The following is a 112,500-nucleotide window of genomic DNA, read 5'->3' on the forward strand; positions in this document are numbered from 1 at the left end:
TCTGGATGACCAGTGTAGTTCGTAGTTGGTAGTTTGTAGTTTGTAGGTGTAGGTCGTAAATTGTAGAGTGGTGACTGTAAATTGTGAATTGTTAATATGACTATCAGTATGTTTGACTGAGGTAAGTTTGTTTGAACCCCCTCTTCTCTGCTGCCACAACCATGCAAATTTCCCCACTGTGGGACAGACAAAGGTTATGTTATCGCGTTGTCTTCACCTGCTTATCAGACATACACATCACAGTATCTGCAGGAACCTATCCCAGATATAAACAGTATTTATTTTGAATTTTACAGTCAAAAGTAAAAAAACTGTTTTATCTATATATGTCGGGCTTATATAAAATAAATAACCAGCTCATTCTCATTCACTTAGACATACCAGGACCCTATCAAATAGCTTGACATTTAACATAATCTTACCATAAAAGCTGCTGGAGACGCTGCCTATGATTGACTGGAAAATTGTACCCTGACCTACTTGCATAGGTCAAAGATCAAAGCTAGTGTTCTGACCTACTTTCATAGAACAAAGCACTAGCTTTGATCTAGGGTCTTACTTACACTGGCCTTTACCTCATCTTTCTGTCTTATCGGTTCCTGAGTGTACAAAAGTTGAAATTTGACCTTGACCTAATTTTCTCAAGTTCAATGTCATCATCTCATTTTCATCCCCTTTGCCGCCAGAGTAATGTGCTTTTTGTTTCATCTTTCCATCTGCAACGGTTGTGAAGATATTTGGTGAACATACCAACGGACGAATGAACGAACACACGAACACTAACAATTACAATACATCACCGCTTTGAAGCGGGATGTAATAAGTGGCTTAAGAGAAGACAATTACAATCCTCATGTCTGGATGTGAACCCAGAACACTTTGTCTAGAAAAATTACATTATATGTGCATACTTAGCAATGTATTTTTCAGATTAAACTATGGAATATTCCAGCTGCATGAATGGTTGGAAGTCCTCTCCACTAAGTTACAACTGAAAGATTCCAAATAAATAAAGCAAAAAGAAAGAAATGGCCTTACACATCAAAACTGACTTTTAGTCAAGACGTAATGGCTGCCATAAACTACCGACCATAATTTTGAAACTAAGATATACAGCAACCAAGCAAATGAATTACGAAGACAAACACAACTACAGTATCTGTTATCTTTACAAAGCATTTATGCTTCTACATAAGAAGACCAATATAAAATTAGTTTTAAATATATGAATGTTAATTCTTTGCTACAACTTCTCTGACCTGATATATACAGTATGTGACAAAGTTGCCAGAGTCAGACATAGGATTTCAGTCTAGATAGAGGTGAAGAGCTACAAGTTCAAACTTGTTAGTAAATTACTACAAAGGAGAAAACTATTGGATAAACCAGTAGACAAGGTACTGTAACTTATGAAGCAATAATATACTGTAGGTTAAGCACATCTGAAGACAATGAAGACATGCTGGGACCACAGTACTTTTTTTTCACAAATAACTGACCTCAAGATTACTATTTTATTGAAATATCTTTGGAGCTATATTAGCGTTTGCAGTTACAAGTATATTTAAATAAATAGTGGTCCTTCTTACCTGAGTAATTGATACCAAGAGGCACTCTTTACCATTCAATTCTCAAATGGATGAACGCAGGAGATGATCTACTTATAATCCAACACTCCCACCACATTTGTATTGGACCACTCACACTTCTTTCTCCCATATTTCTCTTTCAGCACAAAAACATTTGCCTTTCCAGAAAGGAAGACAGAACCTTCCTCTTATAACGGAAGCTCCTGATAAGTTCCTTCCTCTGCACTACAACAACAACTGCCTTCAACCAACCAGGAACACTGGGAACATCTTGTGATTGAGGTAAATCACTCTTCTAACAAAGGCCAAACCTTACAGTCCATGTTTTTATAAAACTTGTTAATAGTTTTAAAAACATGACAAACTGCTGTGTAATGAAATGTGAATGAAAATAGCGAATATGTTTGATTTAGAAATATAAATTACAATTTTTAATATTTAATAAAGACTAAATAATTATGTTAAGTTTTCAGAGATGTATGTGAATATGCAACTTCTTACTGCTTGTCTGTACTCCTTATGTTTTGAAGATATTCAGTACAGTCCTTGCGAAAGTTGTTTGCATTATATAATTCAACCACTGGGTGGCATATGTAACATTTTACTTTACCAATACGTATCTGAACCTTGGGCTGGCAGACTTTAACACTGGTAAGAATCATTTGGACCAAGTTTCCTTGGAAACACTTGAAACCATAAACACTCTCTGACAATTAAAAAGAAGATAACAATCTACATATTGTTGTTGGTTTTTTTTAACCTATATAGCTGTGTAAACAACTATAATGTGTTGCTTATGAAATCCAGGTGCTACAGAGAAAATTAAATTTTATTTATTTAAAAGGGTTAGGTTTAGCGCTAGAGTCGGTGTTATGTTTAGGGTTAGCAACAGCTTATATGTCAGAGAAATCATATATCAAGCAGTAATAATAATAATAATAATAATAATAATGATGATGATGATAATAAAAACAATAATAATACAGTGCACGCTCGTTCCACGTAGATAGATAGATAGATAGATAGATAGATAGATAGATAGATAGATAGATAGATAGATAGATAGATAGATAGATAGATAGATAGATAGATAGATAGATAGATAGATAGATAGATAGATAGATAGATAGATAGATAGATAGATAGATAGATAGATAGATAGATATAATCCCGGAGGAAATTGCATATATCCACTGCTCAGGCATTACATAACAAATAATACTGGATAAACACCAGGAGAAAAGGAAACACTGACATCACAGGACATACCACAAGACATACATTACACTAACAGACAGACACATGCAGCACTAACAGGACTTATATACTAAACTATAACTAAAATATAAACAGTATAAAATTTAAAAATATTACAGTATTAAAATATAAACAGTATAAAATTGAATTAAAATATAAAACAGTATAAAAAATAAATTATATATATATAAACAGTATAAAATAAAATTTAAATTAAATTAAATTAAATCCATTTTCAACCCCGTGCTGACCTCGTCACCTCCCCCCCGCTCTTCCTGAGAGAGTCATTGTACCCCCTGATGGCACGGGGCATGAAGGAGGACCTCAGCCTCTCTGTGGAGGCGCTGCGTGACAGCAGTCTGCCGCTGAAGGTGCTTCTCTGCTGGGAGAAGGTGGTGTGTAGGGGGTGCCTGGTGTTGTTCATGATAGCCTTAATTTTAGACATGGTCCTGCTCCCCAGAACTGTCTCCACAGAGTCCAGGCTCAGCCCGACCACTGAGCCCGCTCTGCGGATGAGTCTGTTCAGACGGTCCATATCTCTTTTCCTGGCCCCCCCACCCCAACACACAATGGCGTATGACAGCACACTGGAGACTACGGACTGATAGAACATGAGAAGGAGCTTAGGACAGATGTTGAAGGAGGCCAGCCTCCTCAGGAAGTACATCCTGCTCTGCCCCTTCTTGTACACACAGTCCGAGTTGAGTGACCAGTCCAGTCTGCTGTCTAGCTGCAGTCCCAGGTACTTATAGTTTCCTACCACCTCCACCTCACTGCCGTTGATGATCACCGGCTGTGGAGAGGGAGGTGCCTGCCGGAAATCCAGAACCATCTCCTTTGTCTTGGAGACGTTGAGCTGGAGCTGGTTCTGTTGGCACCACTCCACGAAGTCAGCCACCAATGCCCTGTACCCCCCCTCATCACCCTCCCGGATACATGCCACTATCGCGGTGTCATCGGAGTACTTCTGTATGTGGCATGTATCAGAGTTGTGCTTGAAGTCTGATGTGTAGAGGGTGAAGAGAATGGGAGATAGAACGGTCCCCTGTGGCGCCCCCGTGCTGCTGGTCACCATAGAAGACAAACAGTCCCCCATACGGACGTACTGGTGTCTGTCCGTTAGGTAGTCCGTGATCCAGCTCACGAGGTAGGGGTCCACAGCCATGGAGGTCAGTTTATCCTGCAGGAGCCGGGGCTGGATGGTGTTGAAGGCACTCGAAAAGTCGAAGAAGAGCACTCTGACGGCACAGCCCCCGGCGTCCAGGTAGGAGAGTATGCGGTGGAGGAGGTACAAGACAGCGTCGTCAACCCCAACCTTGGCCTGATAGGCGAACTGGAGAGGGTCCATAGCACCCTGCACCTATGGACGCATGAGCTCCAGGACCAGTCGCTCTAGGGTCTTCATTACGTGGGAGGTAAGAGCGACCGGTCGGTGGTCGTTGAGCTCAGAAGGGCGTCCTTTCTTGGGTACAGGGACAATGCAGGAGGTCTTCCACAGTGACGGGACCCTCCCCAGCCGCAGACTGAGGTTGAACAATTGTTGCAGGGGGTCCCCTAGTTCCGAAGCACAGGCTCGGAGGAGTCTTGGGGAGACCTTATCTGGTCCAGCCGCCTTGTAGGGACGGAGCCTCCTCAGCGTTGTCGTCACCAGGTCTGCAGTGATGATGGTCTCCGTCGTGGTGGGAGCAGGAGGTTGTGGCGAGGTTGGAAGTCCAGTGGTTGAGGTGGGGCCGTTGAGCTTCGCAGTTCTTGGAGTGGGCTCGGGAGAAGTGGCAGGGGTGGAAGGAGAGGAAGCACAGGAGGAGGGAGCATAAGTGGAGCGGTTTGCAGGACAGGAAGAGGCCCGGGACGAAGAGCCGGGAGTGGTGGGGGAGCTGAACCGATTGAAAAAGCTCTTTAGTTCATTCGCTCGTTCAATATTTCCCTCCACAGTGCTGCGCCCTTTCCCGTGTCCGGTGATGGTTCTCATCCCATTCCAGACCTCTAGCACCTGGTTGTGTCCTAGCTGCTTCTCCAGCTTCCTCCTGTACGCCTCCTTGGCTTCCCTCAGGCAGAGTCTCACTTCCTGCTGGTCCTTCCTCATCTCCTCCTCGTTCTTGCTCCTGAACGCCCGCTTCTTCCTGTTCAGGACAGCCTTGACTTCCTTGGTTACCCATGGTTTGTTGTTGGGGTAACACCTGACTGTCTTGACAGGGGCCACAGTGTCCACACAGAAGTTCATGTAGTCTGTAAAACACTGAGCTGCCCCCTCAATGTCCTCCCCATGTGAGCCCATAATAACATCCCAGTCGGTGGTCTGGAAGCAGTTCCTCAGCATCTCCTCTGCTTCCGGGGACCACCTCCTGACCTGTCGTGTTGTTGCTGGCAGCCGTTTCACCAGCGGGATGTAGGTGGGCTGTAGGTACACTAGGTTGTGGTCGGATTTACCTAGTGGAGGGAGGGGGGTGGCGGTGTATGCCTCCTTAGCATTAGTGTAGAACAGATCGATGGTTCTGTTCTTCCGTGTGGGACAGTCTACACACTGGTCCATTGTGGGGAGAGATGAGTCCAGGGTGACGTGATTAAAGTCACCGGTGATGATGACGAGCGCCTCCGGGTGCCGGGTCCGAAGAGCAGAGGTGGTCCCACAGATGGTCTCTTCTGCAGTCTCAGGGTCCGCACGTGGAGGGATGTAGACGGCGAGGACGATGACGTGTGAGAATTCACGCGCCAGGTAGTAGGGTCTGATGCTAACAGCTGTTAGCTCCAGGTCGCGGTTACACAGTGTTGATTTCACCGTCACATGTCCCGGATGGCACCATCTATCGTTGGTATAGATGATTAATCCACCTCCTTTCTTCTTACCGGCGGTGTTCGTGTCCCGGTCCGCTCGGACGGAGGAGAAGCCGGTTAGTCGGACGTTAGCGTCCGGCACGTCGCCAGTTAGCCACGTCTCTGAGAACACCAACAAGCTGGTCTCCCGGTAGCGATGATCAGTCCTGCACAGCGCCGTCAGTTCGTCCACCTTGTTGGGTAGAGAGTTCACGTTCCCCATGATGACGGAGGGGACGGAGGGCTTGACTCTCCTCCGGTTAGCGGCTCTAGCTGTTAGTCTCACCCTTTCAACGCGACCCGCTCAGCATCCGCGATATCTCCGTCGGAGCTCAGCGGGGATGAGATCGTGTGTTGCGGGGTCTCCTTTGACCCTCATGGACATCAACTCCTCCCTGGAGTACACTAGCATATCACTATACATTATATAATTTTACGTTAGAAAAATACACGCAGAAACATAGAAAAAAACCCCGCAAAATTAACAAACTCGCTCTGAGCAGAGGAAACTGCTGCCTGCTCGCGCATGCGCAGAAGAAGGAATTGATAGATAGATAGATAGATAGATAGATAGATAGATAGATAGATAGATAGATAGATAGATAGATAGATAGATAGATAGATAGATAGATAGATAGATAGATAGATAGATAGATAGATAGATAGATAGATAGATAGATAGATACTTTAATAATCCCGGAGGAAATTGCACATATCCACAGCTCAGCCAAACACCAGGAAAAAACAAAACAGAACATACCACAGTTAATGCATTCCAACAACCACACATGATTACCAATTTCCGCAATACAGCGAGGAACTATTTATCTTATTATTTATGGTAAATTATACGTTTATGAACCCTCCCCATACTGATACTGTATGAAACCACCTTCTATCTGTATTACTTTTTCCCACACTGTTTAAAGCACTTTTGTGTCTCACGTAAGTCCTAGACTTACGGAACGGAGCGCACTTCCTGATGCCGTCAGCCACAGAAAGTGCGTACGGTATCACATGACTGCCTACCAAAAATCCGCAATGAGGTGAAGTCACGAGCATTGATGCGCGAATAATGTAATAATAATAATAATGATGATAATAATAATAATAATAATAATAATAATAATCAGCGGATGAAGCGGTTAGAAGATGAATTAATTAATTAATAATAACAAGGCAGTCAGACTGCAACATCCTTTGACTTACCCTGACGTATTTCCAGGGTAGATCAGGGTACCCTGAAAGTAGTACCAGACAAGTGCATTGCTTTGACCTTTCAGGGTAGGTCAATGCTATGCACTAGCTTTGATCTATGGTCTTACTCACACTGGCCTTCTCTCTTGTCTTTCTATCTTATCCAGTTCCTGAGTGTACAAAAGTTAAAATTTGACCTCGACCTAGTTTTCTCAGGGTCAATGTCATCATCTCATTTTCATCCCCTTAGCCGCCCGAGTAATGTGCTTTTTGTTTCATCTTCCTATCTGCAACGGTTGCGAAGATATTTGGCGGACATACTAACGGACAAACACACAAACACTGACAATTACAATACAGTACGTCACCGATTTGAAGTGGGATGTAAAAAGTGGCTAAAGACAAGACAATTACAATCCTCATGTCTGGATATGGACCCAGAACACTTTGTCTAGAATAATTACATTATATGTGCATACTTAGCAATGAATTTTTCAGATTAAACTATGGAATATTCAAGCTGCATGAAACCATGGAAGCCCTAATAATTACTACAATAACACTCACAATATTAACAAGGCAGTCAGAGACTGCAACGTCCCATTACTTACCCTGACCTACTTTCAGGGTGGGCCAGGGTACCCTGAAAGTAGTACCTGACTAGTGCATTGCTTTGCCCTTTCAGGGTAGGGAAAGGAAATGCAAGAGCTGACCATAGATCAAAGCTAGTGCATAGGTAGATCAAAGCTAGTGCTTTGATCTATGGTCTTAATTCTGGCCTTCTCCCTTGTCTTTCTATCTTATCCGGTTCCTGAGTGTACAAAAGTTGAAATTTGACCATGACCTACTTTCCTCAAGGTCAAGGTCATCATCTAATTTTCATCCCCTTTGCCGCGTGAGTAATGTGCTTATTGTTTCATCTTTCTATCTGCAACGGTTGCGAAGGTATTCAGTGGACATAATAATAGATGAACGAATGAATGGACAAACACCAACAGATACATCACCGCTTTGAAGCGTTTTATACAGTAAGTGGTGTAGCTGGAGTGGAGTCCAATTTTTGGTACCTGTTATTGTTGTATGTTACCTGTTATGCTTCTTTGATGAACAATGCGGTTGTGAATCATCTTTTGTATAAATTACAAACAATATCAATTGGCTTAATTTCAGCAAGTAATAGCTTGGATAAAATTACTGCAATGTGGAACATCATATCATGTCACATTCCAAATGTACAGGGGAAAAAAATTATACAACACAACTTATAAAGTCTATAAATCTTTTATTTAGTTTATCGAAATGCACACAAAACAGTCCCAAAGAACCATGCTTTATTTCAATTAACTTTATATTTATCTATGAAGACAGATTTTGTTTGAAGAGAAATAACATCAACAGGTAACTTTATTTGTGAATTTTTGTGAGTGATCTATGGTGTGTGTACAAAGGGTGAGTGACAGAAAATGATATGCAGAGGTTCGTTAAAAAAATATATGAATGGACACAAACTCAGGACACAAAACATTTTTAATTTGAAACAAATCCATAGCTTTCAATAAATGGCAAAATTTAAGTGTGAATATTTTTAACAATTATTTTTGAGGGTACAGAATTTCAGGAACTTCCTTTGCATTTATGGTATATACAACACCATTACTCTTTGAATGTATCACAGCTCAATGATATGAAAATATGCTGCTATATTAACTTCTTAATGTCAAAGCTTGAAAACAAAAGAATTTGATACACAAAAATTAAAACTGTTTATGTCAGTTTCTGGGTGTATAAACATTATTCTTCTAAATAACTATTACAATTATTCTGTCAAGTAAGCCCCTGACAACAAATACACCACACCCATTAATTAAAACCATACATTTAATAGAATGAAAGAGGACAAAATAATAAACCTTCTGATGAAATATTTTTGAGAAGTGGAACATGTTCAATAAATCTGGACTATTTACAAAAACAATATTATTACAATACAAATTAATTTATTTACAGTTAAAAGGGCTTTTAAACAATCTCATGCACCTTTTGTCCAACTGCTGAAAAAAGACATATTGGTTACTTTAGAGTCACTGTGTATATCCGCTTAGGTTTCAAAGAATTTATATTTAACTAGCATTTCGGAGAGTATATGAGAGTTTAATTTGGCATAAAATCATTTTTGTGGTGAAACAGATAGTTCAAGTTTGGGAAACTTGAAACCACCTCCACTGTCGCTGCTGGAAGATGAAGACAATCTTGATTTTTTTGAGGCTAATGACACACCTGCACTTCCTTCCAATCCTGCATCGCTGTCCTCACCAAGTGTCACTTCATAAGAGCCCTTTGATTTTGAGCCAAAACCTCCAAAGGTACCAAACTTCAACTTGCTTTTTTTCCCTTTAACCTTGGTTTCCCCTAGGTCTAATGAAAGGTTGGCACTTTCTGTTTCTAAGTGAGCTGAAGGAGATCGAAAAGCAAGCCCCCCCTCGTCACTTAGAGAGGACGAATGTTGCCTTGATTTCTTAAAAAGATCCAGTGAGGCTGACTTGGATTTAGTTGACACACTAAGGCCAGGACCAGACTCAGATTGTAATTTCCCACTGAAGTCTTTAGTGATATCACCACTTTTTCCACTTGCACTCATCTCTACCTCTGATTCTCGAAGGTCACCTGCACTTCTACCCTTTGTTTTTGATTTGATGAACAATTTTGGCACCTTTACTTTTAGTTTGCCTTCACTGTACCTTAGTTTGTGACTGGGAACCTCAATTTTTTGTGTACTGACCTGGGAGCTAAAAGATGGGGATTGTATGTTTATGTCACCAGTGGCTGCGAGTTCTGATTCATTTTCTCCATCCTTCTCCAATACCAATTGTGGCAGAGCAATACCAATCTTAGGTATCTTCATTTTGGGAAATTTTATCGAACCCTCTGGGTAATGAAGACCACTTGTACTGTCCCCTGAAACAAACTCAGCACCACTTGTCACACGTGAGGTTAAATTTACATCAATATTAGGACTGGAAACTGCCTCACTTGGCATCTTATCACTTTTCAATCTCACATCTGATCCTGCCAAACAAATATTTTCACTTTCAACAGTGGTGGCAGCAGAATTCAAATCTAACTCAGATGGTTTCAAACCTTCCTGAAAAGATCCATCAGCTTTGAGTTTTGGTGATTTAATATCAAATTCCACATCTGGAAAATAACGTTTTGCAAAAAGAGGCTTCTTTGTTTTGGTTGCTTTAGAATTAAAATTGGTTGTGTCTATATCCATATTTATTTCTGGTGTGTCTATCTCATCATCAGGTTTCTTTGTCCTTCCTTTTACTGTTGGGAGTTTAAATTTACCTGTTTTCCCCTTGATATTTATATCAACAAAGGGAGCATTAACATCTGTTTTGGAGCCCTTCCCGCCAACACTGACCACAGGTGTTTTGACTGAATATTCAGTCCCTTCCACTTCAGGAGATTTCAGTCCAAACTTAGGACCCTTGAACTTTGGAAATGCAATACCTGTTATTACGGGATCAAATGAAACATCTTCATTAGGAATGGCAGACATGTTAGCAGATGCACCTGTGATCTGTCCCTTTAGGGTTATATTGGGATGTTTTGACTCAAAACCTGGTCCTTCAACTTCAACCACTGGAGGTTTGATATCAACGTTAACTTTTGGAAGGTTGACATCAACATCTGGAACATTTGGACCTTTGAATCTAAGAGATGGAATTTGGATTGAAGGCACTGTAAATCCACTCGTTGGTGAATCTATACCTGATGCATTGAGTGTCAAACCTGGTGTCTCTATATCACTCTTGATTTTTGGTGTATTAATGTCAATATCTACATCTGAATCTACTTTTGTATGCTCAAATGCAAAACCTTTCATTTTTGTTTTAGGCATTTTAAATCCTCCTTTGTGGATTTCAATGTCAACAGCTGTTCCCTCAGTGTCAACTTTTGGAGCTTTGATTTCTCCTTCAATCTTGGAAGGGGAGGAATCTCCTTTGACTTTTGGTCCACCAAAAGAAAAATCAATATTTGGTAATGAAATGTCAGGCATTTTAAGAGATGATTGTTTAACTTTTGCATCAGGTCCTTCAATATTGATATCTGGTCCCTCAACGGCAATGTTTGGTGCTTTGACATTAATGTTGGCTCCTGGATGAATAGCATCAACATCTGGAACTTCAAAAGTTGGACCCTTGACTTCAATCGAGGGCATTGGGATTTTGGTTACTGTAAACTCGCCACTCGGTTTTTCAAAATCAACCTGTGGGCAACTGATATCAGCTTGTGGCATGTCAATAGCTCCCTGCATCTTTGGAAGTGAACAATCTAAATCGCCTTTCACTTTTGGACCTGTCATATTCAAATCCACTTTTGGCATGGATATATTCATTTTTGGAAGAGATGGCAGGCTGAATGTAGGTGATTTTACTTGTCCTGTTGGTCCTTTCATATCTATGGCAGGTCCTTCAACCTCCAAAGTTGGGGATTCTCTCTCCAATTTGGCTTTTGGCAAATGAATGTCAAGTTCCACACCGTCACCTTTTGGACCTTTTGAACTAAATGAGGGAAATTTGATTTTGGGCATTTTAAATCTACCTTTGTGGCCATCAATGTCAACATCTGGTCCCTCAATGTCAACATTTGGTGCTTTGATGTCACCTTCAATCTTGGAAGGGGAGAAATCTCCTTTGACTTTTGGTCCACCAAAAGAAAAATCAATATTTGGTAATGAAATATCAGGCATTTTAAGAGATGATTGTTTAACTTTTGCATCAGGTCCTTCAATGTTGATATCTGGTCTACCCACGTCAATTTTTGGCGCTTTTACATTAATGGTAGCTTCTGGAAGTTTAGCACCAATATCTGGAACTTCAACAGTTGGAGCCTTGACGTCAAGTGAGGGCATTGGGATTTTGGGTATGTCAATTCCAACAGTCGGTGTGTCAAACTCAACCTGTGGACAGCTGATGTCAGCTTGCGGACTTTCAATATTTCCCTGTATCTTTGGAACTGACAAATCAAAGTCACCTTTCAGTTTGGGACTTTTCATATTTAAATCCACTTTTGGCATGGTTATATTCATTTTTGGAACAGATGGCATGCTGAATTTCATCCCTTTTACTTGAGCGTCTGGCATTTCCATATTTATATCTGATGCCTCCATACCCATCTTGAGTTTTGGCATACTAACATCAACGTCTGGACCTTTCACTTTTGGAATATCGATTCCAAACTCTGGCATTTTAATTTGTGGCATTTTAAATCCTCTTCTCAGGCTGTCAATTTTGACATCTGGTCCGCTCATGTCAATGTTTGGTGCCTTGACATTAATCTTAGCTTCTGGAAAGTTAGCATCAACATCTGGAAATTCAACAGTTGGACCCTTGACTTCAAGTGAGGGCATTGGGATTTTGGGCATTTTAATTTCATCAAGTTTGTCTATTTCAACCTGTGGATGGCTGATGTCAATTTCTGGTTTTTCAATATCTGCCTGTATCTTTGGAAGTGAGAAATCCAAATCGCCTTTCACTTTTGGACTTGTCATATTCAAATCCACTCTTGGCATAGATATATTCATTTTTGGAAGAGATGGCAGGCTGAATGTAGGTGATTTTACATGTCCTTTTGGTCCTTTCATATCTATGGCAGGTCCTTCAACCTCCAAAGTTGGGGCTTCCACGTCCATTTTGTCTTTTGGTAAATGGATATCAAGATCCACACCGTCACCTTTTGGACCTTTTGAACCAAATGAGGGAAATTTGATTTTAGGCATTTTGAATCCTCCTTTGTGGCCGTTAAAGTCAACATCTGGTCCCTTAATGTCAACATTTGGTGCTTTGATTTCACCTTCTATCTTGGAAGGGGAGAAATCTCCTTTGACTTTTGGTCCACCAAAAGAAAAATCAACATGTGGTAATGAAATGTCAGGCATTTTAAGAGATGATTGTTTAACTTTTGCATCAGGTCCTTCAATATTGATATCTGGTCTGCCCACATCAATTTTTGGCATTTTGACATTAATGGTAGCTTCTGGAAATTTAGCACCAACATCTGGAACTTCAACAGTTGGAGCCTTGACGTCAAGTGAGGGCATTGGGATTTTGGGTATGTCAATTCCAACAGTCGGTGTGTCAAACTCAACCTGTGGACAGCTGATGTCAGCTTGCGGACTTTCAATATTTCCCTGTATCTTTGGAACTGACAAATCAAAGTCACCTTTCAGTTTGGGACTTTTCATATTTAAATCCACTTTTGGCATGGTTATATTCATTTTTGGAACAGATGGCATGCTGAATTTCATCCCTTTTACTTGAGCGTCTGGCATTTCCATATTTATATCTGATGCCTCCATACCCATCTTGAGTTTTGGCATACTAACATCAACGTCTGGACCTTTCACTTTTGGAATATCGATTCCAAACTCTGGCATTTTAATTTGTGGCATTTTAAATCCTCTTTTCAGGCTGTCAATTTTGACATCTGGTCCGCTCATGTCAATGTTTGGTGCCTTGACATTAATCTTAGCTTCTGGAAAGTTAGCATCAACATCTGGAAATTCAACAGTTGGACCCTTGACTTCAAGTGAGGGCATTGGGATTTTGGGCATTTTAATTTCATCAAGTTTGTCAATTTCAACCTGTGGATGGCTGATGTCAATTTCTGGTTTTTCAATATCTGCCTGTATCTTTGGAAGTGAGAAATCCAAATCGCCTTTCACTTTTGGACTTGTCATATTCAAATCCACTCTTGGCATAGATATATTCATTTTTGGAAGAGATGGCAGGCTGAATGTAGGTGATTTTACATGTCCTTTTGGTCCTTTCATATCTATGGCAGGTCCTTCAACCTCCAAAGTTGGGGCTTCCACATCAATTTTGTCTTTTGGTAAATGGATATCAAGATCCACACCGTCACCTTTTGGACCTTTTGAACTAAATGTTGGGAATTTGATTTTGGGCAATTTGAATCCTCCCTTTTGGCCGTTAAAGTCAACATCTGGTCCTTCAATGTCAACATTTGGTGCTTTGATTTCACCTTCAATCTTGGAAGGGGACAAATCTCCTTTGACTTTTGGTCCACCAAAAGAAAAATCAATATTTGGTAATGAAATGTCAGGCATTTTAAGAGATGATTGTTTAACTTTTGCATCAGGTCCTTCAATGGTGATATCTGGTCTGCCCACGTCAATTTTTGGCGCTTTTACATTAATGGTAGCTTCTGGAAGTTTAGCACCAATATCTGGAACTTCAACAGTTGGAGCCTTGACTTCAAGTGAGGGCATTGGGATTTTGGGTATGTCAATTCCAACAGTCGGTGTGTCAAACTGAACCTGTGGACAGCTGATGTCAGCTTGCGGACTTTCAATATTTCCCTGTATCTTTGGAACTGAAACATCTAAGTCACCCTTCAATTTGGGACTTTTCATATTTAAATCCAATTTTGGCATGGTTATATTCATTTTTGGAACAGATGGCATGCTGAATTTCATCCCTTTTACTTGAGCGTCTGGCATTTCCATATTTATATCTGATGCCTCCATATCCATCTTGAGTTTTGGCATACTAACATCAACGCCTGGACCTTTCACTTTTGGAATATTGATTCCAAACTCTGGCATTTTAATTTGTGGCATTTTAAATCCTCTTTTCAGGCTGTCAATTTTGACATCTGGTCCGCTCATGTCAATGTTTGGTGCCTTGACATTAATCTTAGCTTCTGGAAAGTTAGCATCAACATCTGGAAATTCAGCAGTTGGACCCTTGACTTCAAGTGAGGGCATTGGGATTTTGGGTATTTTAATTTCATCAAGTTTATCAATTTCAGCCTGTGGATGGCTGATGTCAATTTCTGGTTTTTCAATATCTGCCTGTATCTTTGGAAGTGAGAAATCCAAATCGCCTTTCACTTTTGGACTTGTCATATTCAAATCCACTTTTGGAATGGATATATTCATGTTTGGAAGAGATGGCAGGCTGAATGTAGGTGATTTTACTTGTCCTTTTGGTCCTTTCATATCTATGGCAGGTCCTTCAACCTCCAAAGTTGGGGCTTCCACGTCCATTTTGTCTTTTGGTAAATGGATATCAAGATCCACACCATCACCTTTTGGACCTTTTGAACTAAATGAGGGAAATTTGATTTTAGGCATTTTGAATCCTCCTTTGTGGCCGTTAAAGTCAACATCTGGTCCCTCTATGTCAACATTTGGTGCTTTGATTTCACCTTCTATCTGGGAAGGGGAGAAATCTCCTTTGACTTTTGGTCCACCAAAAGAAAAATCAATATTTGGTAATGAAATGTCAGGCATTTTAAGAGATGATTGTTTAACTTTTGGATCAGGTCCTTCAATATTGATATCTGGTCTGCCCACGTCAATTTTTGGCATTTTGACATTAATGGTAGCTTCTGGAAGTTTAGCATCAATATCTGGAACTTCAACAGTTGGGGCCTTGACGTCAAGTGAGGGCATTGGGATTTTGGGTATGTCAATTCCAACAGTTGGTGTGTCAAACTGAACCTGTGGACAGTTGATGTCAGCTTGCGGACTTTCAATATTTCCCTGTATCTTTGGAACTGACAAATCAAAGTCACCTTTCAATTTGGGACTTTTCATATTTAAATCCACTTTTGGCATGGTTATATTCATTTTTGGAACAGATGGCATGCTGAATTTCATCCCTTTTACTTGAGCGTCTGGCATTTCCATATTTATATCTGATGCCTCCATACCCATCTTGAGTTTTGGCATACTAACATCAACGTCTGGACCTTTCACTTTTGGAATATCGATTCCAAACTCTGGCATTTTAATTTGTGGCATTTTAAATCCTCTTTTCAGGCTGTCAATTTTGACATCTGGTCCGCTCATGTCAATGTTTGGTGCCTTGACATTAATCTTAGCTTCTGGAAAGTTAGCATCAACATCTGGAAATTCAACAGTTGGACCCTTGACTTCAAGTGAGGGCATTGGGATTTTGGGCATTTTAATTTCATCAAGTTTGTCAATTTCAACCTGTGGATGGCTGATGTCAATTTCTGGTTTTTCAATATCTGCCTGTATCTTTGGAAGTGAGAAATCCAAATCGCCTTTCACTTTTGGACTTGTCATATTCAAATCCACTCTTGGCATAGATATATTCATTTTTGGAAGAGATGGCAGGCTGAATGTAGGTGATTTTACATGTCCTTTTGGTCCTTTCATATCTATGGCAGGTCCTTCAACCTCCAAAGTTGGGGCTTCCACGTCCATTTTGTCTTTTGGTAAATGGATATCAAGATCCACACCGTCACCTTTTGGACCTTTTGAACCAAATGAGGGAAATTTGATTTTAGGCATTTTGAATCCTCCTTTGTGGCCGTTAAAGTCAACATCTGGTCCCTCAATGTCAACATTTGGTGCTTTGATTTCACCTTCTATCTTGGAAGGGGAGAAATCTCCTTTGACTTTTGGTCCACCAAAAGAAAAATCAACATGTGGTAATGAAATGTCAGGCATTTTAAGAGATGATTGTTTAACTTTTGCATCAGGTCCTTCAATATTGATATCTGGTCTGCCCACATCAATTTTTGGCATTTTGACATTAATGGTAGCTTCTGGAAGTTTAGCACCAACATCTGGAACTTCAACAGTTGGAGCCTTGACGTCAAGTGAGGGCATTGGGATTTTGGGTATGTCAATTCCAACAGTCGGTGTGTCAAACTCAACCTGTGGACAGCTGATGTCAGCTTGCGGACTTTCAATATTTCCCTGTATCTTTGGAACTGAAACATCTAAGTCACCTTTCAATTTGGGACTTTTCATATTTAAATCCACTTTTGGCATGGTTATATTCATTTTTGGAACAGATGGCATGCTGAATTTCATCCCTTTTACTTGAGCGTCTGGCATTTCCATATTTATATCTGATGCCTCCATACCCATCTTGAGTTTTGGCATACTAACATCAATATCTGGACCTTTCACTTTTGGAATATCGATTCCAAACTCTGGCATTTTAATTTGTGGCATTTTAAATCCTCTTCTCAGGCTGTCAATTTTGACATCTGGTCCGCTCACGTCAATGGTTGGTGCCTTGACATTTATCTTAGCTTCTGGAAAGTTAGCATCAACATCTGGAAATTCAACAGTTGGACCCTTGACTTCAAGTGAGGGCATTGGGATTTTGGGCATTTTAATCTCATCAACTTTGTCTATTTCAACCTGTGGATGGCTGATGTCAATTTCTGGTTTTTCAATATCTGCCTGTATCTTTGGAAGTGAGAAATCCAAATCGCCTTTCACTTTTGGACTTGTCATATTCAAATCCACTCTTGGCATAGATATATTCATTTTTGGAAGAGATGGCAGGCTGAATGTAGGTGATTTTACATGTCCTTTTGGTCCTTTATTATCTATGGCAGGTCCTTCAACCTCCAAAGTTGGGGCTTCCACATCAATTTTGTCTTTTGGTAAATGGATATCAAGATCCACACCGTCACCTTTTGGACCTTTTGAACCAAATGAGGGAAATTTGATTTTAGGCAATTTGAATCCTCCCTTTTGGCCGTTAAAGTCAACATCTGGTCCCTCAACGTCAACATTTGGTGCTTTGATGTCACCTTCAATCTTGGAAGGGGAGAAATCTCCTTTGACTTTTGGTCCACCAAAAGAAAAATCAACATGTGGTAATGAAATGTCAGGCATTTTAAGAGATGATTGTTTAACTTTTGCATCAGGTCCTTCAATATTGATATCTGGTCTGCCCACATCAATTTTTGGCATTTTGACATTAATGGTAGCTTCTGGAAGTTTAGCACCAATATCTGGAACTTCAACAGTTGGAGCCTTGACGTCAAGTGAGGGCATTGGGATTTTGGGTATGTCAATTCCAACAGTCGGTGTGTCAAACTCAACCTGTGGACAGCTGATGTCAGCTTGCGGACTTTCAATATTTCCCTGTATCTTTGGAACTGAAACATCTAAGTCACCTTTCAATTTGGGACTTTTCATATTTAAATCCACTTTTGGCATGGTTACATTCATTTTTGGAACAGATGGCATGCTGAATTTCATCCCTTTTCCTTGAGCGTCTGGCATTTCCATATTTATATCTGATGCCTCCATACCCATCTTGAGTTTTGGCATACTAACATCAATATCTGGACCTTTCACTTTTGGAATATCGATTCCAAACTCTGGCATTTTAATTTGTGGCATTTTAAATCCTCTTCTCAGGCTGTCAATTTTGACATCTGGTCCGCTGACGTCAATGTTTGGTGCCTTGACATTTATCTTAGCTTCTGGAAAGTTAGCATCAACATCTGGAAATTCAACAGTTGGACCCTTGACTTCAAGTGAGGGCATTGGGATTTTGGGCATTTTAATCTCATCAACTTTGTCTATTTCAACCTGTGGATGGCTGATGTCAATTTCTGGTTTTTCAATATCTGCCTGTATCTTTGGAAGTGAGAAATCCAAATCGCCTTTCACTTTTGGACTTGTCGTATTCAAATCCACTCTTGGCATGGATATATTCATTTTTGGAAGAGATGGCAGGCTGAATGTAGGTGATTTTACATGTCCTTTTGGTCCTTTCATATCTATGGCAGGTCCTTCAACCTCCAAACTTGGGGCTTCCACATCAATTTTGTCTTTTGGTAAATGGATATCAAGATCCACACCGTCACCTTTTGGACCTTTTGAACCAAATGAGGGAAATTTGATTTTAGGCAATTTGAATCCTCCCTTTTGGCCGTTAAAGTCAACATCTGGTCCCTCAACGTCAACATTTGGTGCTTTGATGTCACCTTCAATCTTGGAAGGGGAGAAATCTCCTTTGACTTTTGGTCCACCAAAAGAAAAATCAACATGTGGTAATGAAATGTCAGGCATTTTAAGAGATGATTGTTTAACTTTTGCATCAGGTCCTTCAATATTGATATCTGGTCTGCCCACATCAATTTTTGGCATTTTGACATTAATGGTAGCTTCTGGAAGTTTAGCACCAATATCTGGAACTTCAACAGTTGGAGCCTTGACGTCAAGTGAGGGCATTGGGATTTTGGGTATGTCAATTCCAACAGTCGGTGTGTCAAACTGAACCTGTGGACAGCTGATGTCAGCTTGCGGACTTTCAATATTTCCCTGTATCTTTGGAACTGAAACATCTAAGTCACCTTTCAATTTGGGACTTTTCATATTTAAATCCACTTTTGGCATGGTTACATTCATTTTTGGAACAGATGGCATGCTGAATTTCATCCCTTTTCCTTGAGCGTCTGGCAAATCTACGTTAATATGTGATTCCTCCATATCCATCTTGAGTTTTGGCATACTAACATCAACGTCTGGACCTTTCACTTTTGGAATATTGATTCCAAACTCTGGTATTTTAATTTGTGGCATTTTAAATCCTCTTTTCAGGCTGTCAATTTTGATATCTGGTCCGCTCACGTCAATGTTTGGTGGCTTGACATTAATCTTAGCTTCTGGAAAGTTAGCATCAACATCTGGAAATCCACCAGTTGGACCCTTGACTTCAAGTGAGGGCATTGGGATTTTGGGCATTTTAATTTCATCAGGTTTGTCTATTTCAACCTGTGGATGGCTGATGTCAATTTCTGGTTTGTCAATATCTGCCTGTATCTTTGGAAGTGAGAAATCCAAATCGCCTTTCACTTTTGGACTTGTCATATTCAAATCCACTCTTGGCATGGATATATTCATTTTTGGAAGAGACGGCAGGCTGAATGTAGGTGATTTCACTTTTCCTTTTGGTCCTTTCATATCTATGGCAGGTCCTTCAACCTCCAAAGTTGGCGCTTCAATGTCCATTTTGTCTTTTGGTAAATGGATGTCAAGATCCACAACATCACCTTTTGGACTTTTTGAACTAAATTTTGGAAATTTAATTTTTGGCATTTTAAATTTACCTTTGTGGCCGTCAATGTCAATGTCTGGTCCCTCAATGTCAACTTTTGGTGCTTTGATTTCTCCTTCAATCGTGGAAGGAGAGACATCTCCTTTGACTTTCGGACCATGGAAAGAAAAGTCAATATTTGGTAATGAAATATCTGGCATTTTGAGAGACGATCGTTTAAGTTTTGCATCAGGTCCATCAATGTTGATATCTGGTACCTTAACGTCAATCTTTGGTGCTTTGACATCAATGTCAGCTTTTGGAAGGTTAACATCAACATCTGGAACCTCAACAGTTGGAACACTGACTTCAAGGGAGGGAAGTGGGATATTGGGAGTTTCAAGTCCAACCTGTGGAGAACTGAGGTCAGCTTGTGGTATATCAATAGCTCCCTCTATCTTTGGAGATGACAAATCCAAATCACCTTTCACTTTGTGCCCTTTCATATTTAAATCCATTTTTGGCATGGATATCTTCATTTTTGGAAGGGATGGTATGCTAAATTTGGGCCCTTTTACTTGAGCATCTGGCATTTCCACATTAATGTCGGGTGTCTCCATATCCATCTTGAATTTTGGCATTTTAACATCAACGTCTGGACCTTCCACTTTTGGAATATCGATTCCAAACTCCGGCATTTTGATTTGTGGGATTTTAAATCCTCTTCTCAGGCTGTCAATTTTGACATCTGGTCCGCTCACGTCAATGTTTGGTGACTTGACATTAATGTTGGCTTCTGGGAAGTTAGCATCAACATCTGGAAATTCAACAGTTGGACCCTTGACTTCAAGTGAGGGCATTGGGATTTTGGGCATTTTAATTTCATCAAGTTTGTCAATTTCAACCTGTGGATGGCTGATGTCAATTTCTGGTTTTTCAATATCTGCCTGTATCTTTGGAAGTGAAAAATCCAAATCACCTTTCAATTTTGGACTTGTCATATTCAAATCCACTGTTGGCATGGATATATTCATTTTTGGAAGAGATTGCATGCTGAATGTAGGTGATTTTACTTGTCCTTTTGGTCCTTTTATATCTATTGCAGGTCCTTCAACCTCCAAAGTTGGGGCTTCCATGTCCATTTTGTCTTTTGGTAAATGGATATCAAGATCCACACCGTCGCCTTTTGGACCTTTTGAACCAAATGAGGGAAATTTGATTTTAGGCATTTTGAATCCTCCTTGTTGGCCATCAAATTCAATATCTGGTCCCTCTATGTCAACATTTGGTGCTTTGATTTCACCTTCAATCTTGGAAGGGGACAAATCTCCTTTGACTTTTGGTCCACCAAACGAAAAATCAACATGTGGTAATGAAATGTCAGGCATTTTAAGAGATGATTTTTTAACTTTTGCGTCAGGTCCTTCAATGTTGATATCCGGTCTGCCCACGTCAATTTTTGGCGTTTTGACATTAATGGTAGCTTCTGGAAATTTAGCACCAATATCTGGAACTTCAACAGTTGGAGCCTTGACTTCAAGTGATGGCATTGGGATTTTGGGTATGTCAATTCCAACAGTCGGTCTGTCAAACTGAACCTGTGGACAGTTGATGTCAGCTTGCGGACTTTCAATATTTCCCTGCATCTTTGGAACTGACAAATCAAAGTCACCTTTCAATTTGGGACTTTTCATATTTAAATCCACTTTTGGCATGGTTATATTCATTTTTGGAACAGATGGCATGCTGAATTTGCTCCCTTTTACTTGAGCATCTGGCATTTCCATATTTATATCTGATGCCTCCATATCCATCTTGAGTTTTGGCATAATAACATCAACGTCTGGACCTTTCACTTTTGGAATATCGATTCCAAACTCTGGCATTTTAATTTGTGGCATTTTAAATCCTCTTTTCAGGCTGTCAATTTTGACATCTGGTCCGCTCACGTCAATTTTTGGTGCCTTGACATTAATCTTAGCTTCTGGGAAGTTAGCATCAACATCTGGAAATCCACCAGTTGGACCCTTGACTTCAAGTGAGGGCATTGGGATTTTGGGCGTTTTAATTTCATCAAGTTTGTCAATTTCAACCTGTGGACGGCTGATGTCAATTTCTGGTTTTTCAATATCTGCCTGTATCTTTGGAAGTGAGAAATCCAAATCGCCTTTCACTTTTGGACCTGTCATATTCAAATCCACTTTTGGCATGGATATATTCATTTTTGGAAGAGATGGCAGGCTGAATGTAGGTGATTTTACTTGTCCTTTTGGTCCTTTCATATCTATGGCAGGTCTTTCAACCTCCAAAGTTGGGGCTTCCACATCCATTTTGTGTTTTGGTATATCGATGTCAAGATCCAGACCATCACCTTTTAGACCTTTTGAACTAAATTTTGGAAATTTAATTTTTGGCATTTTAAATTTACCTTTGTGGCCGTCAATGTCAATGTCTGGTCCCTCAATGTCAACTTTTGGTGCTTTTATTTCACCTTCAATCTTAGAAGGGGAGAAATCTCCTTTGACTTTTGGTCCACCAAAAGAAAAATCAATATTTGGTAATGAAATATCTGGCATTTTGAGAGACGATCGTTTAAGTTTTGCATCAGGTCCATCAATGTTGACATCTGGTACCTTAACGCCAATCTTTGGTGCTTTGACATTAATGTCAGCTTTTGGAAGGTTAACATCAACATCTGGAACCTCAACAGTTGGACCACTGACTTCAAGGGAGGGAAGTGGGATATTGGGAGTTTCAAGTCCAACCTGTGGAGAACTGAGGTCAGCTTGTGGTATATCAATAGCTCCCTCTATCTTTGGAGATGACAAATCCAAATCACCTTTCACTTTGTGCCCTTTCATATTTAAATCCATTTTTGGCATGGATATCTTCATTTTTGGAAGGGATGGTATGCTAAATTTGGGCCCTTTTACTTGAGCATCTGGCATTTCCACATTAATGTCGGGTGTCTCCATATCCATCTTGAATTTTGGCATTTTAACATCAACATCTGGACCTTCCACTTTTGGAATATCGATTCCAAACTCCGGCATTTTAATTTGTGGTATTTTAAATCCTTTTTTCAGGCTGTCAATTTTGACATCTGGTCTGCTCACGTCAATGTTTGGTGCCTTGACATTAATCTTAGCTTCTGGGAAATTAGCATCAACATCTGGAAATTCAACAGTTGGAGCATTAACTTCAAGTGAGGGCATTGGGATATGTGGCATTTTAATTTTGCCAGTCAGTTTGTCAATTTCAACCTGTGGATGGCTGATGTCAATTTCTGGTTTTTCAATATCTGCCTGTATCTTTGGAAGTGAGAAGTCCAAATCACCTTTCAATTTTGGACTTGTCATATTCAAATCCACTCTTGGCATAGATATATTCATTTTTGGAAGAGATGGCAGGCTGAATGTAGGTGATTTTACTTGTCCTTTTGGTCCTTTCATATCTATTGCAGGTCCTTCAACCTCTAAAGTTGGGGCTTCCACGTCCATTTTGTCTTTTGGTAAATGGATATCAAGATCCACACCGTCACCTTTTGGACCTTTTGAACCAAATGAGGGAAATTTGATTTTAGGCATTTTGAATCCTCCTTGTTGGCCATCAAATTCAACATCTGGTCCCTCAATGTCAACATTTGGTGCTTTGATTTCACCTTCTATCTTGGAAGGGGAGAAATCTCCTTTGACTTTTGGTCCACCAAACGAAAAATCAACATGTGGTAATGAAATGTCAGGCATTTTAAGAGATGATTGTTTAACTTTTGGATCAGGTCCTTCAATATTGATATCTGGTCTGCCCACGTCAATTTTTGGCATTTTGACATTAATGGTAGCTTCTGGAAGTTTAGCATCAATATCTGGAACTTCAACAGTTGGGGCCTTGACGTCAAGTGAGGGCATTGGGATTTTGGGTATGTCAATTCCAACAGTTGGTGTGTCAAACTGAACCTTTGGACAGCTGATGTCAGCTTGCGGACTTTCAATATTTCCCTGTATCTTTGGAACTGACAAATCAAAGTCACCTTTCAATTTGGGACTTTTCATATTTAAATCCACTTTTGGCATGGTTATATTCATCTTTGGAACAGATGGCATGCTGAATTTCATCCCTTTTACTTGAGCATCTGGCATTTCCATATTTATATCTGATGCCTCCATATCCATCTTGAGTTTTGGCATACTAACATCAACGTCTGGACCTTTCACTTTTGGAATATCGATTCCAAACTCCGGCATTTTAATTTGTGGCATTTTAAATCCTCTTTTCAGGCTGTCAATTTTGACATCTGGTCCGCTCACGTCAATGTTTGGTGCCTTGACATTAATGTTAGCTTTTGGGAAGTTAGCATCAACATCTGGAAATTCCGTAGTTGGACCCTTGACTTCAAGTGAGGGCATTGGGATTTTGGGCATTTTAATTTCATCAAGTTTGTCAATTTCAACCTGTGGATGGCTGATGTCAATTTCTGGTTTGTCAATATCTGCCTGTATCTTTGGAGTTGAAACATCCAAATCCCCTTTCACATTGGGACTTCTCATATTAAAATCCACTTTTGGCATGGATATATTCATTTTTGGAAGAGATGGCAGGCTGAATGTAGGTGATTTTACTTGTCCTTTTGGTCCTTTCATATCTATGGCAGGTCCTTCAACCTCCAAAGTTGGGGCTTCCACATCCATTTTGTGTTTTGGTAAATGAATGTCAAGATCCACACCATCACCTTTTGGACTTTTTGAACTAAATGTTGGAAATTTAATTTTTGGCATTTTAAATTTACCTTTGTGGCCGTCAATGTCAATGTCTGGTCCCTCAATGTCAACTTTTGGTGCTTTGATTTCTCCTTCAATCGTGGAAGGAGAGACATCTCCTTTGACTTTCGGACCATGGAAAGAAAAGTCAATATTTGGTAATGAAATATCTGGCATTTTGAGAGACGATCGTTTAAGTTTTCCATCAGGTCCATCAATGTTGATATCTGGTACCTTAACGTCAATCTTTGGTGCTGTGACATTAATGTCAGCTTTTGGAAGGTTAACATCAACATCTGGAACCTCAACAGTTGGACCACTGACATCAAGGGAGGGAAGTGGGATATTGGGAGTTTCAAGTCCAACCTGTGGAGAACTGAGGTCAGCTTGTGGTATATCAATAGCTCCCTCTATCTTTGGAGATGTCAAATCCAAATCACCTTTCACTTTGTGCCCTTTCATATTTAAATCCATTTTTGGCATGGATATCTTCATTTTTGGAAGGGATGGTATGCTAAATTTGGGCCCTTTTACTTGAGCATCTGGCATTTCCACATTAATGTCGGGTGTCTCCATATCCATCTTGAATTTTGGCATTTTAACATCAACATCTGGACCTTCCACTTTTGGAATATCGATTCCAAACTCCGGCATTTTAATTTGTGGTATTTTAAATCCTCTTTTCAGGCTGTCAATTTTGACATCTGGTCCGCTCACGTCAATGTTTGGTGCCTTGACATTAATGTTAGCTTCGGGGAAGTTAGCATCAACATCTGGAAATTCAACAGTTGGACCCTTGACTTCAAGTGAGGGCATTGGGATATCTGGCATTTTAATTTTACCAGTCAGTTTGTCAATTTCAACCTGTGGATGGCTGATGTCAATTTCTGGTTTTTCAATATCTGCCTGCATCTTTGGAAGTGAGAAATCCAAATCGCCTTTCACTTTTGGACCTGTCATATTCAAATCCACTTTTGGCATGGATATATTCATTTTTGGAAGAGATGGCAGGCTGAATGTAGGTGATTTTACTTGTCCTTTTGGTCCTTTCATATCTATGGCAGGTCCTTCAACCTCCAAAGTTGGGGCTTCCACGTCCATTTTGTCTTTTGGTAAATGAATGTCAAGATCCACACCATCACCTTTTGGACTTTTTGAACTAAATGTTGGAAATTTAATTTTTGGCATTTTAAATTTACCTTTGTGGCCGTCAATGTCAACGTCTGGTCCCTCAATGTCAACTTTTGGTGCTTTGATTTCTCCTTCTATCTTGGAAGGAGAGAATTCTCCTTTGACGTTCGGACCATGGAAAGAAAAGTCAACATTTGGTAATGAAATATCTGGCATTTTGAGAGACGATCGTTTAAGTTTTGCATCAGGTCCATCAATGTTGATATCTGGTACCTTAACGTCAATCTTTGGTGCTTTGACATTAATGTCAGCTTTTGGAAGTTTAGCACCAATATCTGGAACTTCAACAGTTGGAGCCTTGACTTCAACTGAGGGCATTGGGATTTTGGGTATGTCAATTCCAACAGTCGGTTTGTCAAACTGAACCTGTGGACAGCTGATGTCAGCTTGCGGACTTTCAATATTTCCCTGTATCTTTGGAACTGAAACATCTAAGTCACCTTTCAATTTGGGACTTTTTATATTTAAATCCACTTTTGGCATGGTTATATTCATTTTTGGAACAGATGGCATTGTGAATTTCATCCCTTTTACTTGAGCGTCTGGCAAATCTACATCAATATGTGATTCCTCCATATCCATCTTGATTTTTGGCATTTTAACATCAGCGTCTGGACCTTTAACTTTTGGAATATCGATTCCAAACTCTGGCATTTTAATTTGTGGCATCTTAATTTCTCTTTTGAGGCTGTCAATTTTGACATCTGGTCCGCTCACGTCAACGTTTGGTGCCTTGACATTAATCTTAGCTTTTGGGAAGTTAGCATCAACATCTGGAAATTCAACAGTTGGACCCTTGACTTCAAGTGAGGGCGTTGGGATATCTGGCATTTTAATTTTACCAGTCAGTTTGTCAATTTCAACCTGTGGATGGCTGATGTCAATTTCTGGTCTTTCAATATCTGCCTGCATCTTTGGAAGTGAGAAGTCCAAATCACCTTTCAATTTTGGACCTGTCATATTCAAATCCACTTTTGGCATGGATATATTCATGTTTGGAAGAGATGGCAGGCTGAATGTAGGTGATTTTACTTGTCCTTTTGGTCCTTTCATATCTATGGCAGGTCCTTCAACCTCCAAAGTTGGGGCTTCCACGTCCATTTTTTCTTTTGGTAAATGGATATCAAGATCCACACCGTCACCTTTTGGACCTTTTGAACCAAATGAGGGAAATTTGATTTTAGGCATTTTGAATCCTCCTTGTTGGCCATCAAATTCAACATCTGGTCCCTCAATGTCAACATTTGGTGCTTTGATTTCACCTTCTATCTTGGAAGGGGAGAAATCTCCTTTGACTTTTGGTCCACCAAACGAAAAATCAACATGTGGTAATGAAATGTCAGGCATTTTAAGAGATGATTTTTTAACTTTTGCATCAGGTCCTTCAATGTTGATATCAGGTCTGCCCACGTCAATTTTTGGCGCTTTTACATTAATGGTAGCATCTGGAAGTTTAGCATCAATATCTGGAACTTCAACAGTTGGAGCCTTGACTTCAACTGAGGGCATTGGGATTTTGGGTATGTCAATTCCAACAGTCGGTTTGTCAAACTGAACCTGTGGACAGCTGATGTCAGCTTGCGGACTTTCAATATTTCCCTGTATCTTTGGAACTGAAACATCTAAGTCACCTTTCAATTTGGGACTTTTCATATTTAAATCCACTTTTGGCATGGTTATATTCATTTTTGGAACAGATGGCATTGTGAATTTGCTCCCTTTTACTTGAGTGTCTGGCAAATCTACGTTAATATGTGATTCCTCCATATCCATCTTGATTTTTGGTATTTTGACATCAACGTCTGGACCTTTCACTTTTGGAATATCGATTCCAAACTCTGGCATTTTAATTTGTGGCATTTTAATTTCTCTTTTGACGCTGTCAATTTTGACATCTGGTCCGCTCACGTCAACGTTTGGTGCCTTGACATTAATGTTAGCTTTTGGGAAGTTGGCATCAACATCTGGAAATCCACCAGTTGGACCCTTGACTTCAAGTGAGGGCATTGGGATATCTGGCATTTTAATTTTACCAGTCAGTTTGTCAATTTCAACCTGTGGATGGCTGATGTCAATTTCTGGTCTTTCAATATCTGCCTGTATCTTTGGAGGTGAGAAATCCAAATCACCTTTCACTTTTGGACTTGTAATATTCAAATCCACTTTTGGCATGGATATATTCATTTTTGGAATAGACGTTATGTTGAATTTGCTCCCTTTTCCTTGAGCATCTGGTAAATCTACGTTAATATGTGATTCCTCTGTATCCATCTTGAATTTTGGCATTTTAACATCAACATCTGGACCTTCCACTTTTGGAATTTTGATTCCAAACTCTGGCACTTTCATTTGCGGCAATTTAATTCCTCTTTTTTGGCTGTCGATTTTGACATCTGGTCCGCTCACATCAATTTTTGGTGCTTTGACGTTAATGTTAGCTTCTGGGAAGGTAGCATCAACATTTGGAATATCAACAGTTGGAGCCTTGACTTCAAGTGAGGGCATTGGGATTTTGGGTATGTCAAGTCCAACAGTCGGTGTGTCAAACTGAACCTGTGGACAGCTGATGTCAGCTTGCGGACTTTCAATATTTCCCTGTATCTTTGGAACTGACAAATCAAAGTCACCTTTCAATTTGGGACTTTTCATATTTAAATCCACTTTTGGCATGGTTATATTCATTTTTGGAACAGATGGCATGCTGAATTTGCTCCCTTTTACTTGAGCATCTGGCAAATCTACATTAATATGTGATTCCTCCATATCCATCTTGATTTTTGGCATTTTAACATCAACGTCTGGACCTTTGACTTTTGGAATATCAATTCCAAACTCTGGCATTTTAATTTGTGGCATTTTTAGGCTGTCAATTTTGACATCTGGTCCTCTCACGTCAATGTTTGGTGCCTTGACATTAATGTTAGCTTTTGGGAAGTTAGCATCAACATCTGGAAATCCACCAGTTGGACCCTTGACTTCAAGTGAGGGAGTTGGGATTTCTGGCATTTTAATTTTACCAGTCAGTTTGTCAATTTCAACCTGTGGATGGCTGATGTCAACTGCTGGTTTTTCAATATCTGCCTGTATTTTTGGAGTTGAAAAATCCAAATCACCTTTCACATTGGGACCTTTCATATTCAAATCCACTTTTGGCATGGATATATTCATTTTTGGAATAGACGGTATGCTGAATTTGCTTCCTTTTACTTGAGTGTCTGGCAAATCTACATTAATATCTGATTCCTCCGTATCCATCTTGAATTGTGGCGTTTTTACATCAACGTCTAGACCTTCCACTTTTGGAATTTTGATTCCAAACTCTGGAACTTTCATTCGCGGCAATTTAATTCCTCTTTTCTCACTGTCAATTTTGACTTCTGGTCCGCTCACGTCAATGTTTGGTGCCTTCACATTAATGTTAGCTTCTGGAAAATTAGCATCAACAACTGGAAATCCACCAGTTGGACCCTTGACTTCAAGTGAGGGCATTGGGATATCTGACATTTTAATTTTACCAGTCAGTTTGTCAATTTCAACCTGTGGACAACTGATATCAACCTGTGGTTTTTCAATATCTGCCTGTATTTTCGGAGTTGAAAAATCCAAATCACCTTTCACATTGGGACTTTTCATATTCAAATCCACTTTTGGCATGGATATATTTGTTTTTGGAACAGATGGCATGCTGAATTTGCTCCCTTTTACTTGAGCGTCTGGCAAATCTACATTAACATGTGATTCCTTCATATCCATCTTGATTTTTGGCATTTTAACATCAACGTCTGGACCTTTCACTTTCGGAATATTGATTCCAAACTCTGGCATTTTAATTTGTGGTTTTTTTAGGCTGTCAATTTTGACATCTGCTCCGCTCACGTCAATGTTTGGTGCCTTGACATTAATGTTAGCTTTTGGGAAGTTAGCATCAACATCTGGAAATCCACCAGTTGGACCCTTGACTTCAAGTGAGGGAGTTGGGATATCTGGCATTTTAATTTTACCAGTCAGTTTGTCAATTTCAACCTGTGGATGGCTGATATTAACGGCTGGTTTTTCAATATCTGCCTGTATTTTTGGAGTTGAAAAATCCAAATCACCTTTCACATTGGGACCTTTCATATTCAAATCCACTTTTGGCATGGATATATTCATTTTTGGAATAGACGGTATGCTGAATTTGCTTCCTTTTACTTGAGTGTCTGGCAAATCTACATTAATATCTGATTCCTCCGTATCCATCTTGAATTGTGGCGTTTTTACATCAACGTCTAGACCTTCCACTTTTGGAATTTTGATTCCAAACTCTGGCACTTTCATTCGCGGCAATTTAATTCCTCTTTTCTCACTGTCAATTTTGACTTCTGGTCCGCTCACGTCAATGTTTGGTGCCTTCACATTAATGTTAGCTTCTGGAAAATTAGCATCAACATCTGGAAATCCACCAGTTGGACCCTTGACTTCAAGTGAGGGCATTGGGATTTCGGGCATTTTAATTTCATCAAGTTTGTCAAAATCAACCTGTGGACAGCTGATGTCAGCTTGCGGACTTCCAATATTTCCCTGTACCTTTGGAACTGAAAAATCCAAGTCACCTTTCATTTTGGGACTTTTCATATTTAAATCCACTTTTGGCATGGTTACATTCGTTTTTGGAACAGATGGCATGCTGAATTTGCTCCCTTTGACTTGAGCATCTGGCAAATCTACGTTGATATGTGATTCCTCCATATCCATCTTAATTTTTGGAATTTTGACATCAACGTCTGGACCTTTCACTTTTGGAATATCGATTCCAAACTCTGGCATTTTAATTTGTGGCATTTTCAGGCTGTCAATTTTGGCATCTGGTCCTCTCACGTCAATGTTTGGTGCCTTGACATTAATGTTAGCTTTTGGGAAGTTAGCATCAACAACTGGAAATCCACCAGTTGGACCCTTGACTTCAAGAGAGGGCATTGGGATATCTGGCATTTTAATTTTACCAGTCAGTTTGTCAATTTCAACCTGTGGACAACTGATATCAGCCTGTGGTTTTTCAATATCTGCCTGTATTTTTGGAGTTGAAAAATCCAAATCACCTTTCACATTGGGACTTTTCATATTCAAATCCACTTTTGGCATGGATATACTTGTTTTTGGAATAGATGGTATGCTGAATTTCATCCCTTTTACTTGAGCGTCTGGCAAATCTACATCAATATGTGATTCCTCCTTATCCATCTTGAATTTTGGCATTTTAACATCAACATGTGGACCTTCCACTTTTGGAATATCGATTCCAAACTCTGGCATTTTAATTTGTGTCATTTTAATTCCTCTTTTCTGGCTGTCAATTTTGATATCTGGTCCGCTCACATCAGTGTTAGGTGCCTTGACATTAATCTTAGCTTCTGGGAAGTTAGCATCAACATCTGGAAAATCAACAGTTGGACCCTTGACTTCAAGTGAGGTCATTGGGATTTTGGGCATTTTAATTTTACCAGTCAGTTTGTCAATTTCATCCTTTGGACAGCTGATGTCAACTTGTGGTTTTTCAATATCTCCCTGTAGTTTTGGAGTTGAAAAATCCAAATCACCTTTCACATTGGGATTTCTCATATTGAAATCCACTTTTGGCATGGTTATATTCATTTTTGGAACAGATGGCATTGTGAATTTCATCCCTTTTACTTGAGCGTCTGGCAAATCTACATCAATATGTGATTCCTCCTTATCCATCTTGAATTTTGGCATTTTAACATCAGCATCTGGACCTTCCAGTTTTGGAATATCGATTTCAAATGCCAAATTTGGTGATTCAGTGTCAATTTTGACCTTTGGAAGATGGATATCACGATCTTCACGCTTTATGTCTACATCAGGACCAATAACATTAAAATGTGCTCCGTGAATGTCAGTCTTTCCTGCTTTCTGGTCAAAGTTAAGGTTTGTCAGGTTGACATCAGCACCTGAGGCATCTACCTTTTTGACACTATCAACTTCTGATACCTTAATGTCAACATTAGGAGTTTGAATATTAATATTTGGTCCCTTAGCAATAAATGGCTGTGTCTTTGTCCCAGGCATTTTGAAATCCCCTTTTCCATTCTCAGTGTTTGTAGCTAAACCTTTAACATTTACTGTAGGTGCCTTTATTATTGTCTTAGTCTCTGGCTGTGTTACATTAAGACTTTCCCCTCTCTTAAAAATCTTCAGGCTTCCATCTGAGTCTGGGGTAGTAAAAGCTGAAATTTTAATATTAGAAACCTCCATTTCTGGAAGTCTAACATCAGCAATTGGTCCTTCAGTGTCAGCACCAGGACCCTTGATCTGCATATCGGTCCTTGTAATGTCTTCTGGTTTTTGCAACGATACATGTGTAACAGGTACTGATATATTTGTATCCCTAGTGATCTTGATGGTTGTCCCTTCTTTCTTGAATCCAGTGTCACCCACAGTTAATGCTACTTCTGCCCCTCCTTCCCCTTCTGTTGTAATATATTTACTGCCAGTGTTTGTGCCATCACCTAATGCTATTCTTGCTCCTGACAGCTGAATGCCCCCGTCTCCTTGCTCACTACTCCCTCTTGATATCTCAAAGTCATCCTTTCTTGTACCAACCACATAAGCCCCTTTGAATGTGGGACCTAACCTTCCTTCTCTTTCTACTTCTCTCATAACTTTTGTGGTGTGAACATCCCCACCATCCAGATTTATCTCTGCAGACCTTACTTGTGGCCCACTGTAAGACAAAGAGCTTGACTCAAAAACTCCCTTTTCTGATTCCACTTTACCTACAGGGCTACCATGTGACATTCTAATGTAACGAGAGCCATCTCCAGACTCTTGTCTTAGTGCCTTAAACTCTGGACTTGAAAGATCAAGTTGCTCACTTGTGCCACCCGGCATATCCACAGTGTAGGTTGTGATGCGGCGGGTGATGGTAGTAATTGTGTTACCATCGCTGCTTGTGCTGCTATGACGCTCTGTACGGACATCTACTCCCTCTGCAAGGTCTTCAGACTTCAGTCTTGGTTTAATCTTTTTTGTGTATATTCTCTTATAGTCCTCATCATCTCCACTCTGTTGACAGATAAAAGCAAGCAGGATGCATATAATATATAAATATTACTAAATTGTTTTTTTTCAAGTGTCTTTCCCAAAACATAAATTACTGATTTTATGTACACACACACACACACACACACACACACACACACACACACACACACACACACACACACACACACACACACACACACACACACACACACACACACACACAAACTACTTCATTGAAATTAACTTACAAGAATGATGTCAGGGCTAGAGCCACCAAAGTGAGTCTTCCCTTCCCATGTAAGGGTGCCCATTGGGGAACGACATGGTGTACCCAACGGTGAAGGGGAAGGAGATTTATCTCCTTTGTTTTGCAGTTTCAGTCCAACCTTGTGACGGTTCAGTGTCTTCAGGAGCTCAGCTGTTTCTTCTGAGCTCATGTTATCAAAGTAGACAGTGGCGCCTACAATTTGGTCACCTATGATTTATGAGACAGCATCAAAAAGATTTTTATTTAAGGTGAAACAAATCTAAATTCATACTTGATTTCAGAAAAAAAAATCACAATTTACTACCTTCATACACTTTTCCAGACCGTGCTGCAGGTGACTCTCCTTTCACTTCCTTTACAAATATTTCACCAACACTTGTCTGCTCAATGGTCAGTCCAGTTTTGTCTGGACCCTCCCAGTCTGGGAAAAGCACCTCCCTGGTTTCCTCTTCTTCAGCCATCTGCAAATGCAACCACATATTGTTTTTAAAATGTAAAATACTAAATATAAAACACAAGGCAGCAGATAATAACAATAATAATAAAAATAATAATAATAAAAATAACATACATTATTTGTTAGGTGCCTTTCTCGACATTCAAGCTTGAATACACCACCGTACTCAACATGAAATTATAAAGTAAAGTATGGTGACTTTAACACAACAAAATACCTTGTATTTGGTTTCCTTTATTTAATCCCCAGTGTAATGGAAATGCTGTGTTGGTTTTCCTGCAGACAAAAGTAAGATAATTAAATTAATCAATGCATTACATTATTCTAGACCATACGCCTTTCCCAAAACTTACAAACAAATCATATTTACATTAATTTTATCAGCTGGGATATAGTGTTAGTTTGCAGAATGCAATGGTGAGCACTAGATGGTGTCAAATCTCATTCAGACAATATGGCCTTTACGCCACTCCCTCAAAGGTGTTCTGTGTTTTGGAAATTTGGTTAGAGCTCAACCACACCCTGACCTAAGGAAAGTAACGCAATGCTTCTGCTTGAATATCAATGTAGAGGACAATGATGCTTAAAGCTTTGTAAAGTCTTGCCTTGATAAAGCACACAATCACATACAGTATACAGAAATGTGGAGCATCACATATGTAAACTATTTGCCGACGCCTACTCTCCATAACAAAGATTATTATTGACAGTTGTACTATACCTGCTCAGACAAACTACAGTATGCTATTTTTCTATATTAATGTTTTCTATATCAGTTTCAAATCAGGATAACAATAAATTTGATGGGAGAGAGATGATGATGAGATGAGAGAGAGATATGAGAGAAGATGATGCAGAAGACAGGGTTAGATGGAGGCAACTGATTCACTGTGGCGACCCCTGTAGGGAAAAGCCGAAAGGAGAAGAAGAAGATAACCATAAATTTGATGTCAACATATAAACAAATATTGCTGCATCACAAAACTGAACATTTGCATTCAGTAATGTAAAAAACATGATACTAATTATTCCATGTGATAATTACAACATATTTGACATTGTTATCCATAATACAGAATCCATTTCAGTCTGACTCTTCGACTATGCTCACTAGTCCTACACATTCTCCTCTTTGAAACAAACAACCCATTGTTTCATTGATGTCAAACACTCTGCAGCCCACAAATTCGATTACACAAAGCTGTTTGAACCGTGTTTCAGTAGCTTCCCACTGTCTGAAAAATGGGTCTATAGCTTTCATTTGCATGTTTTCACAGTGCATGGATTTGATAATTACAGTTCTGAGTTCGTGTTTCTACTAGATCTCAGCTGGCTATGGGCAAAAGGCAGGGTACACCCATGATGAATTGATAATTGATCCAAGTTTGTGTGTGTGTGTGTGTGTGTGTGTGTGTGTGTGTGTGTGTGTGTGTGTGTGTGTGTGTGTGTGTGTGTGTGTGTGTGTGTGTGTGTGTGTGTGTGTGTGTGTGTGTGTGTGTGTGTGTGTGTGTGATGTGTGATAGATTTTCAGCTGAAATGAAAGGAAAGGTGTACAAAACTGTGGTGAGACCAGCGACGTTGTTTGGTCTAGAGACAGTGTCACTGAGGAAAAGACAGGAGGCAGAGCTGGAGGTAGCAGAGATGAAGATGCTAAGATTCTCTTTGGGAGTGACCAGGAAGGATAGGATCAGGAATGAGTACATCAGAGGGACAGCACATGTTAGAGGTTTGGAAATAAAGTCAGAGAGGCCAGACTGAGATGGTTTGGACATGTCCAGAGGAGAGATAGTGGATAAATTGGTAGAAGGATGCTGAGTTTTGAACTGCCAGGCAGGAGGCCTAGAGGAAGACCAAAGAGGAGGTTTATGGATGTAGTGAAACATGAAGGTAGTTGGTGTGAGAGAAGGAGACAGGGTTATATGGAGGCAATAGAATCGCTGGGGCGACCCCTGAAGGGAAAAGCCGAAAGGAAAAGAAGAAGACATACACTGCTCACAAAAATTAAAGGATCACTTAAAAGAAACACATTAGATCCATCAGATCTCAATATGAAGCTCCACGGTGCTGGACAGTGAGCACAGGGTCCACTACAGGACGTCGAGCCCTTAGGCCACCTTCATGAATTCTGTTCCAGATTGTTTGGGTAGAGACATTCACACCAGTGGCCCTCTGGAGGTCATTCTGTAGGGCACGAGCGGTGCTCAGACTGTTACGCCTTGCACAAAGGAGCAGGTATCGGTCCTGCTGATGGGTTGAAGACCTTCTATGGCCCTGTCCAGCTCTCCGAGAATAACCACCAGTCTCCTGAAATCTCCTCCATGTTCTGGAGATTGTGCTGGGAGACACATTAAACCTTCGTGCTGCAGCACGTGTGGATGTGCCATCCTGGAGAAGTTGGACAACCTGTGCAACTTCTGTAGGGTTAAGGAATCGCCTCATACTGCCAGTAGAGATAATTACTCGAGCCAAACCCAGCACGAGTGGAAAACCAATCAAAGAAGATCAAGAGGGAAAAACTTGAGATGATCTCCACATGTAACTGTTGCCACTGTAGTGCACCTGTTGTTAAATCCATGGAAAACAATTCAACTGAAAGTGATTAACGATGCCCTCAGTTGCTTAACCAACCAGTAACTTATCAGATAGGTTTAATTGATTTCATGCTAGGCCCAATTAAAAAAAGTGTTCCTTTAATTTTTGTGAGCAGTATATATATACAGTACAATATAATACATGTAACAATATAGCCAAGTGTGTGACTGATGATCATCTAATTCAGGACAGTCAGCACAGGAATTGTGCTGAATGATTTACCAAGTTTACCAAGTAATCATTAGCAAAAGAGAACATTAGAGAAATAAAGATTGGTGAAAAATCATAATGCAGAATTAAAAGCAGCGATAATTTTCAAAGCGGTGTCCAATTATCAGGGCCCGTGACATGTAATTATTTCAAGTTGACGAAAAGGGTCAGAACTTAGAGAGAGAGGGAGGGACAGAGAGAAAAATTCCAGTTCTATTTGCCTCAGATTCAACTATTCAAAGTGCAAGAGATGAGAAGAGGATGACCTGGTTAAAAAAAATAAATTAAAAGAAAGGAGAGAAAGCTAAATACATTTTTTTGAAACTGCTCTGTGAAAGTAAGAAGGTAACACTAATTTTATATAAACAGTATAAAATTAGTTAAGTGACAATATATTACTTGGGCCTTCCCCCAACAGTTTCTTAGGATTCGGCGCTCTCACTGCCGTGGTCAAGGTTCGATTCCCGATCAGGGAACTCTAATTGGAGGCGGAAGTGGATCAGTGGTAGAGTGGGTCATCCAATGATCACAAGGACGCCGGTTCGATTCCCACTCCTGCCCAACCACCTGGAGTGTGAGCTGACAGTGGGAAGTGTCAGCTCACCTCCTGAGCACTTATGTGATTTTAACTTACAAAACACAAGTCAAGTATGAATATGTGCTAGCACAGTAGAGGCTTTTCTGGATATCAAATGTTGAACAGTTAACTTAATAAAGATCAATTAATTAGGTATGGGCTGTTTGGGAAACAGATAAATAAGTAAGCCACTGTTCTTGGTATCATAAGACAGTAAGACAGCATGTGACGCAAAGCAACCAAGTGATATAACAATCAACCACTTGTGTATTTTTTTCTTTTAAAAAAAAGTTGACATTCCTGATGTCACATTAAATTTGATGCAACTAAATAAAATTCAAAGAACTACGTTTCACTAGAAGCTTTCAAAGGAAACCAGTAGGTAATGAGGGCAAAAGGAAAAAGATTAATGTGATTAGTCGTGGTGTTTAATGTTGTCAGGCAGTTGAAAAAGGGTAGGGCAATGGAAACGTGATAAAAAAGATTATATATATAGTTATAAACAGTGAAATTGCAGAGCTTTTTGAATCGGAAACAGTAAAACAGCTTGAGTAATGAAGGTTTACAAAAGGGTTATTTCATTTTTTTTTAAAAGGTAGAGAGTTCAAGTAGAACAGGTGGTGACCAGTGGGGGAAGGAAAAGTGCAAAGAGGAGGCTCAGGGAGCAGAAGCAACTAAGTGTCAAGTTTCCACAGGCCTTCAAAGCCTTGAAACAAACATTCCAACTGAGTTTTGGTATCAGGCTGCATAACAGAACATTGTACTTTTCATCCAACAACAGATGTCCTGGGAGGATCTCTTGCATTTTGTCTAAGCACTTACCTTGGATTGCTCAAGCAAGGCCAAGGGCTTCAGTCTCTGGTTCTTTAATCCTTGACTTCTGTTGACAGACAAACAGAATAATAATTAGACAAGATACATGACGAGAACACTCGCAAGGATCCTTTCTGCCTTTACTATCATTGAAAACCCCTACAAAATACTTATGCTAAATTAATCATCCTTATCTTGACAGATGTGTCTCAGAATGACAACAAAGCATTAGCAATGGCAGTTAAAAATTAATCAAAAGACATTTTGTTGTATGTGTTCGAAGGACTTTCCACTCCATGCCTGCTTTTATATCACCTATCAATGGTGTTGACTTTACCAACCCCATCACTAACCTCCCCTCTCCAATCTCCCATTATTCCTGTCAAATGACTGTCAGACACCTAAACTGTCATACGGTTAGATTTCAAATACTTAAGCTTATACTAAATACTGAATACACTAAAATTATTTAGATCGGTGCACACTACAAATAAAGTATTTATGTTACCTGCCTTTTTGAATAAATTTTATGCTGAAATAGATGGGATTTGAATGAGATAAATGCCAGACAGTAAGTGGTGTCATGTTCGTGCAGGAGACTTATGCCACAGCAGCTGTGTACACACGAAAAGGTCATACTCTTTAATGAGACTTATTGATTAAACTGCATGCCCCATGTGCCTTGAGGGATTCATTGTTGTTATGGGTTGACAATGGTAGGTTGCTACAAAATATAAATTTTTTGTGAAAAAAAGACTGACTCTACCCTGATTAATAATGCCAAAAAAGACTAATATATATATATATATATATATATATATATATATATATATATATATATATATATATATATATATAAAATATGGATTGACAGAAGTAATATCATTACAAAATATATATAATTAAAAAGGTGTGCTGCAGTGTAGAAATACCATGCAAAGGTCTATCCCATCACTTTGCAAATTTGTACTGCTTACAGAGGGAGTAGCTCAGGGAACAGTTCAACCCAGGCCTAAAGTCCCACACATTCTTTGATAGAGCAATCAGGCCAACTTGAAGGGAGCCTCTCCCTGCCATGAGTAACTCCTAAGAAATGTTCTCTTTTTTTCTGACTATTGCTCCATTCTATACGGCCTTCCATGCATCTTGCCTGACTGTGCAACCTCCTGCTGTCAGTGCACCACACCCAAAAACTCCCGGTTCTGCTCAGAAAAAGGAACTCAAATTAATCAAACCTAGAGTTACCTAAAAAAAAAGCTGATCAGCTGAATGTACCTTCTTTTTTTTGTACAATGTATGCATCAGTTACACGCAACACCACACCACAAATATTTTCATCATACCCCATGTGCCTTGAGGGAACATTCCTGGACAGGTTGTAGGGCATAATTTGGGCTTAATTCAGTAAAAGCTCACTGATTAAATCCATTTTGGTTGATATGTCAGATAGATTTCCAAATTTAACAATGGCGTTGAGTAGAAAACTGAGGAATTATGACAATGATTAAACTCATACATGTGGGAATCTGAAACAGTGGTACTTGGGAGTGATGAGATTTGAATATGAATCAGTAAAAAGTCCTTGGTATAGAGAAAGAAAAGAGGGAATAAAATAATCCAAATCCACCATGTTTTCAAAACAGAACAGACTCACCAATCATCTATAGCCATTGCAGATTTAGGAGGTACAACAAATACAAAGAAACACAGATCTGACATTAGTGAATGTTCACTCTTCCCTCAAAAACAGATGTGTCAGACATGCATGTCTGACACATTTAAAAGGAATGCATGTCAAAATAGTTATTTTCTCCACTCCCAAGTCCACATAGCCTTAAACCAAACCATAAGGCCTTCATGAGTCCAAAGCCTGCCCACTGACGCCAACTTGGCCTACTGTTGATTAAACCATTGTGACTCTGGCAGAAGTCATGCACAAGTTGAAAAAGTGAAGAAAATTCTTTCACTTCACAAAGTCAGTAGTTGCATTGGGAGTGCATTCAACTTTGTCTTGATTCTATATTAAAGGCTCGTTTTCACATAAGAATACAGTGCGCCCTTGCGCATTCGCGCATCAAAGCTCGCGACCTCTCCTCATTGCGAATTTTTAGTAGGCAGTCTCGTGACACCATATGCGCATTCTATTGGCTGACAGCATCCGGAAATGCGCTACGTTCCATGAGTCTCAGAAAGCAACGCACTTCCGTGAGACACAACAGTGCTTTAAACAGTCGATAAGAGTGTGGGAAGAGGTAATATAGATAGAAGGTGGTTTAATATCAGTATGGGGAGGGTCATAGACGTTTAAATTACCGTAAATAATAAGAGAAATAGTTTGTCGCTCTATCGCAGAATTCATTAATCGCGTGTGGTTCCTGGAACGCATTAACCAAGAGGAACGAAGGAACGAGGGCACACTGTAGTTAAAAAGGGGGGTGGGGGTGGGGGGGTTAAACTGTATGAGGTGGTAAATCCTGGATAATTCATGACTGCTGCCATAATTTATTCCTCTGTTTTCAGCCATAGACATCAGCCCTATAGACATCAAGGTAGGATCTCACTTAATAAAAAGTCCTTGCATTTTTTTTCTTGGTAAATCATTTTTAGTTTTGCAGTTGCAGGACGGAACATTGAGCATTTGAAAATACTGTACAAAACAACAGTGAATTCAGAGGCACAGCTGCTGAATAACTTGGGTGAGAATGTCATTTTTAAACTGGCCAAACTGGTTTCACTCGGGAGAGACAAAAGGAGGAGGGTGCCGTTTACACAATTGTGCCAGTTAAATATGAGATCACAGAAACTTTGCAGACATCCATACTAGCTTAATGCAGGCTGTGACATGTAGCTGCTCAATTTAAACTCACTTTAGTCTGGCCTGATTAGGGATTGTTGCAGTCATCTGCAGCTGTTGTTTGAACAGCTCCATTCATTAAGCACATACATAAGAAATGGGGCAAGAATTTGCAGCAATTATAGCAGAAAAATTAATGCACAGACTTATTTCTGGTACTTGCAAAAGTATTGTGATATATATTTTAATTTCATTTAGATAGCAGCAGAGTCATCCTGAAATGATGAAGCAAGACTGAATAACACATTATGATGGGTGACAACCTTGATGAACCCCAAAACAAAACAGGTTAACTTTATAAATGTAGTTTATTGTTCATGCCCTGCTGCATTAAAAATTTGTGCTTCTCAGTCTTTTAACGTACTGCATGTCAATCTTTGTTAAAAGCATTATAACAACATTTGTGTCAGTTGGGGTGTAGGTCAGAGTCAGTTAGACAGGTTTTTTCTGTCAAGCAGCATTTATATAAGAGCTTCTGTTTTTGGATGTTTCATACTGCAAATGTTTGAAAAGTAGTAGTGAGAGTAATTGGCTTCTCAAAAAATAGTTTAAATGGCAAGCACATGAGGTCTCCACTAAGCTTGAAGCTGCAGTAAGTCTGAATTGCATGTGTGAACTGTCCATGGGTGCTACTTATACGAGTGTTATGTCTGACCTATGATAACTGGTTCATCATACTTCCGAAATTACAGTCTGAACAAGGAGGTGAGAAAACTTAATGGTAGACACTTCCCACAGCATGTTACACTCAAACGCATACATTCCAGAACAAGAGTGTATGGATGAGAAGGGAGTGGCTGCTAGATGGATTGACAACCGAGACTGAGTGAGACACCAAAATTAGTAATTTACAGTCAGAGAAAAACGATGCTTAAAACACTAAAGCAAATGTGTTTATAACTGCAATAGACACTGTTTTACATGATGAAGAATATTGGCGTGGGACATCAATACATTTGCTTCTAAAATAATTACAAGTGAAACAGCTTCATTTTGATGGCTCCTTTCTTATTACCTCACTCTTTTTTGTCCCCTCACATACACTACACTATTGCTCCTTCCAACCACCCACTCAACAAACCAATGAGGAAATGGCAGAGGAAGTGAGCTAGAGACCATTTTCTTTCCATTTCACTGTGGCACAGCTGAGTAACAGTATTCCTGCCCTCTGTGTTGCCAGTCAACACAGCAATAATAGATCGAGGATCTGGTGAGGCTGTGATAAATATCTAAACTTTGTTAAGCTAACACCCCAAGCAATCATAAGTGGGTAAACTGTATGTCACAAGAGCAGCAAGGAAAACAAAACCATCATGTGTGACATTACGTACTGCCATTTCTATCTAAAAGGACTGATGAGTATTTAAACAATTGACACACTTAATTAGTTATTTTCTTTAATAACATAACTGCATTAAAAAAAATCTTCCATAGTATTGCACTGATGAGATGTTTGAGTTGTTAGCAGAATTCACCAGTGTGCAAAAGGAGCCATCTACAACTGACGGACGTTTCAGCTGCAGGCATTCAGGAACCAGTTCTGGCTCAGTGCTTCAAGTCTATGATGCATATTTATTCTGTTTGCGTAATGTCATACCTTAGCTTGCAGCAAAATAACATATGCAACTCATGGCATGTAGTACTTTGTGTTGTATAATCATAACGTAAAACAGAATTTTTAAAAATGCTACGAGTACAGTACTATAAATATTAGATTTAAAAATTAGCCTGCTACACACGACCCTCCTACTCTTTATAGGCCAATTCAAACAGTATGCCTCACAGTAAATGACCCTATCATGGCTGATTTGAGGAATGCCAGATATCAAGACTGTGAGACATAAAACATGAGATAAGTGTGCATTGTTGCGGTGCATATCTAAAAGCAGCAGTCTCTAAAACACCACTGCAATAATTTTTGGGTGGGGTAGGAGGGAGCTGTAGACACAGACAAATTTGCCTTTAAACTGATATTCATCAATGGGGTATATATCTATCTGGATTGAATTTTCTTTTTACCATAACCTCAACAGGACATTATGTTAATGACAGTTGGGACCATTTACAATATTTTTGTTTGTTTCAAACACAGCAACACTTATCTCAACTTTTTTGTTATATAAATTTTATTTTTCTATTTCTCTAAATGTGAAAAGTCTCTGCTTTCTCCTGTCTGCGTCAAATCTGGTTTCAATTAGGTTGTCTTTTCCAAACCACTACATTCCATTACTCCCCTCCTCAACAACCGCCCAACCCCTCCCCTCTCAGTAACTCCTCCCTGACTCTCTTTCCATCCCACCCGCTCACCCCTCTCCTTCTCTGCACACCCTGGCCAGGAGCCCAGTTTATGGGACCCAAGAAAGAAAGACAGAGGAATGACTTCTTACTTAAGACTTATAAAAGTGCGTCATAAAAAAAACATAAAAACCTAGCAAAGTAACAGTAATAGTTTTAAACTTCATAGGAAAGTTTGATCTATTTAAAAGAACCGGATTCATAGTAACAAACGTGAGGGAAGTACCACATTCCACAAAACATAACAGCATAAAAAGCCCCTTATGAGATTCTTAAAATATCAGCACCTTATGACACAGTTGATAGGCAGAGAAAAAGTTACAATCAGTCCTTCCAAATTTTACTAGAACCCCATGGATACAACATGGTGGACTTCTGGATGTTTGTACCAAACGACTGAAACAACCCCACCGTCTGAAGCATGTTTTTTTGGGTTGTTTTTTTTTTTTTTTTTTTGAGGGAGGCGCTGCAAAGGGTGTGCCTCTGTGAGGAGACAGCGAAGCGAGCAGGGAGGGAGAAGGACAGGGTGGAGGAACGTGAAAGAGAGGAATCCACACCCTGTTGCTGCAGGGCTCTCAAAGGGAAGTAACTATACCATTGGAAACATTAAAAAAAAATACACATTACAATTAAAATTCACAGCTATTGTATCATTCAGGGGCCCCCTTCCCATCAATTTTAATCTAGTTTGTGAGATAATCCAGGTCTGGGGGGGAAAAGAAACTTTGCTATCCAAAAGACTGGTGGGTTGTGGGTGTGCAAACATCCACGTTGCACAATTGTCATATCGCTACACCCAAGCTTTGACTTTTAAGTACTGTATTTGCAACTTTTTCTTAAAAAAAAAGATTAAATGACATCAAAACATTTGATGTTCTCGCTACAACAGCCAGTTCAACACTGAAATGCATCTTAGATCACAACTTTTGTGTGCAGAGAAAAGAAGTGCGCCACACCAGTCAAGTCCCCTGCATTCATGTGGTGGCTGTGGGTACACACCCACTTCTCACTGTCTGGGATACGTTTAATGTTAAACTTATGATATCCATAAAAGTTTTATTGCCTCTTTATACATGAAAAATTTCTCGTTACATAATCTCCGTCACAAAAAAAAATTCTCTGCAGCAAAAGCCACATGATAGAGCAGGAGATTAACAAATGCAATGAAGAAACATGTAGTGACTGTTATCTTAACACTGACAGACTACATTTACCCATTGGAATGTCAAACTAATGCCCTTGTTAGTTGAGTTGTTTGAACCAGCTACTGGTGAATTGCATTTTTTACTGTTATATTAACATTAAACAGCTTGCAGAAAAGTTCAGCTAAAAAGCTTTAAAAAGGCATTCCTTTAATTGGGGGGAAAAAAAGAAAAAGCGCACCTACCTGTGCGCAGTCGTTGCGCCCACGAAGCCTCAAAACAGCTTGAGCATCCTTGAAAACTTCCTCTCCTCAGCCCACGAAAAGCGCTTCTTGCAGTCACAACTTTGCTGTCTCTGTAAGGATTCTGTCAGTCTTTTCCTATTTTTTGATGAACCAAGTTTCCAGGGCGTTTCTCCCCCTCTCTCCCTCCCTCCTCCTCCTTTCTGAGTTGATTTTAACTTCTTTTTTCTGAGTGGCTGCTCCTCTGGGCTGAGCAGAGTGGTTGGATAGGGAGCTGGGTAGGGCTCCTGTTTTGCAGGGGGAGGGGAAGACAGAGGAGGGGACTGGTACAGGGAGTGTTTCTCAACAGTCATGGGGCCACCCACTGCTTTCCATAGTGGGGTCCTATGACATGTAACAAAACATTAAATACATTCCATATTTCTCAAACTTCTCAACAGTGTAAGTTTTTAAAACAGCTTTAATTAAAAGTACAGTAACTGAATTTTGTGAAAGGGAGTAACCAGCAGTGTTTTTACACAAGCACACTGATGCAATAGTTTTGATGAGTGGGAAGCTTATATTTGCTGTAAATAAAGATTATTTAAAAAATCAAATAAATATTTTACAGTTCTAGATCTGATATTAATCCATAAGATGTATGCTGGGGCAGCCATGCATGACCACTTACACAGATCAGCAGTCAAAGCAAACTGTTAAGTTTTTATAATTTACTTAGCTCTATACAATTCAAAGAAAGAAATCATTATACAAAGTCAATCAATATATATTTAACATTTGGGATAAACATGAAAAACACACCGCAAAATGAATGTCATATGAAAAATGACAGAAGCATATAATTAGAGCATCTAAACTGAACTGGCGGACACAACCTGACACACAGTTATAATTAAGAAAATGACTCAGCAGTGAGTCCTTTACTTACTGACAGAAGGCAAGATGTGTATTTACAAGTCTTCTGCAAAGTGAACCATGTCTTCAGGAATTTAAACAGCTTAATGTCTTGTGTAAATTAACTTTATTTCTTGTTTGAATATCAAAATGTGTTGAAAATATGTTGAAAGGAATCTTTACAGAGTTTATGCAAAAATTTTGTGATCAAAAAATATAATTTTAATGACTAAAAATCCTCTCTTCCCTAGTTATTTTGTAACAGACAATTTACAGTCTATTACAAAACTATTCAGCGAACATTTCAGTCTGCGCAGGCTTTGTCTTTACACGCCTCACCAATACAGGGTCAGCCAAATAACTAAGGGATTTGTTTATCACGTCTCTAACATTTCACAATCATTCTTGGTTTTGAACATTAAAAACATTGCGAGTGATCACAGAGTTATACACTGATATAACTGATCATGGCACCTTTATCATCATGATGAAAAAGAATAGACATCACATGAATGGTTGGGACAGTCATAGGCGGTGGCTCCAACAAACTCAACCATATGATAGTGAGTCAGCGTATGAGAATTTAAAGGTCTGTTGAAAAAAATGCAGTGAAACATGAGTTATGTTACTGCAAAAAATCTGTGCATGTAGTGTATTTTTACTACTTATTACAGTTAAACTTTTGTTCGTCAACTTTTTCCATCAAGTTGTAAATTTGACTTCTGTTTAACAGTGCAAAGTGGATTTACTATGAAAGTTTTTACAAAATGAGTAATCTCAAAATATTTAGGTTGTTTTATTCAAGTTTACATTCACACTGCTAGACTTTTAAAGCTGAAAATGTTTTGTTCATTACTTTAGCTATAAGTTATGTGATTTTTCATCACTGTAATCACTTCACAGTTGTTTACTCATTGTACTTCCTCAAAGTACCTCAATTGTGTTAGTTTTATGAGACGGTTAATTCAACTGTTTTTCCTTAGTTTTTTCCTTTCCAGCTTTAAAGTAACAACTAAGGAAAAAGGCATTTGCGTGCGTTGTTTTTTCTTTTTCAATTTCAACTCAAAGTAACCTTTGGTATCTCTGTGTTACACACAAAGCCTTCCTTTCTAATGTATGGTAAATGACACTATGGGTAAATCTGGCCACAAAGTAATGTGCATATGCAGAGAACTCTGTTTATGTTTAGTAGTTTTACTTTGGTTCAACCCTCCTCTCAACCCTGGCCTCCACCATGTTTTGGGTCTTTCTCCCTTTGTAAACAATGTATCTCTTTTTCAGTAATTTCTTATACTAATAGGGGTGTGTTTGCATCATCCAGTGCTGAGGAACATACAAACCTAATGGTATTTGATGCCATGGAATGGAAGTGGACTTCAATTAACTCTTGGAAAAACTCTAAAAAGTAATATTGAAATGTCCAGAATGCAGGAAAATTAAGAGCTGCATCATGTGCATCACCATCATACCTGTTCCTAAGGAAAAATATCAAACAATGCAGGAAAAACAGCAAAGACAAAAGGAGTTACTGAGTAGCTTTGCTGGGATCAACAGGGTGTGGCACACAGTCACGCATTAGTACTCTAATATTCCTGCATGACACCACCATGAGTCAAGAGAGCTTTGATTTTATTTTTTCTAAAATAGAGGGTGCAGTTCCTCATCTGCGCATGTGTATTTTAAAGTCATTGTGTGCAAGCTGAGATAAAAGCAAAGGAGCATTTTCAAACATCTAAAAGATAAGCAGAACCCCAAAGGACCTCTGCATGACACGCAGTATGGATTACAACAGCGTTTTCACCAAACAATGAAGAACCTTAAAAATATTAGTAACACTGAATGCATCCATGTAGTCCTTGGTACAATATTCTGTAAATTAATAGATGCTTGTTTTACACCTTTTTATCGACTGCAGTTTTTAGTGCACATGTGATATGCTTTTCACCCTCTAGCACTTCAGAATGAAAGGTTTTAGCCGCAAAACTGTGTTGCCTAATCAGTGAAAAGGATCATTTGCCTCTTCATACAGTGTGCTGCTACTGCACCTGTTTGCTCAACTCCATGCATGTTTGCCTTTATGCCTCTGGGTGTGGCCAGAACTGCCTTTGAACAGTTTCAGCATTGCTGTTTACTGCTTCCAGACAGACAACTGCCATGATGTGTAAATAGCAGGATTCCTGTTCGAACACAATGCTGCTTAACGACCTGTCTGCTTTTAACTGTTTATATTCACAAAACAACCAAAGCAGTGAACATTCACACTGCTACGAGTTTGTGAAGACACTTAGACTGACTTTGTTTATGTGCTTTCACATTTACTTATGAGCGAATCATTGCACTGATGAGGAATCCAGTTAAAGTCTTCATTTCTTATTGATTCACAAGTATAAAATCAAAATGAATTCACAGCAGGATTTGGAGATCATGAGAAGCAAAGATAGATAGAAGAGTTGGAACTTTGAGTTGAATACAAGGATATGTGGGAATGGGTGTGTTTCCTGATCCTAGGTGTGTCAGCCAGTGTGAACGAGTGCTAAAAGCTTGGCTGAGATGCACAATGACTCACAGCTCATGACTGCAATGAAAACACGGACGTTCAGGCTGCAAAGTGAAGCAAAATCAGGTTATTATGTGGCGTTGGATGACTGATGTAAATGAAGTGTTTAAGTTCATGTCACTTACATGATAAAGAAGTCACATGACAATGATCAAAATAAAGCATTAGCTTCTCCCAGATTTGCATATGCACAGCCCTTTGGCTTTGTACATGTTACGTGTGAGAGCCAAGTGGCTGACGGCTGCACAACACATTTCAATAGTGTTTGCTAACCAAAAGGAATTCATTGTATGTTTATAAAATAGCTGATACCGATAGGCAAAGGAAAGAACTGGGAAATTATGTCTCCGATATACTCAAAAATCACCACTTTTCTGCGTACAATGTGAGCCTTGTTTTTGCCAAAGGGCATGTTTCTTGTATCTCATGAGAGAACATGAGATTACAATAGAGGAGTTTTGTACTAGAACACATTTGAGAATGTAACTCCATGCTTCATGCTCTTTTTATTGCATTTCTCCTCTCTTAACTGTAATACTAAACATATTTATTGCACATTTTAACAAATAACTTATATCTCACATATTTAAATACAGAAAGCTGTAAGACTTGTTCATAGTCTCTGTTTCAAAGTACTGGAATTGTAAACATTAGTTTAACATTCATTGCCAATCAGAGGGAAAATAAAGAGTTGTGTCAACAACAAAAATCTATTCAAAGCATGTCTTTTTACAAGACCAATGTTGCTTGAACGCGGTCATTTAAAAGTCTATACAGCTAAAACTCTTTCAGTGGTCCAATTTTGATCAAGAAATTTTGTTAGGAGCAGACGTTTACGACACAATCTACAAATGTGTGCAAACAGAAGTATTCTTTGTGTAGCCATGTTTAACAAACAAATTCGAATTTTTTGTACAAGGCTTGATTGTCAGTATTGTGACAAGTATCTCAAATGTCGTTGAGCAACAGTTGTCCACAAAGACAAAGAGGTATTGTCAGCGTAGAAAAAGGAGATCTACTACAGATTGAGCAAATGTTCTTCATAAATGAATGAATGCACTATCAATGAAGATGAGTCAAAAACTAGAAGGGCACTAACTACAGCACACAACTCTGCTTTCCCAAGGCCGAACAGTCCCAAACAATTGTTATGCTTGCTTGGCCCATGCCCACTCTCTCCATGAAGTTGTGTCGAAAATCTTCCAATATTGTTGGTCTAATCCTATTAACTCAGACAAAGAGACATGAAAACATAGTAAAAATCTAGGTCCAGTCCAGAAATTGTTGCCTTCTAGCTTCACATATTTCCTATCCTTCCAACAAATTTCATAGTAATCTACCTGCTTGTTTCATTGTAATTTAAAATAATCCTTTTAATAAAAGTTTAATCGAAAAGCCCCTAGTGACTGAATGCATAATAGTCACTTTTTATTTTAAAGTCACATCTCACATTGTTACACAAGATTCATTCATTCATTTTCTGCCGCTTTATCCACCAAGAAATTCCTGAATAGATCTCTAAGAGAGTATGTGTTCTTCCATACCCCTTGGCCAAACAAAAGTTTTTGTGTACATGTACTAATAGACAAACAAACAAGTAAAAACACAAGAAAACATTATCTCCTTGGAGAAAACACTACCTTGTTGTTCCATCAAATTTACATGGAATGGATGGATGGATGGATGCTGATGCCTCAGAGGGATTTAAATGTGACCAAATGCAATGTAATACAGTATAAATAACAAAAGAGAATTACACACAGCAGGCATAGAGACAATTATTTTATGTTGAGTAAAACAAGCACAGCCTTTTTTAACCAAATGATTGACATCTGATATAATGCACTACATCTTATTTACTGTCATAATTATATAGAGACATTAAGTAATTTCAGCATAAACATTGGTGAAATGTAACATATTAATCCAATAGCGTATTGTGAATGTTTAAGGATGAATTCAACTTTTGTTGGATTGTAGGTTTTTTTTCACTTGCATTTTTTATTTTAAAGCTCATGACTGACTTTTTGCATAAGATAAATGTGTGATTATGTTTATAAAATATGATGTAGCATTACTACTGTGTAAGAAGATTCTGTAGAGCTTAAAGCTATAGGATTTATAAATTTGGAATAAGCAGTGAAAGTAGCTAGATTTTGAATAATAAATATTAAGTTCAAATATCCTTCGGAAATTTTGCTGAAGTGACAAACTGGTGCTGACAAACAGAGCCGATGTGAATTGTAACTAGTGGTTCCTGGATTTAGTAATTGAGGCTGGCACATCGAGTGAGTCAATCCACATTTACCAATGTTTACAGTCTGGTTGGGTTCTATTGCTAATGTCCTGTATTTATAAAAAATACTCACTTGTTTGGATGCTATTAGAGATTATAGTGATGATATGGCTTAGTTCAGTGGGAAGCGAACCATAACCTGTCTATGAGGTGTCACCTCAGTCAGTGAATTTGAACTCTTACCTGTGTTGGTGCCTTTGGAGAATTTATATTCCTAATATTGAAAAAATAAAATAAATTTCTGTGCTGCTGATTGTATTAACATACTAGAGCAGGGGGACAGACATAGGCCAGCAGAGCTGTTGACGAGAGAGTCATCGGGAGAGTCTGGATCCTCTCATGGCGTGATCACGGGGAGTCACCAGATTCCACTTTGGATTTTGTCCAGCACAGTTCACTGGCTGTAAGAAAACAGATTTATTTTGTTGTTTGGGATAGTGATAAGGATCCATCCTAACTTCAGTTTCATAATCTGCAGCAGTAAGGTACTGACAAGCTTACAGCAGGTCCATATAACATATTGTCATTCTATTATTTGCAATTGAATGGAGGCAACATAAAAAGAGAAGATGTTGAAAAGACACAAGATGACAACATAAATAACTAGTTTCAACAGTTGCTGGGTTTATGTACATAGGAGGAACAACTAACCAACAAACACAGAAACACATCCACTGAGCTGAATACTGCTTGCTAGCTCATGGCTGTTGTACAGTAAGGCATTTTGGCTGCTTTGGGTAAATAAACCTGGTGTTTAATTCATATAACAAATGCAAATAAGTAAAAGTGATTCAAAAATCAAACTCAACTAAATAACAAAGAAAAATATTCTACTTCTGTCTGAATTAAAGTCCAAGCTTGTTGGTCTCAGTTAGCTAGCTTGACCACATTGAGCTACGTGGTCATGACTCAGATCAGAGTAACTGCGGTGCTTGGCCTCGCCCACATCCCCCAGTCTTCACCCATATTTGGAAGAGGAGTTGAATTAGACACTGCCAGTCATACCTACGCATATTGAGCTTCATAGTGGCTTTTCACAAAAATATGGTGGATGTCATGATAACTCCATCCACTGGCTATTTTAAAATATATAATTGAAGATGCATTCACCAGCCAATATTTAACTTTGGCTTTTGTTTTTAATTCGCTCAAGGTGAGAACAAAGCTGAAACACTTATTTGAAAAAATCTCGACTTTTGAAATTGCTGTGAAAGCTATGGATTGGCTGCATTCTGAAAGTAAATCTAATAGCATGTAGTTAATTCAATTAGCAGTGATAGCTGGATTTTCTTCATCTGATTGTTTTAGACCATGGAATGAAAGAGACAATATCACTGTTTGCCACATCACCAGAACGTTTACCCTTGACTTGTAACATTATCACATGCTTCATTTGTTAAGTTTTATTTTATACATGTGATTTTGTCTTCTCTGTCCTACAGATCCCTGAGACCCAGATGACCACAAACTGGAACTTTTCAAAACAAAGTTGGCCTCAAGTAACCACTGAGAGCAGGGTGTATCCAACGAGAGATTACAACTCAAAAGAAATTACAGTCAGCTACTCAAGATACACTATCTTGCAACACACAGGTCAGCTTGCCTGATATTTGCCATCACCATAGTAACTCATGATTGGTAATCGGTTTGGAATTCCCCACAGGATTTCTCCCTCACACACATAAATCGACACACACTCCCACAGATACACCAAAACACACTGGTGATTCAGAAAGTGAAGCTGTTCCTTTGGTGCAGAGAAGAATGTAAAGGGAAAAAGGGCAGAGAGGGACAAACTGAATTGTGGTTTCCACTGCAAGTTGTGAGTCACGAACAAGAAGGAGGAACAGAGAGGGGAAAAAAAGAGACTATTCTGGGATGGATGCTATAGTAACATAATAAGCAAGGGGTCAGGTACTTGCAGGGATATTTCAATAGCAATGTCCTGTCTGTGTATAGATAAATATCACTTACCACAAAGTACATTTTACAATAGGATGCCCTGTTCTACTTGTACACAAAGTTTGTAATTGATTTTGAAAGAAGATAATTGTTTTCTTTATTGCAGCACTGCAGTCTGACTCAAGACACTTTTGAATTGACTGTACAACTGACAGGTCCATTCTCGCTAGTTTTGTCAAAATGAGCAGTTAGTTAGACTCCAGATGTTAGCAGCATGGATTTGATATATTCATGTGGTCAACTGACGCATTCATGTTGACATTAAATCCATCATACCATCAATCTGTACAGTCTCCTCTGGTCACTCACTGTCAACTGATGATCTGACATATCAAAGAAAGTGATAAGGTTGTTTGTGAGAATTCCAACTTCCCATGTCTGTGAACCCATCTGTTGTTGCCTCTACTCAAGTAAAAACCTTGTTGAGCTGCACATTCCACTCATAGCTGTAAAGGTTCCAACAGTCAATTTTAGTGGGGGGATCAATGTATACTACAAACAAGTCAATACATGTTACCACAATCAGTCCTTTCAGTATCACGGTTAGGGGGAGAACTTTCTGGCTCAAAGAGCTCCTCCACGTTGAAAATACTGGTTTTTCAACCAAGCAAGAAAGTCCATAAATGTCTTGAAAAGAAATGCAAAAATGAATCTAAACTGTCAAACGATCAATATACTCTTTATAAACATAGTATCAATTGACAAGGGACAAACTTCATAGCAAAATGGAATGGGTTTGTGATGAGAGTATTTATTGGGTCAGTGCCCAACCACAAAAAGTGATTACAAAATCACTGTAACTTTAATGTCTGATTTCCCCAAGTCAGTGCTGAACACTAATAGCAGTCAACTAGCAATCATCTATAGGCTTCTGAACTGCAAAAAGTTTATCAGATTTACTTTATATTTTATTGATGTTTGTGTTTTAAATGGTAGTCATAGCAGTGCATAGTTTAGTTTTGCTGTAGTTTCACAAGATCACTCCCTTTGCCCCACCTCCAGATTCTAGTAACATGAGCCAGAAATAAGTCTGGGGTTTCATGTGGAAAAGTGCAGGGGCTGACTGTTTTCCCTCTGCCATAACTCTCGTCTCCCCTCACACATTCCATTTAGCTCACATTGGCAACCTTCGGGCAGGACAACACACTTATAACTGACATAGAATATCTTTTCTTAACAATGACTGTCCCGTTGGAACTTATAGATTCTTCTTGCAGGCATTATCTTGTCTCCCTCTGCTCTCCTTTTTTTTTTCTTGAGCAGACTCACCTTTGACACCTCATGCCTCCCTCCCCCCTTCATTCCAGTCCAGTACTAAATTACTATGTTGTGCTTAGTGACACAAAGAAATGTGAAGCCCTTTCTCATTTAAGTCCACCACTGTGAACAAATTCCCATTACTTGAGAACAGCAATTAAGATCCAAAGGTCACTTTTTCTTCCTTAATAGAGACAAATGTCAGGATATATGAAGAGGAACTTCCATCACAGATTAACACTTTTGTGTTTTAATCACACAGTCACTTCTTATATGGATCCCTGCCTGCGTTCAGTAGCATTCAGTCCCTTGGGTCTTACCTCATATGCAAAGATTGACACTCAAGGTAAGGCAGCCCTGAAGTGCTGAGTAAGGATCAGATTTCCTGCTCCCATTCCTTTTGCCCAAGTTTTCTGTGTATATAACCGAGATTTCAGCCCAACCCCCAAACAAGGGTCTAAGAGAACGGACGGGACTGGGATGTGTCTGACATTTGTTCCCATCACCAAGAGATGCTACAAACACTAGCAATGTTTATGCACTCTTACACTTATGTAAGAGAGTTGTAAACTTATTTCAAGTGGGAGAAAATAACTATCAAACAATATTGTGGTCCATAGATGCAGACTAAAAGTCTGTGTGTGGCTCTGAAGGTCTCTTTAATCAGTCCAAACATCAAATTCAGAGATTCTTTAGGGAAAACATAGGATTTCAGCTTTGGACTCCCCGATGACAAGGTCTTCACCTCCCTGGCCCTCCACCAACCAACGTACTCTTTTCCAGATGTGTGGCTTGAACCGCCAGATGCTTAGCACATGCATGCCATGCCTTAGGCTTCAATGAGGGGGCTTGCAACTACAGGGACCGTATGTGAGGTAACAATGCATTCTCTCTTTGTTTTTCCATTGAAAACACTCAACAATGAAACTGCTTTAAAGAACTCCCACCCTTATGCATCAACATCAACATAAAAAAATGTCCAATGAGCAAGTACAGAGAGAGCAAGAAAGGAAAAGTAGTTGTGGGTGTGTGGCCAGGAGAAAAATAAAGAACAGGGGAGGAGCAAAGTTGGCAGGGCTGGAAGACAGAATGTTGCTGTTGGCATTAATTCTGGTTATTGTTCTCATGGCATGCCTTTGCTGAGCCATTAAACACTGAAGTTACTAAACACAAAGACCAGAAGACATAAGGAATAGCATAAAAGTGTGTTCTAACATTACACCTTGTTCGCATGTAAGGTGGCTTGTGTAATACCGCTCCTTCAGCAACAAAAGGGTTGGCAGTTTGTGAAACTGTTAACTGCTTGTGTGAACCTGGAGTTATTTGCTAAAATTTGATACCTGTTGTGGGAACATTTCCACTATACCACAAAAATATATAAAATGGCTTCCCTGATTCAAAAGTAGGTTGGAGATTGGCTGCACAAAACTGATCTTGAGTCACAGTAGGTTGGAAAAAATTACACTTCTGACTCACTCAGGGATGAGATTGCTTCCTTGTGCTTTTTAAAGTGCGCCACAGAAAAGACTAAGCCAGGATCTTAACTTTGGTGTTTGACATACTCAATGTTCAATCTAAAGTTGTGCAACTTACTTAGAACATTGCAAATGCATTACATACGGTGGTCTAAGTGTCCTTTTCATGTACAACTGCTGCATTTAGATACAAAACAGGACCAAAAAGAAATCAGCATTACTGTACATAAATGGCAAGAGATCAGACATCCTTTGCTTCACTCTGCAGTTTGGATTCAAGTTTCAATTTTATCAGTAGTACATTTGAATTTAGTTCATAAATATAAATTATAAGTACTGTAAGGGATGGTAAAATATGAAACTGCACCCCAACTTGAAAGAACAAAAGAAAAATATGAAACACAGGCGTACTTAAAGTACATGTGTTGAAAATGTGTTTTGGGCTGACTGGTTGGGCAAGCATAAACAATATAAGAAGCACAAATTTAATGCAGACCCAGTTGTTGTCTGCTCAAATGAAAACCACAGAACTCAGCCCAGTCATTTTCCCTTTTGGAGGTTTTTCCATGAAGACAACCCACCACCTTTCAGATGGTTCTTTGTCTACCCTCTGCAGGTATAACATGGTACTTCAGTGTCTGCTAATCATTGCAGTTTAAATGAACTACTGCTCTTGGTAGTAATGTCAAAGTTTGGTGAATTGTTTCTGGATGTTAAATTTATAATGCCATAGCAAACAGTATAAACAGGGACACAATGTCTGGAATATTCCAGTCACAACGTGGCAGTTAACTGGCGTTGAAACACTGAAGCACCACTGACCTCTTCTGGTTAACCATGTACTACTACAACATGGGTGTGGTCAAAAGGCGTATGCTGTCATACATAAAACAAAACATCAGGTACGTTGACTGAGCATACAAATCACAAATTGTCAAGCTACTCAATTTAAATTCTTTAAACTGGAGGATGTGCGAGTTAAAATCATGCAGAAAGTTATTTTGTGCAGGAACCACTATCGAAAACATTAACTGAATATATATTTTTATTTTACATACTAGACTAATCCCCGAAGGGAAATTGGTGGCACTCTAGTCAAATCACATGCATATAGAGCATGTTAGTATGTACAGGCCCTGAACACTGAACACACAAACACACACAAGGGGCCTTTACGCATGCAGTGGGAGGTATAGTGGTGGGCAGTTCCTGCTTGGTGCACCCAAATAAATCAAGTCAGACAAGACATAAAATCCCAAAGATGGCATTGTGGAAAATGCTTTATTTTGCAGGTCTAAACAAAACAGTTTTGGGTCACTGAGATAAATTGTCTTGTAACACCAGATTTCCTGCAACAAAGTAAGCACATGGTGGCTTGAAGTCCATAGGTTTTAAGTACAGGAAAGCAGAAGCTCAGATTGCTTTTGATCACTGTCCCGAGTGTCTCTCACTTGAAGACCTTGCCCTGGTTGACTGCTTTACCAACATGCTTGAACTCTCCCTCCCATGATAAGTACTCCTTTACCATGGTCTTGCACTCCTCACTATCTGGATCCAGCTTGCGCCAGTTATATGACTCGTAGTCAATCTGCCAGTCAGGAGACAGCTAGGAGGGGAAAGAAGAAAAACGTTATTGAACTACTCTAAGGATTAACAAACTGACAATGTCCTACCAGAACCGATACAGATGAAAGATCATCCAGTAGGCATTGGGAACACTGCAGAGTGCATTGGGTTGTAAATTTTAAGAACTATTGTGCATGCATACTAAATTGTCAAACTGTACATCTTGTTCTCGGATTTGTGCCCATTGCATGAACCAGCCTGTTACTCACTGAAACAGAGACGACTGGGATGAACATGGTCTGAAATTTATCTTCCCCTGTCAGATTAAGACTTCTTGCCACAACTAGACACTGCCTTGCCCAGTGACAGGGGATTGTCCTTTAACTCTCATCATCTCATCATGCCATGTATGGCCCATAATGGAACATTAGATCAAGGCTATATCACTTATGCCATATTACATATGATCTCAGTATATCACTATATTAGCCAAAGCAGATGCATCTTAATGTCCAAATGACTAGCCCCACACTTCCCCCTGCAGACACCATGTAACATTGCAACCAATGTGCCAGCAAGCCCATTGGAGAATTGACAATGAACAAGTGAGTGCCTTGATGTCAGTACTTTGCATCATTTCTTTATATTGTGTTCAACCTTTTAGACCCAATTGAAATGTGTTAACCCGTTAAATACTTACAGGGAAAACCAACTCCTGGCCTCTGAATACCCAGACTCCAGAGATGCTGCTGTCATCGTTGGCGCCAAACAACAGGACACTTGCAAAGGCATTTTTTCTGAGTTTATCCAGTCGCTGGAACATACCTGCAAATTTGCAGTATTGAGACTTGTCATTTTGGATGCACTTATCAATACAGAAACTCCTCGTTGCTCGCGGTTAATACGTTCCAGAACCACCCACAAAAACAAAATTCTGGGATATAGAAAATTTTTATTTGATTATTTATGGTAATTTAAATCTTTATGAACCAGTGTCATGCAGTGAGGTTCACGGCGCTGAGGCACCGACGTTAAAATCAGTTCTACAAGTCAAAAAAGAGTGGCGTATTTGCCATTAAATTAGCAGCCAGACATTGAAAACAGGTTAAATGCATTATGAGTGTGCCACTCAGTTTGGACATGGCGGGTTATTTCCTTATCTCAAGTTCGAAGTAAATATTTAATATTGTTTTGATCAACTGGGAGTCCCGTCATAGGTGAGGCTCGACTGCTCGCTGCTGCACTGTGTGTCACTGTCATACTGATATTAAACCACCATATATCTGTATTACCTTTTCAAAGGACTGAAACTGAAATGATCATTGAAAATGCATTTCAAATATTTTAACACAAAATATTGAAGTAGCAGGACTCACCTGTGATGAGGTTACAGCTCATGAAAATCTGTGAAAGCTCATCATTGAATCTGTAATCGCAATACCAGATTGAGAACCCCTCACGGTCAAAGTGCTCCCAGAAGTGGGGTATGGCTACTTTCAGTGTGTCCTCATTGGAATACTTTCTCTTGAACTCATCCAGGACAAATGTGCTTCAAGAAAAAAAAGGAAAAAAGGATGTGGGTCCAAAAAGGAAAGAAATAAATGTTTGAACAGACACATGAAAATCAGACATGTCAAAATCTGGCTAAAATTGACATAGAATTCAAGAAATGACATGCATGTAGTTAGGGTAATTCAAAGCATGTTTAAATTTTCACTAAATTCTTTCAGCGGTTTGAGATGTGGATAAACCATTCCATAAAAGAGGGTAGGTCTGTAACCTGCATGCCCCCTTCAACAGGGGCTTACAAAACACTAGAAAACTTCCGGTGCCTGATTATAATGTACCTTTTGACTAAATATATTGTGGATACTCCATACATCCTCTTCAAATTGTAAATATCAATAACTTCATCAAATTTCATGGCCCAATTCATGTAAATAAAAAAGGTACTGCTTACAAAATTTCAACCCATCACTCACAGGTATAATTCTATACCCATTAGTTACAGGATCAAGTTGGAATCAGTTTGTGCCCACAGCATGAACCAGCCCATTACTCACTAGAACAGAGATGACTGGGATGAATATGGTCTCAGGTTTCTCTATCCCTGTCAGATTAAGACTTGGTGCCATGACTAGACACTGCCTTGCCCAATGACAGGGGTTACTTTTTCTTAAAACCACATTTATTTTAAAAAAAAACAACAACAACAACTGATTGATACATACCAGTTTTCAGCAATTCATTATGCCATCAAATGCTTTGCATGACTGACCATCAGGCCTACACGCTCCTGGCTGCTTACAAGTACAGGAGACGTACCCCAGGTAATGGGCCGAGGCAATAACTTCAATGGCTGTTCCGTAATCGACACAGATTCATACCAAAGCAATTACTTGACTCTACCTCTTTGGAAGGTGTGCAAAAGGGTCCTTGGCTTTGGGCTCAGCAGCCAAGGCAGCTTCACACTCATCCAGCTGTTCTTCTGGGGCAGGCTTCTTTTCTTCTTTTTTCTTTTCCTTCTCCTTCTTCTCTGGGGTCTTGGCTGGCTCCTTTGCTCCTTTCTCTCTCTTTGGGGCTTCTTTCTTAGGCTGCATCTCAGCAAATTTCTTGGCTAGAGAAGAACAGAAAACATGGGCTGTTAACTTCTTGATCTGACCTTTGCATACTCTGGAACCTCTCTGGCTAGGAGTAATAGATGAATTGTGAATATAACATGATTCATGAAGAATTATCTGTGGAAGTACTTCAGATTATCAAGTTATTTTTAAAAATTATCAAATTTTTAAATGTGAGCACTTTATGTTTTCAAGGAGTACCTGGTGTTATAATTATGCCATTAAAATTTTACTTCTTCATATTACAACTTTATATTTTTTTTAAAAAGGATTAATTTAGAGACAAGCCATTAATAAACTTGAATCATAAGTGTGAGCTTTAGAAAGGCCAAACAAGACAACAGCAAATTGTTTTAAGAACTTGTGCCAAACTAGATGTGACACAAGACCTCTACAATTTCAAAATGACATGCTACTGTTCAGCCATGTGCTATTTGACTGGTGATGTTATTTGTGTCTCACCATCAAACTGGGCCATCTTTTCACACAGCTTAACCTCTCCAAGGATAGCTTTAAACTGGGGCTGGTTGATGCAGGTGAGGAACCAGCGGGTCACATTGGGGTAAGGCTGGCGGAAGGAAGGCTCGAGGACCTGCAGGGGACACAGAGGTATTAATGGACTTTTGGATGTAATCCTTCAATTATAAGGAGATCAAGTATTACTATTAAAGAGCCGAGTATACTTTTTTTTTTCTTTGACTGATATCAACACCTTGCATGTGTATATCAAACCTGTTTGTAGAGCCAGAGCATGGAGCAGGCCACAGTGATGTCAGCAAGGCTGACCCTCTCTCCCACCAGGAAGGTGCGTGTGTTCAGATGTTGGTTCAGCACTGCAAGGGCCTTCTTCACATCCTCCTTTGCCTGCTCTGTAGCCTGGACCGAAACAGTCAAAAGAACATAAGACTACACAATACACTCTACAAGATGGTCAGATACCAGGTCTCAGCTAGAGGGTGTTGCACGGTGGCTGGCTAATAACATACATCAGAGCTTCGCCAAAATTAACAAAAAATTATACTTTCAAGCACTTGACTTTGCCAAAAAAAGAGAGCTGTAAACCTGCTTGTTGAAATGCATAATTCCCAGAGTGGGGAAGACCCATGCGCTGGCTGGAGGGATGATCTCTGAGTCAGCAAAGCTCACCCACTGCAGAACCTGGGCTGCAGCTTGGGGAGTGGCACCACGCAGGTCATCATTGCTCACTGTAGTTAAAAAGAAACTGTTTTAAGCTATTTCTTCTCATGCTACCTTCATACATTTGATATTTTGTCTGATAAGAAAAAAATAACACAATATGTAGAAGACGGTCCCCAACATTATGATTGTGTTAGCTGGGGAAACACTACTGCCTCAAAATTGGAAAATAGTAATGATGAGAGGCGTTTCACATATGCTTACACAGAGCAACACGTGCATTTTATGCTGATAACTGAGGTTATAGTTATGAAATTCCCTGAAATAATGTGATTATTTTAGGGCCACATCACCCACCACTATCTTAGACTACATATTCTTGAAAGAAAATTTCTTCATATTATCCCTTGAAAATGTAAATCTACAATGTAAATTTATAATGAATGCATTCATTTTCTGAATTAAAAAAAAACTACAGAAATTTTGTTTAATCATTCAGTAGATTTATATTATTTAAATGTACCCACAGCATGAACCAGCCTTTTACTCACAAACAGAGATGACTGGGATGAATGTGGTCTCAAATTTCTTTTCCCCTATCAGATTAAGACATTGTGCCATGATGGGACACTGCCTTGCCCAATGACAGGGGAATAATTTTTCCTCAAATGGGAAGTGTTAACAAAGAAAGTGTTACTTAATGGCAATTTAAGTAGTTTGGGATGACCATTTTAAAATGACGTGCTACATAGGCATACACTATTTACGCTCAAGCTAAATATTTCAATAATGAGCGCAAACTTACAGTAGTGAGCAATGGCATTACTCTCAAACAGACAGAAGCCGTCATCTCCCTGGTAGGCAGGAACCTGCAATCAATAGCAAAATTCAGAAAACAGCATGTTAAATCATAATTAACATTCAAGTCAAATAGTGTGATGTAAAATCCAAGAACTCCCCAAAGACCGAATAACACTTCATACAAAGCAGTCCCACATAATCTGTTCAACCACTCCCACTAACCTTGCCCAGAGGGAAATTGTTTAGGAAGGCAGGAGTCCGATTTGTCTGCCCGAAGGTGAAGGCAGGGGGGTTACTGGCAAGTTTGAGGTTTGCCCCACTGTACTGTGCGGCAATCTGGGCCTTAAAGGCACGCCAGTTCTCTGGATAAGTGTACAGAGTCTGGAAAGAAGGGAGACAATGCAATTGTTTATCAATCATTACCTCTATATATACACTTTTAACATATCAAATTGTAAATTTCCCAGTTTGGGATCAATAAATGTGTGTGTGTGTGTGTGTGTGTCTTGGTATTACATTTAACGTTAGGTGGTGGCTCATTAAAGTGAGTCATTCATTTGGCTCTACAGTGTAGATCTGCATCATATTAGATATATATTGTTATACCCGGTAAGAAAAAGCATTGTGATACACAGTGAGCAAGTACTATGCTGGCCCTTGCAATACTTTAGATTTCCGATGTTAGCAAAGATTGATGCCATTTACATCAAGATGCTCCACCAGTGGGAAATGGAGATTTTAAAGCCTATGTTCTACCATGGATAAATATTCCTGGGTAGAAAAGTACGAATAAAATTTAAAGCATTTCACGTGGCGTTTAGCTTTCCTTACTTACATGCTAACTAACCTTAACGTTAGCTGTCACCACTAACAATAACCTTATTGCTGTCAATTGACACGAGTTACCCTTTGGACTACATAACGTCAATTGAAGTACAGGCATTTTGCAAAAATCATGAAATAAGTTTCCATCCAACTTGGAAATGGTAAAAAGGTAACGTGGCACGATCCCGGAGCCTCACCATGGACAGGCGGAATTCAACGGTTGCTACGTCAGGGTAGCCAGAACTCACGTCAATTCGAGTGCACTATGAATTAAAATCTTCAAAAATGAAATAAAAGACAGCTATCTAAAAGCCCGATTGCATTACTTAGCAACAAAAGTATTCAACAGAAGTGCAGATGGCCATGATATTCAACGGAACAGCGTGAAAGTCATAGAACGCACTAAAACTAGTGTTCTCTCCATCTTACTTACCCCTGCCGCCATCTTCAGGACGAGAGAAAGGAGGAACGACAGCGTGGTGACGTATTTACAGGGGCTCGACGTACGCGCACCCTTTCAGCGTGCGCGTTCATGTTTTGCTTTAATTTTTTTACATCCCGCGAAGAGGTGATGTACTGTAACTCAATGTTTGTGTGTTCATCCGTCCGTCCAGCAAAATATCTTCACAACCGTTGCAGATAGAAACATGAAACAAAAAGCACATTATTCGGGCATCAAAGGGGATGACCTTGAACTTGAGAAAACTAAGTCAAGGTCAAATTTCAACTTTTGTACATTTTTTTGCACATACAGTGCACTTTTGTTCTTTGCAGTTAAAACGTTCCAGGAACCACACGCAGTTAATGAATTCTGCGATAGAGCAACAAACTATCTTATTCACGGTAATTTAAGCGTTTATGACCCTCCCAATAGTGATATTAAACCACCTTCTATCTTCTTCTACCTTTTCCCACACTCAACTGTTTAAAGCACTTTTATGTCTCACGTAAATCCGAGACTCACGGAACCCAGCGCACTTCCGGATGCTGTCAGCCAATAGAATTGCGCGTATGGCATCACGTGACTGCCAACTAAAAATCCGCAATGAGATGTTGCGAGCTTTGATGCGCGAATGCGCAAGGACGCACTGTATCTCGGGAACCGGATAAGATAGAAAGACAAAACAAAAAGCGTTATACTCAGGAAGGCAAGGGGATGAAAATTACATAACAACCTTGACCTTGAAAAACTAGGTTAAGATAAAATTTTCACTTTTATAACTTTTTAGGTACACACCTCGGAAACCTGATAAGATATAATCACAAAACAAAAAGCAACATTTTCAGAAGGCCAGAGGCACAAAAATATGATGTTGCGGGATGTTGCAGTCTCTGACTGCTTTGTTACATTTGAAAGCGATGCCTTGACAAGCAAAGCTGATTTTTAACTATTAAGTTAATTTGCTCACAAAGGGGCACAACCCTGTGATAAAATACTTCTCGAAAACAAATTTGAATCAGAAAAATGATACAAATTTATAAGAACAATTTCAAAAAAATATTTTATTACCATGAACAGACAAAAAAAACATTGTCACTTATAAGTTACAAATTCTACCTGAAACAGTCAATAATCATTGGTGTACATTTCATACTATTTCTAACTAAATCAAATCAGCTTTCTGATGGTTTTGATATTTAATGAAGCTTATTAATAATTAATAAACAATTATTAATTATTATTAATAATAACTAATATAACAGAACAACTAAGCAAAAAATATTATAAAATAATGTAGGTTAGGGGTTTCACCAACTGTCACTATATGGTATACACCGGTACAGACAAAATGTTCATTTCAATACAGGAAAAACAACAATGCTATTACATGTCCCATTGGAAATGTGTGCCATCTTGGGAGAATCAGCTCACAAGACCTGGAAACAAGAAGGTACAATGATCGGTCACAAACACAAGGTAATGCATTTTAGTTATTCTAGTCATACACAATTAAAATAAACTTAAAGCGCTACGAAACCCAGAGCAATAAATAACCTATGTCGTGCATGGCATTATATCAGTTCATGCCCAGCTAACAGATAAACCTAATATAATAATTTTCAATTAATACTTACCAAGATAATCATCCATGAGAGACCCAATGGCAAACTGAAAAAGAAGAAAAGCCCATTTTTTAATTTCATATTAATTACCATACAGGGACTATGATGTTTGCAGATGACATTGTGATCTGTAGTGAGAGCAGGGAACAGGTGGAGGAGAAACTAGAGAGGTGGAGTGACGAGTAAGGATAGGGTTAGGAATGACTACATCAAAGGGACAGCACATGTTAGAGGTTTTGGAGATAAAGTCAGAAAGAATAGACTGAGACGGAGGAGAGAAAGTGAACATATTGGTAGAAGGATGCTGAGTTTTGAAGTGCCAGGCAGGAGGCCTAGAGGAAGACCAAAGAGGAGGTTTATGGATGTAGTGAAAGAGGACATGAAGGTAGTTGGTGTGAGAGAAGAGGATGCAGAAGACAGGGTTAGATGGAGGCAAGAAGATTAATTATCATGCACAACATCATTTCTAAAAACTGGTGTAACGTCTGATCTGATCAACTGATCCACTGTTGGTACACTGGTGGCTTTCATATTAAACCAGTCATCTAAACTGCTTCACTATGGTTGGCTTCCCAAAGTTATCAAAATGTTTTATTAGGTTTAATTACAGACACCTCGTTTGGTATAACACCCCTGTTGATAGAGAGAATTGATCAGATCCTATCTCAAAGTGTCTCTGGCCATTCTGCGCTGTAGAGCCAAACCTAGTGTCTTATTAATATAATAACTACATTTCTTCTTTTACCTAATCAATCTAAATCAGAAATCAACCAGAAAATACTTCTAGTTCTTTTTTAAACAAATATATTTTAGGCATTTTTAGACTTTAATACACGACAATGGACATCGCCATTTGTAATCAGTACGTTTAGACATTGCTAAAGGAATACAAAACTATATTATAAGAACTATATGATTCATAATGGCATAAACAAATGATTTGCTTTTGTATTGACTAACAGAAAAACATTTCAGCAGAAATTTAGTCAATGTATTATTTATAGTGGATAAACGTAAATCACTGACATGATCACCATGGAACTGGCTTGAAGTACTATATCTAATCCAGTTTCTGCATCTCGGTATTCTTTAATATGTTAAGGTAAGCCTTGATGATTACTGTCCAAAATAACAAAAAATAAACTTGCAATGTCATTCTTGTCCACTCTTGTTCCCACAATCTTTAGTCGGATTTCATCATCTTGTTGGATGACAATGTCCTTGGAAAAAAAAGGGAGAAAACTCAATTAAATGAAGACTCAGCAACAGCAATGTGATCGAAGCAGAATTGTTCTAAGCAGAATCTAACTACTTTATATGCAGAATTTGTAACTTACATTTCTTATTACTATCATGTTATCTTATTGTTCCTATAAAGTGCAATCAAACAGGCCTAACAACAACCTCTTTAAGACGATTCCCCGTCTAGAACTATCTTTATTCCCCTACAGTCCCAGTTTACTCAAGATCAATATATAAGTAAATTTTCCTGTACAATATATCCGCTCATCCAACACGACAACAACCAGCATGGCCAGAGACCACAAGCAACCAATTACAGTATTTTACTGAAGATATCAATCACACAGAAGGAGGGAGTAGTTTGAAGACTACAAAAATCAGTTCTTGTAAAACAACATTCCCCACTTGGGCTGTGCACTGGAGCAAATCTTCGAAGAACTGCAAAGTTCAACAGTTTGCTCGGGAGTTTCAATACATATCATAAATATGGTGTTAACTTGCTGTGGGAAGAGTGCAGTCATCAATAACATAGACTAGGTCCAAGAGATATCTATAAAGCCGAATCATTTTACGAATGGTTTCAGTGAAAAAAAATGTTTGGTGAAATGCATTAAGCAAACAAGGAATAAGATGCACATACAGTGCATATAATTTACCTGGTAAGATATTCATCTGTATTTGAGTATTTTATTTTTTATAGCATGGTGCAATACGTTACTTTGTTCAAATTTGAAATCGTTAATCCCGTTCCTTTTACCTACATACATATTATTAGACATACTTTTTTTTTACACTTTATTGAAGTGCACCTATTGAAGTGTATAAATAAATCAACAAATAATAATTAACAATTCTTACCTCGTCAACTGTCTTATAGCAAGGAGGATTAGAGTTAGGGTCAAACTCCATTTCTGAGGGGATGGACTGAAAAAATAAAGTTTCTCATAAGGTGAAAGTGATTTAAATTGAAGTGTCTTTAAGGCAACCAGTTAAGTCATGTTAATCGTACTCACATGGCGAGAAATGAAGCAAGACATGGGACCAATTTCTGTGAACAATCCAACCTTCAAGACACAAAGCAAAATGCAATTGTGATGCACAAATAAAATTTTAGGTTATGCACCAATGCAGATTTAATTAGACACAGGCATGAATCAATTACATTACAGAAATGTCTTCTGCAAATGTTTCTATTACAATTTATAGAATCTATATTACAAAGCATTTGGTTTTACTTTCTAAAAACATGATTAAGTGGAAAACATCAAAATATACCAGCTCGAATTTTGATTCAACTTGCAACACGAGCCAGCAGTTGACTGTCAAGAAGACCCATTGATTCATTCAGAAAACTAAAAGGAGATATGATAATGGCCACATAGGGGAAAAATATGTCACATATCTTATCTCTCACCTTATTAACCTGAGTGACCACAGCATCCACCACTTCACCTTTAAATGGGCGAAATACAATGGCCTTGTATTTGACTGGATAGAGGACAAACCCTCTGCCTGGTTGGATTACACCTGCCCCAATGTTGTCAATGGTGGTGACTGCAATGACAAAGCCATACCTGAGGGGAAACACAATTAAACACATAACATGTTTAACAAACATCTTAACTGAAAATATCTTTAAATTTTTATAACTTTTTTTTAAAAAGTGCCCCCGTCCATTACTGTTGACTATTAAGACTTTTTTTATACAGCGTGTTGAAACTCAATTTTAACTTTGCTTCCCCATTAACAGTAAAACTCAAAATAAAATACGTTTTAAAAATCATTCCACATAAAACAATTCAAGTTCTTAAAAAGCTGTTACAGTGATCAGGCAAATAATTACAGAACAGCTGTCACTTATTATTTTATTCATACTTTATCTCCTGTGGGATCCAAAGCACCAGTTTGTTCATTTTTGTTTCCCACACTGAAACTATGTGCATCCAGCTTGTAGTTTAGCAATATCTGATCCAAATCAATATTTGTAAAATGTCACTTGAATCACAGCATGGTTTAGCTTTCCATTCAAACTAAGCCCTTGCAATATTTTATTGTGACACTGGGGAGAAAAGCTAGCCCTAACCCTTACTCTAACACTCACTCACTTGCCAGTACAGGTACCCTCCACTTCTGTGAACAGCTTTTGCTTCACCGTGTTGAGAAGGTTAGGACCAAAGTATCTTGGGTGTAGTAATATTTCGTGATCCAAAGAAATCTGTTGAAAAGAAGAACGCGTGTATTTTTCATTGCATGTCAACGGTAAAGCCGTTATTTAAACATTTAAGTTATTATTAAGATGTACTGCCGGTGTTGCTAGATGAGCAGATGGTAATCTGACGGAGAAAACATTGTGATGTTTCTGTATAGGTATGATTACAATGCGAGGGGAGTTTGAAACGCTTTCCCCAATTTGAGTTCCCCCTACAATGCTAACCGAGCTGCAGACATGCTAAGCACACACTCAGAAATATCCATCTATTAGCCCGCTAAGAAGAATAATACATAGACTTACGTGGTAAAACATGTCTGTTATAACGTTAAATCCAAGTTGGCAACTCTAATTGTAATTCTGAAAAAATATGGCACCACGTTTCTTTAAGACTTTATTCATCAATGAAAATATTTCGCTCGTTTACAGTGAAATCACTTCCGGGGTAGCATACATGGGATATTTCACCCGATTTTTGTCTCTCAGGCTTTGTGACATTAGGACGCACATCACAGTGGTAATTGTTATCTATAGTTCTACTTTGTTAAGATATTTACTTGACTGTTCCATTTAATTAATGAATATGTTGGCATGAAACGCCAATCAATGCCATATTTTAAACAAATATCAAAAGCAAACACAACCTTATTCCGGTGGCCAAGAAGACTACGGAACGCGACACTGTGTCCTGATTGGTTCAGCTGAGCTACGACAGCGTTCACCACACCGAGGGTTTTCAGAGACGTGACCGTTGTTAATGGTGGCTCGCATAGAAGTAGAAGTAACTCACAATTCTGTCGGCGTTTCACCGTTTCTTCTGGAATACTCCACAACTTACTGACATGAACAAGCTGATCTTGAAGTTGCTCCGTACGCGTGTGATAACTGAACTCGTGAGTTTGTGCTTGTCTTAAATCTTGTTTAGTATGAATAAGAAGAAAATACCCTACGCTGCTGTTAAATCAATAACATTACTCTAGAACAGTTTGAATTGATCAGTAAAACAATCGACTTTCCCTTAGAAGTAAAGCAAAAAAAAAAAAAGGAACTGTTTTATCAGTCTCAAATCCAGCGTTTATACAAAGCCATAGCATATGGAAAGGTTTGGGGAGTTGGTTTATCCTAATTTTAATCAACGTGTTTTGTAATGACCAAAGGTTATCAGGGTCTTGATCCAACATGCCAAAGCACTTCCAAGACCTTCGGCCCTTGATGACAAACTTGATAACTTGCTGCTGTCTGAATGCTCAGTCGACCGCATTCTGAGGTCATTTCATTTATACTGTGCCACTTATTAAATCCATGAAGTGCTCCAGGGAAAATGAACTTCTATTTGTGTAATGATCACATTTTGAACTCGTAAAATAATGATTAAAAACAGGCCGAGTTAAAGGTCTCTTTTCAAATGAATTAAAAAGTTAAACTTACACTGAAGAAAGAAAAAAAAAAAGAATAAAAAATACCGTCATCCCTATTTCACCTTTGTTCTATCAGATCGTGTAGCGGAGCCTTGACCAGCATTTTTTTTTTAAAAAATACTGTCAATTGAGAAAAAAAAAAGAAGCACAATTACACTGATCAATGAAAATACATCATTGAAAAATATTTCATTAACCAGGTTAACGGCTTTCGTGACGCATAATTTGAGTGATGAAAAATAATAAAATGTGATGTTTATTTTTAATCTTTCAACATCATAATACTGTATTCTTCTAACAAAAACGAAGTAATACAAATAAAATTGGATAATTATATATTTCTTATATGTCGTATTTTCTAGAATTTAAGCCACTACTTTTTTCCTAGGTTTTGAACCATGCGGTTTATACAAAGGTGCGGCTAAACTCGGCTAAAAATGTCAAAACTGCATTACAACAATGAGAAGATCTAATGGTAAAGAACTGAGAATACACGTGAGGACAGGATAATAAAGATTTAAGGGAGAGTTAGGCTTGAGAAAATGTTCTAAAATCCAATCTTGAACTCCAGCTGGGCAGCTACAGATGGTTTACAAATACTGCTGGTGTCGTGTGGCAGTGAAATAAGTATGATACTATCTTGTAATTTGGCCTAAACTGAATGAATAACGGCATAAATAAGCGCATTAACAAATAACAATGTATGTAAGGGAGCTGAATAATTTCAATTTCATAACAAACTCTCCTGTCGTCCCTCTAGACACCTCTCCAGTCATGTTACATGTTGAGAGGGAAGGCTACATCTGCAGGATCCAGGCATTTCTCCACCCCTCCATCAGCAGACAACATAAGTCGCTATCCAGTTCCTGACAAGAAAGACCTTCCTTATGATATAGTGGAGCTTATGGAGGAAGTTGAGTTAAAAGTAAAAAGAGAGAAACTATTTAACCCTGCTTGTCTTGTCTTGTCTCTGGGCTGATTGTGTCACTTGTTAAACCTCCTCTTATGTTTCCATACAGGGAGGTTTTTTGCCCAACGTCTTCAAAACCCTTGCTCATAGACCGGCAGAATTCAGAGCCTTCTTTTCTTACTACAATGAACTCATGAACAAAGAGACAGGTGAGTGTGTTTGTCTATAGTGCAATGTTAAACCTCGTTATAATTATGCCTGTCATGAGAGATATTTTTACATGCTATGTTTAGGTGTAACTTTAAAATAGCAGTTGACAAGAGGTCTATTGAGTGTGCACAATGTATACATTCCATTTTGTATCACAGATTTTTTGGATGATAATGTCATGAACAAGGGTGTAACACACACTATGGCATTGTCATATCTAAGTCTTTGACCCAGGCTATCAGGCCATTAAGTTAGGAGTTTCAATAACAATATAATTTTCCACACTGGTAGATACAAACGTAGAGTATATTCGATATAGATTGATATGCAATTTCCTCTGGGATTAATAAAGTGTCTGTCTTTCTGTCTGAATATAATAGTGTTTTGATTTCATTGGATGCAGTACTTTAAATCCATTGGAATTGCTTTGACTCCTTGTTCTCAGCTACTATTGGTGGCAGCATAATGTTGCCTCTCATTTGCTTTACTTGGATCCACTAAACATTGCTCCTACCTAGTGCAGCATTTTAACCTTCCAGTTCATGACTATGATTAAATTTGAATTCTTTTTATACATTGTAGTGAAACATCATGTGTTGTACTTGGGGACTGTTATGTTGATATGCCAGTTACTGTAGTTCTTTGGTGCAATGAAATAAGGTCCTGTATAAAAGCATAGACAGATGATGAAATAAAAGATCACATGACCTTCTCCACCCTTCTGAGAGAAATAATAAAGATCAGCTGACACACATCCACCACTTAACAAAGATAAGGTGCAGTTTTTCAGTATCTATAGTCTTTGTAAACTTTTACTGTTGCTTTGTTTTGCCAGTTTGTTGGTTGCACATGAGCAGGCAGGTATAATATTGATTGAATCTGTTCCAACAAATGGTCAAACAGTGACAGGTAGTGTGGCAGACATTTTTGTAAATATTATCTGGTAGAAACACAAAAGCCGTCATTGAGGGCAACATGAAGACCAACACACTGTTTTGGAAATTACCCCGGGAAGCTTTTAGGGTTTGGGTGAAAATACGGACAGATCGCCACATTATGATGTTTCACATTTTTTTGAAAACAAGAAAAGGCCTTAATGAGAATACATTAAAACACACTATGAAGCAAAAGCTTATGTGGACATCACCCAAACCACTTCAGTTTGTATACAGTATAACTTGATACCAAAAAAAGTAAAATAGAACTGATCATCTCCGTTGTTGTACCAAATCCTCAAACTTAGCATTTTGTTCTTTTGTAAATATGTTTTTCAATTTGACATTAATTTAGTGTCTGACGTCTCCCAGGCAATTTATCCAAGGCAGAACGTGAGCTGATCGTAGTTGCCACCAGTGTCCAAAACAAGTGTCTTTACTGTGTGGTCTCCCACAGTGCATTGCACCGCATTTACTCCAAGAATCCCACTCTTTGTGATCAGGTAAAATCTTTGATTTCAATACATGCCTCTGATTTTCTTACAATGTGACACAGTACCTGAAGTCATAACATAAATTAAGTTACTTATTTCAATGAGAAATCTCATTAGTGTATGATAACTGTCATTTAGTTGACTAGAAGTTACTGCCAGGCAAATGTTAACTAACAGCAAGTATTTCAGAAAGTGACCAAATTGTTCCTCGGTCCTTGGGCGATTTTTTGCGACATGAGCATATAAGGAGTTCTAATTTATAATTAATAGAAATATGTTTTAGTGAATAAACAATGAATTCCTTACTTCTACCCAGGTGGCTGTTAACTATGAGAATGCAGAGCTGTCGCCTCGGGAGCGTGCAATGCTGGATTTTGCAGTTGCTGTGTCTCGCAGTGAGACTCTAACAGAGCAGCATTTCCAGGCCCTAGAAGATGCGGGCTTTGACCGTGAGGATGCCTGGGACATTGCTGCCATTGCTGCTTTCTTTGCAATGTCCAACCGGCTTGCCCATCTCACCGACATGAGGCCAAACTTGGAATTTTATAATATGGGGCGGGTACCGAGGGAAAAGAGCAAGGAGGGAGCGAAAAAGGAATAATGCCACAGATGAAATTATCAGTAGTCTCAGGCTTCTCAGCTTTTCTAATCTAATGTGAAATTTGTTTAATATCTGATCTGTAAACTGATAATAATCAGTGTAAGCAGTTGCCTGTTTATACTAGAATCAGTCATTATATCCTGAAATAATTGGGTTGAGTGCTGGAAATTGTCACAGCTTCACACTATTTTATGTTGTTTTGTTTATTGCTTAGTTTTAGTCATCCATTACATTATATCTCTTGCAAAATGTCATAGCCGGCCATCAACTTCCATAAAGAGTCTGTTATTTTCTTGTGAATCAATTGGAATTAATGCATATCATGTAAGCTTTGTTTCTCAAGGAAAAATAATATTACCTTAGCATTTCCTTTATTTTCTCAACGATATTTTTCTTAAAATTTCAAATTTGACACATTTTTCTTTTTCAAAAATACAGCAATGCTTTGGAATATCTGTAATCACTTCCAGTAGCCCCATCAGGTTTGGTAGGACAGAAAAAAGAAAATCTCATATATCATTTTGAAATTCTACATGTCACCACTGGATGGCGGAACAGACACCTAAATGTGGTTGACTCATTTACATTACTGGACAAGATGATAAAGCTAGAAATGTATTGCTTATAAGAGCTGCACGTAGAGATGTTAGCCAGCTCAATTTAAAAGAGAACTGTCCACAAAAATCATACGGTTATTTATAGTATTCTAGTTTCTTTTCCGTGGACATGTGATGAGTCACTGCTTCTTATGTAAAACTCTCAAAGGTTGCTCTTCTGGCATCCAACTTTGTCCGTAAGTATGTCTCTTTTCCCATTTTGCTCTCCTAAATCTAAGTGATACCAGTGAAACATGACTTTAGGCATCACCGGATTTATTGATGTGTGAGTGATGCGTTACTAACACCGAGTTGCAACGCGATCATAAAAATTGAGTTATTGATGTATAATTGAATATTTGAGAGATAACATATTTTTAGTGATGATCAGAAAATCCAAACAAAGTGAATATTTATTTCCATATTTTACTTGAACTGTTGTGTGACTCTTCAGGTATTCAAGTCTTGTAGACAAATTGTGACATCGCGAGGAAACAAATCCCTTGACATTAGTGAAGGTCATTTCCTCCCAGGGCCTCTCCTCACTTGCCTTCACTGCCCTGATGTGGAGTGTTTCAGTTACTGCTAGTGCTCGTTTTTTTCTTTCCCGGAATATCTTATTACTTTATGTGATTCCTTTCAGATAAGAGCTGTCACATACACCCAGCCAGATTAGTAAGTATATAAGAAAGTAAAAACACAGACTCATCGCAGGGAATCAAAAGATTTACCACAAAGGGGTAAAGAGCTGTGTTAACAGAAGATGCATATTATTGGATTTATTATTAGAATGAATCTTTAGAGTTTCCAAAAATTATTTTTGGAATAAAACACTGGTAAGTGAATCATTTAAAAATGAATATTTAAATGTAGACACTGAAAGAAACATGGTCACACTATTTTTTTGTGTGTTATTGTGTATTACGATAGTTGTATCATGCTTTGTTTCTCCATATTTGTTTTAAATTGTTTTAGTTTCACTCTTTTTTTTTGCCTTTTGGTTATTTAATGTCACTGGATTTCAATTAACATTTTGGTTGAAGGATTTGCTTCCATGTGTACCAGGCATAACATTGTGACATTAGGGATCAAACCTAAATGATTGAAACAACCTATATTTTCTCTGCATAAATTTGTCATTAAACGAAGTTTAAATCTGAATTTCATGTATGTATTTTTTACAATAGAAGAAGCAATATTTCTATTTAGTCATGTCTACAGTCTTCTCCAATCACAGAAGGCTTATTCCTATGGTCTATATTGAGACATCATGGTTCAGATTGTTCAAGAGCAATTTTTTTAAAATAATTGTTCAGCTGCAGTCACAGCGCTTCTCTTGAGCTCTTTCTGTACCAATAAGGAAGTAGATTTTGTTTATTAAGATCCTTTAAAGAAATATCAGGTTCTGCAAGCTCGCAATGTGTGTATCAGCAGTCAGAATGCATGTCATTGAATTATTTGGTGTGTGTGCTGAGACTGAAACTGAGACTGATTGAATTGTGTGTCTTCATGAAGTTGGGGTAGATCTTCTTGGAATATCCTAGAAGTAGTGCTGTCACGCGATTAAAAAATTAATCTAATTAATTACAGAATTTGTAATAAATTAATCTAATCGCATTTTAACCTCATACCTGCTAAAGGCCCCCAAATAAAGAATTTGAATTCTAGGACATTACAAAATTGGAGTGCATGACTAATCAATAGAATACACCAAGAACAGAAGATTTGAAATCCACATTTTTATTGGTTATGTGTGCTTTATAAATGAAATTCAAAAGAAAAAGGGTCAAGGACATCAGCAAACCAATTAGGCCAGGTATACGAATACGAATACAGTTAAATAAAATAAATAAAATTCAGAAATAAAATAAGGCTGAGTCTCAAATAGGCACATAAACAGACTCTCAATCAAAATGAATACTAAAGCTGACTCAATACAGCAATTCAAAATGAATAGTATAACATGCCTCTAAATAAGGCAACATCAATAGCAACCTTGTTGGAGGTACCAAACCCTGCCAGTTTCATATGCTCACTCACCAAAGCCTTCTTTAGTAAAAAAAAATAATTCAAATTTAAGACACAGTTATATGTTTTACTGGTGTATTTAATGAATTGTGCATTAATGTCACCTTTCCAAAAAACAAAACCAAGACTACATGAACTCACATGAAATGATCTACCTGCAAATCAGTGTGACTTCTGCTGTTGTTATTGAGAGACCAGTTCAGATATGCGTGGCTTCACCTTGGCAAGTGCTACTTTTCTGTCATTTTCACAGCAAAGTCCGTGTCTGTTGTTTTCCACGCAGTTTAAGGAAGTGTTCCTCTACTTTTTTCAGTGCCAGACTAGAGTTGCTCAACTTGACAATGCAAATCATGCAGAACGCTGACTCCCATCACATTCCATTATACAGTACATGTAAATTCACGTTGCACATATTCGTCCGACCACTTTCTTTTTTTTGCTCAACATAGTTACTATGAATTAAATTATTAAGAAAGCAATCAGATGATGTACCATCATAACAGACATAAATCGACTACTGAGTGCACAAAATCCCATGTAGCACACGTAGGCTAATCGATGTAGCGTCACGTGATCACCTGCAGCCAGTGATGGCTAAGGGGGGCGTGTCATCACCAATTGACACGATGTGTCAAACGTACACAGTGATTCGTGTATATTCGGCAAAAACACCCGAGTGGGTTTGCCTCGCTCTCCCATGTCGCGTCCATCTCTGTTGTCAGTCACCCTGCTTTTGACTAGTGACCCAGGTATGAAGTAACGCCACAGCAGTCTACGGGTCACTCAATGGGCCACATTTAAAATGACTGTGCATTGATTTTCCACTTGCGATTAATTGCATTAATTTGCAGCGTAATTAATTAATCTAATTAACGCGTTAAACTGACAGCCCTACCTAGAACATTTGGATTCCAGCAGTAATTCCCACATGTTTACAACAAATGTGCCCTTGATGCCCTGTTCACATCGGAATCTTTCTTTGCAGACGCTCTAGCAACATTGTGATTTATGATCCGAGCTGATTGAAAGGTCTGTTGCTCAAGATACATCAGTCCAAAATTTTTCAGATGAAGTAACAGTGAAACATAAACCTTGATTTTGTCAAGATTTTGCCTGAAAAAAATGAAGGAGTTTAAAAAGAACTCCACACATTCAATTTGAGTTAAATTTGAGTAGTATCCGTGGCACCAACATGCTGCACATAAAGAGTAGAAACCACTTTGTCACCAAGCTATTTATAAGCCTTACCTATTACGCTTGAATGGACAGAATTACAAGGCTGATTTACAGCATGTGGTTTCTGCTATTACTCATGTCAGTACAGAATATGAACATTTCTGGCTTTTTCAGAACAGACATCTTCGTTGGTCGTGATTGTTCAAGGTTAACAGCCTCAAGGAAGGCTTTCACCCATTTCTTACCGTGGTCTGTGGGTCCATTGATGGACTTGTCAATAACAGTTTACAGCAGTTGCAAATTATAAGGGGAATCTGGGGGTGGTTTATCACTGTGTCTTTGTACCCCTGAGGCAGATAAAGTAAGGAATGATGCACACATGTCAACCTGAAAAGGAAAAAGAGACAAAGTGAAGGGAGCATTGTTACTCTGGTTCATGTTAAAAGAAGAATGGTGTGAATGACTGCAGTAGACATAATAATGCAATTACTCTACAAGGGGGCTAGCAGTGCTTTTAAGATTTGAACATTCCTCTGGATTACAAATATATATGTTTATTCCAAGAAGGACTTTGCATACAAATTGCACTATTTCACTCAATCCAGTGACCCAGGAATCACGGTACTGTATAGACTCATTCTACGGTGAATTAACTTACAACACAATAAAGCCCTTATCTAGAGTGACAGGGCTGTAGAATAAAAATGAAAACCCCACCTGAGACTGCCACATGAGTGAGTTAAACAGGAATTACAAATAAATGAGAAATGGGCATCTGTTTTGGAGGTTTGTGAAACCTCCAAAACAGTTACCTAATAATGATTTTTGTTTCACCACTATAAATGTCCGCAACTGTAACCATCTCATAAGACAATGTCTTATGTGCCAAGTACAGCAAATTGAACAAGTGTCTTCCTTGTAAAAAAAAATTCATCAATAAACAATTCTGTATAATACCACAGTCATGTAATCAATATAAACATACTAGCTGCTGTAAATGTGTCTTATACTGGATGGATCTCAAACACACCTGCTGGATTGTGCTAACTGGGCTAGCCATTGAAAAACAATCTGTTGATGCTGCAGCACTTATTCTTTGGCTCAAGGGGTATCTGCTGTTGCAGCAACACTCATCCATCAGCCCATAACTGCTCAACAGATGCTCAGTCCAGAAAGATTCTACGGTAAACAAAAAGTGCAAACACAACTGATGTTAAGGCTCCCAGCCATCAAGCTAGGATATGATCCAATGTAGGAACTGTTGCTGACTGATTCTATATTTGGGTGTCTTTACCCTTTGAATGAAATTTATTTACACACAGGGGATGTTCTCATACGCATTACTCGCAGAAAAAATTGCAACACATGAGAGCTAAATTCAAAACAAGCAGGCACATATGGGACATTAGCAACCAAGCAGACAAGGAGATCATTATCTTCTCTCTTAAGAATGTATGTGAGCATGATTGTTCACAGGCCTGAATACGCACATACTGTTAATACGTGCACCCATCTGCTTGTTTGTGTGTGTGAGCATGTGCAGATGAGGTCAGTTGTATTCATTGCGTTCATTTGGTCTGATGTAATTTCACAAAGAACTCAGCACCTACAGCACATATCCTGGGAGACTAATCCCAAGAGATTCTGCATCATAAATGTCATATACAGTCAGACAGCTGCATCACAGAGAGATAGAGCAGCACAAAGACATCAGGGTGTTAAAAGTAGACATAACACTTAGCATTTCAATGTAAAATTAATGTTATATTAAAAACACTATTAAATAAAACTTACTCTGGGTCTCATCGTGAAACAATGATTGTGCATAAGAGATTAAAACATTGAGGGTGTGGAGCGATTTTAGCATTGCTACAAGGCTGAAATAATGGTTGCCATGATATCTGTGTTAAACTAATCAAAGTTAACACATTTATACACAAGGCACCAAAATACAATGTAACCAAGAAAATAAATTTGGAGACTGGTGCATGCATTTATGATTTTCATGCTCTGCAGCTGATTCATAGTGTGTGCATATTTGAGATTAAAGTGAAGAACATCTGTGAAGTTCCTTTTTATGAGCGTGATTTGACCTGATTTTAAAATGTGTTCAGATTTTTCGATTTATGCAGTCTGAACTGGGGCAGATGTACGACTAATGGTCTGCACCTTCTAGTCGAGCGTTAAAGGTCAGTGACATCCTCTGATACTTTTCACACTGAAGCAAATACAGATATGCTGCATCTCAACATGAGTGAAAGACTGTCATGACCCCCCACTCAATCAGTTCATGAAGTGTTTCGGATTAGACTGTTCCAGACTGGTAATCCAAATGCACATTCACTCAGATTACCTCCTGCCTGTAGATTGTGGGTCATGTATCAACTCACATTTATTGCTGACAGAGATCCATGCTTTTTTTCTTTTTGTGATTACTCTAAAGAGTTTATATAACAACAAAAAAGCAGTTCTGTCCTCTGAAAGCAGCCATCAGACTTAGATGGCAGTTTATCTTTTCACCTGAGAACACCAGCACTAATAAATTCAGTATCAAGCGCATGAGTTTTTTTAATCACTGTGATGTGGTTAAGTTTTCCATCATTCAAAAGTTACATTCCATTTTTTTTTTGCTTGTTGTTGTATTTGTTTCTTCCATGGTGTACGATTGAATCTAGGCTGGAATGCTCATATTTACTGTTTCAGATGTCTGCTCTCTGCAGTTGTCCTTGAAATTTGGCAAGATCATCAGCTGGCAGACTTAGCTCTACATATTTGCAAGTGATGTGCTTGTGTTTGTGTGTGCCATGAATATTAATATGATTTGAGGTATTTAATTGCATCACATTCCTTTAGGGAGCTTTAGATGTCTCACATATAAAGCTTCTGTTTTTGTTGCCTACAGACAGACCACAGTGAACAGTTGTCCGGACCTGCATCTTAACAGAGGAGTCAGGGTTGTGCTTTTCAAAGAACAGTCATGAGCAAAGTGTATAGAGACACGACTGATGGATAGGACTGCCTGTCCATCCATCTACGCTGTTCTCTCATTTGGAGATGTGTCACATTAACATTCTAGTTGTTTCATTATCATGTCACAGAATTGTTAAAGCAACGCTTTAATGAATCTCTGAATGTGTGCGTGTGTGTGTGTGTGTGTGTGTGTGTGTGTGTGTGTGTGTACATGGATCCCATTGATGTGTGTACATCTATCTGTCTGTCTGTCTGTCTGTCTGTCTGTCTGTCTGTCTGTCTGTCTGTCTGTCTGTCTGTCTGTCTGTCTGTCTGTCTGTCTGTCTGTCTGTCTGTCTGTCTGTCTGTCTGTCTGTCTGTCTATCTATCTATCTATCTATCTATCTATCTATCTTGCCTCCCTTCATCTATATTGCTGTCACTATCACTTTACTAACCAATTCATAATGCTCAACTCCAAACATGCATTTAAGTCTCCCACTGCAGAGATAAGACATGAGCTGAACATCAATCCAACATCTACTGGGTAGATGCTGGATGATCCAGATAGAATATTTATTTTCAATTCTTTTAATGACAAAAGTCAGCCATAGTGCGGCAAAGATCTGCAAACCCTGTTCCAATGTTTAATGGAATTCCTTGACCTAAAATTCTTCCCCACACAAAATAAGACTTTTCACAGAAACACTAACAAACAAACACACAAACAAACAAACAAACATAAGAGAAACACACAATACAGTATGCGATCACATCAACCTCTTCATAGATAGTGTTTGAAACAATTCTACATTAACGTGTGGAAGGAAAATATCATTTGTCTCCCCTGTAAAATTCAGTTGTGTTGTTAACACATCGAACAACCCATTCTCTTTATTTCATGGCAATTGCGGAAAAAATAAAAATTCCTTTTTTACGACTGCAATTAAATGAAAGTTTGGTCAGTGTTTCAATTGGAGAGGTTTGGCTGGGGACTGTGAAGGTCTGGACAAATTCTCTGCCAATGACGAGTACCTGCAGATTGGTCGGTCTTGACCAAAGTCATAGACTGACACACCATCCACTGGTGGAACAACATTGACATTCGTTGTGGGAGCAAATAGAGGAAAACACAATATAATAACAATAGAAACGGCTCAAACCAAGGCACTTTTGTTGAATCATCACAAGTGAAGGTGCGAGATTGTTTGCTGGGCAGCTGACAGGACAAGGAGTGAAGAGACATTAATCTGGTTTGACAACAGCAAGCAGTAGGGTTATTTCTGAACTCCACTTTCCAAAGGATTTTGTGTGTGTGTGTGTGTGTGTGTGTGTGTGTGTGTGTGTGTGTGTGTGTGTGTGTGTGTGTGTGTGTGTGTGTGTGTGTGTGTGTGTGTGTGTGTGTGTGTGTGTGTGTGTGTGTGTATTAATTGAGAGGGGAATGAGAAAATGTGAAGAGGAAGCAGGAGAGGAGGATATGACCCTGAGGTGATTTAGAGTATCTCTGTTGTGGAACTGATACGTTTTTTTGTTGAGGAAGGAATAGCGTAACCACAAACTAAACATCATTTTCGCCCACATTTCATTTGCCACACATAAAAGCATGGAGAAGGCATCATTTTCCTTCCAACTAATAATGCTGGGTCAGCAGTTCAGCAGACTGAAGACGTTGCCATAAAGCGAGTAATAAGAACTGAGGCTCAAACCATAACTTTTTCATGGATTTCATTACTTTCCTGCTTTTTCCTCACTTAACCCTTTGGCTTCTTTGACCAGCTTATGGCTTGAATTTCAAAACATTTCCCATACTGTAATCACTTGTAGTACATGCATTACTAAGCATTACAGATGAGATTTTAATCCAATTCCTGGACAGAAAATTAAAGCCTTTTTTTATTATTGTGGTTCATAACTTTTTCAGTCACTGTGAAATACACATCAGCTGCACAGCAGTCTGAGTGTTTGGCACTTCCTGATTATGCAACCTGGTCTCATTCAGGTCCCCACCATGCACAGTTTGCGCAAACGTGGTTATGTTGATGGTGTACATAAGGTTATGTGTGGTAGGTGGTGGGATCTGCAATGTTGAGTCTGTATATGACAGACATCTTGTCACTGGTTTGACTCTGAACCATCAAATTCCCAACATCACCCCCTCCTGTTGTTGGCCTTACATAAACCAACAAAAAAAAGAACAATAAAAGTACTTGTTTATATGTTGTCATCTCAGAAGATTCTTCACTGCAGAGGTTTGGCAGACTATTTCTAACTCCAGTCTGGCAGCTGAGGCGTTCTTCCTCACAGTGGGGGGTTTGCATTTATAGCAGGTGGTGTTGATGAGACTGGGTAACATGCATCATCTTTTCCAATGGTTTGTTTTCTGTAAGACATAAATCACCTATATGTGGGGAAAAAAGGTCAAACATTCCTCAGCTTATGGAGACTTTGAAAAACACTGGAAAAAAGTGTGCTTGTATATGTTTGCAGTGGCATAAATGAAGCCTTCTAGGGCAGTATCCTGACATTATACCAATGTCACAGTCAGAATTTTGCACTTACCTGCTCACTCATCTGCTGCTGAGCTTATCCACAGTCATTACCAGATTGTTCTTTGTCCTTGATGCAAAAGTTTTTAGCACTCATCTTCACATTGATCTGTTGTTCCTGCAGTCCATTGTTAACCTTTTTCACTCTGGATCATAGAATAAAATTGCAACAATTTTTTTCCCTTCCTTTTCACATGGTAGTAGTAATCCTTTATTTTGAGAGTAATGGCATTCCTCTGCCTTCATGCTGTAGTGTTTTCCTTTAAATGGTTGCAAAACACATTTCTTGAATATTGAAATACATTTTGCATTTGCAGCCATCTGTACAACTATTGCTGGAGTAATTCTTAAAAAATTGTTTTCATCCTGCCTTTTAAAGCTCATGTGGGAAGTGAATCCAGCTCCTTTATTTATTTATTTATTTATTTATTTTAAAAAAAACATTCATATTTGTGAATGTTCCTTCTTCATTATAGTTCTGGACAGCAGATCAGTCTCTAAAAACAATGAATAATAGCAGCCAGTTACAGTGACTGCTCCCCACTGAGTCCAGTTTCATAGGAATTCTCGGTACAGATTAGAAGTGTCAAACTTTTATTTAATTTATTTTTTTAAACAGGGAAAAGAAAAGGAAGACATTCAATAATTTCATTTCTGCAGTCGGTGAAAGAATGCACATTATAATCTTTGCTCCATCAGTATATAGGTTCTGACCTAGTATGATTATGTACACACTCAAACACGTGAACATATGGATTGCCAGAATTTATACTTAATCATGACTTTACAATCCTTAGAATTATCCTATAATCTAGACTGTCAAATGAAATTCTCTGTTTATTCTCAGTTATGTAATATTCTCAGGCTTGGCCTGGTTGCAGTTCTTACATCCCATCTCCCCCAATACATTTACCCATTCAGTTGGATCCCAGGTTCATTTTTGCAATTGAATTTGGATTCTTTGAAGAAACTTTGCATCTATGTTCACCATGATCAATCCAAATCATGGCTATTAGATATGATCATGCAGTTAAATACAGTACTTGATAAATTTATGGGTTTTTTCTGATCCCATTGAAAAAGCTTTGTTTACCGTATTGCATTTGTAACCATGATCAGCAGTACTTTCATCTACTGCCGTCATGGACTGGTTCACTTAGTTTTATTCCCATGCTCTTTTAATAAATGATTAGAGTACTGACACAGTGCAGAAGGCACAACTCAGCACTTAAGTGTCCTTGTTTGTGCATGTACACACACACGCACACACACACACACACACACACACACACACACACACACACACACACACACACACACACACACACACACACACACACACACACACACACACACACACACACACACAGGTGTATGGGAACACAGTGTCATGTCTGTTGTTGTCAGTCATCGTCTGTTGATCAAAATGTTGAGTTTATAATTTTTTCAAGATGAATTCCACCATTGTATTGTTAAGTGTCCTTACCTGCTCATTGTAATACTGTATCAGGTATTTGTATGTTACCCTGAGCTAGTAGACGTGAATATGGATTTATTTACGATACTGTCAAAATAATGGATGTTTAAATTTTGCTGCCAGTAGTTTAGGGTAGGAGTTGGACATTGAATTCAGAAAATTACCCAATGATATATCCATGTCTGGAGATTTTTCAAATAAAAGAAGCGAATTATCTATTGGTTGGTTAACATCAAAAGTAAGAAGTTGAGAATAACTTCTTTGGCCACAAGAAAAACACACATTTCCTGGACCACAGCAGGAAAACACGTATTACATTTTTTTTTATCCAGCACGCTTTTTTGGCACACTGCAGCTCATATTTCTACTTGATTTCCTATTTCACTCCATTGTTTATTTCCCTCCTGTATCTGTGACCAGCCTTCTTTTAACTACCCTCCAAGAAAAACAGAGTTTGCTGAAACAAAGGATATTTTCAGATTATACTTGTCTTATCCTTACCAAAGTCTTGGGCAGATCTTTCCACAGTCCTCTCAATAAGGTTTGCCATAGTCACCCTCATTCCTAACGTAATGACAGAGTACATACGTCACTGGAAGTGAAGTAGGACATTTCAGGGCCTATCACCAGATAATTTAATGCCTCATCAGTGATCCAAGAATCAATTGAGATCACTATAGCTAACATTTAATTTGAAGAGCAGAGATTTTCTTAAGACAGGACAAAATGGATAGTACAAATATTTATTCACTGAATGAAATCATAAATAGGTGGAGTAGTATTCCACAGTATCATCAATGACATAAAAAGAAATAAATGTAGATGCCTGTCAATGGACGTGAAGAAATAGTAGTAGTCTGAGAATGTGTGAGGAGGTAGAAAGTCAGTGTAAATAGGACTTCCTCAAAATACACATATATAATAAGAAAGACCTAATGTCTCTCTGTGTGTAAAAGTCTTCAGCCAAAGGAATGTGTGTATGTGTCGAGAAGTGGAAATGATGACCAGGAAGGAAAGTGTAATGAACAACTCCAAGTAAAGTGATCTCATACACAATATATACAAATCAATTCAAAAAAATCTCTTAATGAAAAAATCTTTCTACTAAAACATGCTGTCTCATTACCTCATTAAAGGAAGTAATGTACAGTTCGACACGCAGTATCTGACCATACCTGGAAAAGACACCTGTGCATTTGACATTGCTGCATGGTCAACATCAGTACTAAGCATTATCATGTAATTACATTGCAGATTCTATAGTCTAAAATTAAACAATAACCAAGACAAAAATGGTCCAAAACAAACGTTCCCACTTTTCTTTGTACCAAAGCAATCAAACTATGTCCAACATTCTGCTGACCTAAACAAATGGAAAAATGATCAAATTCACAGTGAAACATCTCAATTTCAACCAACCAAACAACATTATATAGTCTTAAATCAAAAAATGTCTCTCAGTTTCAAAGTTCAGATGATTGTCAGTTGGTATATGAGGTCATACCATAGGGGATGTTTGTGCATGCATGGCCGATGTGGACTGGGGTACTGCATGTGTTACTGTACAATTATTGAAGCCAGTTTCCAAATGAGTGCTGAATAAGACTGACATTTACACACACTACCTTTGAAGATCAAGACAATACGAATTTCTTAATAAATGTAAAAATATCTATACAATGCTCTCTATACTTGTCCCAAGAAACCAAACCCTTTGCCTCTTGTCTCACCAGTTTGCCCCAAACTATTTACCCCCTCTTCATCATTATGATATACAGTAATCCCTCACTTTTGGCGCTTCAAGATGCGCATCTTCACTACATTGCAGATTTTTAGTAGGTAGTCACGTGATACCGTATGCGCATTCTATTAGCTGACAGAATCCAGAAGTGCGCTGTGTTCTGAGACTCACGGAACGCAGCGCACTTCCATGTTTAAAGAAACACTTTTTTTTATACAAAAGTGCTTTAAACAGTTAATAAGAGTGTGGGAAAAGGTGATACAGACATAAGGTGGTTTAATATCGGTATGGGGAGGGTTCATAAACGTTAAAAATTACTGTAAATAATAAAATTAATAGTTTGTCGCTATATCACGGAATTACTTTTTTTGCTGTTGGTCCTGGAACGCATCAACCGCAAGTAACAAGGGATTACTGTAGACCACTAATTATCAGTGATTGTTTTGTTCCCAGCTTGATTCAATTTATTACATGATTGAGAAATTTCGAAGGGTCCATACATATTACTTTCGATTCCGGATATATACATTTATTAAGTCTATGTTCCATCTCTTTCCAATGGGGAGCCCTAACTGAAGGTTGGGGACCATGTAATGCAAGGTGTTTCCTTTCCTCGATCAACTTTCTTCCCAAATCTCTCTCTTGCAGTTGTAACTGGTTATGTGAAGTCTTTTGATACAGCCTCTATGAAGTTTGGAGCTGACATAAGGATGGTGAACGTGCAAATGATGGAAAAAAGAGAGAACGCAACCAGGCACAGCCGGTCCACCACTGCTGCTGCAAACTTCCATTCACTGCAGATGGCCTCTGCCTCATCCTGGTCTCGGAATCGCTGGGCTATGTACGCCACCTCCTCCAAAATGTGCTGAATCTCTGGTGGGGGCATGCTGATGCCCATAGCCCCCGCAGCTCCCATGCCAAGGCCTCCAACACTGCCAACTCCTCCAGGTAACTCAGCTTCATCACTTGGGGAGCCATGGGCACGTCCACCCAGTGCTACCCCGGAGTCGCTTGAAGTCGGACAGTGTGAGCTCTCTATGGGGTGGTAGTTGCCAAAGTAGAGGTTCATCGAACCATTGGAGGTGCCTGTGGGACAAGGTGGGCAAGAAGTCTGAGAGAGGGGCACACCCAGGCTTGGTACAGTGCCCATCTCTATGGAGCTTGTGCTGGAGTTGTGTTGGGAGGTGTGACGGTATTTGTAACCTGGCCGCTTGCGCCCTTCCCCTGGTTGTTTCATTCGAAGAAACCAGGCACACCAGTTCAGCAGAACCACACGAATCTAAAAAGATAGAAGAATTTCACCAAAATGTACACACAGTAACACATTCACATAAACAATTTTAAGCTAAATGATAAAATATGACACCAATAACTAGCTGCTTAAAGTCTAAATGTCATATTTTAAACATTAATATTGCTGCACAACTATTAATTCTATGGCTATACTTGACTACAGGCATCCTTGATACTTTGACTCAGTGGTTACTCAGGTTACAATGTAATAACCATCCAGTTACCAGCCCATTTACAAATTGGCAGTCGCCAGGTGGCAGGCTGTCTGATGCTATAGCAAAATACCATGAAAATGCAGTTCTGAAAACTTTATGCCTTATCCTATCATAGTTAATCAGCACTGCCATGCTTTACAGTGTTTCTTCAGCTATGTATGTTTTATTGTGGTTTTTAGCCTGAGATGTGGGTGTTCTGCTGTGATATATAGATGGCAGTCAGCGTTGCATATTTAACTTTTAAATTACACACTCACCCATTTGGGCATTTTGCCTCCATGAGGGTCATGATGATGGAACTGCAGGACGATAACTGTCACCACCACAGACATTCCCACAATCATCATGGTGCTGGCAAAGTACTGGGCTACAGAATAAACAAACAATATTTTAATTGTTTCAGTTTTTGAATTTTATTTATTTATGTTTATCTTTTCAATCCCATGTGAACTACCACATAGTCATATCTGATACACATGTATTAGACAGCACCCTAACATGAACCAAACAAACCATGAAAGAGGTTATTTGCAAAGAAAAAACTGTGCTTTATCTGGGAAAATAAAACCAGCACAGAAATTGTGACAAAATGTCCTGAAAACACCAGAGGAGGTACATTTTCACCCCACAAACGAACATTATGAAGGACATATCTCCCTCCCTCTCTTTCATACAAGTCTGCCCTCCTTTCCCTTATTTGCTGGTGGCTGTGAACTAAGGACAAACAGCATAGCAGGACTACAGCTACTGCAATGCCAGCAGAGTCACATTTAGTGTAATATCAAGAGATTAAGGATTAAAACCTTTGTTGTTGGGATCATGGGGAATAAATGGAAGGAAACAATCAGTACCTACATTATGTAACCTTCATCAACAAACCAGTTAATTTTTAACTAAACTAAACTAAGAATTGCCATGATATATTTACACTTTAGTCAACACAGCTACAATAACTTCTGTCTATCTGTGGGCACAGTGCTGGGTGTTGATTTTGTCACAGGACACAAAAGCAATCAGTCTGCTGATGAAGCTTTACTCACAGTCGTAAACTATATATGTACAATACATTTCACTTTGACCAAGTAAAAGTGAAAAGACACATTACATGCAGGTTTGTAGCTGTAATTCAAAGCATGTAAATGCCCTTCTCTGTGACGGACTATTTCCTCCTGTGACTGACACATAGTTGTTTTAATGATCATCCAACTTTGCACTGAGAAAAATAGAACTGAAGAAAGCACTGTGGATAAAGGAATAATCAGCAAGGAATTGTCTACAAAACCTGCCTGAACTTCATTGGATACACTAGGTGAGATACTAGCATATTGGATATCCATCAATACCAGTAAGCTAGCTAATTTTAGTTAAGATGTCTACTGATGGATGACAGAAAGCTGTATAACTGGTTTCTCTAAATTAAGGTGAAATCCAACCTATTTTCCTGTTGCCTGAGCCTTACTGGAGGTGTAGTGATCAACACCTCCCGCTGATGATTCTATCATCCTACCCACACCAATATGTTACATTTACACACACACAGAAGTATAACCCACCGATGAGAGGAACAGAGTCGGATGTGGCAGGCATGATCTCTGCTACCAGCAGCATGAAAACGGTTAGTGAAAGGAGCACGGTGATGCCTTGACACAAAGACAGAGAGAGAGAGTGGACATGAGCAAATACATCATTATACGTTCAGGGTCACTGGTGTATGAAATCAGTCCTGTGATTACTTATGTACGTAATTAGTGATGTTTTCATGACTCCAGTTATTTATCAGCTGTTGGCTCCTCTGTCGTGTCTAAAGTAGGTTGCAGCTCTAGAAATATCTCAAACACTATGACTATGTAAATGGTGACTACTCATCCAGACAGCTATTCATCAAAAGTCACTGGCATTGATGCAATTCTGGCATAGATTAAGTGGCAAAGCTGGTTTGTTGTACGATTCTTAAACATGTGCAGAGAAATATGAATACACGGAAATGTGAGAGTATGTCGAAATGTTTATGTACAGGGGTGTTATTTCTTTAAAGCTCATTCATTCAAGCTTTGATTTGGTTAATCATTATATAGTTAAAACTGTACAAAGCACATCCAATCTATTAACTAAATGTTTCACAAAGCAAAGGTCATTTAAAAGTCTCCTTTTTTCAAGAGTATGTGTTTGATATGTGTTCAAATCTTCCTCACCCAAAGAAATCTTTTCTCCAGAGTCTGCAGGTAGCAAGAAGACCAGCAGGGCCAAGCCAGAGATCAACACACAGGGGATGAGCAAATTGAGGCCATAATATAAAGTCCTGCGGCGCATGGTGACCGTGAATGTTACATCAGGGTAAGGCTCCTTGCAGCACTCGTAGTATAATTCATTGCGCTTTGCTGGCACACCTAAGGAAGAAGCAAACAAATACAGGTCAAACAATACAAAGTTCACACTAGCTTCTCATATTAACAACCATGATGATTCTCTCTACCTATCTTTTCATTGGTTGGATGGAAGATTGCAGAAGAGGACAGGAGTGGATCTTTATCTGACCAAAATTAGGGCTGTGATTGTTCACTTAGTCCAGGTTAATGGCTTTGTCTGCTTATTACTTTGAACTTTTTTTCTTTAGCTTGGTGAGTGGATATGTCTCTGCCCATTCGTTTCCAGCTAACCTCGCACGTATAGCAGGGCGTGCATGCAGTAATGTCGATGCTCCGACACCTGCCTGGCTGGACACCTGCCACTCACTGAGTTAGAATTCACACACGCAACTCACACACGCACAGAACAACTCAGGGCAGTGACACACAACAGTAACAACATGCTGTGTATCACAATATGTTTAATGTATATTGAATTTTTAATTTATGCGCAGCATAGAAATTTTTTTGCGCTGGGATTGTGTGAGCAGTGCGCAATTGCAGAGGTGCGCAGAATACTATTTGTTGTCTGTTGCAGATACCTGAACAATCTCACCTTGAATTATAATTCCAGAGATATGGTGTGCTTCTCTTACACGTGGCCTGGCAACACTCGTGCTAATGGGTCTAACATTTCAATTGCATGCCATCTGGTCTGTCTGACACTCATTTCCAGCTAGACATCACCCCTGAGGCGCAGGCACTGGGATCTACAATGACTCTGTCCCAGCTGGAGATGCCCTGTTTTGTATGTCTTCCAAAAATGCCCACAATTCCAGTTCTTCCAGCAACAATCACTCAAATAATGGCAGATTGAAATCACTTAAAGCAATAAATCCTCCTCCATCTCGGACACAGGAAATAATCAAGACCAATCCCATTGGGGTAGCACACATGTCGACAATCTTTGACAAATGTATGAATGTTTCAAACAACTTCGTCATCAAAAATGTAAAATTAAAATCTGTTTACTTAAAGATATCAATAATGGATCATTACACAGCAGTAACTCAGTCCACTAGGTCTTGGACTGGGGACCAGAAGTCGCCAGTTTGAGACCCGGGTGAGCCAAAACTCTTGGAGTGTGAGCTGGCAGTGGAAGGTCAGCTCACTTCCTGAGCACTGCTGAGGTGCCCTTGAGCAAGGCCAGGAGTCAAGCGGAGAAATAACTGTTAATATACTTAATGATACAATTACACTGAATTCTACAGTGTATAACTCTCTTACCTACAAGGTCCCACTCCCCATTGGGTATGTAGGTGGATGTATCCACATCCAGCATCTGGAGGTCCAGCAGCCATCCGTTGTGAGTCCAGGAGCCAAACTTCAAGTTGCACTTTTGTACGTCGAAAGGGAACCAGCGCACGTCGATGTAGCACGTACTCTTCAAGATGCCTGGGGGGATGTACTGACAGTAACCCGATGCATTCACAAGAACATTAGTGTGGAAGGTGGCATCAAACCGCTCGTCCGCACTGTGAAGAGAATATGGAGATAGAAGAGTATGTATTCTCAATATTTACTTATCTTGCTTTACAGACATTATTGTTGTCTGCCTGTGGTTTAGGGCTTTTTAAGCTGCCTCTGCTGCACAGAAAAGCTTAATGAGAGCAGTAATTGTCAAATTATTCAAAGCTTAAGATGGTTTCATGTAGCAGACTGGCAAATATTATTAAATAAAAAAAACAAACATTCAAGTACCAAACGATATATTCTCTTGTCTTGGAATAATGCTGGATTGCTGCTGGTGTTCTTTTAAATGTCATGCGGGTGAAGTCCTACTAAAGACAATTTAGGGAGCATTTTGTCATTTGTTTCTCTGTGACCAAAGTTTGCGAAATGATAATTTAAACAGATGGAGGAAAGGATTTCCTTTTTCTTCTCATTGTTATTTTTATTAATATTTTTTGTGGTCAGTGTGTTTCCATGAGAATGGAAAAAATTATGAATAATCCTTGTCTCGTTGTGCTATATTTGTTACAGATTATTGTTTTCCCTCTATTATAGAAACCTAATGTTACTTGAGTGTCTTGATTAACATTCATCTGGATTTACGTGTCCCAATTTAGAGTTACATAACCAGTTTATCTTCATTCATTTTCACCATGAACCAGACAGTGGGTTTTATATTTTCTCTCTATCGTCTGTGACTAAGGTGACATTTTACTCACTTTGGTTTTTTTCTCACTTCCTGACTGCCCGTTTCAGGGTGACTGCATCAAAGAACCCAGTTGTCATGCAACATTTGAGGAATATGAACATTAAATTTGTAAACTTACATCTTATAGTTCTAATCTAAGCCATGGTTTTCAGTTACACAAACTAAACATGGTTTTGATATTTAAAACATTTGCAACTCCAGTCCAAAATGCAATGAAGAAAAATAAATAGAGAACAGATCATTCAAATTCAGCATCAGTAAACTGAGGATACAGTTTAAGCAACTAATTAACAGTTTTTAATCATTTAAAGTATTCAATTTAAGGACATTTGTACAGTTGAAAAAAACAAAACTATTAGTGTGAATCACTGAGTCTTCATTTATTACATGATAGGAACTAAATATCCACATGTAAAGCTATTCTTAAAAGCCAAGTACTCCGTTTGTCATTTTAGGTCATGTGAAAACATTGCTGAGTTACTGCATTTTATGCAAACCCCAGTAAGAAGGATAAGGTCAGTGTGTCTGAAACTTCCTGGAGCTTCTTGCTGGGCTTGCGCTAGCCATTCGCCACTTCGCCACAGGCGAAGTAAATTCCAGATTGGCTACAAGGTTTTTAGACTGTGTAGCCACAGTCTTATTTTTACGGAAAAAACTCTAAAACGTACAACCTTTTCGCTCGCTATTTCCACTAGCGAGCGGCGCTCGCTATTTCCGTTAGGCTATTTCCGCTAGCGAGAACCGCTAGCGCCAGTACTTCCGCTAGAGAACGGCGCTAGCAAAAATTTCGCCGCTATTTCCGCATGCCGACGGAATTAAGCCGAAGCATGCCGACAGAAATAGCCGAAGTGACCCGAACGCTCCCGATCATTAAATATGCACTCGGGTCATGACCTCCTCTCGTCCAATGAAAAACAAAAACATTGCTTTTTTACAAACTGAACCCGCAAAGTGGTGTAAGACAAGGCGAGGACGATCGATCAAAACAATCCAGTGTTTTCTAGTAGAGTTTGTGTTTAACTCCTCATTAATGAACAAATGGTGAATGCTGAGAGGGGGGAGGAGTGGTGACAGACCGATCAGAAGGTAAATGAAAGATATTATCAATACTTGTTTGTAGTCTTCGACTTTTGTTCCCTATGACCAGCAGGAATAACCAACGATGCGTGTAAATATGTATTCACATCGCTTGCTATTTTTAAAACCTTTTTAAATTGTAATGAAAAATCATGTTATTGAATTTAAAAAAATAAAATAAACTATGGCATACAAATGGTGTTGGTGGTGGTCAAAGTTGAAATGTCTTCTAGTCTAAGTAAAACTTACAAGTAAACATTGAGTAATATTTTGTATGACTGTATCTTCACATAGTGAATGGAAGTTTTCAATTGTTGAATCTCACATTCATACCTGCATAAAGTAGGATAGAAATACAGCTTGAACTGTTGACTTTAGTGTATTTTGTAGGTAAATTGAACAGAAAATTTTGCCCTCAGAATGCAGGAAAACAACCCCATTTTCTAAAAAAGCATTGGTCGTCCGCCCGTGCGCCACTGTCTTGGACAAAGAGTGTGGCTTTTTGTGGCTTGCTCAATTCTTTTACACTGAGCCACAGTGGCTTAGTCATACTAGCTCCTAGTGCAAGCCCAGAACAGTCACAAAAGAACTTGACGGGCATCTCAATAGAATCTGAGGATGGACTCGTTTTTTCCTCTGCTATTACTGAGATTGGGTGATCAATGTTTTTCAGGGGAGATAAGTACAGGTATGTTCTTTATTTATTTTCTTCTCTCTCTCTGCATGTGTATGTGAGTATGTGTTTTTGTGGGTACTTGTGTGGCTTGGACCTAAGCAGCGCATGTGATGAATTATTCAAACTATGACCTCACTTTATTTGAAGGTATGTGTGCTTTCCTGCTTAGATGTCACAACAAGCATGTCCTAAACTGTGAGTGTGTGTGTGTGTGTGTGTGTGTGTGTGCGTGCGTGCGTGCGTGCGTGTGTATTGAAAACCCATGCTTGCATGTAATATAGATTTTTTTTCAACGCAAATACTTCAGAATAACACATTTAACATTTTAATAATTAACTGCACACAAATGGACAAGTGATTGTCCCGAGTGAATTTTTCTGTCAACATAACACTCACACACGCACACTGGAGAAAGAGTTCTGTGAAAGGTGGAAATGAGATTGAGTGACAGCGGTGGCAAAGAAAAGTTTCTGAACCCTGGGACATGATTCTCCAAGCTTTACTCTCACTATGCAAAACAAAAACCACATACACACACAAAGAAAGCCAATGAAAGACATAGATGGGGAAGTAACTTATCCACATGGTGTTAAAAGTGTCTTAGAGCAAGACTTCAATGTCAGACCAGAAAAAAATACATAACAGGACAATATTCTGAAAGCAGAGCTCAATTACAATATGCTTTTCAGAATGGTTGCTATTCTAAGCCTGGTTCTGGTTCTGATTCCCGAGAACAGCTCCTCCACACTCCTTTTAATTTTACACTGACTGAAGTGTTTGTAAGAATATTAACACTGAATTTCTGAAGCCTGATAAGGTATAACCAGTACTTTCCTCTTTCTTAATGAGCAAAACGTTATGCAAAGCCTAATTTACATTGATTGATTAATCTAATGATTGCTTTTATTTATATTTTTAGTAATCAATCAATCTCAAAATGAATACACCAGTAATTCTAAATGGAATCTTGTTGATTTGTTTTCATGTGTGGAATCGGGTTACTAATCTGTTGATTAGATTTATACTGTAACGGTGGATTAAATTAACATCCACCCATTTTCTGTTACTGCCTCTCCTGTGGAACCAATCCCAGCTGATTTTGGGGAGGAGGCAAGTACACTGGAATTGCCAGATCCACATAGTAAGACAAACCACTATTTAGGTCTATGCCCCGTCCCATCTGCTGAAGAGGACTGTTTGCTGGGATATTTAAATTGCATTCCTATTGAGTATTATAGAGATGCCACTGATCTTGATTAGCAGAGTTCCACTAATGATTTCAAATGTCATCAGGCACACCATTATCTTCTTGGTAACAGTAAATACCACTGAGCTACATCTAATCTGGATCATACGCAAACAAATAGTGCAGTGAAAGTAACACCTTAATCTTTATGACTTTTGTGTCTCAAGGTATCTTTTAAAGCCAAGATCCGAAACAAAATACAATTCAGACTTTGCAAATATTATTTCCAGATCTTAATAATGTATCAATAATAATGGTCACAGAATAGTCATCATGTTTGTGATTCAACCATTCAGTCATCTAACACCATTTGACACCATTTGTCCATTAATTTGATTAATTCATCTTTACATCTGTGTCAGTGCTTTTTTCTGTAGCTACCTTCCTGAATTAGGATTCTGTCTGTGGTTTAGCTGAGCTGGATGTCCTTCCTGTGCCTCATTGATCCTCAGTCAAGTGAGACCGTTGGTTTTTCCCGCTAATGAAAAAGGACAGCAAACAGCTAGCTGTTTTAGCTCATACAGTCAGACAAGCACACATACATGCATGCAAGCAGGTACAGCTTCATCAACGAAGCAGCAGAGCTTCATTAGAAACTGGGTCTCTATCTCAGTGGAGGCAACATTACAAAACATTAGTAAGTATGGGTAAAGAATAAATGTAATGTTTTCCCAGGGCAGTATGCATGGGTATTGTCTAGATGACTCAAAAAATATTATAAATGCATGAAACATTATTGTGCAACAGTGTGAATCAGTGGGGGAACATAGGATTGACAATATGAGGAGACATGAGACGAATGATTCATCACAGACAAGTTCACTTTCATCTCAATATTTTTAAAACGTTTCAAGATACATCTGACATTTGCACCACCAAAATCATTAAACTGATATTAAAGCACTACAAATAAATGAAGGGATTTATGGTGACCTCTCATCTGAGCAGAAAGCTAGTAAGTTAAGATTCTATTCAACAAAATCCTGGTGACTTATTGGCTGCACACTGATAGCCAACTGCGTAATAGTGTGCCATTTATGTGTATAATTGAGCAGTGTGTGTGTGTGTGTGTGTGTGTGTGTGTGTGTGTGTGTGTGTGTGTGTGTGTGTGTGTGTGTGTGTGTGTGTGTGTGTGCACACCTATGTGCATGCATGTATGTATGTACGTGTGCGTATGTGCATGCTATGCTCTGCACAGGTATTTACTATATATAACAGAGACAGGAGTTCTGAGGTGTGTTGTAATTAGCTATGCACACAAGACTTTATAGCAGCATCAATGTTATTGCATTAAAGTGTACATTCTCTTCTCCTCGGGGGGCACGTAAAGCTTGTAGCTCGGCAGTAGACTGAATCTTTCAGTGTACTGTTCATCTGAGGAAAGCAATAGACTGAGAACCACTAACAACAACCCGCTCTTTAATTCCTTTTCCCTATAATGGCCAAACCTATTGTTGCAGAAACACATGGTCAATGGTTATTCTTTCACAGCTCAAAGTATGGTTTTGGATAAACAAGAACTCTGGTATGTCCACTTTGGGCTGTTTAAAATACATGAACCATTTTCAATTGACTTCCATTACATTTGGTCTGCATGAATCCTATCGATGTTTGTTTTGTTGCCTCCATATCTTCCCTTGAGCGTCTCCAACAGATAAAAATGCAGTAAAATAGCTCTGAATCTGCAGATTCAGATGAGAGCAGAATGTTTCACAGACAAATATGAACTAACTGAAGTGGCCCCAGTATTATGCTGAAAACATTTTTATTTGATCAGTAGATCAGTTATTTTTCAATGTCAATTTGTACAGCTGATATTTCAATGATGATTTGTGCCAAATGCCAATTCCTAGCTTGAAACTATGCTATGTTAGCATGTTAACGACAGTTTCCCTTATTTCATCCCTTGAGTTTTTATTATACTAACTTAAAGTTACTTGAAGTTTATTATATGAGATATTTAATTGGTTCTGTGGGTCGTTTTGCCACGATCACTTTTTATTTTGTTTGCTTTTTCTAACTATTTATTTTGACTGCAGTGTTTTACACATGTGTGCATGTGAATGATATGTGCTTTATAACATGTAATTAAATTGCCTGCATACAGTGTCATTGAGCTGCCAGCATTTTAGTAGATTTGTTTATCATGAAATCAAAATGCTCAAATACTGTACATTTAAACCCTTAAACTAAAAATGTCTGGGTTGTGAACCCCCAAATTTCTGCTTTGTGAGTCCAACACTCCACATCTTATGACTCCTGTGTGGTAAAAAGTCTGTTTTCTGAATGGCAAAACTTCAGTCATATCCAATGGTAAAGTTTTTGGGAAACAGAGACAGTTTTGTGTGAACAGACTTAAACTGGATGCAGAAAAACGTGTAACACAAGAGACGGCAGCTGAGAGAGTAGCGAGACGTAAACGGGTGGACTGTCAGAAGAGAGGAGAGTAAAAAGCTGACACCTTGACAGTCAAAGATAGGTAGATGGGAAAATTTATAAAGAGGGGATAGTGAAAGCTGAGAAAGATAAAATATGAGGAGAAAGAGTTGATTGAATAGAGTGAATTAAAGTGAGACAGTGAGTTATGAAAGAGAGATTGGGGAAGACAGAAATAGCATGAGAGGAGAAGAGAGATGGTCAGGTGAGGAGGGAGTTAGGGAGGAGCAGTGGCAGAGTGTAAAAGGCAGAGAAAGAGAGGGGTGAGAGCAGAGCGATGAGGATGGGTAATCCTCGCAGGTCTAAAAGCTGAGCTTTTAAAATTTGGGTCAACACCTCCAAACCTTTGTTTTCATCCCTGCGTTCCCTGCTTCATTCCCGTGTCGGTGTTTGCTTTTGTGCTACGAGGAAATACAGGGAGGCATGACGAGGAATATCAAAGACTCTTCTCTCAAATATCTGTGACGATCTACCACCAATGAAAAACAGCCTTTCTTAAGCTCAGTTTATGTGTTGGAAGTTATTAAAATCCTTGATTTCTTTAATTAGAATTTCCTCTGTATGATTGACTCTTTGTCTTTATCTGAAAAATCTGAAATCAAATGCTGAGAAGAGTGTAAAATAACTCCTAAGTCATCAATGCTATTCTATTAAAACAATTTCTATAAGCAAATCAGTTGCTCTCTTCAATATTTTTTTGATTCACTTCCTGAAGCAATTCAATTGGTTACAACTAACCATCACAGAAACTCGACAGTATGGAGGAAAATGTAATATGTTAATCACCTTGACATATCCCAAGTTAAAAATGCTAAGAAAGGTAAATGTATTAAATTTATTCATATTATACACAGGACAAGCACTAGTGGATTACAAACTAGCTTAAAAAGACAGCAACTAAAAAAAGGGCAAAGGTCACAAATTTTTGCGATTTTCCATAATCCTTTCAACTTAATTATACCTTCCAGAATCATGATCAGCTTTTTTTAGAGCCACTACAGAGGTGACATCAAAACTATAAGTACCAGATACTAATTACTTTTTTTAGCGCAATTAAAAAAGCAACGAGAATCACATTGAGTTGATATGATATAGAGGAAACAAGACTTTAGAGGAAAGGCAGTTTCAGGACACTCTCTGTCTCATTACTATCAGAAAAAACTTGTAATTTTTTTCTCAGGGGGGCGAAGGGCTAAAGGAAGCTGACCTGTTGTAAAGGAGGATGTCAGGGGTCCAGACCTGGTCTGAGGGGAATCGAAGGTTCTGGACACCAGGGTAGCTTTCTGGATTCCAGCTCAGGTAGATGTCAGTCCAGTACTGAGGAATAGAAATGTGAAGCTTTTGAGCTATAAATTGCTACTCATTCTTACATACAGTATGGATTAGTAATGAAATGTTATTCATCTCAATACATAAATGGGGCAGTGGCACAAATAATAAAACACAAGAAGGCTAGTCTTGCTAGACAGAGAATAAAAAAAGCATCATACAGGGTTCACAACCTACATTTACTGTGGATTTCTTGCACAGGCAGTGCTTTCATTAAGAACCTGTTCAGAAAAAACTTAAAGTGACAAAAAATAATGGCTATTGAGATATTCTTTTCTCAGCTTGTGTCGATTTCACACATCTTCAAGTCAAGACGTCTAGTGATATGATCAGTGAGCACAAATCAAATTGGTTCCAGTAGTCCTATAAGCTGTACAGTCAAATTCCACTATGAATGAGTCTCTTTCTCCTGTCATTCTATATCACCTTCCCTTTTCCTTCTCCACTACTCTGTCACACAATCTTGACAGTCTGTCAGTGATGATTTTAGATTCCAGCATCTTGGATGGATGAGCTAAAGCTAACACTGGATGTGCTGCGCTCGACTGAGAATGTTAATATTTTTGACTGAAAACTTTCACAGAGATTGAATCCAGAGATATATAATGTGTCTGAGTCTGTATCATCAATTTTTAATAACATCAAAAAGCCGTGCGTAATTTAACAAAGTCACTCACGCAATCTGGATTTTAACTGAGTAGTAAAGTCATGGATCTAATTAAAGCACATTATGTTCAAGTCACGAGTGTTGACTCACCAGCTGCAGCCAGGCATTGGTCATTAGCACTTGGTTCTTCTCATCCTGTGGATAGATGTACCAGTAAATAAAAAGAAGGGGAAAAAAGAAGGGGAGAAAATAGGCTTTGTTGTCAGTTCATTAACCAAAAAACAACAAACTAGACAAAGTGAAATGCATGAAAGCATGATTTATGTAACCACGCTTACTTCCGTTAACAGATTTCACAGTGGGACCATTTAATAAATTACACAACAGCTACAAAACTCTATGTCCCAGTGGATTTAGACGAAGGAGATGAACTGTAAAATATGACTATCACTTCACGGAAAAACAAAACAAAAACAGAGACAAATTATGTCACATTCATCGAGCAAAAACATATTAAAAGGCGCATTGTGACTGATGCACAATGATGAGACCTGCTTATTCATTTAATTAGACAAGTTGTTTTAAATATGTTCTTATCTAGTTAAGTGTTACCTACTAAGCCAGGCCAACCTATGGCTCACATGCAGCTCTTTGCTCAGTTTCATGCGACTGTGTGTAAATGTGTATGTTAATGTATGTGCTTTGCTTAGCTTGAGTTCAACACGGTGTGTTCATCTAAGGCACATGCAGGTTTGACCCAAATCTTTGGGAGGTAAAACAAAATTGTTGAGTATTGTGTCATGTTCACTCAAAATTTCAAAGAAAAATGAACAGTAAAAAGAAAATATTCTTAATAATTTGGTTTCATCTTATTAGTTTCTTTTATCAGCTGTAGCAAAATCAACTTGAGTGATTGCCTACAGTTTATTTACTGTATATGATGCACTAGTTTTCAAAGTAGCATCATATTCTAACTGCATCATGAAAATATTTCTGTGATCGGCTGAAAGCAAGCAAAGAAAATTCTCTTCACACTGGACAGCAGGGGAAGACTGAATAGGATCAGAAGGATTTAGGCTTTTTCAATGTGCTGCATCAGTTTATCAATATGTGCCAAACCCATCTCTGCTGCATGTGTTTTCTGGAAGCAAATGACCCAGATGAACAGAAGTCACAGCTGAATGTAACAATGTGTCGCTTCAGAGATTTCATAGCCCCTCATGCTTTATGTATATTGGTGTGCATATTTGTGTGTCTATTGGATTTACAAAAATAGAATTTTTTGTAAAAAATAGTATAAATTGTCTAATTTAAGAAAAATAATTTGTCAGAAATACTTTTTTTTACTGTGAACAAGTCATGCAAAAGATAAAAAATAAAAAAAAACTAAAATTTTATTTTGTAATGTACTGATATGTTTTATTTGGATGTTTTAGTCATATTTTTACTTCCTGCTATAAGAAACTCTTTGAATATTTCACTTTCTCTTTGGAACCAAGCTTTTTCTAGGAGCATCTGAAGTGCTCTCAAGGGGCCCCAATGGCCCCTTGGCAGCTTTGAAAATTTTTAGAAGCTACCCTGTTTAGGCTTTGGGTCAGTAATAAGCACAAATCAGACATATAAACAGAAACGTAATTTACGTATGTAACTATGGTTCTATGAATTCTGGATGACGTGCAGATCGTGTACTGTATTAATATCAACAAAGTCACGGGTGTGATATGAGAGATCTTATTCAGTCTTCAGAATGAATAGAAGAATGAATAGAACATCTTTATCAGTCATTCAGAGTCAAGGGTGACATGTTTACTGACGCCAGAACAATAATTTGCTCCCCAATGCACCAGGTAACTACAACAGGTTTTTGTGTAGTTTGATTTTTTTTAGATAATTTTACATTTTCTTATATTTATAAATTCTTGAATGGAACTCATAAACAGCTATAATGCAAATTATTCAAAAAATGCACAAAATACAAGTAAATGCTATCTTCCTTACCACATCTATGATCTGCAGTAGTGTCATGCCCAATTCCACCAAGATGGGGGCTGAGTCGTTGACCACAGGTCGCTCCAGTCGGTTATAGTTGGAAAGCAGTTCCTTGTATAGCTTCCTCTGGTATTCTCCCTGCAGGGATCCTGGGGAAAACAAGCAAGATAAACTGACTAAGATGATGGTAATCAATCAAAGTAGATGTCATGTGAGTACAGTTTATTTATCATGAGCAAAATTTGAAATGTATTTTTTAGCTATTTTTCTTGAATACTTTTAACTGCATTTTAATCCTGAAAGAACTATAAATTGTCTCCCTAACTTTTATCCTGCATATAATAATTTGCATTGTAAATATAATGTACTGTAACTAATGAGCCTTTACAGTTTCTACCAAGCTGTTTCTGATTCCTTCATCCAGTCGAGGCGTGTTGGTGTGAGCAGCATTTAACAGGAGGGTCTGTTGTTCAATACACATCCACGGACTGTACAACACACACACACACACACACACACACACACACACACACACACACACACACACACACACACACACACACACACACACACACACACACACACACACACACACACACACACACACACATTGTGCAGCTTCTTCAAGTTGGAGTGGACTTCAGGTCCAGAGTAATGAGGAAAACACACTTGTTGGCCTAACTTACATCACCATTATTGATCGTCACCTTCCAGACACATTTAGTATGACCCATTTGTCCTCAAATAGAGGGAGGCAGAAACAACTTAGCACCCACACAGCATCACTCCACATTGTTACCAACCTGAGTCACCTTCTTATTAGTGCTGTTTACAAACACCAAGCAAAGGTGCATTTAATGAATGATATAATTAAATACTTTATTTTACTGTCATATGGGAATGGAGACAATAGATAGAAAAAAAAAATCAGAGACAAGCATGTCACATAAGTAAGTAATGAGGAGGGAGGAATAAAAAGAAGAGGAGCAGACTCTACATCTCTGTAAAGCTGTGAGGACGAGTGTAAGTTTGACCCAGAATGGCATTGTTTTGTCTGTAAAGGCTAGAATGAGAAGAGTTGTGTCAGGGCTGTGCGTGAGGTCAGTGATGGAGGGACCATAAGATGCTGCTCAATCCCATCCCATCACACTGATGCATCACTTTTCACAACTTCAATCATTCATTCATCTTCTCAACCCGCTTTATCCGCTGACACTCCAGGTGCTCATGTGGAAGTTGGCATACAATTATTTATTTTTATCTGTAATATGCTTGAATTGACACCCAAGCAAATGCTCTAACAGCTGCTGTACTTATGGGTTCTGCAAAGATGAAACACAATTTCAATGAATCAATGCACAGGGAGATAATGTCACGAATCTGTCCATTTATGCAAAACGTAATTGCTTTCATACATTCACTCAAATTTAACTAGAGTAACAGCAGCTGCTATCCTACCAACTTTCCTCCTGTGTTTCTCCTGGTTTTATTAACTTCAATTGTGAACTGGGGCTCAAATAAATACAACTACAGTAACAAGGCAGTAAGAGACTACAACATCCCTCGACACTCCTGAATTCAAAATTTTACCCTGACCTATACATTTTTGTGCCTCTGGCTTCCTGAAAATGTTGGTTTTTGTTTTGTGATTATATTTCATCAGGTTTCAGAGATGTGTACTTAAAAAGGTATAAAAGTGAAAATTTGACCCTGACCTAGTTTTTCAAGGTCAAGGCTGTGATCTAATTTTCATCCCCTTTGCCTCCCTAAATATAACACCTTTTGTTTCATCTTTCTATCTTATTCCTGATATATGTGCAAAAAAAATTACAAAAGTTAAAATTTGACCTTGACCTAGTTTTCGAAAGGTCAAAGTCATCATCTCATTTCCATCCCCTTTGCCGCCCGAGTAATGTGCTTTTTGTTTCATCTTTCTATCTGCAACGGTTAGATAGATAGATAGATAGATAGATAGATAGATAGATAGATAGATAGATAGATAGATAGATAGATAGATAGATAGATAGATAGATAGATAGATAGATAGATAGATAGATAGATAGATAGATAGATAGATAGATAGATAGATAGATAGATAGATAGAGATGATGACACACACACAGTGATCACAAGCAACTGAATGCTACAACATAAACGTGATATTCACAGACACAGTGGGATAAGATGATGGGATTCAACATACTTTTAAATATGCAAATGTGAATAATATGGGGCACAGCCTGAAGGACATTCTTCCCATGCTTCCTCCCTAACTTCAGGCTTTCCATTTATAATCTCCATTCTTCACACCATCTTTCTCTCTCATGTGAAACCCACTTCGATTTTTTAGAAACTCCCCTCCATCTCAATTCTGCTGTATATTTTTCATTTCTCTCTTTTTTACTGCACCTGTCTCCTTCTGTCAGGGGTTTTATTCCTTTACAAGCCTTACTGAATCTTGTGATCTCCCATCTTTTGTCACTTCATACAGCCCTCTGTCTTTTTACCTCTGCTCCTCATTTAAAGTCTGTCTTTTCTCATCCTGAAGTCACTTTCTTTCTGCTTTCAGCATTTGTTACTTGTTAATTGCAAAGAATTAATGTAGGTTAAAAGGGAATGAACAAAAAGCTGTATAAAAGTGCACAGGATCTCGGCGCTATCACCATTTAGCATCATCTGCAAACAAATGGTGGGATTTAAATATGAGGTCCCTTGAGGAAGAGAAAGAGGGAAGCCAAATAAACAGGCAGAAAGTGTACTTCATTCACGGTGTTAAATTATACGTGTGAACTGAGAGGTCAAAAATGTTTTGCAGTGGTTTCTGAAAACACAAGCCACACACACACACACACACACAAAAGGAAGGTCACACTGTAGAACTATTTTGGTCACGCATGTAAAAAATCTCTGAAGTGTGATGCAACGTTTTCTTTGGTTTCACCAATGCACCATATCTGAAAAGATGTAAAACATACTAGAATAAATTTCTGTACTTTTGTTCAGACTCAGCATGTTCTGTGCAGGTCACATGGTGGTTGCCTCTTTCTGTTTTCTCTCCCCAGTGATTACAATTCCTTTGTGAACAGAATTATTCTGTGTTCTTATTTAATCACATATAACCAGTATTGGAAATAGAAAAGGGAAAACAGTTTTATATCTATGTCAACTTTTCAGATCAGATTCTTTATCTGGTCACTATTCTCCCAATGGTGATAGGAAAATATTATTTTATACACTGATTTGTGTAAAAATTTGAGGCCATTCAAACAAACGAACCCTTCACACATCCACTGTGTCCTGTTATGTGGCTCACCCTAAAAAATATGCATTAAAATCTGCTCCTCATTATTTTGAGTGATTCTGTCTGAGAAACAAGCTCCCTAAACTTCCAATATTCATGCTAAGAGCAAATTCTGTAATCCAGCCTGTAACATAACAGAGCTCTGATCCCAGAATGCTGTGGGACAGAGGGACCAGAGTAATGAATCCGAAGCAGGAGAGGGCTGAACAAAGAAACCACAGACAGGCTGTTGCTCCCTGAGGACCTGGACAGTCAACACTTCAACAAATGCAACACATTTACTGACATTCAGATGTGAATATTTTGTGTTACAGGTACCAGAGTGACTTTTTACACAACTTGGACTGGTGCGCCAAAACCTATGTCACTTGATGTAACCCTCCTAACCCTCTTAACACTTACCCTTACCCTAACTATGACAATTTTACCTCTAAGTGCACTTTAGAAATGTGCAACCGGCCTGTTTGGAACAGGCACTGCATTCATACACAACATCACAATAATATAAAGGGAACAAACCTTGTGTTCCCAGGAAGAATGTAAATGTGGTTATGCTCTAGGTTAAAAGGCCAATATCTGGAAGTGGATACGAGTATGAACATTTGTCAAAATACAATGTCTGAACTGGTTGAAAACATTTAAGGTCTGAGATGTTGACAACATGTTTAAATGAGAGAGATGTTTGTAGATTCTGGGGGACAGGGATTTCACAAGCCTATAGGCTTCTACCCGTCAGCCGTTTTTGGGTTTTTTTTCGGCTGTAAATGTGATGAAGATGTGAAGTCTGTTATATTAACATGTCTGGAAAAGAATGAACTGAATAAATAAATAAAACTAGATATATGTTGTAACCCTAACCCTAACACTGAAGCACAGGCACATGATTTAATTATTCAAAGCTTGAAGCTGGAACAACATACACACAACATAACAGACACTTCCTTTTTCAAGCCTGCAAATGTGTCTCTACCTCCACAGAGAACATCTGTCAGCCCCTACCATTAAGATCTGTATCTTAAAAATGTCAAAATGTAGAAATAATGAGACATGATGTTTGAAGAAGTCTGTTCCCTGTCTGTGTATATGTGTGTAAAATGTGTTCATATCTATATATACAATTTGGAAAACGTGTCTTTCATACAAATCTCAGAGAATCTTGCAATCTGCTCCATTGTCACTGTATATTGATTCCTACTTGTGAACTCACATGTGTGTGTGTACCTTACACCCTTCTATCTCTAAAATAAGCAAGTGAGCATTGAATTAAATTAAGGTCACTTCTACAACAGTGGACACCTCATTATTTCCCTATCAATCATTTGGTGGGGGAAGGAGTTGAGGGAGGTCAGCAGTGAAGCATCCAGATGTTCAGCGGGTTTGAGCCTACGTGGTAACCCAGGTGGTTTGTTTCAACACAGACAGAGAGAGACAGGTAAAGAGGGAGAGGGGGAGTTAGAGCAAAGAGAGATGATGATAGCAGACGGCGTGAAAATAATTGTTTAGAGAGGCGCTAGACAGAGAGGAAGAAGAACATACTGTGAAGGTGGAGGGCAACCGTCAGCCCTAAAAAGATCCATGCACTCGTTTTTATGATGCTGTTTAGTTTTCAATGATAACATTTAAAACACACAACTGGCTAAAGTGTCCAATTATTTATTTGAATTCTCACCCCAGTTTTTGGTTGATTGGTTTTAGGATTAGGTGCAATTTAATTTTGCCTAATAACAGGCAAGTTAAGTGGAATTTAGTGCTGGTAACCAGCAATAGCTACTGCCTTACTCTCTCTGTGAGGATAAAAATGTAATTGCATCTGATGTCGTCAGCTTTGTTTTAAAGAAGCATTTTTTTATGAACTTGTACTTAACTAAGATTCACTTTACCCAATTTGCTTAAATGCTGAAGAATCTGATGGAATATCAGCACAATAGTGAACAACAGTCACAACACCAGTCCTTATGTACAATAATACATCCCTCTAATAGTACACCATTTATAACAAGCAGGAGCTGGGGACTGAGGCTCAAAACAACGGCCTTCCAAGAGATGGACAACTCTTCTCAGACTTGAATTAAAGCCACCCATAGTCTATATAAGAAAAAGTTTACTAAAAAAGCATACTGATAACAAGAAGTTTAGATGATGCCAGTGACTACCTACTGATGACTAATGATACTAAAGCTGCTCCACTAATTTTTATCTCCAACAACAGCATATCCAACGAACTAATGAATTACCTGGTTCTTAATGCCGCATGGCTGCAGTCACATTTTTTTGTTTATCAAACATAGTACAATGGCTTTTAGATACAGTTTCTGTTTGGCCAAGTGTCATTCATATATCAGTCTGCACCTTTAAAAGTAGCTCAGTGCTCAACCCTTACTAGTGCACATGGATATGGAAATGTATAAACATAAACTATACCACTGTTTTACAAAAAATGTGTTGTTTAACTTTTCCGTATTTACACAATATCTAATACCTGCAACCCTGAGTAGCTTAAGACAGAAGCAGCACTGAGGGGAAGTAATGTCTAAAATCACTCATGGTGAGAGAGAAATGAAGAGTCAGTATGGGGGAGATGAGGGATGGTGAGGGAGACCAAAGGGATTTAAGTAGTAAGTTAAATTGTACATCCACTACTTAATCCTTTATTCATTTTTCATCACTCTCTATTAATGTCTTTCACTTTGCTGCCCTTTATTGTGTCTTTGTGCTCTTCTCTTTCCATGTCCACTCAGCAGTTATGAGTGTGTGAATATTGTGCTAAATGCACCCCTCCAAACGCAGCATTCACAGCATCATGTCGCAATCTACAGTGAGGATCAAGCGTACGGTGCTGCATAGTAATGGAGATTTAAATGGATGGATTCATTGAAGTGAGATCTATTAATCTATGGTCGGGGGGCTCAAAGCCTTAAAACCACTGGCTGCTTAATCCTAATCCAGAAGCTAAGACCTCTTCTGTGTTGAACCACTGAGTGCTTGGTTACTGCATCCGCACTCCAACACACTGAGGAACACAATCTACAATGCATTTATTGTCCTTTCAGAACAAAAAAAAAATTGGAATCAGAAGGCTCTAGCTGTAGTTAGTACTTGAAGGAAGCTTCCACTGTTGTAACACCACCAAAACAAACCCATAAAAATACCAACTATGAAATAAAACCACAATTTGAAATCTTCATGATTTAACAGTGCAGAGTCTAGCAATCTGTTGTATACTGCTTAGCACGGAAGACATAATAACAAGCATACTGTGGAAGAGTTGCAAGAGGAGAAGAGACTAAATGGAGGAGACAGAAGTCATCAGAAGAGATGAGGCATTGCAGTTAAATCAAGCAGATATTATTACAGCATATGTGCCAGCCTGCACTCTTACCAGTCTCTGATTCCATGAGACAGGGTCAAGACAATTAAGAGAATCTGTATATCTTTGGGGCACCTGAAATGGGGTTGATTATTCTATTTTTATTTGTTGAAAAACTGAAAAAGAAGGAAAGAAGAAAAAACAGATTTGTGTCCAAGGACAAATAATACCCCTGCTACTGGAAAAATTCAATTTTGTTGACATGGATAGACTATTAACTCTGTCCTGAGAGAATTATAACAAGTTGACATAAAAATCACCTAAATTGAAAGAATGTTTGATCTTGTTCCATGGGTTTTTGTAGAGATGAGGATTGACTTTAACTCTACTCACAGGTGAATATGAGGAAACTGACATGAAGCTGATCTCAGTTCAAATGTGCCAAACATATATTGTAGATGATAGTCTCTCAAATATGTTATACTTGGAGGGACACTCATTTACCAAGGAATAATCTATCCCAGTCAGTTTATCCTCTGTTTCATAAGCCTGAGCACATCCATCTGATTCACTTCATCATCTGTCTACAACAGTGTGGAATAGAATCTAAGACACGTCTGTTGCAAGGAAGCTCAAATGTCTCGCTCATCTCTTTTTGTTAGTCTCCTGTGTGTTTCTCTACAGACAGCGACTCATGAATGGTGCAGTGAATCATAAAAGGACAAATGGTCCTTTAACACCACTTTCCAAACAGTCCTGCCAGCATTCAAACAAAACTCACAATATAGATAAAAATTTAAAATAACATTCACTTTCTCACAAATGCTGGCAGTCCACCTAGTCTGTTTCCTTAATAAATCTGCTCACAATAAGGTCTTAGAATAATCTTGAGTAACTGGGTCAGGATTTCTGGAACATAGACTGCTGATGAGTTGTTTGGGATTTTTTTTTTTAATGAATTATTTATTGTAATTATTTTTTTGGTAGATGTCTATGATTGTATCTTAAATCTCAGAAACCGGGACCAAAATAATCTGCATGAACAAATTGCAACCCAGGAGGAAACACATGTATTTTTGATTTTGGGGTGAACTGTCTCTTCAGGTGTTTTTTTTTATTTTTATGAAGCTCTTGCTTTGTTTTGGGGTTTTTTGTTCGTTATGAAGTTAGCAAATTATGTTTTGGTACATGGACAAAACGTTCATCTCCATCATCCTTCACTGGATGTACAGTCTGCTTTAAAACAGACTAGGACATTTTCAATTGGTCTTTCCAGTAGTTTGGTCAGCCTTGAGGGTTCAAATGACATTTTCATAACCAACCAAACTGCATTAGCTGGGAAAAAGCACCAGCAACCATTTTTACCAAACAGGTGAAGTGAAGCAGCTATTGCAAGTCTATTGCAACACCGGAATCTATTAAAAAATCCAATTAAAATTTATTCAATCTACACAAACTAGTCATCAATTCAGTTGATGGTTTGGTTGGACTAGAAATAAATTCAAATAAAAAATAAAATACTGTGGCTATAAGGAGTGAAACATAGATTTTCTCTTGCATTCTTAAATGGTCTATGCTTCAGTTGAAATTTGAATCTGCTTCATGCCCGGACATTTTGGTATCGTGGATGAAAAGCCACATGAACATGAGTAATTCTACTGATTTTGTGTAACAAACCTTCTGAAATCTTGTGGGAACACATGACACGTAAACAAAGATGTCACCACAGATCATCAAGCAACAACCACACATTGGATCTACATGGGAAAAAAAGCTGTTTATCAGGCCAAACAATGGACTGTTTATCCGTTTTAAAATTGGCATATGGAGTAATTTTACTGTTACACTGGAAAATGAAAGAGAACAAAGACTGTTGTGGACCAGGAAGTAGCAAAGATTAGTCAGGATGAAATGAGGAGGGCATTGAAGAGGATGAAGAGTGGGAAGGCACTCGGTCCTGATGATATACCTGTAGAGGTATGGAAGTGGTTCTGACTGGGTTGTTCAACAGGAGAAGAAGAATGCACAGGCAGGAGAAAAGTGTCAAGTGTGATGTGTAATAGAAGAGCTTCAGCTAAAATGAAAGGAAAGGTGTACAAAACTGTGGTGAGACCAGCGATGTTGTTTGGTCTAGAGACAGTGTCACTGAGGAAAAGACAGGAGACAGAGCTGGAGGTAGCAGAGATGAAGATGCTGAGGTTCTCTCTGGGAGTGACCAGGAAGGATAGGATCAGGAATGAGTACATCAGAGGGACAGCACATGTTTGAGGTTTTGGAGATAAAGTCAGAGAGGCCAGACTGAGATGGTTTGGACATGTCCAGAGGAGAGATAGTGAATATATTGGTAGAAGGAATCTTGAGTTTTGAACTGCCAAGCAGGACCCTTGGAGGAAGACCAAAGAGGAGGTTTATGGATGTAGTGAAAGAGGACATGAAGGTAGTTGGTGTGAGAGAAGAGGATGCAGAAGACAGGGTTAGATGGAGGTAACTGATTCACTGTGGGGACCCCTGAAGGGAAAAGCCAAAAGGAAAGAAGAAGTAAATATACTGTTTTAAATGAATGCACTCATTATTTACCAGTAAAACTGAACATTTGCATAAAAAATATTGTACAGCTAAATCTGCATTGACAGGAAAACTCATGCTGAACTAAAATGCTGCAGCACCCAGTCTCCTGCTTTAAAATTAAGATATAATAGAAGAATGACCGCTTGACTTTGGTGGAGGTCTACGCTCTTTGAAAGAGAAACCAAGGCTCAAAACACTTTAACTTCTTGCGATATCTTGACAGTAGATAGAACGCTTGCTGAACATTACTGTCCCAGCATGAGAGAGCATCTCTCTCCATGAAAAACAGCAGAGTGTCACAAACTGCTGCTTTCCTCTTTGTCACTTCCTTTATTCTTCTTTTCGATCATTAAAGTTATTTCTTTCCAGCAAAGTGACAACATCATGTTTTGCCCATGAGCAATCATATAGATGCTACCTATCCACACTATAAAACATAATTAGATCATGGGAATTGGAAAAGAAACAAAAAAAATCTTCAATAAAGCCACAAACAACCCAGATGCTACAACTAATGATTGTGATGTGATGATGGAATGGGGATTAGGAGAGAATTACGAGTCATGCATGCAAATCTCATTGCACACGAATGAACGAACATTAACACAGATACTCTTTTCGTAGGCACAGAGCATTTAAAAATAACTCTTAATGCAATAAACTGCTGTATTAGAAAGGAGTGTGACCACACTCAGAGAACAGCCCACATTCAGGATGCAGGAAAAGGTTATTGTTTTTCCCCCCAAAATTCACTGATTCAGATGCCAGAGTTGCTCAGGAGAAAATCTGATGACCATAATTAAGTGATTTCTGTGGTTCAATTCAAGGAGTAAGACAACATTTCTGATTTCCATACATATTCAGACTAATTACAGAAGAGATAGCTTCCCAATTGTAAAGACTGAAAACAACCCCAAAAAAAATTAAACACTAGCTTTCATCAATAAAAAAAATAAACAATATTTTTCAAGATTATCCAGAACACACTGGAATTATATGTTTCCACCTGATTTGTGGCTGACAAGCAAAAGTCGAAAATAAAGGTTTGCTGCTTTTTTTTAAAGCATTTTGAAATTAATTCATTATTTTTAAACAGGCTCAAACTCTTCGTCAAAAAAAAAAAAAAAAAAAAAAAAAGAAGATATTAACGTATTCACGCAGCGCTGTGACTTACACTCAAACATACCTTTGAAAAGCATGGTCGCGCAAATGCAAAACCAAAACGAACATGGTCCCAAAAACTTCGGGAATCGCATCCTGGCGCTGCTCAGTGGACTCCGACCCTCAGCAGCGGGCGCTCAGAAATGTTCTCCGGCTCGGAGGAGGTGTGAACATGAGGCTGGACAGACAACGAGGACTGAGACAAGCGTGTGAGGAAGAGAGAATGAACGTGGCGCGTTCACGCTGCTTCAGACGCGCAGTCCGCCACACGGCGACAGGCAGGCGACTGGGAACCCTGACCCCAACAAGACCACTTCAACACCTTGTCATGATTGATTTTAATTTCCGTCCCAACAGCCAAAAATCTGTTGTGGAATTGAAATCTTGAAACTCTGAAAATAAGATTTAACTCGCCTTTTCAAAGATATTTAGCTGTAATTGCTGTTCAGTATTAAATGTCAGACTTACAAACCTCATAAATGCAGTTGTTTTGTATCTCACACTCTCATGGCTGTTATGGCTTTACTGTCATTTCAAATAAGTGAATGCAGCAGAGGGATCTATGACACATACACACACACACACACACACAGAAAGCGTGTGTGCTCCATTCAGTGATGTTATCTAGGTGTTTATCATATCTTTTATTTATAGATAAGATAACTTTCCACTTCCAGATTTAGTCTTATTAAAAGCTTTGTGTTTGGCATGTAGCATTTGTGATGTCAGAGTTGCTGCTGTGACCTCTTAAATGAGACTCATGGAGGAAAATCAAGATGATGCACGGTCAGAGGTAAATGTTTCCATTTTAAGTTAAATAGAATAATTCTATTTTTTTGTTACAAATTGATTCATTAATGTTTGTGAAGAAGAGATGATCAGTAAGTCTTGTCTTCAGTCACTTATGTAGATCCAGAGTCCAGGAGATTATCCCATTTGACAACAGGCCGAGTACACCCTGGATGTAGAAAGACAAATATCTATTCAGTCTGATACCTACAATCAATTTCAACTGAACAATTCACTCATATTCCATGTTTTTGGTGGGAGGAAGCCAGAGAACCTGGACAGAACCCACACGGACACAGGTATAACATGCAAACTCGACGCAGAAAGGGCTCAGGTAGAATTGAACCATATTTACCACTGTGAGGCAACAGTACTACCCACTGCATCTCTATGCTGCCCTAGACATTGATTACATGATTAAAACCCAATCTTAACATGAAGGAATGAGCTGCAATACATTTTTAAGTGCAATGGCTTAAATAACAATATGTAAAACAGAATGCTTCTATGTTTGAAATTAAATATTTTGCTATTTTTAGTTTATAAACCAGTAAGGTGTCAGCTCAAACAGTTTTATTTTCACATATCTGAAAATCTACATTGTACAATTTATTTAGTCTTCTGACTGGCTTGTTGTCCTGCTTTGCTCAGCTTTTTCTGAACATGTAAGTTTGTATATAAGTGTATTTATGACACCTGGCTAAAATATCAGCCTTTTTCAGAAGCACTTGTTTTATTTTCAACAAACTTGTTTCCAATTGCAACAGGTGGCTCAAAAGCTCTGTAAGATAAAAGCCACTTCCCATTACCTAACTGGCACCACTCAGCTGTTCTATGACAAACATAGTGGAGCATTGTAAAAAAAAAAAAAAGAACATATGGGAGAACAGATCAATCAAGCAGATGGGGAGACCGCTCACAATGAATGCTAATGTTGTGCTGTGTCAGTGAATATAATTTTTTTTTCTAGAATTGATCATATGTCATGCCTACGGCTTGTCGATCTCCAGAAGGGCGAGAAATCTACAGAAATCTGATAATGCTTAAATCAAAGACAAAGTCAAATATCATGGCTGCACACACAAAAACAAATTCATATTCATCTCTTTACCTTCCTCAGTGCTGGAAATGACTCAAAACTCCGAACAATGAAGTTAGAGCAGATCTCAACCCCTTCTTCTCCCTAGACTGGAAACTCTCACTTCTGAAAGTACCTTGTCACACAGCAGTTTCTCATTGCTGATGTTAAAAAAAGGTCTAACAGCACATTTTTTTGTATTTACTGTGTGTTTGTGCAAAGTCTGGCTCATAATCAAATGACCTATTTATTCCAGACCATAAATAATTTGAGTCGGAAATAGGACCCGACAGGCAATGAGGGTACCGCTGCACTTTTGAAAATGTTTTCACTGCCTCTCTTCCTCTCAATGGAACTTATCATGTAAGCAGCCGTCCTGTGCCAGTGGTATTAGCCTAGCTCCTGTTATTTTTTATACATCATGTGTCGGCGTCTCGTAAGTCTAGAGTGCCATCATTGAATTATTCTATTAGAAGTGATTTAGTGCCAACTGCCACTGCAGACTTAGAGAAACCTCTGATCACAGCATTTGTCCCTGAACATTTCACACTAAGCGCAAACCTCATCAGTGAAGGGGATGTGGCATTAAACTAATCCCATTTCACTGAGGATGAAATCTTTGTTGAAGGGCTGTCCAAGGTGTTAAAAAATATTGTGCTTTAAACGAATGTGGAAAAACTAGAAAACATGTAACATAAATTAATGTAAAGGTTTGTCATCATTTTCACGAA

At 38.7% G+C, this 112,500-nt stretch overlaps 6 protein-coding genes across 7 annotated transcripts in view; 1 reads left to right on the forward strand and 5 right to left on the reverse strand.

The window, feature by feature from the left end:
- Positions 1-1,726, reverse strand: part of klhl4 (kelch-like family member 4) — a 27,260-nt gene extending 25,534 nt beyond the window's left edge. Inside the window, exon 1 of the mRNA XM_068325674.1 lies at positions 1,590-1,726. Within this exon, the coding sequence (XP_068181775.1) occupies positions 1,590-1,624 (35 nt within the window). The 5' untranslated portion in view covers positions 1,625-1,726. The remainder of the gene's footprint in view (positions 1-1,589) is intronic.
- A 6,390-nt stretch (positions 1,727-8,116) lies between these two features.
- Positions 8,117-44,285, reverse strand: ahnak (AHNAK nucleoprotein). Its single transcript, XM_068324926.1, has 6 exons — positions 44,148-44,285; positions 37,621-37,678; positions 33,637-33,695; positions 33,267-33,423; positions 32,943-33,169; positions 8,117-32,715 (listed from the first exon to the last, which is right to left on the reverse strand). Exons 4-6 carry the CDS (start codon positions 33,421-33,423, stop codon positions 9,022-9,024), a joined length of 24,078 nt encoding a protein of 8,025 aa, XP_068181027.1. The 5' UTR covers positions 33,637-33,695; positions 37,621-37,678; positions 44,148-44,285; the 3' UTR covers positions 8,117-9,021.
- An 11,548-nt stretch (positions 44,286-55,833) lies between these two features.
- eef1g (eukaryotic translation elongation factor 1 gamma) lies at positions 55,834-62,031 on the reverse strand. Its single transcript, XM_068326017.1, has 10 exons — positions 61,969-62,031; positions 60,933-61,091; positions 60,715-60,778; positions 59,835-59,977; positions 59,505-59,648; positions 59,235-59,364; positions 58,561-58,768; positions 57,528-57,700; positions 56,852-56,976; positions 55,834-56,191 (listed from the first exon to the last, which is right to left on the reverse strand). Exons 1-10 carry the CDS (start codon positions 61,978-61,980, stop codon positions 56,033-56,035), a joined length of 1,317 nt encoding a protein of 438 aa, XP_068182118.1. The 5' UTR covers positions 61,981-62,031; the 3' UTR covers positions 55,834-56,032.
- A 1,018-nt stretch (positions 62,032-63,049) lies between these two features.
- Positions 63,050-67,567, reverse strand: polr2g (RNA polymerase II subunit G). Its single transcript, XM_068325917.1, has 8 exons — positions 67,354-67,567; positions 66,947-67,056; positions 66,256-66,415; positions 65,855-65,905; positions 65,700-65,765; positions 64,748-64,819; positions 63,612-63,645; positions 63,050-63,413 (listed from the first exon to the last, which is right to left on the reverse strand). The coding sequence occupies exons 1-8, from the start codon at positions 67,363-67,365 to the stop codon at positions 63,400-63,402; spliced, it is 519 nt and encodes a 172-aa protein (XP_068182018.1). The 5' UTR covers positions 67,366-67,567; the 3' UTR covers positions 63,050-63,399.
- A 222-nt stretch (positions 67,568-67,789) lies between these two features.
- Positions 67,790-73,375, forward strand: si:ch211-175m2.5 (uncharacterized protein LOC568697 homolog). 2 transcript variants are annotated; one of them, XM_068325689.1, is made up of 5 exons: positions 67,790-67,943; positions 69,229-69,393; positions 69,488-69,587; positions 70,896-71,026; positions 71,334-73,375. In XM_068325689.1, exons 1-5 carry the CDS (start codon positions 67,893-67,895, stop codon positions 71,616-71,618), a joined length of 732 nt encoding a protein of 243 aa, XP_068181790.1. In that variant the 5' UTR covers positions 67,790-67,892; the 3' UTR covers positions 71,619-73,375. The 2 variants fall into 2 exon arrangements, with proteins under 2 accessions (XP_068181790.1, XP_068181791.1); XM_068325690.1 differs by having other exon boundaries at positions 69,229-69,381.
- An 11,380-nt stretch (positions 73,376-84,755) lies between these two features.
- On the reverse strand, positions 84,756-110,196 carry LOC137602684 (neuronal acetylcholine receptor subunit alpha-7-like). Its single transcript, XM_068325613.1, has 9 exons — positions 109,928-110,196; positions 99,575-99,714; positions 97,727-97,771; positions 96,848-96,957; positions 89,272-89,519; positions 87,832-88,026; positions 87,193-87,279; positions 85,897-86,006; positions 84,756-85,410 (listed from the first exon to the last, which is right to left on the reverse strand). Exons 1-9 carry the CDS (start codon positions 109,995-109,997, stop codon positions 84,790-84,792), a joined length of 1,626 nt encoding a protein of 541 aa, XP_068181714.1. The 5' UTR covers positions 109,998-110,196; the 3' UTR covers positions 84,756-84,789.
- Positions 110,197-112,500: the final 2,304 nt, after the last annotated feature.

This window comes from Antennarius striatus, chromosome 10, assembly GCF_040054535.1.
Source record: "Antennarius striatus isolate MH-2024 chromosome 10, ASM4005453v1, whole genome shotgun sequence".
Taxonomy (NCBI): Eukaryota; Metazoa; Chordata; class Actinopteri; order Lophiiformes; family Antennariidae; genus Antennarius; species Antennarius striatus.

Bases quoted from the DNA above. Each gene is read 5' to 3' on its own strand.
- polr2g (XM_068325917.1), bottom strand. The intron at 64,820-65,699 runs GTAAGAATTGTT...TTTTTTTCCAAG, and splicing joins GCTATAAGACAGTTGACGAG to GACATTGTCATCCAACAAGA. The intron at 63,646-64,747 runs GCAAGTTTATTT...CTTCTTTTTCAG, and splicing joins GAGTGGACAAGAATGACATT to TTTGCCATTGGGTCTCTCAT.
- si:ch211-175m2.5 (XM_068325689.1), top strand. From the start codon at position 67,893: ATGAACAAGCTGATCTTGAAGTTGCTCCGTACGCGTGTGATAACTGAA. The intron at 69,394-69,487 runs GTAAAAAGAGAG...GTTTCCATACAG, and splicing joins TGGAGGAAGTTGAGTTAAAA to GGAGGTTTTTTGCCCAACGT. The intron at 71,027-71,333 runs GTAAAATCTTTG...ACTTCTACCCAG, and splicing joins ATCCCACTCTTTGTGATCAG to GTGGCTGTTAACTATGAGAA.
- ahnak (XM_068324926.1), bottom strand. From the start codon at position 33,423: ATGGCTGAAGAAGAGGAAACCAGGGAGGTGCTTTTCCCAGACTGGGAG. The intron at 33,170-33,266 runs GTAGTAAATTGT...CATAAATCATAG, and splicing joins GTCTGGAAAAGTGTATGAAG to GTGACCAAATTGTAGGCGCC. The intron at 32,716-32,942 runs GTAAGTTAATTT...ATCTGTCAACAG, and splicing joins CTAGCCCTGACATCATTCTT to AGTGGAGATGATGAGGACTA.
- LOC137602684 (XM_068325613.1), bottom strand. From the start codon at position 109,997: ATGCGATTCCCGAAGTTTTTGGGACCATGTTCGTTTTGGTTTTGCATT. The intron at 89,520-96,847 runs GTCAGCTTCCTT...TTCTCTTCACAG, and splicing joins GACATCCTCCTTTACAACAG to TGCGGACGAGCGGTTTGATG. The intron at 87,280-87,831 runs GTGAGGAAGATT...CTTTGTGTCAAG, and splicing joins TGGAGAAAAGATTTCTTTGG to GCATCACCGTGCTCCTTTCA.
- eef1g (XM_068326017.1), bottom strand. The intron at 60,779-60,932 runs GTTAGTGGGAGT...TATTGATTGCAG, and splicing joins ACAATTTCCCTCTGGGCAAG to GTTCCTGCCTACCAGGGAGA. The intron at 57,701-58,560 runs GTAGAGTCAAGT...TTTTTCTTGAAG, and splicing joins TTTGCACACCTTCCAAAGAG to CACATTTGTCCTGGATGAGT.